The 144,179-nt window shown below is 35.0% G+C and overlaps 3 protein-coding genes across 17 annotated transcripts; all 3 read left to right on the top strand.

Annotated features, from left to right (window-relative positions):
* The first annotated feature begins 6,246 nt into the window (after positions 1-6,246).
* Positions 6,247-8,366, top strand: LOC101895408 (gustatory receptor for bitter taste 93a). Its single transcript, XM_020039120.2, has 2 exons — positions 6,247-7,854; positions 7,927-8,366. Exons 1-2 carry the CDS (start codon positions 6,778-6,780, stop codon positions 8,107-8,109), a joined length of 1,260 nt encoding a protein of 419 aa, XP_019894679.2. The 5' UTR covers positions 6,247-6,777; the 3' UTR covers positions 8,110-8,366.
* Positions 8,367-20,955: 12,589 nt separating this feature from the next.
* Positions 20,956-115,410, top strand: LOC101887483 (peripheral plasma membrane protein CASK). 15 transcript variants are annotated; one of them, XM_020038957.2, is made up of 24 exons: positions 20,956-21,157; positions 21,398-21,847; positions 26,346-26,556; positions 26,616-26,925; positions 27,050-27,162; positions 28,148-28,274; positions 28,339-28,416; positions 28,479-28,836; positions 28,897-29,019; positions 29,079-29,232; positions 31,352-31,530; positions 31,590-31,751; positions 96,838-97,023; positions 98,399-98,563; positions 98,688-98,756; positions 99,831-99,860; positions 101,138-101,236; positions 101,381-101,519; positions 103,462-103,518; positions 110,281-110,400; positions 110,499-110,621; positions 110,682-110,789; positions 110,853-111,028; positions 112,009-115,410. In XM_020038957.2, the coding sequence occupies exons 4-24, from the start codon at positions 26,867-26,869 to the stop codon at positions 112,186-112,188; spliced, it is 2,805 nt and encodes a 934-aa protein (XP_019894516.1). In that variant the 5' UTR covers positions 20,956-21,157; positions 21,398-21,847; positions 26,346-26,556; positions 26,616-26,866; the 3' UTR covers positions 112,189-115,410. The 15 variants fall into 15 exon arrangements, with proteins under 15 accessions (XP_019894516.1, XP_011294799.1, XP_011294808.1 ...); XM_011296497.3 differs by lacking the exon at positions 21,398-21,847; XM_011296506.3 differs by lacking the exon at positions 21,398-21,847 and having other exon boundaries at positions 29,079-29,226.
* A 6,661-nt stretch (positions 115,411-122,071) lies between these two features.
* Positions 122,072-132,716, top strand: LOC101887317 (torso-like protein). The gene is made up of 4 exons (XM_005176014.4): positions 122,072-122,452; positions 130,479-130,767; positions 130,845-131,276; positions 131,737-132,716. The coding sequence occupies exons 2-4, from the start codon at positions 130,543-130,545 to the stop codon at positions 132,142-132,144; spliced, it is 1,065 nt and encodes a 354-aa protein (XP_005176071.1). The 5' UTR covers positions 122,072-122,452; positions 130,479-130,542; the 3' UTR covers positions 132,145-132,716.
* The last annotated feature ends 11,463 nt before the right edge of the window (positions 132,717-144,179 follow it).

Here is a 144,179-nt window from a genome sequence, read left to right on the forward strand (position 1 = left end):
TGAATATCATCCACCATTTGGAAATTTTCCAAAAAAAAAAACATTCGCCAAAAAATTCTGTTAAAATCTTTAAAATTCCGAATATAGCCGTTATATTGGGATCTGTACGAAAACGTGGACCTACATAGGCAACTTTTGTCATAAGCCATCCCAATATTGAAATACGAAACTTGAAAAAATCCGGTGAATAATGTTGTTAAAATCTTCAATATACCGAATATAGGAAGGTACTGATATATGGGGCTTGTACGAAGGCCTGTACCTGCTTGGAGAATTTTCTGTCATTACGAATTCTTAATACGAAAATTGGAACAACTCCGGTTAAAAATATCGCTGAAATAATCAAAATACCGAATATTGGAATGTATTGAGTCTAAACGAAGACGTGGACTTGAATAAGCAATTTTTGTCATAGGCTATATATATGGATTTTCAGACAATTCCAATAAAATATATTGCTAAAACCATCAAAATACAGAATATTGGCGTTGTATAGCCCCCTTACGATATCGTAGACTTATATAGACAATTCTGTTCCAGCGGGTAAAGCACTCAGAAAGAGTGTTTTCCAGAATGAAAGAGTGGATTTCCAGACAATTCGGGGGTATCGTTGTAGGGGGGCTATTCGATATCGTGGACCTGTATAAACAATTCTCTTCCAGAGAGTAAAGTACTCAGGAAAAAACTCCTTCCATTGGAAAATGTGGCTAAAATTATCAAAATACCGAATATTGGGGGGTTCGGTTGTGTGGGGACTATACGATGTCGTGGACCGATATAGCCCATCGTTAATACGAATTGGTCAATATTGGCCAACTGCTTCGGAACCTCCGCCATAAAGAGTCACCAGTTTGATTAATCATAACGCAAGGCTGGGGCTATACATCTATCGGACAAACCGACTGATACCATTTAACATTTGGTATAAAATCATACCAAACCGTTTTATTCAATACTGCGAAAATAAACCCTTAGAAAGTCGATATGACCCTTAGAAAGTCGATACGATTAACTAAAATGCGCATAATTGTATGACAAGTCACTCCATCACGATAAACTAGTTACTGCAGAAGCTATGGCGCCTAGAAAATGTTCATTCAAATTCTAGATTCGTCAAATTTTTAAATCTGTCGTGATTTAGCTATTTTATGAGGCATCAACGTTAAAGTATGATTCTCTACGGTTTCAACAAGGCGTCATGTCATGTCGATTGTACCATGCTCCGATTTTAGAGTCGCCAAATAAACATTTAATGCACATAAAGTTGATAGGTAGTATGCACTTGTGCCTGAAATTAAAAACCGACACATACATATGCACATATACATTTCCGCCTAAAGGAGACTTAATAATGGCTCCAAAGTATAATAATAACAATAATATAACAGCGGAATCCAGGAGCTGCAAACAAACAGCGGCAGATATTTAATAACATCTGTAAGCGGGCAAAGGAGAGTTAAATCACGTCCATGTTAGCCAGGTTTATATTAATTTTTGCGTAATTTGTGCCGAGCTACTGTATGCCAGCTTGTATTTGAGCGCTAGTGAAACACGCACTCTTGCGCCACCGCTACCCAGCGCAACCGACCAACGTCCCATGTACATCGAGACTTAAACAACGGCCATTGATTTCGTGTGGAACCCAGAACAAAACCTGTTCTCCAAGCGATTGGAAACGTCGTTATGACGATGGTGGTCAATGATGTTGGTGTATACAGTCCATTTTAAGATGACATTCATCGACTGTTGGCTTCGTGTTGACCGCACCGGTTTTCTGTTTTGAACTGGGAAAGATGCTCTCTTAGCCACGAGTATCCGCTCTTATTCTTTCGATGTACATATAAGCGAAGATTATCACATTGAGGTGGGTCCATTTCCATGACCCTGCCAACTTTGCCAGAGGTTTGATTCGGTGATGGCAGGACAATTTTTAGGCGTCATTATGGGTGTTCTTGGACTTGGGCTTGGTGATCAAAATAGAATACGACTTAATGTGCAATGTATGACCTACCGTTCGGCTTGATGTGAAAACATTTACCCCACTCAATGTATGTGTGAGTATGTGAATGTGTATCTTGAGGGATCGGCAGACGGGAGAACACAACTAAGGACAACTCATTGCCCCCCAATCACGAGCTGACTGTACCTTTGTGTTGAATGTAATTCGTTCATAATTGACAAAGTCAAAGGCTTGCTAAGCGGACCCAAAAGACCCAGGAACACTTCATAATTTGTTATACCCTACGCCATAGAGCACTCAAGTGTATTATGTGAATGTGAATCAGTCCGTAATGCCAACAGTACTTTTTGATGCCATTGCCACTTAATGGACCCTTCTTCTCTTAAGTCACGTGACCTTCTAATTGCCAGGTTGGCATGCAACTCAAACTGCATTTGTGGAATTTATATTTGCTTTCCAACGATTGGTATCGAACGCAAGACTATCGATTTGTGCGCCCTCTATGTATGCAAAACTCTTTGCTTTAAAATGCAATTTAAATAGGTTATTCATAATTATAACCTCCAGCTTCAAAGGAGGGTATATTAACTTTGTCACTGTGGTTGTAACATCCCTAAATATATATATCCTAGATCCCAATTTAAATAGGTTATTCATAATTATAACCTCCAGCTTGAAAGGAGGGTATATTAACTTTGTCACTGTGGTTGTAACATCCCTAAATATATATATCCTAGATCCCATAAAGTATATATATATATATATATATATATATATATATATGTATATTCTAAGTCGTTTTAACAATGCCAATGTCAGTGCAAATCACGATACAGCCCAGATTATTTGAAGTAGAGCTTAAACATTCGGTACAACAATTTGTATTGTGATATATCGGTCCACGTTTTTGTGTAGCCCCCCCTATAACGGCACCTCCCGATATTCGGTGTTTTGATGATTTTCGCCACATTTATCCAGGGATTTATCTAAAAATTTGTATTTGTAGTTCAGAATAGGTTCACCAGAGCTAGTACCTCCCAAAAATTTACATTTTATATGCTCATACATATTGATAGATAACAGATACAGTCTCCAAATTTGGAATGCCTAATAGAATTTGAAACAAAATTAAATTTGTCAAATTTTATTGAAATCGATTCAGAGTTGGATATAGCTCCCATATACATTTTCGGCCGATTTTATGTATTTGATGCACCCAACACGCTATGTATATCTAATTACAATGACATTTGGAATGTGTAACGGAATTTAAAACGAATAGACATTTGTCAAATTTACAGGGTGAGATGAAAAAAATGCAACCAAATTCAGACTGCCGTCATTTCTAAGCTATTCGTCCGACAGCTGTTAAATGTATTCCAGTGACAGCTCATTATATTGCTTACAAGCGTACAAAAGCCTTTTGGTGAGAATTTTCCAGTTATTCGTGATGGAATTCAAGCGTGATAGTGTGATTTCTTTATATTTGGCTGGAAACCCACAAGTGGCTATGGTTAGAGCACTCCAGCATTTAAATATGACTAAATCTTTTGTGTCTCGTACCATCGCTCGTTACTTTATACTGATAGCGTAGCCCGACGTCAAGGAAGTGGACGGAAGGAAACCGCAACATCAGCCGAAATGGTTCGAAAAGTACAGAAGCGACTTGATCAAAAATTGGCGCGTGATCTGAAAATATCGCAATGTTCCATTCCATCCATTTACTTGCCAAAGAGGTCAGCTGAAAATGTGCACCTTCGGTTGGCCACCGCTCCGCTCGTATTAATCGACCGTGGCATCAGAAAAAATGCCGAATATTATCGCGAAAATATTCTTGAGGGTGTATTAAAGCCTTGGGCGCGCAAACATTTTGGTCGCAGACCAAGGTTGAGGTTCCTCGCTTCATTTCCAGCGCACAATGGCTACCAAAATCCCCGGATACCCATCCGTTGGACTATTGTGTCTGGAGTATTTTGGAAAGCAAGGTTGCCACTAAAAAATACCAACGTGTCGATGAGCACAAGCAAGCGCTTCGCCGGGAATGGGCTAAAATACCGCAGAGCAACATTCGGGCAGCGTGTGACGGTTTCAATGGCCGTTTGAAGGCTATAATTCGTGCCAAAGGTGACCAGTTCGAACAAATCTAAAGATATTCTAAAATTTGATACTATTTCCGACATTTTTTGCTTTTATTCAATAAAATCTATATATATAAATGTAAGTTGTGTTAGTTACTACGCTTATAACTTAAGAACCGCTGGACTGATTTTAACAATTCACACAAATTAGGAGTTGTCTCCTCTCCGAAAAGGATAATATCCAAAAAAATCGCGTAAAAATGTGATATATTAACATTTTCATTTTGACTTTTCAAATGTACAATAGTAATGTTTTATTTTGCATGATTTTTTTCTATTTTGACTGGCTTTTTTCTAATGTACATTTGTAGAGTTTTTTATTTTTTATTTTTGAATTCGAATATTAAAACCAATTTATTTAATTGACTTGATTTCTTGAGAACTGAAATTGATGGCGGGTTACATGGAAGTGTAATACCGAATTATATGGTGGCGAAACGGAATAGATGATATCGAAATAATTTAACGCGGTCACACCAAAAGAAAGATAATTATTAATTAAAAGATAATTACTTTTTCAAATTCGCTAAAAAATCACGAAAAAGAGATCTCATTGCAAAAATTCTCAAATCGGGAAAAAATCGAAAAGATTTTCAGTGGAATCGAATTTTAAAATAATAGTAAGGGTCTTTAAACATTTGCTGTAATAAATCAGCGAACAAGTTGAAGATTTTTTCAATTTGCTATTCTTCTTTTGTCATTTTTTTTTAATTTGTATTTGCGAACACATTTAAACAACCAAAAATGACAGAAAAAGCCTAATGGAGCTCATTTCAAAGCGTGGACCTACTTCTTTCATGTGACAATAATCCGTCCAATGAGAGCTCAAAATGCAAAATTCTTTGGAAGTACAATCAGTAAAATACCAAATTTAAAGGGTGCAAAATAATAGAGCGAATGGAACTTTTAGTAAGAAAAGGATTTCTATCCTTCCAGGAATTCTTCCCAAACATTCAAGATACCTTAAATCACTTTTGCAGGTCATGATATCGATCATAACTCACGGATAAGGGTACAACCCGATTTTATATTTATATAACCATCACATGATTTAAGCTATTTTTGGGGTCTTGGCCACTTTTTTCATATTTTGGCCCTTATTTGGCATCTTTGACTCTAAGGGGTTGCCACATAGGAATTTATTTAAGTAAAGTCCCCACATTGGAGTATCCCCAAGTCCACTTTCACATATAATGTGTGGTCAGAAAAGAAAATTTTGTATTCTATTGAATTTGTAACTCTCAAGAGAATATTGGTTGGAAACGTAGATTTGGGAAATACATCTATATGATAATATGGTGGATAAAACTATTTTTACTCATTTAAATCACGCGGAATGTTTTTCAGTTTGACATGCTATGTTGTTCTGTTAAATTTTTGATTTGGTCTCTATTTGTCATATTGGATTATAAGGGCTAGAAGAATGTTTTCAATGTAGGTCGATGTCTCGGAGTAGTGCCCATGTAAAAGTATCTCCTGATTTTACCATATTTCAAAGGATTTGGCTAAAAATGTGTATTTGGGGGGTGAAAACTTACACAAAAATATGAACATATCTACAAATTTTAGAATTTTTTCCATATAATAGTACCCCCTCAAGTCCACTTTTTGGCGGACAAACAGACCGACATGGTTAGGGGGACTTATAAGAACGCTAATGGACAATCTGAGGTGCTAATGGCTTAAAAAAGTAATTAACTTTGGCTATTCTTAATTCATTCAGCGCTCAATTATGAGGTGTACAAAATACAGCAAATTCCAAATTACTGCTCATTTCACTGGAAGATTTTGCTACGATTTTTACCATACTAAAAATTAATTTGATCCCTTACATGGGGATAAGATTGATATATACTTTTTAATAGATTTGTATAGCACATCCACACCTTTGAAGCCCACGGCTTAAATATGGGTACAGGTATTTTAAAACACTTTTAATCGACCAGTACGGGAACACTTATATCAGTCATATCTGCGAATAATTATGCTTTGACAAATATGCATAATAGACAAAAACTACGGGCCGGCAACGCGGACCGGGCCAGCTAGTTTAAAATAAAATGAAAAAATTATGGCGCTTGACTTTGTTGCAGGTTTTTTTTTATCTCATCCTGTATATTAATATTGGTATTAACATTGTCGTTTAAGGAAACTCTTTTGTGCGCTATAACATCGGACAGGACGTCTACTACTCTCACCACAGCGGCGGTGAACTCAATTAACTAATGTGTTTATTAACTTGCATTTGTCGCGAATACATTCTGCCACCGCTCGTTCTTTGTTTCGTAGGAGGCGTAAGTAAACACAATACATGCGACTCGATTTCGTTTCGCCCGTTCTACTCGACATACAATACAATATGTTGAACTGTATTCGTATTCCGATATTATCCCGGTATTTTATTGAAAGCTATTTTGATGCTAATCGTTACGTTGGCCAGTATTAATTACTTAATGCGAGCTGTTGGTTGTTGATAGGTTGGTAATGAATTCTGCCCGAAGACATTTCTGCCAGCCAACCAGAGCAAAGCAGTTGCAGTCTACACATTGACAGTGCCATTCAAATTGTTAGAAACACGACAGAGTTTTCAGTTTTCTTAATTGATGCCCAAATACTTCCGCACAGCGTGGTAAACCGCATATCAGGGATATCTCGTGTCATTGTGTCCAACAGGTCACAATGAACGACTTTGAATCGATTGCCAAGGCCAAACCCCAAGAGCCAGAGCGTCCGCAACGCTACACCAAATGGATCCTACTTGGCCTGTTTAACTATGGTCGCTTCCTGGATATTATTAATTGCCAGTGGGATGCAAAGCAACTGCAAATGCGTCCGGTCAACAAAGTCTACAAGACGGTGACTTCCATATTGAGGGTCTTTATTGTGATTGTCTATTGGGATGTGGTGCCGGATGTATTAAAGAGCTTGTTGAACGAGCGCCGAGGTTTTGTCAACCTGTTTTCTATGTTCCAAGTTACGTCTGTGGTGGCATTCAGTGTTGGCCTATTCCTGATGAAGGTGCGCGACAGCTTTAAAATAATCCAGCTGATCAACAGATTCGTCCGGCTGAACATTAAAGTGGCTCAGTTGTCACAAAACAGCTTTTCCCTCTGCAAAAAGTCGATCAGTCTGTTCTTCTTAAAGTCGATCATCACTTTGCTGGGATACATCAACGAGATGCCCCACATGCTGGAAGTGCAGGGCTTGAACATAAATTCTTCGGTCAACATTGTCATAGGCGTTTACTTGTGGCTAGGTTCTATGTATGTGTTGGACGCCTGCTACTTGGGCTTCCTCATGCTGACCCTGATGTACGGCAACCTGGGCAGCCATTTGCAGAAAATGTTGAACAACATGAAGCACGTCGAGGGCGGCAGCCTCGTGGGAAGTTCCCTTACCACATACAACCGCATGAAGCTGTTGTGCGACTACTCCGAGAAGCTGGATGAACTGAGCGCCGTATACACAAACTTGTACAACATCACCAAGGACTTTGTCCATATTTTCCAATGGAACATCCTTTACTACATTTATTACAATTTCATGGTGATTTTTCTCCTGCTCAACCATTGCATTTGGCAGTACATCCGCAGCAATTTTATCGACTTCACGGAGATCATGTTTGTCTTTGTGAAAATCGCCAACCTCGTTCTGATGATAATGTGTGCCAACGACACCGTCGAGAAGTCGGAAATGGTCAACCAGTTGAACTTGGACATAGTCTGCTCGGACATCGACGCCAGATGGGACACCAGTGTAGGTGGCGCCCAGTAGTGCGACAGTTGAAAAATATCATAAGATTTCTTCGTGTCTTCCATTTCTTTGCAGGTCGAAACGTTCCTCAGCCAGCGTAAGGTGGAAAATCTGGAAATCAAAGTGTTTGGATTCTTCACCCTGAATAACGAGTTTATTCTCATGATGCTGTCAGCAATTATAACGTATCTTTTCTTTATCATTCAATTCGGCATGAGTGGTGGTTTCGGCACGTCGTCCATGGGTGGTGAAAGTTGATGTGACTGTTGCTTATTGTATAATAATATATTGGTCTGTACCAGAAGTGCAGTTTTTACTACGATAACCGATTTTCCCTTTATGATATTGAAAAACATTTCAAAATTTGTAGATTCTTGCAGGTTGTGGAACAGACCAAGTATTTGTAGGTAATATTTCCGTGCGTGTCTCAATGGAAACCTTGTGTAATTCTTTTAACCTCTTAAATAAAATGTTGAAATGTCCGTAAACAGACGAGTAATGTTTATGGAAAAGAAACTTCAGTTTTATGGGCAAGAGGGGATGCAAATGAGATATATGCGAGTTTTACTTCCGGTCTCTCATCCAAAAAATCACCAGATTGATTTCTGTTAAATGAAAATTTTCGTATAGGTGTGTAAAGAAGTAGAGAAAAGACTTCTTCTTGAAAAAAGTTCTTTTGATTTTAAGATTTTATACAGTTTTTTTTTATTTTTTATAAAATCAAGGGACGAAATTTTGATGCCTGCACCATGAAGCATTGAAAACATTGAAAAAATATGTCCGAATGTAGTCGTTCCGAATTATTTCTACAAATCGTACCTGCTACGTTCTTCAGGGTTGCTAGGCCTGAACAAATGATCAAATTATTGCATTTCTTTATTAAAGTGAAAGTGATTTCAATGCAGCAGATGATATAGCGTCATTGGCCGATACGACCTGGTATTTCTATCACGTCGAATTATTTATTGTTTTCAATATTGCCAATTACGATCCTGGAGCTTATTTAATAATTAACAATTTTTTTTATCAGTTTGAAGAAACTTCAATCGTGTAAATCGGATTACCGACAGCTATATATGCTATCAGACAGATATATTTAAACATTTATTTATATAAAAATTCTCTTTTTGGGCCTACCATAAAGATGAACCTACATATCCGATTTTTACAACAAATCCAATGTTAATACAAATATTGCAATACGAGACTTTTGAAGGCGATCTTTTCACATTTGATGATAGTTAAAATTATTCTAAATTTTGACCCTTTATGGGAAAAGTACCAGAAGTCTTGGTTTGATCTATCCGGTCTTCATTGAAGATATTGAGTTAGTAGAAGTAGCCTAGCCTAGCACTGATATAAATATTTGAATTTGCAAATTTAAAAAAAAAATGATGTTTACCTTAAAAAAACATTGAAAAGTGTGTGTGAAATCATTAAAATACTGAAATTTAAGAATTTCTGTTATATGGGGCCTACATTATCTGCCACAGGTTAACTTTGCCATTCCGTTTGTAATTCCTCGAAATACTCAAGTCAGACCCTACAAAGTGTATATATTCTGGATCAGCATAAAATTCTAAGTCGATTTAGCGATGCCTGTGTGTTCGTCTGTTGTAATCGCGAATTGAGATAGAAGGCTAAAATTTTGCACACGTGTGTATTTTGCCAGTAGGTAAAGTTCGTAAATGGGTCATGTCGGTCCACGTTTTCGTATATTCTCCATGTAATGGTACCTCCCAATATTCGGTATTTTAATGATTCTGGAGACATTATAGACCGGAATTGTTTCAAATTTCGTATTTGCATTTTGGGTCCCAAAACCTATGATGGACAACTGTTTATGCAGGTCCACGTCTTCGCATAACCCACATATAACAGTACCTCCCTTTATTTCAGTAAGACCGTTTGGATAATGCTGTTTCAATTTCAAATCACAATTAGTTTCCAGTAGTGGGATTGTCTAACTTTTTTTATTATATCGGCAAAATTAAGTTGACAACACTTTTGGTAACGGTAGGACTTAGCGACTAATTCATTTTCGTCATTAACTTGCATTACGTTAATTACCGAAATCATAAGCATTTTTATACCCTCCAGCCTAGTATGGGGGGTATATTAAGTTTGTCATTCCGTAACACCTCGAAATGTACATTTTAGACCCCACAATATATAAATATATATATATATATATATATATATATATATATATATATATTTATTTATGGATACCATAGCCTAAGACAGAAAATATATATATATATATATATATATATATATATATATATATATATATAAATATATATATGTATATATATATATATATCTATATATATAAATGTAAGTTGTGTTAGTTACTACGCTTATAACTTAAGAACCGCTGGACTGATTTTAACAATTCACACAAATTAGGAGTTGTCTCCTCTCCGAAAAGGATAATATCCAAAAAAATCGCGTAAAAATGTGATATATTAACATTTTCATTTTGACTTTTCAAATGTACAATAGTAATGTTTTATTTTGCATGATTTTTTTCTATTTTGACTGGCTTTTTTCTAATGTACATTTGTAGAGTTTTTTATTTTTTATTTTTGAATTCGAATATTAAAACCAATTTATTTAATTGACTTGATTTCTTGAGAACTGAAATTGATGGCGGGTTACATGGAAGTGTAATACCGAATTATATGGTGGCGAAACGGAATAGATGATATCGAAATAATTTAACGCGGTCACACCAAAAGAAAGATAATTATTAATTAAAAGATAATTACTTTTTCAAATTCGCTAAAAAATCACGAAAAAGAGATCTCATTGCAAAAATTCTCAAATCGGGAAAAAATCGAAAAGATTTTCAGTGGAATCGAATTTTAAAATAATAGTAAGGGTCTTTAAACATTTGCTGTAATAAATCAGCGAACAAGTTGAAGATTTTTTCAATTTGCTATTCTTCTTTTGTCATTTTTTTTTAATTTGTATTTGCGAACACATTTAAACAACCAAAAATGACAGAAAAAGCCTAATGGAGCTCATTTCAAAGCGTGGACCTACTTCTTTCATGTGACAATAATCCGTCCAATGAGAGCTCAAAATGCAAAATTCTTTGGAAGTACAATCAGTAAAATACCAAATTTAAAGGGTGCAAAATAATAGAGCGAATGGAACTTTTAGTAAGAAAAGGATTTCTATCCTTCCAGGAATTCTTCCCAAACATTCAAGATACCTTAAATCACTTTTGCAGGTCATGATATCGATCATAACTCACGGATAAGGGTACAACCCGATTTTATATTTATATAACCATCACATGATTTAAGCTATTTTTGGGGTCTTGGCCACTTTTTTCATATTTTGGCCCTTATTTGGCATCTTTGACTCTAAGGGGTTGCCACATAGGAATTTATTTAAGTAAAGTCCCCACATTGGAGTATCCCCAAGTCCACTTTCACATATAATGTGTGGTCAGAAAAGAAAATTTTGTATTCTATTGAATTTGTAACTCTCAAGAGAATATTGGTTGGAAACGTAGATTTGGGAAATACATCTATATGATAATATGGTGGATAAAACTATTTTTACTCATTTAAATCACGCGGAATGTTTTTCAGTTTGACATGCTATGTTGTTCTGTTAAATTTTTGATTTGGTCTCTATTTGTCATATTGGATTATAAGGGCTAGAAGAATGTTTTCAATGTAGGTCGATGTCTCGGAGTAGTGCCCATGTAAAAGTATCTCCTGATTTTACCATATTTCAAAGGATTTGGCTAAAAATGTGTATTTGGGGGGTGAAAACTTACACAAAAATATGAACATATCTACAAATTTTAGAATTTTTTCCATATAATAGTACCCCCTCAAGTCCACTTTTTGGCGGACAAACAGACCGACATGGTTAGGGGGACTTATAAGAACGCTAATGGACAATCTGAGGTGCTAATGGCTTAAAAAAGTAATTAACTTTGGCTATTCTTAATTCATTCAGCGCTCAATTATGAGGTGTACAAAATACAGCAAATTCCAAATTACTGCTCATTTCACTGGAAGATTTTGCTACGATTTTTACCATACTAAAAATTAATTTGATCCCTTACATGGGGATAAGATTGATATATACTTTTTAATAGATTTGTATAGCACATCCACACCTTTGAAGCCCACGGCTTAAATATGGGTACAGGTATTTTAAAACACTTTTAATCAACCAGTACGGGAACACTTATATCAGTCATATCTGCGAATAATTATGCTTTGACAAATATGCATAATAGACAAAAACTACGGGCCGGCAACGCGGACCGGGCCAGCTAGTATATATATAAATATATATATATATATATATATATTTATATATATATATATATATATATATATATATATATATATATATATATATATATATATATATATATATATATATATATATATATATATATATATATATATATATATGTTATTTATCAGCATAAAATACTATGTCGATTAGCGATGTCCGATGATTTTAGCGACATTATTCACGGGAATTGTTTCAAATTTGGTATTTGAAGTTCGTAATGGATACCATAGCCTAAGACAGAAAATTGTCTGTGCAGGTCCACATCTTCGTATACGGGCCGGCAACGCGGACCGGGCCAGCTAGTATATATATAAATATATATATATATATATATATTTATATATATATATATATATATATATATATATATATATATATATATATATATATATATATATATATGTTATTTATCAGCATAAAATACTATGTCGATTAGCGATGTCCGATGATTTTAGCGACATTATTCACGGGAATTGTTTCAAATTTGGTATTTGAAGTTCGTAATGGATACCATAGCCTAAGACAGAAAATTGTCTGTGCAGGTCCACATCTTCGTATAGCCCCCATATAAGGGTACTTCCCGATATTCGGTATTTTGATGATTTACACAACTTTATTCACGGCTACGTTCGGTAATTTTAAGATTTTAGCAGAATTTATGTTTCTGAAAATTGTCAAATTCGTTCCAAATGATGGAGGGTATTCAAAGATCGGCCCTGACGAACTTAGAGCTTTTTTTACTTGTTTGTTATTGTATGTTTTTGGCCAAGTTTGAGATTTGTATTACTCGCTGAGATCAACGCTTACTCACTCTGTTATTTATTGCAAATAAATTATTCGCTTTTTACTGCATTTTTCCCAACGTTTCCTCATTTGTAGGCGACTTCTTCGGGAGATTTCGTACATATCAAAAACACAATAATTGCAAACATAATTTTTACTTGCACTATTATTTAAGACTTACGAAATTTATACATTTAATTAACATAAAAGACAATAAACAACAACTTAAAAACTAGTATGACATGTTTACGCTATTGCCATTGCATAGCTTATATATATATATATATATATATATATATATATATATATATATATATATATATATATATATATATATATATATATATATATATATATATATATAAACTGTTCATTTTGTTGGCATACAACCTACAAGTTGCAACTAAAACTGGAACCTCTTGACGACGCTACCGAAAATTCGATACTTCAGTGTTTGCTAGTCTTCTTTGAATTGTTAGTAGCTGATCCGAATTGAATAAACTGTTTATGTTCATTTCCACATGCCACATAACCAATTTATGGTAATTGAGGCGGACTGCGTAGCCTCCCTCGCCATCTTCATCATTTCTTTTGTTCTATTCCCAGGAAACTCGTAATTACAGTGGGCGCAAACGAATACGAATACAACTAGAGCTTTGCAACAACGGAAGAACGGTTGCAAGGCGAACACATCACCATCAACAGTTCCAGCCAAATAAATAACAGGGGTCAGCGAAGCGTAACAGACATCTTGATAAACGTACTATTATTGCCATTTAAGTATGCGACCGTAAAGTGTTCAGAGAGAAAAAGTAAAGCAATCAGATTTGTGCTATGACCTCTGATCCACGACGGCGACCCTAAACTTAATAATGTTCTCGTACTAAAAAATTGCAACATTTTTCAAATTTATTGCAAATTTGTAGATTTTGGAACAGAGAAAACGATGGGAATATCGACTGGCAACAGTACAACTTGTTGGCTCACCTGAAAACATTGAAGTCGTTCTTCGTTTGACCCTCGCAGCAATATGCAACCATTCAAATGTAGGAACATACGAAGGTTTCTTGGCTGATGAGTACTCCCCATGCTCTAAAACAATGCTTTGGATATCACTGACCATTGAAATTAGCATACGGTAAGTGACCCTACCACTCCATGCACATCGTAATAGCTGTGATTCGTTGTATGTCTTCGCCGTGGAAAGATAACACTTTGTGGACTCATTCAAGTTGCTGGAAAGCGGATACAAATATGGCATTTGTGGGTATGTTCCTGCATCCCCCTTCTGAAAATGTTGGCAACTATTTCTGGAATCCATGCATACTTCCGGTGTTTCGGTTCATTCCCATTGAATTTGTCATGGTTGCGAATAACGCGAAATCATTGTTCCTGTTGCGTCGCATCTCGGCTTGGTTCTTGCCACTGGTTGTCTGTCCATCCCTATGCTAGTGACTCATATGTTTTGTGTTAACGTTGGGATGAAATGTGCAAAACGAACGTTTAACGTGCGATTACATATTTCTCTGTCCGTGGGCTTTGTTTGTCCAGTTAAGGTTTTTAAAGGGATTCGGCCAACGGAATATATCTTACCGCTATTAACAAAGACAAAAAAAAAATTCTTTACAATAGCTGAGAGAAAGATTTGGATAGGTGAGCTAACTCTCATTGTTGAGCAGGCCTGCAGTACATAAATGTGAAAGTCATAATCAAGGTTGGTCAAATGCAAAATGCCAAGAGGTGTTTTGTTAATGTGCCAATTTTTTTCATTCAAGAAAAAATCAGGCAAAATGAATGGAACTTCGACATTTTTTCACAATATTGGGTGGTGCCATCTCCTCATCATGACGGAAAGGTTGCTAAACTTCTGGAAACTAGAAAAAAATCCAGTCTTTACTGAAGCGTTATACTGTCAAATTGACTTTTGAATATGCAACAATTGGTTTTGTTCATTTTACATTACATCCATCCATACATTATATTGGGGAATACCACAAAACATGGGATATTTCACAAAATTGAATCTAAGATAGTAAGACAATACAGTTGTATCCCAAACTGTACAATTTGTTGCCCTTAATCGTCTAAAATCAAAGACATAGAAGTATAAAGATGGGACAAGGCAGAGTCAAAATATGGCAACCCTGTGAAAAATATCTCTGTTGTTATGATATCGTAACAACATAGTTAGCAATGTTAAGCGATTTAAACCGCTTAGGAAATATGTAATTAATTGGGAAAGTCTATGGAATATAATTTTAAAATCCTATTTTTGGATTTTTCAAACTTTTACTTGTCGTTTTTTTCTACAAATGTGGTTTTTACATTTACATGGCCCAGACATGGGCTGTTATTCTGGATAGTATAGACACAATCCATTTGCTCAGAATGCATTTTGTCTAGTCTTTACCATTTTAGGTCTTTGCTAAAATGTACATTTCTGTTGCAATCAAGTTTGCAATTATTTTATTATTTTTTTTAACAATACACACACATATAAGGTAAGTGTGCCTAAGTTCGGCCAAAGACATAGAAGTGTAAAGATAGGACAAGACAGGGTCAAAATATGGCAACTCAGTGAAAATACCTCTGTTGTTACGATATCATAACAACATAGCTACCAATGTTAACTGATTTAAACCGCTAAGGCAACGAGCAAATTTTCGGAAAGGTCTATGGAATAACATATTTTTTGATTTTTCAAATTTTTATTTGTTATCCGTTTCTGTAATTGTGGTTTTTATATTAACATGTCTCTGCCATGACCTGTTACTCTATGTATTGTAGACACAAACCATTTGCTCAAAATGCATTTTGTCTAGTCTTTACCATTGTAGGTCTTTGGTTCGGCATGTCCCAGTAGTCGGCACTTTTTATTTTTAAGCCCAAATAAATGAAACTATTATAACTAAATGTATTTTGTTTACTTCAAGTATATTGTCAGCTATTTTTGTGTACAATTTCGCTAAGAAAAGATGATTTATTCTAATAAAAATTAAATTTTTGTCTGTGAAGGTCCTCAACAATCCATATTCTTAAGAAAGGTACAATAAAGACGTCGAATCAGTTTAACTAAACAAAAATATTATATTTTAATGAATCAATTTATTATTATTATTAATTATTCTCACAAAACATCGGTATGCCGACTGTTGGAACATGCCATACCGACAATTGGCAAGTGGTGCCAACTACTGGCAAAAAAGCATTGTTTTAATAAAACTACAAATTTATGAAATTTAATAAAAATTTATTAAAACTTTATTTATTATTGCAAAAACTATACAAAATTTCGAATCTTAATGGTGAGCGATTAAAAACGTGAAAATCCTAAAAGTGCCGACTACTGGTACACTTACCCTACAATTTGTGAATATTTTTTGACTGAATAAATGAACCAACAGGAAAAAAAATTAGTTAGGAGGTAGATTTGTTCTACCTTCTGTAATTGTACCATGCTTCTTATCAGATCACGTTTTATTACTTCGTATAATTACTTTTTCATCCCGTTCTTAATCACCCTACCGATTTAGCGACGTCCGTCTGTCTGTTGTAATGATATTATCCATGGTACAATAAAGAGGTAGAAAAGTTTCGTAAAACTACAGAAATACAGCCCTTTCTATCAAAATTATTCACCATTATATGCAACTAGTTGCTTTCATTTATCCGATATTTCTCCTCATTTATAAAATAAAACTGTTCTATCTTTCGATTCCATGTCAAAATAGCTTTAGTGTGCGCCCGCATTGAACGATTCACCCCCACAAAGGGTTAAAATTATGAATAACCAAACAGATCTTAAAATCCGAAATGAGCATTCGGTTTAATTTCCAAATTTTACACATGGCATTATTTTTAATAACACAAGATCTGCTGTGAAAGTGGGATACATCGGCAAACTCTTTTTGGTATTTCCTCCACAAAGGATTAACAATTAAAAAAAAAAAAAAACAAAACGCTCATAAAACTCGAAATAAACATCCAACTCTCTTCAAATTGTACATATATGTACATACATTGTAGACGATATAGTCCAAAAATGCCACGTTGTAATATTTATACCAGATACGAATTGAACAATATTGGCCAACTGCTTCGGAACCATCCCTATAGAGTGTCAACAGTTTGAATAATCATAACTCAAGGCTGGGGGTATATATCTGTCAGCAAAACCGACTGATACTATTCGACTTGTTATGTTACAAAACAATAAATACAAACAGAAAATTGGCAGAAGTCGGGCACACTTAGAAAATAATTGTTATCAGCAGGCAGGACAGGTTGAGTTGGTTATCGGGAGGTGCAGTTATAACGATCTGTTACAAACTATAAGTACCGATTTTTTTTTTACCGACGTTTTCGTGTAGCTCCCTTTAAGTCACATTTTCAAACGGAATTGTTTCAAATTCGGTACATAGAGTTTGTAACATATCCTTATAACTGCTCCTCCTGATATTATGTATTCTGATAGTTTCTATCGAATTTGTTTACAATTGAGTTCATAGATTTTTTAATGAGTTCTACCTCTGGTGGCAGATTATTGTCTATATAGGTTGGCGATTTAAGCCACAGTTTCAAATGGAGTTATTTGAAATTCAATAGTTCAAAATCGTTTTGAACTCGTTTAGAGTTTGAGAATACAAGTAATAGTTTCCCTACAGCTGTACCTTCGAATATTTTATATTTCTCCCGTTTTGGTGCAACACTTTTTGACTGCAATCTCCAAACGATTTCACTGACAAAATGTAACTCTCTCGAATATACAATTCAGATACTTGAATTTGGACCTGTAGAACTTAATGTTTTTTTACTGGTTCGTCTCTTATCAATTTCATTCCCCCGCAGCCCGCTAATTTATGTTGCAGCTCTTTTGTGAATATTTTTGGTATCAGATGCTGCAACATGTGATGCTCGGTGGATCACGACGATGTTGTTAAAATAAGTATTGAATTCGTCCTAAAATTAACGCTAGATTGAGTTTCATTAAATGTATTCTTGATACATAATTGTTTTTCTTAGACGATTAACTGCAGTTATCCAACTGGAAACAAGTTTCTAAGACGGACTGTTTGAGGTGTTGTTTTGTGGCTACACGCATACCTCCACATAGAAACACATACATGTACATATTTCTGCGCCAACATCTGCTCATCATTCTCTGAAATGCGATATAAGAAATTGACTCCAATGGGGGACAAAAAAATCATATGTAAAATTAGATCAGGAATTAAATTCACGTTGAGTAGAATTTGTTTTTCAGCGGAAACTGAGCAGTGGAATACCCACACTATCCTTCAAGTCCATATGTTTCGTTTTCGCACCGCCCATAGCGGAACCAGACGAAGTCCTACAAGTGTTTTGGGAAACGGCTTCCTCAAAGCATAGCTCATTTCATTTCATCTACATACATGTGTGTGCGTGGTGTGATTTATGGGACCTTTTACCGCTGGTCACATTTTCAACAACAGCCCCGAAGCAGGAGAGGAGGACTCAATCGATGTCTAACAAGTAAAATATTAAGTTCGGTACCCACTACCATGACATATACAAAGTCAAAATCAGTTGTGCGATTCTCTAATTAATTTTTCGGTAATTTTGAAACCCAACATTAAAAACAAATACGTTAAGGTTGACAGCATTGGTATCTATCGGTAGGTCTTAGCGACTTCGTTAATTACCGAAATTATGAGGATTTTAATTTTACTGACTTTTGTCGGTAACTCAAAAAAATGAGTTAAGATAAGATTACATAAAAAGTTCGTAGAGAATCAAAGGCGTTTTAGGTTGACTTAGTTAAATTTTGACCCTACGCTCCATTGTTTTCTTACGAATAAGCCAGCCGATGACTTAAGCTATCCAGAAAAGCGTTTATGTATTCTAACCTTTAAAACTTCGAACTTCACCTAAGTTCAGACCCTCTCAACATTCAGAATTCTCTCTCAATTCTTTCAGAAGATTGCGCGATTACAACGGACGGACGGACATGGCTTTGTCATACCGTTTACTAAACCTCGAAACATTTGTAGAGACCCAATGAAGCACAGTTAATGGTTATCAGCATAAACATCTGTGTGGACTTAACGATATCCTCTATTGAAATCGAGGTAGAGGTTATAAGTTTCATGTTTTTTTTTTTTTTTTTTTGAAAATGGGCTATGTCCTCCTAGCTTCGGATATTTTGAGGGATTTGGCCCCAATCTTAATTAAAGCTAGTACAAATTAGCATTAGCTTGTATATCAGTCAACGTTGTTTAACACCAAAAATGTCAACTGCGTTCGCGAAGGCATTGGTAAAGAGCGTGCTTTTGTCACTGAAATTGGATAGAAATTTCATTAAAAGTCTTTAAAATGAAACAATTCTTTTGAAAATACAGCTGAGAAGTGCGTATAACCGTATATCGCTATAGACCGAACTTTGTAGGGTCTATCAGGAGTATTTCGAGAGATTACAAACTGGTTGACAAAGTGAGTAGTATGATAGGGGTGTAAACGAATTAAAATCGTATTTGCTCATGCCCATAAATTCGAACGTACATTATCTTCTTCTTGGAGACACTAACTTAAATGAATCGAATGTTTATTATACCCTCCACCTTGGAAAGGAGGGTATATTAACTTTGTCATTCCGTTTGTAGCATCCCCAAATATTCGTCGTAGACCCCATAAGGTATATATTCATAATCAGCATAAAATTCTAAGCCGATTTAACTATGTCCGTCTGTCTGTTGAAATCACGATACAGCCCACATTATTTATTGTGCCTAGGATGGTTGGTATTAAAAATGAGATATATAGGTTCACGTTTTGGTATAGTCTCCATATAACGGTATCTCCCAATATTCGGTATTACGTTAATTGTTGTCACAATTTTCACGGATTTGAAAATTGGTATTTGTGGGTCCTATTGTGTTCTAGCTTCTTTGGCGAAACATAATATGTATAGGTCCACAGTTTTGCATATATATTCGGTATTTTAATGATTTTTACCACACTTTCCCATAAATGTGTTTAAAAATTGGTATATGTTGGCCATAATGGGTTCTAATGTCTCCTTTAACCTAAGGTGGAAGGTATTAAAAGTTCGGCCCGGCCGAACTTAATGTTTTTTCATTTGTTTTTCAAACTCGTGTTTCCATATTAGCTTTTATCGCTTTATCGTTTTTGGATATATTTGGTACTGCGTTACACTCCAAAGTCTAAAATGTTTCCGCAAAGACGAAGGTGGTAGATGCATTATTTACCCAGACGGTCACCAATGAGAATAAAAATTTATTTTTCAACATAGATTGTCTCTGTATTGTACCATAATTGCTACCTTAGACGCATGGTAGAAGAATATAAGGTAGACGCATTGACACAGCTGCTGGGCCAATGAACTGTCAAACCAATTTTGGAATTAAAAATGTTGAAATAATTTAAACGTGTTAAAATTGTTGAAAAAGGCGAATTATAATAACCTCCGAATGATGTCGTATAAGAAAACATATAAAAATCTACTTATATTTGAAAAAACATTTAAAATTTTTTGACATATCAATGCTCCCAAGCGTTGATGCATCTACCTGTATTCTTCTGCCATGCTTAGACGTTATTTTAACATGTTTCGTCCATGGTAGATGAATACAGGGAGACGCACCGGCACAGGTGACGGGGCAATGAGTTGTCAAACCAATTTTGGAATGAACATTTTTAATGAAAAGTTAAACAAATTTTATTATAATAAGCTCCGATTGGCGTTGTATAAGAAAACTTATAAATATCTACTTGTATTTGAAAAAATTTTTCAAAATATTTGACATGTCGATGTTCCTAATCGTTGATGCATATACCCGTATTCTTCTACCATGGTTTCACAACCTCACATTGCTTTTAGCAAACTTACGTGTGTGAACAGGAACTAGTTAAAAGACCTAAGCTGAGTTCACATCGTCGTCAGAAAGTGTGACTGAAGCCGACTTTGTAGTCACACAGCACAAGTCGGCGTTACTGCGACGACAGTCAACTCCGTTGTCTGTGAAAATCTCACATTAATGTTTATTTTTTCTTACAACAACAAGACGGGAAAATCGCGATAGATATATTTGTTGCTAGTGCAAAATTAACAGAAAGAAGTGCTCAAAATTAGTGAATGTCAAAGAAGGAAACGCTGAAATTGGAAGATCAATCAAGACGTCTAAAAGTCAAGGTGATTTTTCAATATTTAATGTGCAAGGAGTTCAGTTGGCTGAGTGTTTTTTGTCGTCGGGCTTTTATGCCTGAAATTTGGTATGCTTGAATGAAGGATATGTGTGAAAAATCAAAGTATGAATGCAGGATCTGCCAATGTCAAGGGACTTATGGGTATTACAAAATTGCATCCATTCAAAAGCATTGAGTGATGCTTGGATGGGCCTTTTATAAATGACATTCCATCTTTTGTGTTTAGTGACTGAAGGACAATGAAAGAATTGTAAATTAATCTAAAATATAATCAAGGACCCGTCACCGCCCTTAAAGAAGCCGACGAATTTACTCCAAAGTCAGTGTGTTTGTCCTTTACCGTACACTTGTAAGCAGTTGTAAGAGCAAGGGCCGAAGAGCGCAAGTAAAGCAAAAGAGAGAGAGGGCATACAAGATTTTTTGCAGGTGGCGAGTATTTGTGGGTGCTTTGTGTTGTCATATTGTTCTGGCGGTAACAGTAAGGAAGCATTTAATCTGTGCATTTCCTTTTCATTCTGTCGCTTTGAAAGCTGGCTGATGTATTTTGGCGTTTACTGAGTTCGTGTCAAAGTTTTCTCGTATGTCGTATTGCTCCTTTGTAAGTTGCATAGCATCCGCCCATGTTTGCTCTCAAAAGGAGATGAAAGAAAGGCATAACTACACGGACATGAAACAGGTAAGAGAAATTCCTCGAATACCAAAGTACAAAATGGAATGCCAAAGAAACATCATTGAGCTGAGCAAACTACTACGAATATGCCTAATTAGAATTTCAGATTTGTTCTAATTGGAACCATTACATACACATTCGAAAGGACAACCAATTTAATGTAGCTGCTGCTCTGCCATGATTTTCTCTTTCGACGCAGACGATTCTCTCATTTCCATATCATCAAAAAGTTCTCTTAGAAGCTTCAGTTCTCTTGTTACATTTTTTTGACATTAATACGAGGCAAGGTATGATTTCGACAGTCATAAGTATGAATGGAAAGAAAAAGGAAATATCGCTAATGATGGTTATATAGTGGTTACAAGGAATACGTTTGTATCAGAGGGCTGCAACGAGTATTCAAAAATTCAAGCATACTCGGTTTCTTACATGATTTTTGTTGATGCATTCGTTTAGTTTGATCTGAATGAAATGACCGTTTTCGATTCTAATCGAATCGAACGCTCAGTTTGAATCACTTCACTCACAATCAAACATGAGCGTTCGAGACGGTTTGATGTGTTCAGCGACATGAGTTGATCGAACACATGAATGTAAATGAGCAATCACAACCGTGATTGTCTTCTTTGAATCGAGTTCGCTCAGCGTCATTGTTTATTCAACCATTTAATCAAGTTGGGACAGTTTATTTTGACTTTTTTAATATTTGAAATGGAAGAATATTGTGATAGTGCGACCGAAATTGTTGCAAGTAGAAACTACACACGTGTAGGTAAACGAAAAGATCGAAGTTTGTGAAAAATCTAGACCAATATTGTAAAATATTTAAACATTTTTAGTTTTCTAAATAGCAATGATGTGTTTCTTTATTAAAAATTTTAATTTTAATTTTAATTTTGTTTTTTTTTTTTTTTTTTTTTTTTTTCAAATAAGTTACTGAAGTCTAGCATACCAAAAACCCAAATAAAATGAAAAAATTGTATGTTTATTAAATATCATTTGTACCAATTTCTTTAATGGGGACAGCTTTTAGTTATGAAATCCTTAGTAAAATTTCAATCATGATTTCGCTCAGATTCGAACATTTGTGTTTTAATCAAATCAAATCACTCACTTAACTAGTATAAATAAAACCGATCAGACTCATCATAGATGATCGACCCGTTATGAACAATTCAACATAAGTTCGTAAACAAATAACTCATGTGAGCTGTTTGATTGCGAACACAAAACTTCGATCGATACATGTCTGATCACATCTTTTTCGTTTGGCTTGAGCAACTCGAATGAACATGTTGCATCTGAGCGACTGATTGAGTTTGATTGTATTTCCACTGTGTGTGATCAAGCCTACTCAATCATACTCATTGCAGCCCTCTGGTTTGTATATATATATTTTTTTTTGAGTTAAAAAGGTGAAAAATTGTTGCGATTCACGTCGTAAGTACTACTAGCAATAGTAAATGGTGCAAGTCGAGTATAGGGGCTATGCTCGGATCATTTTGAAATTTTTACCGCAGGTGGGCATTTTAAATCTGATTAAAGGAAAGTAATTTTTTTCGTGGGGGAAATACCCGGTTGCCCGATTATTTGACCGCAACACTAATATCTTCGGAACTACAAGATTCATCAATACATATGGCACCATTTCGGAAAGGGGGTTTCAAAAAGTTCAAATTTTTAAAATTTTTTTGTATTTTCATTTCATTTATTTATTTATATGTTGCGATGAAAAAGCCATTAGGCCATTAAGTATCACAACTATCAAAAAACTACAAAAGTTTACTCCAAAATAAAAAAAAAACCGATTGAAACCAGCCCATCATATGACCACTTATTTGATAGGTATTTCCATAAGATTTTAAAAGATATTCATTTTGTAAATTTCGCGAAAAAAAGGATTTTGTATCCGAACTTCCGGGTTGAATAAACGGGTATTTCCCCCCCAAAATATTACTTTGCCATAACCAGGTTAAAAAGACCAACACGTGGTAAAAATTTCAGGTCAATCCAAGCATATCCACTAAACTCAACTTAAGCCCAGTAAATTCAATAATGTTTGAACTATTGTGTGCTCAAATTTATTACTCATTGGCCAGTTTTATATAGGCTTTGTTTTAAAGCAGGTCAAAATTACACCGGTAAACGAGAAAATGTTGCTTTGGAACTTGGAGAAGTTCCATCCGAAATTTATTTTCTCGATTTGTCCTAAAAAAAAAAATAAATAAATAATATAGTTTATTTAAATTTGTCATACAAAATTAAAACATTTTGAAGCTACATTAAAACTTCCTTTGCAAAATATTGTGCAGGTACGCCCAAAGAGGTAGAGCAGATACGTAAAGGGAACTACCAAAGAATTAAATATCGTGATCAGATCGTGTGACCACCACGGGGAATATTGAAAATGAGACGAGTAATTGTATTAACAAATATTTTTACCCTGTCGAAATGAATTCCAGTTGTATCCGTATACATCTCAGGACCAACCTGCGGTAATAAAAGCGCATTCACCAAAACTAGTTTAAACCTTTGAGCAAGGTGTAACTTAGACCCATAGCATAAGCACCCCAGACTTGACGCGCTATAACATCAATATGGCTCTTAAAAGAAAGTTCATTGCCACTTATAAAACCTAAGCATACAATAAAATCAGATAAAAAATGTCAGAACGCAGCCATAACTTAATGCTAGTTTACCGAAGCATTGTATTCCAAAGTTCCAAGAAAAGAAAACATTTAAAAAATATTTGTTATGCAGTTGGTAAGATTTTTATTTCTATGTTTGATGACAAGTAAGATGATGTCCCTCTTACAGGCACCCGATAAGGATGAAAAGGGATTTTTACACCTTATCTTGTCTCTTCACTTCACCCTCAATTTGATAGACATAAGGTATTTTCGTGTGAAATTTCAAAAGCACGTGAACATTGAACTACTTCAGTCGTTGCTCCTTATTACCAAATATACAAATTTGTTATCGGCATCAGACCACATACCAATATGGACCCCTAATGTGAAGTTGTTTTACAACGTGTATGACAATATGAATAGGCTCTAAGAGAAAAGTTTATTGCCATGACTATTTGCTGTTGTATGTTTAATATTTGGATGTTGATGATGACATGTAGAAGTCCTTTACAAATGATTGACAAGTTAAAAAACAGCAAAAAGCCTTTTGTCCGCTTACCCCCATGTTTTGGGTCATACAATTTTGCTTTTAGTCTCCCCCCTCTATTCATGGATATTCAGAGCTCACACACACGCATAAATAAGTATTCAGTTCGTGCAATACATATTGAACAATCCGGTTGTCTGTTGTAAAAATTTTGAACAAAGTCATCCAATTGAAAATGTTTATTTTGCTAAAGTGTGGCCAACCAAATTCGATCGTTGTGAACTGAAGATATAAATATAAGATACATTGCAAGTCCTGTCAACGGCGACAATTCATTAAAAACTGAGACTTATTCCATTTCAAACATTTATACAAAGCATATTTTACAAATAAAGTATATCGTAAGCTTGTTAAAACAAAAGAACTCTTATTCTTATCTAATTAAGAATATTTGTAGAAAAAAAAAATAACTTTAAAATTGATTATACAATTTTTTACACAAATATTAAAGTAAAAAATTAAATTATTATTTGGTTTATTCTTCTACAGTCGTTTGAGGCAACGATTAAATGATTTGTCAGTGTGCAGATTGTCAATTTGCCGTTTATCAAAAAGATCTATAATGGTCGAAATAACTTATAGCCTTAAAGGACTTGGTTTCGGTTCGTTTTGACAAACTTTTTGACAGAATCCCAAACTTTGACGTAGGTAGTGCTTACACTACACCTTTTTCAATTGTAATTCGGATAATATTTGATTCAATTCGTAACATTTCATTTGTAACTAGAATTATTCCATTTTTAATTTGAATTGTTCCGTTTCGGAAAACCTTTTGTTTTATTGTATATCATATTTAATTATATTAACTCCGTTATTTTAATTCCACGTATTTCATATATTAACTACTCATGTTTTTATTATATTTTTTAATATAAACCCCAAAAATATAAATTTAAATTGGAAATTTATATTTTTGCATTCTTATATTTTTTAAATAACATTTTAAATAAAAATTTAATTGAATATTCTATCCTATCCTAATGTAATTCGTATATATATGTGTTAATAGTTCGAATTTCAAATGGAACAATTCCAACTTTAAATGGAATAATTCGAATTACAATTGGAATAATTCGAATTTCAAATGGAATAGTTTGAGTTATAATTTGAATGATTTGAATTTCAAATATAATTCTCAAATTACAATTAAAATGTTTCGAAATGCACCGCTCATCACACCGTTCACCGACTAAAATTATTTAAATTTATATTAACATTTCGAAATTTCAAAAAAAAATTACTTTAATACTTTAGGCTCTTGATTTCAAAAGTTGCGAAAATTTTTGCCAATGATCGAACACGTAATTTTTTAATGCATATCTTTCAGAACACTACTTATTCAAAGCCTTTCTAAGAGTACCCCAAACTTCGGCAAAAAGATTGAGTAAGGCAGAAGGATACGTTCGAGATTAAATGTTAATTCGTCACTAAAATACCATTGGAAATTGAGGATTCTTGTACTTTGACTGTGGCGGGGCCTCAGTCGATGTGATACTTTGTATGGGTGGAGTTTTTTGCAGGGATATATGATAAGAAAGGTAAAATAGCCAGATGCATTTATTTGGTTTAATTAATATTTTATTTTTCAAATTTGCAGACATTCAAAGCACGGACAAAAACTACTAACAGTACACGGGTAGTAACTGAGCGGTACATGCCGCGAAGCTGAGGAGGGACTTTTGAAATTGTCCCGATAAAGTCAAAGTGAGTGTATGCGGTGTCACAAAGACCCAGCCGTTGGAACTGTTTTAGAATTGTTGGAGCAACACCCTAAGCTCACTCACCCGTTGGTGCCTTTTTCATACAAAGTCGGCTTATCTTGCACGTAGTACTCTCTCCTTCTCAAAAATGGCTGATGACGAGATACTATTCGATGATGTTTACGAACTGTGTGAGGTTATTGGCAAGTAAGTATTGTCTCAAAGACAGTTTTTTCTTTCTATTCGAAACATCCGACATTGTGAAAAGGAAGAATGAAATAATTCATTGTTTTGGTCTTAAACACATTTTGATTTCGTCATGTTATTGCAGGGGACCCTTTTCCATCGTTAGACGCTGCATTCACAGAGAATCGAACCAACAGTTTGCCGTTAAAATTGTCGACGTGGCAAAATTCACAGCGAGTCCAGGACTGAGTACAGCTGGTAAGTTGAAGCAACTCACATTTATTATGTGCACCAACTTGCACTATTTTTCTTCTTACACGGACTGACTTGCCATTAACGATATTTTCGGAAACTACTGATTTCACAACAAGTTTATGGATGTATGTTTGTGTTTGCACACTTTACCTAATGAATTTTAAATTCTTGCGTCCTTCTGGGGAATATGAAACTAATGAGCTGAGTATCATTGTGAATTATTAAAAACAAAAGCATAAGACCAAGGTCGTGAAGCTGTTTGACATAATGTGCAGCAATTAATACTATGCTACCTTCCGGTACCCTCGAAATACAGTCATACTAACTAGCATTGAATTTCAATAGGAACAGTTTATTTGTGAGATTCACTTTTGCTTGTATTCAATATAGAAAAGGGTAACTAGTTTTTTATAACATTAAAATGCTGTAGTTTGGACTGACTTACAGTGTTACCTCAAAATTTGACGTACTAGGTCGACGTTTTCACCACACAAGTAAAACGCGTGTATTTATTTGAATTTTATCCAAATACTTCGAGCGTATGAAATTTCAAAGTTGAACATTTTCAAGATTGACAAAAGATAATGAATAATATAAAAAATCAAAATATAGCAATTGGTCAATTAAAAAAAGGATCAGTTTTTACAACGTAAATAGTTGCAAGTTTTTAAGATGTGGACCTGGCGTATTTGGGTAATACGGACTATACTAATATAGTGGGGAAGTTGAATATTTCTGTGCGCTTTGCCGAATTTTAGGAAGGGCTGTTACGCATTATTATTGCAATTGGAAATGTAGAATAAATCTTATGAACCATTTCATTCTCGGCCCTCTTTGAATGACATTTCTATAAACATTTTTAAATTTCGTTGTTTTTTGGCAACAAATTCACAAAATGAATGAAATAGAATTGTCATTCGAAGAGTCAAAATTCTTTGAGAACTCTATTAATACCCTACTTGTTAAGAGCTTATTAATTTACATAAAGAACGGAACGTATTTGTTGCAGACCTCAAACGGGAAGCCACAATATGTCACATGTTAAAACATCCGCACATAGTGGAATTGCTGGAAACGTACAGTTCCGAGGGAATGCTGTATATGGTATTCGAATTGTGAGTGCCATCGGCCGTAAGTAAACGAATGACGTTTAATTTTATCACTGATTCTTATTTTTAGTATGGAAGGATCAGACCTATGTTTCGAAGTGGTTCGAAGGGCTGTGGCCGGATTTGTTTACAGCGAAGCGGTTGCTTGGTAAGTAATGTTTTGTTGTATGAAGCCATTTACGAATTACGTACGTTCATTCACAATTGTAGTCATTATATGCGCCAAATATTGGAGGCGTTACGCTATTGCCATGAAAATGATATTCTACATAGGGATGTGCGGCCAGCATGTGCGCTGTTGGCGACAGTCGATAATTCAGCACCCGTAAAACTTGGAGGTTTTGGGTCTGCTATTCAATTGCCCGGTGGGCGAGAAGCTTTAGAGACACAAGGTCGGGTCGGATGTCCACATTATATGTCCCCCGAGGTTGTAACAAGACGATTGTATGGGAAAGGATGCGACGTTTGGGGTGCAGGTGTCATGCTGCATGTTTTGCTATCGGGCCGTCTCCCCTTCTTAGGTTCTGGAGTACGATTGCAAAATTCCATAGCACGGGGAAGATTATCGGTAAGTAATTTTTATTGAAATAATTTCGTAGCTAACTGTTACACCACGCACTTTGTTTAGTTTGAGGCTCCTGAATGGAAGTCAATTTCCGCCTCCGCCAAAGATTTAGTTTCCAAAATGTTAGCCGCTAATCCTCATCACAGACTGTCGATAACGCAAGTTCTTGAACATCCTTGGATACGAGTGAGTTGTTTTTTTTGTTTGTTTGTTCATAGAAAGTATAATAATATATTTCATCGTAGGACAGAGACAAACTTCAACGACAACATTTAGCAGACACCGTTGAGGAACTAAAGCGTTACAATGCCCGCCGTAAACTCAAAGGAGCAGTGCAAGCCATTGCCGGAGGTACATCGTTGGATCCCATTTTCGGCTCAGATGCCGATTCCAGTAAGCGTGCGTTAATTATCTTTGATGATTTTGTAATTTTATCTATTTGGCAAAGTTTAACAAACTCCTCTTCATACTTATGGATGTGGTTAGTCTCTGCTATAACATCTAGATGTTTGTTGAAGTTTATTACTTAGTTTTTCTATTCTCTTGGTCACATTGAGTAGAGTATTCTTGGACATTTTCCTATCGTATAATCTTCACTTATTATTACTTATCGACAAACTACACCTCTCTTCGGTTATCGCAGTGACATACATTCTTGCAAATTCTGGAGCAGGATATTATTTTGAAGTTTGGTCTTATTTACAAAAATATCCTGCTTCTACCGTCGGTTTATTAGCGAAATCACATTATGACAAATGAATGTATAGGCAAGATAATAATCGTTTTTTTTTCTCCTAACACATTTTTTTTCTAAATTTTTCGATACCCTCATTTACTCATAATATAGTAAGTAAAGAAATAAAACAAGTAAAAAGGCAGCTAAGTTCAACCGGGCCGTAACTTTAATACGCTCCACCATATGGAAGGAACTTGAAAAATTAAAAAAAATCCGTCGAAAAATTTCGCATAATTGAAAACGTTGCCCTGCATAGGTTATTTTTTGTCATAGGCTGTAGTGCCGATTCCGAACTTCAAATAAGAAATTTGAAACTATTCCGCTGATTAATACTATTGTCTTCAAAATACCGAACAAAGGAAGGCACCGTTATATGTTTGCTATACGAGACGAAAATATAAGAACTCACATCACATATGGTACAGGGAATACACAATTGGTACATTTTCTCCAAAGTCATTTGAAATTTGAAAGTTCTGGGTTTTTGTCGAAATCTGCAGCATTTAATTTTTCAGATTTTGAGCTTTACGCAGAAAGAGGTTTGGGTTGTGTCTGAGATATTCTCCCCAGGAGCTATTTAAAAACAACTCCTATGACAAACAAGTTTTTTTAAAACCAAGTACCATAGAACAGAAACCAAAGAAACGAACTTAAGTTTGTGATGAACGTATTTATTTATGGAAGCTCAATGATATCGAACTATGTTTTGTGTTGGTAGGATGGTTGCCTGTAAAAACTGCATAGGTTACATTTAGAGTGCTACACTTTCCTTTTTAAATAATGGCATAATTCGCTCAAAAATTAGGGTTTAAGTTTATTAATTAACTTTTATGTGCACTAGGCGAATACTGAAATCGACTTCAGTTTAAGTTTAAATCGCTTGTCAAGAGTATAATTTTAATTTTCAAGAATATAATTTCCTTCTGATCTAGTCGAGTTCTAGCAACAACCACAAATTTAATACATTCTCTACATCATGCCGCGTGCAAGGAGATGTTGTAAATGATGTTGGCTCAATATTTACTGCAATGGACAAAGCATCCCCTTACTGACTTCTACGATTTATTAGAAGATAGCAGTAAAACTTAGCTGGTTTAACACTGTTGGATTATAAGTGTCAAATTCGAACTGACGTTTTGTGTGTGTTTATTTCATTTTTGATATACAAAAAGTATACACTTTTTTATAAAATTTCATTGCAGCGCAATGTGAAGAATCTTTTTCCTAATAAAAGAACAAAACGCCAACGCCGACTGGGTGAAAACTTTTGTCGCGGTAAAAAGCGACCCCGCATTTGTTACTAAAGTCGCATTGATTATGTTTTCTAAATTTAGAAAAGGTATACACTACCCTGCGTACGAAAACGAACGAAACGCTTCGAACTACAAACAAAAGAAAACCTCAAACATTTCACTGTCAGAAGTACACAAACAATACGATTTCCTTAATGTACATCGGCTGTGAGTTGCTGATTTACGATTCGACTCCTATACGATTTCCTTAATGTAATTCGGCTGTGAGTTGCTGAGTTGCATCGTTTGCGAAGAATCGCTATGAATCGTTTCCAAATGTTTTCTGTGGAAAATGAGGACTGGTACAATTAGAGGTGGATTTAATAACCCAATTTTTTGAGATTTGCGTATTTGAAATCGGAATAATTTATTGTAAATTATTTGTTTGGTTTAGATTTTTGGACATATAACCCAAACATACATATACATATATCACTAACAAAAACAAATGTTTGTTTTTACCTTCTAATAATTCTAACACTAATTCCAGTGCCCGTTGCTTCCGCATCCGATATGCTTAGTGAGTGGGCTGACGAAGAGGCGGGTATCGAAGCTGTGCAACGAATTTTAGATTGTCTGGATGATATATATGCGCTACAAGATGCGCATGTTGATCCTGATGTACTACGTGATATGCTTAGAGATAGTCGTCTGCACCAGTTTTTACACGTGAGTTATTAATGGGAAAATTTGTTAAACTATTATCTTATTGCGACCGATTCTTGCAGTTGTTTGATCGCATTAGTTCGACGGTAATGTCCCCGAATCGGGCACCACCTGGAGATGCGGTGGCCCGCAGTCGGGACGTTATAGAGCTGTTATCTTCAACGGGTGGCAGTAAATACGTAAAAGACGAGTTGATGCAGTTAATAGCGGCACCACATTTACAGGTAAGTGATAATTTATGTCGAACCACCTTCTCCCAAAATCAACAAAACCAGGAGGCAATGATTCTTTTTAATGTATAACACCTGTTACTAATTGTAATGAGGAATCTTTACGAGAATTATACTTTTAAACAAATCAATTACCCAAGTATAAATATTGTTAATATCATTAACGTATAAGAAATATGTAATTGAATTTAAAGTTTAAAATAACTTAAAAGATTTTTTTGAAAAACTTGACAGATAACAAGTAGAGAGAAGAAAAACAAACCGAATTTATGTATTAATAGTAAATGAAAATAGTAATAGTAAAATAACATGATTGCAGGAGCAATCATCTAAAACTTATTGGACTAATTGACTGCCGAATTATACATAACATTGTGGTTGAGATGTAGAAGGTGTGAATATGAGAAACAATTGCATGATTTCAGCACATGAGCATTACATACTGTATCTCATATCGATCTTTTCAGTGCATTGTTTAGCGCAAACTGTTTTACCCAATCAACATATGTCATTAGCTCACTTAATTTTTCAACACTCGAAACAACGACAAAAGATCGAAATAAACATGATGAATAGGTCTTATTCATTTGTTATATTGTGTAGTATGATCACGCTGGCTGTATGAGTAGCAGAGTGCATAATACTCCTCAATATATTCTTACTATATTAGTCGATCCTAGGCCTCATTTCTGGAAAACAATAATAATAGCATCCATCACAATTTCGCAATAACTGAATTACAAATAATTATTGGCCGATGATGTTTGCTTTTCATTGATTGCTCTACATGACATATGTATATAAAGCACTTGCGACAAGCTAAATCGTCATTCAACATCTTCTCTGACATCAAGTGCCTTGTAGTACAAATTTATTGATGGAAATTGGTAGAAAAAGTATCAAATGAGGTAGTATTAACGTAAAAATAGTTAATTAATCGTTACAATGGCCAATATACACATACAGGCATGTCACAAGATCGTATCAAAAAGGGTTTGAATCCGTAATTCAAAATCGTTCGTGTTTGTTTTAGCTTCTTCAGATTTCGTACGACTTGGTGAAGTACGAATTCAGTGTAAATATGGCAGCATTATATATTCAATATGGTAAAATTAGGGAAATGAAAGAACGAATAAATGAGGAATCAAAACAAAACACATGATGGAGAGACATAGCAGAAGTGTAAATATTCTGTTTAAAAGAGTTTTCTGTGCAAAAAGAAACATTGTAATTCATTCCTCAATTTCACTGAGCACATATATGTTGAAAGGGCCACCACCAGTTTTTGCATTTTCCTTTTTATTGTGACACAATTTTTTTAACATATACTCTCCAGTCTGATTATGTTTTTTTCCACCCATTGCAATCTTTGGTGGGTGGTCAACCACTCGATCACCTTCGATATAGCTCCTCGCTAGGTCCTGGTGGCTCTCCATAAAATTCATAACATGTTTCTAGTGCCTGCCCCTAAAATATTAAATAATGATTAGTTTATTGAACAGCATTTCACAATAGATATTTCAAATGTTTAAAGATAAATTCATTCCACAATACATACCTCAAATATTTAAAATTTGAATGTTCTTTTTGTTGTTTTTTCTCTTTGCTTCAGTTTATTATTCGTAATACCACATTGTTTGGTTTTCACAGATGGATAATTTTTGTTTGAAGAAAAAAATGGTTTTCAAGGAAAAAATGATGTGGCAAGAATTGGCCTCGTCAATTGAGAATCCATTAAAATTTGTTAATTATTTTAAATAAAGAAATACATTTATTTATATAAAATTATTCAATATTTAAATAAAATAATAAAATGTAAATTTTATTGTGTATTTGAGACGACATTTTTATTACTTAAAAGTGTTTTGAAGTCACAAGTTTCCATAAAAATATAGTTTCATTTGCAAAAACAAAAGTGGTTTGAAATCGAAACATTTTTGCGTTTTACATTTTCTGAAGGACCTAAATACGAAATTAGAATCTCTTCCGTACCGAATTCGTTCCTGTGACATGCCGTATACTGTTAGAGACATATGTAAATCTTATTTTTCTACATTTATGTTAAGCATTTGTATAACATACTTTAAGGCGATACACACGATTTGTTTATCTGAAAGAAACACCTTTTATCATAGTATATATTAATTATTCATAGTATAGGTGTAATAGAGGTGTATATTATATCACAATGAACAGTATAATTTTTATAAATAATGTCGTTTCGTTTAAAATTTGCTAGACACGCTTAATTGTCTGCCACAAATATGTTAAATATGAAAACTTCACTTTACATATGACTATAACACATGTGGAGACTGGTCTTAACGAAATTTCAATACCATTGTCTGGTGTGTTAAACTACGTTAGCCGTTAAGATTTTGTTGAAACGTCATTTATTTCATAACCGTTATTTTGTAGATTCTTTGATTGGTCGGCGTAAACAGAATGTCGATATATTCTACATTTTCCATTATAAACATACAATTTTAACGTGGTTCTGTTCAAAAGCATACCACTCTTCCCATCCATCCTTAACTTCTACCGTTTTCTTTCTGTCGGCTACTTAAATCCAAAAATTCTGTCAGAAAAGGAAATTGGTACAAAAGCCAAGCCAAACGAACGAATGGAAAAAAGTTTTAACAAAAATTGGCTATATGTAAATTGAAAATATACCTAAATATTTGGAAAGACCTCCTTTCCGAATTTTCATTCATTTGTTTTTACACGGGCGTGACCCAAAAAATATCTAATTTATTTTCGGAATTGGCATGGCATTTTTACTGCAGCATATGTTTTATGTTATGTCATTGTCACATAATAATAATAATAATAACAATAATAATAATAATAATAATAATAATAATAATAATAATATCAATCGTGGGCAAAGTCGATGCAAGTGGACGGAAAATATTATTTATTATTATTACATATTTTTGGTCGATGCAAGTGGACGGAAAATATTATTTATTATTATTACATATTTTTGGGTATAATAATAATAATAATAATAATAATAATAATAATAATAATAATAATAATAATAATAGTAATAATAATAATAATAATATAATAATAATAATAATAATAATAATAATAATAATAATACTAATAATAATAATATAATAATAATAATAATATAATAATATAATAATAATAATATAATAATAATAATAATAATAATAATAATAATAATAATAATAATAATAATAATAATAATAATAATATAATAATAATAATAATAATAATAATAATAATAATAATAATAATAATAATAATAATAATAATAATAATAATAATAATAATAATAATAATATAATAATAATAATAATAATAATAATAATATAATAATAATAATAATAATAATAATAATAATAATAATAATAATAATAATAATAATAATAATAATAATAATAATAATAATAATAATAATAATAATAATAATAATAATAATAATAATAATAATAATAATAATAATAATATAATAATAATAATAATAATAATAATAATAATAATAATAATATAATAATAATAATATAATAATAATAATAATAATAATAATAATAATAATAGTAATAATATAATAATAATAATAATAATAATAATAATAATAATAATAATAATAATAATAATAATATAATAATAATAATAATAATAATAATAATAATACTAATAATACTAATAATAATAATAATAATAATAATAATAATAATAATAATAATAATAATAATAATAATAATAATAATAATAATAATAATAATAATAATAATAATAATAATAATAATAATAATAATAATCGTCATTCAACATCTTCTCTGACATCAAGTGCCTTGTAGTACAAATTTATTGATGGAAATTGGTAGAAAAAGTATCAAATGAGGTAGTATTCACGTAAAAATAGTTAATTAATCGTTACAATGGCCAATATACACATACAGGCATGTCACAAGATCGTATCAAAAAGGGTATGAATCCGTAATTCAAAATCGTTCGTGTTTGTTTTAGCTTCTTCAGATTTCGTACGACTTGGTGAAGTACGAATTCAGTGTAAATATGGCAGCATTATATATTCAATATGGTAAAATTAGGGAAATGAAAGAACGAATAAATGAGGAATCAAAACAAAACACATGATGGAGAGACATAGCAGAAGTGTAAATATTCTGTTTAAAAGAGTTTTCTGTGCAAAAAGAAACATTGTAATTCATTCCTCAATTTCACTGAGCACATATATGTTGAAAGGGCCACCACCAGTTTTTGCATTTTCCTTTTTATTGTGACACAATTTTTTTAACATATACTCTCCAGTCTGATTATGTTTTTTTCCACCCATTGCAATCTTTGGTGGGTGGTCAACCACTCGATCACCTTCGATATAGCTCCTCGCTAGGTCCTGGTGGCTCTCCATAAAATTCATAACATGTTTCTAGTGCCTGCCCCTAAAATATTAAATAATGATTAGTTTATTGAACAGCATTTCACAATAGATATTTCAAATGTTTAAAGATAAATTCATTCCACAATACATACCTCAAATATTTAAAATTTGAATGTTCTTTTTGTTGTTTTTTCTCTTTGCTTCAGTTTATTATTCGTAATACCACATTGTTTGGTTTTCACAGATGGATAATTTTTGTTTGAAGAAAAAAATGGTTTTCAAGGAAAAAATGATGTGGCAAGAATTGGCCTCGTCAATTGAGAATCCATTAAAATTTGTTAATTATTTTAAATAAAGAAATACATTTATTTATATAAAATTATTCAATATTTAAATAAAATAATAAAATGTAAATTTTATTGTGTATTTGAGACGACATTTTTATTACTTAAAAGTGTTTTGAAGTCACAAGTTTCCATAAAAATATAGTTTCATTTGCAAAAACAAAAGTGGTTTGAAATCGAAACATTTTTGCGTTTTACATTTTCTGAAGGACCTAAATACGAAATTAGAATCTCTTCCGTACCGAATTCGTTCCTGTGACATGCCGTATACTGTTAGAGACATATGTAAATCTTATTTTTCTACATTTATGTTAAGCATTTGTATAACATACTTTAAGGCGATACACACGATTTGTTTATCTGAAAGAAACACCTTTTATCATAGTATATATTAATTATTCATAGTATAGGTGTAATAGAGGTGTATATTATATCACAATGAACAGTATAATTTTTATAAATAATGTCGTTTCGTTTAAAATTTGCTAGACACGCTTAATTGTCTGCCACAAATATGTTAAATATGAAAACTTCACTTTACATATGACTATAACACATGTGGAGACTGGTCTTAACGAAATTTCAATACCATTGTCTGGTGTGTTAAACTACGTTAGCCGTTAAGATTTTGTTGAAACGTCATTTATTTCATAACCGTTATTTTGTAGATTCTTTGATTGGTCGGCGTAAACAGAATGTCGATATATTCTACATTTTCCATTATAAACATACAATTTTAACGTGGTTCTGTTCAAAAGCATACCACTCTTCCCATCCATCCTTAACTTCTACCGTTTTCTTTCTGTCGGCTACTTAAATCCAAAAATTCTGTCAGAAAAGGAAATTGGTACAAAAGCCAAGCCAAACGAACGAATGGAAAAAAGTTTTAACAAAAATTGGCTATATGTAAATTGAAAATATACCTAAATATTTGGAAAGACCTCCTTTCCGAATTTTCATTCATTTGTTTTTACACGGGCGTGACCCAAAAAATATCTAATTTATTTTCGGAATTGGCATGGCATTTTTACTGCAGCATATGTTTTATGTTATGTCATTGTCACATAATAATAATAATAACAATAATAATAATAATAATAATAATATCAATCGTGGGCAAAGTCGATGCAAGTGGACGGAAAATATTATTTATTATTATTACATATTTTTGGTCGATGCAAGTGGACGGAAAATATTATTTATTATTATTACATATTTTTGGGTATAATAATAATAATAATAATAATAATAATAATAATAATAATAATAATAATAATAATAATAATAATAATAATAATAATAATAATAATAATAATAATAATAATAATAATAATACTAATACTAATAATAATAATAATAATAATAATAATAATAATAATAATAATAATAATATAATAATAATAATAATAATAATAATAATAATAATAATAATAATAATAATAATAATAAAATAATAATAATAATAATAATAATAATAATAATAATAATAATAATAATAATAATAATAATAATAATAATAATAATAATAATAATAATAATAATAATAATAATAATAACAATAATAATAATAATAATAATAATAATAATAATAATAATAATAATAATATAATAATAATAATAATAATAATAATAATAATAATAATAATAATATAATAATAATAATAATAATAATAATAATAATAATATAATAATAATAATAATAATAATAATAATAATAATAATAATAATAATAATAATAATAATAATAATAATAATAATAATAATAATAATAATAAAATAATAATAATAATAATAATAATAATAATAATAATAATAATAATAATAATAATAATAATAATAATAATAATAATAATAATAATAATAATAATAATAATAATAATAATAATAATAATAATAATAGTAATAATAGTAATAATAATAATAATAATAATAATAATAATAATAATAATAATAATAATAATAATAATAATAATAATAATAATAATAATAATACTAATAATACTAATAATAATAATAATAATCATAATAATAATAATAATAATAATAATAATAATAATAATAATAATAATAATAATAATAATAATAATAATAATAATAATAATAATAATAATAATAATCGTCATTCAACATCTTCTCTGACATCAAGTGCCTTGTAGTACAATTTATTGATGGAAATTGGTAGAAAAAGTATCAAATGAGGTAGTATTTACGTAAAATAGTTAATTAATCGTTACAATGGCCAATATACACATACAGGCATGTCACAAGATCGTATCAAAAAGGGTATGAATCCGTAATTCAAATCGTTCGTGTTTGTTTTAGCTTCTTCAGATTTCGTACGACTTGGTGAAGTACGAATTCAGTGTAAATATGGCAGCATTATATATTCAATATGGTAAAATTAGGGAAATGAAAGAACGAATAAATGAGGAATCAAAACAAAACACATGATGGAGAGACATAGCAGAAGTGTAATATTCTGTTTAAAAGAGTTTTCTGTGCAAAAAGAAACATTGTAATTCATTCCTCAATTTCACTGAGCACATATATGTTGAAAGGGCCACCACCAGTTTTTGCATTTTCCTTTTTATTGTGACACAATTTTTTTAACATATACTCTCCAGTCTGATTATGTTTTTTTCCACCCATTGCAATCTTTGGTGGGTGGTCAACCACTCGATCACCTTCGATATAATAATAATAATAATAATAATAATAATAATAATAATAATAATAATAATAATAATAATAATAATAATAATAATAATAATAATAATAATAATAATAATAATAATAATAATAATAATAATAATAATAATAATAATAATAATAATAATAATATAATAATAATAATAATAATAATAATAATAATAATAATAATAATAATAATAATAATAATAATAATAATAATAATAATAATAATAATAATAATAATAATAATAATAATAATAATAATAATAATAATAATATAATAATAATAATAATAATAATAATAATAATAATAATAATAATAATAATAATAATAATAATTAATAATAATAATAATAATATAATAATAATAATAATAATAATAATAATATAATAATAATAATAATAATAATAATAATAATAATAATACTAATAATAATAATAATAATAATAATAATAATAATAATAATAATAATAATAATAATAATAATACTAATAATAATAATAATAATAATAATAATAATAATAATAATAATAATAATAATAATAATAATAATAATAATAATAATAATAATAATATAATAATAATAATAATAATAATAATAATAATAATAATAATAATAATAATAATAATAATAATAATAATAATAATAATAATAATAATAATAATAATAATAATAATAATAATAATAATAATAATAATAATAATAATAATAATAATAGTAATAGTAATAGTAATAGTAATAGTAATAATAATAATAATAATAATAATAATAGTAATAATAATAATAATAATAATAATAATAATAATAATAATAATAATAATAATAATCACAACAACAGAATCGGATATTAACTTAGTGTTTTTTGAGCTTCATGGATATTCAAAATTTTGTTGTGGACGTACAAGAAGGAGTGGTCCGATTATCCCATCTTCACAACATCTTAGTACAAATAGTGCTATGTGTGAAGTATACAGAGAACCCGTTTTATAAACGTTTTGGTTATTCAAAATTGTGACCCTTTGACCAGAAGCAATGGTCCGATCTCTACCGTTTTTATAACAGATCCTGTGTTGATGGAAATATTCAGATGTGCCGAGTCTAAATAGAATCGGATATTAATTTTGGGTTTTATAAGCTTAATGGATATTCAAAATTTCGACATTTTTTGAGGAGGTACCAGAAAGAGTGGACCGATATACTCTATCTTAACACCAAACCTTGGGCTAATGAAATTATTGAGATGTGTGAAACTTGAAGAAAACCGGACTCTTATATCACATTTTATAAGAGTTATAACACACAGACGGACGGACATCGTTAGATCGACTCCAAATGTACTGAAACGGAATTGGTGCAAAGAGACCTAGGGTCTAAAACAGTTATTTCGACTAGGCCCGTTTTGGCCGTATCAAATGTTATATACCCTCTCTAGTCACATGACTCAGGGTATAATAACACTTGAGAAAACATTTAATTGCACCGAATTGCTGTCAAATGTTTGCTACCACCATCGACCCAGTGGATATGGCAGCCGACAAATTGGGCAATATGTTGGCAAAGCCCTGGTGGTACTTAGTTGCCGTTAACAATTCCTCTTTTAGGGTTTCTTTGGCCTTTCAAAATATACACTCTACAGAAGCTTCCGGCCAGTGCATAGGATGGAGCGGAGTAAATATTGCGCAAAACCAATAAAACATAATTTCCCCCTTGCGGGTTGCCCTACATGCAGAGTCACAGGTTCTCCATTCATCAATATTAAATACTCGTAGAAGTAGTCGGTTGGTGTCGTCGCACATCGCGGGATGCTGTAGAAACGCCCAGAACAAAAATGGAATCAACATTCCAACATAATAAGGCATGAATTTATTGTTTCAATGAATGACACGTTAACCAGCCTCATCGGAGGCAGCAGCTTTGAAATAACATCGGTGACCGGGACAGAGAAATTATCCTTTAGCCAAAAAAGACAAATGGGTGTTGAGGGAGAGGGGGAGTGTAGTAGTGGTAGTGGTGGATGGTTTGAGAAGACACTACGGGTGTATGAATGTCATGTGCATGTGTATGTCGTTTGTTTATCTATTAAGCCCTTTGCTACACAAAACAAACATGCTAACTCAAGACGGAGAAGCATCTCCTTTATGTGGGCAATAGGAACATACCTATGTATGTACGGCCAGTTCCTGTGCCAAGTATTCGAATGAATGTGTCCGTGCGTGTTCTAACGATACACCTACGGCTCAGAAACCCCACTCATACGACACAAAAAAAAAACTTTCCATTTACTTTTGTTAAATATTTGGTTAACAATAGAGCAAGGACCAAAATATTTTATTCACACACACACACACACACACAGCTACACAGATGATTTGACACATATGAGTGTCACTTGTTTTGGCCGTCTGCTCCCGGCAAATTTGTGCCAAAGTGCTATCAACGGTGACACCAGTGGATAGCGTTTTCACCAATACTAAGGCTGGACCCCTACTAGGAATCTTAACGCGATGCGAATAAATATCGAAGGCCGTATAACAATTTAGACATTGCCATGAATTATCTTTACATCAATTAATTAATTAAGTATTGCCAAATTCTTGGTGCGTGGCTGCTTCTTTGCATTGAGAATGTGAAAGTGTGATGCATTGGACTTTTTCTTTGAGGGATATGTCGTATGCCACCGATTCTGTCATACATAGAGTGGACAGTTTTTCGCTCGTTTCAGATACAAACATGCAATAACGCTTTCAAGTGTTCCCGAAAGGCAACCTTTTGTTGCTGGTAAATGGTCCAATATTTGAATTGAATTAATTTTCCCTTATACTTTAGTCGCTGTTGTCCTTCTCAGACCACACCTCGGATGTTGTGCACGTCCGTGTACTTGTCCTCGTGTTTTTTTTCGTTGTCTTCTTCTCTACTGGCTGACTGGCTAGATGGTTGGCTGGCTGCCTATTCGAACAAATAAATGTTTGAGGATTTCAAGTGCTTTAGTTGAAAATGTTTTCTTTTAATTGATCCATGGGGATAACTTTACTCGTTACGACGATGATGGCAAGTAAGTAGTTGTCCTAACGACCAAAATAAAATACTTTCTGAGCCCCGGCATCAACTAAGAACCCAGGAGGAAAATGAAAGGACACATTTTTGTTCTACGAACGGTGATGATATTGCAGCAACATTCATTCAATTCTATTTGGAGACGCTGCCTCCCATCGACTGGACTGGACTGAACTCGACCCAACAAAAACTCCGTTTGAAGGTTGTGCCTTCTATTTGCGAATGGATTTCTTGTATTTGAATAACAAATATGTAAGGAACGGTGAATGTAAGCTAAACCTTCTACATTTCAGGACATCTTTAATTTCGGAACAAATATTGACGATGAATTTGACAATGTTACCAAATTGGAATAGACAATTCAGGAGGGTATTGAGAAATTCACAAACGAATATTGTCATTCGTGATGGAAACCAAATCGAAAATTGATCTTTTGAAACACTTGTTAATTGTCTTGGCCCAGGAGGATGTGACGCGTTTTTTAGGGTTAAACTGTTTTTGACAACCCAGCGAAATGTCCTATAGAATGATTCGGCATGATATCTTTTCAGCATTTCATCTATTCTTTTTCCAATACATTGACATCCGAAGTTCTAATTTTCTTTCGGATACTAGGAATGACATCTTCCCAAACTATTTGGCATGCTATCATTATCCTCAATCTTTTGGTATGACATCCTCACCAATGCGTTTCCAAGGCTTCTTTGTGGTATTGTTATGCCAACATTTAACTTGGAGACAATCAATTTTACAACTATTTCAGGGCTGCAAGCTGGTTCTGATTAGAACCGCTATTTCTGTAAATGAACCGAAACGTGAACCAAACTATTGTCTAAAAAATTATAAACTTTTTGAAGAAATCTCCACACCAGCCAATTGGTTGAATTTTGACACGAAGTTTGTGTGCCGAACTGGATTTTTATATAAGTACAAATAAGACTGCCTGAAAAACCTATTTAAAAAAAAAAAAAAAAAAAAACAATCATGGGTCAAAGGTAATACGAACCACTGAAACGGACCAACTCAAATCGACAAATAGTTTGTAGCCCTGTAAAATACTGTTTTTCGTTTTAGCCGAATGGGCAGCCGAAAACATATTTTAAAGATTGTGTGTTGTCAACGTACAAATGAATATAACACGTACATATGTTTTCGAGCTTGTCAGCTAATCTAAGTTTATATTTGAATTGTAATTTATCAATATTTTTTCTGACTTTATTGAACAATATGTCACAAAACTGAAATGCATTTATATTTATTGGATTCAATAACATTTGCACATTGTCTTCATATGAAAATACCAAATGGATAAAAATGCGATTTTGAACAAAAATTAATTTGTTTTTTTTTTTTTTTTTTTTTGGCTAAAAACCGAGATAAGCAGCAGCAGTCATGTTGCTTTTTTGATGCTTAGGCTAATTTCATTTAAGCTTCAGCCGCTCACTGCTTTTTTGGTTTTGCTGACGATTTCAATTAGCATTAGCTCTCTCGGCTAACTTTTTTGTAATGTGTTGCTATTTATTGGCGTAGCTCAGATGGGCTATATTTTTTGAAGTTTTTTAGCAGGCAAGGCTAATTTGGCATTAGCATTTTAAACCCTGCGGTAATGTAAATATCAACTCTCGAAGGGACTATCCGATTTGATCCAAACTTGATAAATCGTAATACTTTTGTCAAACTTAGATCGAGTTGTGCACACCAGACAGACAGACATTGCTAAATCGATTCCAAATGTCCTGAAACGGTTTTGTTCCAAAAAGACGTAGGGTCTAAAACCTTTGTTTCGACTAGGCACGTTTTGGCCGTATGAAATGGTATATACCCTCTCTAGCTATAGCATTTTCAGATTAAATGAAACCTTTTGCAATTCAAATTAAACTTTTTGCAGCGGAAATGAAACCTTTTGCAGTGGAATTGAAACCTTTTGCAGTGGAATTGAAACCTTTGCAACCGAAATGAAACCATTTGCAACCGAAATGAAACTTTTTGCAAATCAAATGAAACTTTTAGATTTTTAGAAGGAAAAATAACAAAACATTTTTATTTTTAGTAGTTTTTAAATTAAATCAATTAATTATAACTAATATATTGAAAAAGAGGATTTTTTATTGATTATAAATATCTACATTTATTTATATTATTTCTTAAATTTTCAATTATTGTAATAACAAATGGTTCTTTATTGATTTGATATAAAATGCTTCCATATTATTAAATTCCAAATGCTTAACGCTAAAAAGAGAAATTTAAACAAATGTTGGCCTTTATAGGTATGGCCAGGACTGAAATGTGAAATTAAGCTTTACCACAATTTTTTATAGTTATAGTATACTATTAATCTTACCTAATAAAGGATTCCCGCTTCGCAGCTTTATTGATTATGGATATAGAGCAGTCGTGATTTCAATAAACAGATAAGTGGAAATCATTAAATCAACTATGATCATGATTGTATATACTTTATGGGGTCTACACTTGTGGTTTATGGTAGCTTTAAGAAAAAATTTTATAAAAACATAGATTTTAATAATCAATATTTTCCAATTCCTCTTTAACTATATATTTGTTATAATTAGTTGATTTAATTTTAAACCTACTAAAAATAAAAATGTTTTGTTATTTTCCCTTCTAAAAATCTAAAAGTTTCATTTGATTTGCAAAAAGTTTCATTTCGGTTGCAAAAGGTTTCATTCCCGCTGCAAAAGGTTTCATTTCCACTGCAAAAGATTTCATTTGAATTGCAAAAGGTTTCATTTAATCTGAAAATGCTATATATGGCTGGCAGAGGGTATAATAAAAGTGACAAACATAATATAATGATGAACAAATTTGTAGTCATCCATCAACAGCGTCCCTTTACTATTTATGTAAGTCACGGATCGAAAGGAGGGGGGGAGGGGGGGGGGGGGGGTGTGAAAGTATATGTAGCTGGTTGCAATTAATGTACTTTTGATTTGAAAAAAAAGGGAATTGCTGAATACGAATGTCAGCTCTTTCAGAAAACATTCCTCTTGAATTTCAAACTCTCTCCTTTCTCTCATCTGGTCACTTCTCTCTCTTTCTCTATGTGTGTGTGCGCTGGATTGCAAGGACTTGCATGCGAACGACTACACTCAGATGCTGTGTATCTATTATTCGATTCTTGTCTCCACAAAACCAAAAGATTGGATGGGGAATGGACGGCGGTCGTGTTCATAGAGAAATTCTAGGCTCATTTCAGATTCATGCCGCAGCAAGTCAATGCAGTCGTGTGTGCTCCTTTGATTTTCTAGGCCCCTGCCGCTGCAACTGCATCGTTGCGTTAAGTGTGGCAAACGCCAGGCTCAACCAGCCCACCAGCAAACAGAGCCCACCCCACAGAGAGGCTGAGGAAATGCTGCTAGATTTTAATTTTTATATCACGCTCCATCTGCCAGCAACAACAAGTCAACCTACAACGTTTACACGGTTCGCACCGTCAGTTGCACTTGCCGCGGTATTATCCGCTTCGGGCTATCCACCGTACCGTTAGGAGCAGCCTTTGTTTTCATTCGAAACAGTGACAACGTCTGTTGTAGTCCCCAACTCGACATTTCTATGGAGGAAAACAAGTTGCTCGCCCCCTACACATTGTCCATTGGGTTTGTCGTTGGACTTCGGTCGAATACGTTGTGTGTGCAATCGACAGAATACTTGTAAGGATGGCATGCATTCTCCTTGGCCCGAGAACGTGGTGCTTTGTTTTTATGTGTGCGCGCGAAAGCCCTTTGAATTGTAAATATCGTGAATTTTTGACAAGCGGATAAGTAGCGTGAAATAAAAACAAAAAACCAAACGGTATCCCGCCACAGTTTTCTATGGGAAAACTCGCGCGTTCCGATTATTTATGTTGTCGTGCTTAGAAGTGATTTTAGCCAAGGGCCAAGCTTAACATGAAGTACGAGTGTTAGAACGTCAATAGCAGCAAAAAACTTCATAGTTCCAATATAGTTTTCCAACACAAGGACCTACCGAAAGCTTCTGGAGGCAAAAAGTGAATCGGCAGGGTTAATAAATTCGAAGTCGTTTGTTTGCTTTGAAACTTCGTTCGTTATCGTTTTCTCTTCACATGCAAATACTTTTACAATTAGTTTTGCGTGTCGCCAAACTAGAAACACCTTCCTTTAATTCGAACTCTTTTTACACGTGACTCGAGTATTATCCGAAATATATATAGAGGTCTCGTTGATACATTTGTCAGAAAAAATGGATATACCACCTAGTCAGTAGCTTGGAGATATTGGGATGTGCAAACCTGATGATGAACCACAATATTTTAGACCCTTTGTTGGGCATTTGACCTAAATTTGATGTAAATATTATATAATCTTTGTCGTGAGCTTCGTACGCTTTATAAGTGAGGGATATTACGAAGAGTGTACCCCATCTTCACACTAGCCCAATATTTTTGTCAGTGCTAGGTCAGGTGCGAAAATAGACAATATCGGAAAAGTACCTCCCCCAAACAGCGTCAATTTTTAGAATATTTATAACACATAACAAATGTGAAATAAGAGTCTGATTGTCTTCAAATTTCTCACATACCAATATTTTTGTTGAAACAAGATCTGCTGTGAAGATGGAATGTATCGGTCCACACCTTCTGTCACCTACCCCACAAGGGGTCAGAATTTGGAATAGCCCCGAAGTTCGTAGAACGCGAAGTTATCTTCCGATACCAGTCAAATTTGGATTATCTCAGTATTTCTATTAACAAATGATCTGGTGTAAAGATGGAATATATCGGCCCACTCCTTGAAACGCCTCATTCTCCTCATTCTCATCAAATTTCACACATCTCAATATTTCTACCAAGACAAGATCTGTTGTGAATATGGTAGATATCGGACCACTCCATCAAGTATCTCCCCTCAAAGGGGCTAGCATTTTAAACAACAAAACGCTCATACAAATCGGACCACCTCCTCTAGTACCTCCTCCACAAACTTTTAATATTTCTATTTTTTATATTTTTCTCAACCAGATTTTTTATCAGTATTCGAAGTAAAGAATACATAGGTCCACTATATATGGAACCTCACGCATATTTCAGCATTTTACAAAAATTATCGCATATTCCAAATCATACGCGATTTGTGTCACAGCCGCTCCTTTTCATTGACTTTTGAATTATTTGTGAGAAGCCCATGTTTATTCGTTCATTCTTAATAAAAGACCTGTTGTGAAAATATCAGCGCCATGTTACTGAATGAATGAACTTTCGGAAAGTGTTATTTTCCAATCGCAAATGTTTCGGCTTATTCCTAATGCAGACTTTTGACAGTACTGTACACACCCACCAACAACGCTGCCAATGCCGATAGTGGCAATTACAACTTCGGCCTTAACTTGAGATGCTGCTGCTACACACGCACACCGACATGAACTCTTTTTGTCGTCCGTCCTTCTAAGATAGAAGGTTGGACGGATGGATGGATGAATGAATGTGCATGTGCCTGCATGCTGTTGAAATCTGTATAACAACTCGTGCGGTGACCTAAATTCGAGGCCCGAGTAGAGTCAATTATAAAACGAGAAGAAGAAAATATCTCCGATACGAGAAGAAAATATCTCTGATGTTTATTCGCTTGGACAGTGGTTTATCCTCGTTGGCTTCGGTGCCAGCACGTGAGTTTGTATGGAACTGGTGTGCCGAAAAATGTCACATTCGAAAACTGGCGGCAAACAATCTTAAACCCTTTCATAGGGACTCAAACGATAATTCTCGCAAAAACAAAAACCAACTCGTCTTTCCACAATGGTGGAAGATGTCGTACCTTAAACCATCAATCGTTGACAGAATGTGGTAAAACACAAAGACACGGTGACATTTTGCAAAATGTAGAACAAAGTGTTATACAATTAGTTGGCGTGTTAGTTTATCTGACCCCCAACAGTGCTTTGGCCTCATTATCCGCCTATACGCTTTGTTCGTTGTACATGTACGTATCCATCTTTATTTGAGACATTACAGTGTCCCAAAAAGGACAATTCATGCATTGAAATACATATCCTTCAATTTTTGTCCCCTTGAAACCAAACAACTAGAACGAAAAATTGCGGATATTCGTTAAGGATTAGATTTGGACCCGCACAGTGGTTGCGTCCATCCACGAAAATAAAAGAAATCCGTGCCTTCGTTGTAAAAGGCTCCGAATTATTTAAAACTCAGCGACTTTTTGCAATTATTCTCGGTGCCAATGGAGACAACCACTTTCGAACATAACTTTTTTTCGAAAAGACATTTTCCACTGAGAACCGAGGCAGGGAGAATTCGGTGAGATATATCGTATCGGGCAACGATACGCTAGCTAAGTTTGCGGCAAAAATAAAGTAGTCGCTTAGATCTACCCATAGAAAATATGTTCTAAATCTTTATTTCACCTTTAAAATGAATATGTTGCGTAAAGGTAAACTATTTCCATATTCGGCGTAGTTCGACAATATTCATATAAACACATGTGTTTAACTTGTGTGGTGAAAAACGCCGACCGACTATGTCGAATTTTAGAGTACGCTGTAAAATAATTATTTGTTCCGCTCCAGATATTCTTGTTCTTGTTTTCGATATCATGAAGACAAAAAGGTTCTAGAACATTTCATATATTCTCATGTAACAATAATCCCGCCCCTGGCCAATTTGAGATCGATTTAATCGCATGAGTAGGATTTCTGTATAGTTGGTCATATTTTCTTCAAATTTATTACCGAAAATTAATGCGCAAAATAATCACTTTTAGATCATTTGGATCAAAAAACAGCTCGGTTTTGATACAGGCGCCAGCTGAAATGCCGGCTATGGCAGCTTTTCAAAAATGCATTATCATTTGTATGGAATACCCATCACATTTGCCGGAAATCCAATGGCTGAGGGTCCTTTAATTTGCCCTTGGATTGGGCACGATAATTAGATTTTCTTGGTGAGCAATTAAGAAAGTGGAATAACAACAAACTGGTCAATAAAATAGGAAATCAAACATTTTCATGTCAATCGCCTCCGCACACCACATTCAATGGTGCCTAAGCGGAATTTCTTGCAAATGTAGACTTGCATGGCATAGTTGATATCCTTTGGCCTTCATTGTACCAATTTGTTATTTTCCGTTTTTGGGGTGTGCGTGAGTGTGTGCATCCACATGTACGAGATACATCCAATGTGGCATTAATAAAAACCCATTCCGACTGAATATCGCCAAAGCGAATATTTGTCTCTGCGCTCTCTCTGCTGGCACAATTATACACATTCCCAGATATAGCGCTTACATATGTTAATTAAATGTTTATAACTTTTACACGAGTTGGGAACTGTAGTGTACATTCAATTTTGTTCAATTTCCGATTATTCAGAACTAAAAAGGTTAAAATAGGAAATTATTATTTTGTATAATTTAGTTTTATTAGTTAATAATTGGCAGGATTATATTCCGAGTCATGATGTCATGGATTTGTTCACTTGGTTATTTCCGGTATTCTATGTATCTACTCATGAATAATGTGATTTTTCTATTATCCATAAGAGCAACACCGATTTCGATCATTTTACCGGTTTTAGCGGTATTTTGTAACAGCTTCGCATGTGATTTAGTTTTTCGACTTCATACAAACAATGCAAACGGTTGTTTTTTATTTTTATTAAACCCCGATATCAAGTTTGAGGGATTTTTAGAGAAAGTGTTTGAAAATAATGTTTAACTGATATTACATATTGATTGCAAATATTAAATTATTTTGAAACAAACAAAACTCAAAAAATTGGGGCCAGGGACATGGACCTTCGTTAAGCAGTGCTTTAGAAATTAGTATTTGTCTAGAAGTTATTCCTATAAAGCATATGCGAACTAAATACTAGAAAAAAACCAAGTTCCACTTCTGGACCTTTAAGCCAGTCACACACTTTGACATGTTGTTGGTTCGCTAAGCTCCTTAATGTTTTGATCAGTATCATCGGTGTCCAATATTGTCATCACCGTTCGAGCCTCACTCACTGTTTCGGGAGGTTATTTACAATTATTTATATTGCTAGCGATTAATTCGCCAACGTCGGAGGCGTTTTAATCATTTTTAGCCACGGTGCTGCGTTGGTTCTGATGTTTGCCCGCCCAAAACTGAAAAGCAACCTAACATTGTGAGAAAATCACGGATTAAGATGCAATAACTAGGTGACGCGTAAATAAATACCTGCAAATAAGTATAAAATATATGCCGCAATATATCCGACCCCATCGGTATGTGGGGGATATCATTCGTACGTTATCCTCGTACAAGCAGAAATATATAAAACTACATACACACAGAACGGATACAAAATAAATAAACGACAAATAAAAAAAAAACGAAAAAATAAATAAATAAAAAACAAAAACCCCTTTTGGGAGACTGCTGAACGAAACCTCTAAAACCTGTATTCACACACACACACACACACACACACACACACCCGCAACCACTTTCACCCTCACACGTGCAAGCGAAGAACATCACTCCAAAATACGTCGACAGACACTACATTATCGCCAAAGTGAACAAAAGCCGTGGCAGTTTCCGATTTTTTTCTGCTGCCATTGTTGACAATTGTCGCAGGCGATGATGGCATCAAAAAAGGATATTAAAAAATAATAATAAAAAAAAACGTTGTCGCTGTGTTTCACTTGACATTTTGGGTGAGTGTGTCTGTCTGGTCTGGTGACTTGTTCGTTGCTTTGTGCTATTTACGCCTGCCACAGCACGCGCCGACGCCGACGCCGGCAGTACTGGAACCGCTTCATCAGCGTAGCCAACGTTGTGCATGCCTCTGCCAAGCTCGTCAAAGTGAATGGATGACGACGAAGATTGCGATTCATCATTAGAGACGTTTTGCATTCAATGGATTGGCTTGGAGACGGCAGAGAAATTGCCGCCGTACATCATCCGATACTATCAGAATTTGCATGTGAAGGTAAGCCAAGCTAAGCCATATTAAAATACTCATGCGACACTTTTGTCCATCCACTCGAATCACATTCATATCCATCATTCTCCTGCCACGGAGTGTATTTGCACTGACATAACATACATACATATGTCTGTACATCATTTGTTTGTGAGGGGTGGGGTACGCTTATAAAAATTAATTCGACACATTGCTATTGTGTTGATCGTGGCCTTGCATTGATAAAGTGTACCACATTTCAGCTTCGGACAACCACAGTGGTTCCAATCCCCAACTCCATCCTTGCAAACGGAGGAATTCGTGGATTGTCTTTGTTGATGAAATAACAATTTAGCAGCGGAATTTGTTAATATCCTTCAGCACCGGCATTTGTACGGAGACATATTGTTCCCATTCCCAGCTAGGAATTGAATTTCGCATGAATTTCAATCATAAAATTTTTGAAATTTGGTACATGTTTAAGTAAAGCGGACTCATTTTGGAAGAGTGAACGTTTACTTTTACAATTATTGCTCTGTTCCAGAACCTGCAAGAATTTACTAGTTTTGCAAAGTTTTTCGATATTATAAAGGGAAAATCGGTTATCATAGAACAAAATGCTACATTCTAGCATTTACCACTTGGATAATGCAGTTAAACTTATCAAGTGAACGAGGCCGTTATATGGGGGTCATACCAAAACGGGAACCTTTATAGACAATTTTCTAATCCAAGGATTGTCATCTATCAAATCTTCTAAAATACCAAATTTGAAACAATTTCGTGGGTAAATGTGACTAGGGTTATCAAAATACCGAATATCGGTGGGTATTGTTATGTGTGCGGTATAGGAAAACGTGGAACTAAAAATTCAATGTTCTGCCACCGGAGCTATAGCCCATTATAACCTATAAAGACTAATTTTAAGACAAATCCGTGAAAAAATGTGGCAAAACTCATCAAAATACGGAATTTAGGGAGGTACAGTTATATGGGGGATATACCAAAAAGTGGACATATGCAATGTTTCGCCATACGAGCTAGAACCCATAATAACCCACAAATACCAATTTTTAGACGAATCCGCGAAAAATTTGGCAAAAATTTTCAAAATACCGAATATCGGAAGGTACCGTTATATGGAGTCTATACCAAAACTTGGACAATTTTTCGCCAGCGGAGCTAGAACCCATTATGACCTACAAAAACTAATTTTTAAAGAAATCCGTGAAAATGTATGTCAAAACTCATTAAAATACCGAATATAGGTACCGAAGGTACCGTTTTCAGACAAATTCGTGAAAACATGCAGCAAAAATCATCAAAATACCGAATATTGAGATGTACCGTTATATGGGGACTGTATGTAAGAGTGAGATAGAGATATATTTATAAAAATTTGGCAATTGTTTTTACAAAATTTTCAGGCTTAATCCCTTTATTGTTGTTTTTATAAAAACAACGTTTGTTTATTAGTGGAGAACGATGGTAACGGCGTCTGAATATATTTTAATTGCAATGACATTTTAATTTCGCATTACGCCATTGTCCTTGGCATTGGGCGCTACTCCTCCATGACATAGCCGTCCACTCCTTGTAATCTCTCTAGGCCTGTGTGCATGCATTGATACATGACATTGCTTTGCACCATACCCTTGACCTACGCCAGTCAAAGGCCTTGGCTAGTGATACGTAGCACATATGCAACACTTACTAATTTGCTCGGTGGGGTGTGTCCCATCCTTACACACCCACGCACACACACAGATTTATACGGTTGGGAACACTACCATACATTGTAATGAAGATGAACGTCGGCAGCAGTGGTAATATCATCCGAGCGAAACTTGGCAGGCGAATTGAAAAATATAAATCACAGAAGACTACCCGGGGCAATAAAAGCCCAGGTTCCCAACTAACTGGGGTTGTAGGCGGATTTGACATAATCAAGTATTAGTTTGAACACTTTATTGAGTCCACGCTGATGTTTTCCAATTTAATTGGTTGGGCTCCGTGACGCCTCGCTGCCTTTTCCCTATGGGGTTGGCGGTCGGAGCAACAGCCAGACAAATGGTTTTGTTCGGGTTTTCGATCGGAGTGTTTGCCGTTTTCATGCTAATATATCTACGTTTAAATAAAGTATATATGTATTTGTGTATGTGTGCATGTAGCAGTGTTCGTGATATAACTAGTCCATGTTGGTCTCTTTTTATCCCATCGCAATGCTTACGGTGCGATCTAATCATTTAATATGTGGAGGCTTAGACATTGTGGCATAAATCAAAACGAAGGCAGCAGAAGAAGAATAAAAACTTTCTACAATCGGTCATCCCATGATGCGTTACTGAGAATAAATATTCCATGGACGACCAATGGCAGTGGAAATACAAATATTTATTTTCTGATTACCACATTTCAAATGCGAAGATGTAAAAACAAGAAATGCGGGGAAGAACTTCCACCGTGGGGTAAAGAAAGCTTTTAAAAAATGAAGCATCGGAATTCAATATTTCAACGAGTTCCATTAAAAAGTGCAAATGTCAGTGTACACCGCATAAAATATAAAATATTTACAACAAACCTTTCATCGGAGTTCTAGTTATGCCCTCTACCTGACATTTGACGTGAGTGAATAATCCCTTGTGGGACAAGACAGTGCAGAACAGCCAAAATTAATGCTGGTAATTTTGTATCGCAAATAATTCTACTTCAACATTCTCGATATCAACCAATTCCTTTCCTTCCTTTGTGCATTACAAGAACCAGGCCCCGCTCTGGCAGAAATGTCGTTGCAATGACAGTTTGTCATCGTTTGTTGTCACATCGACTCTGTTCTTTGTCAGGTGGTTGTTCTCAATTTTCTTCGTTTCGTCAGCCAGGCCATCCGTTACCCCCCTCCACAACAGCTTTCATTGAAATAATCTTTGAAATTGGCCTCTTTGGCTAATGGAGACATGCAATTAGCATTCAGGTTTCTGTCTTTTGTCCTTCGGTTATTGAATATTACAATTCCCGCTGTTTGATGCTGTGCCGTTAAATATCAACGTTAACTAACACACATGCAAATGCACACAATTTCACTTGTGTTCAAACAAATAGTAAGAGTTTGGTACATTTGGTACCTATACGAGTTCATTTTCGTTGTCCGTACAATTATCGGTACGATTTGTTTTTTTTTTTTTTGTACTATTGCCAGGACAACTTGACTTTGTGAGTTACAAAAAGTGTGCGTGTGAAATATGTATCTGCACCATCTTGTTACCACGAATTGATAAATACGACCATCTTCACATTTTCTAAATCGAATACTTTTGAGGTGTCATTCGTAAGTTTTCGTACCAAAAAAGGCTAAATGCCTAGATTTTTCATGATTCTCCTCTTTGTATCAATTTATGCTACCAACATTTACATAGTCTATTATTGTTACAAATTCACAACATTTAGTTCAGTTATTTTGGATGTGGTACCATTTATAACATTTTCCTCTTTTAACGGCTAGCCTTATGACATACCTTTACATAAACACTGATCGCTGTACCAACTTTTTCAATTCGAGTACTATGTATTTGTTCTCCCAAGAACCAGCAACATTTAAAGGGTAGGTACCGAAAAGGCAAATTGGGACAACAATAAAAAAAAAATCTCAACACAACTACAAGTTTGGTATGGGGAAAGCTGGATACCCGGCTGGATACCCAGATCCTTTTCGAGGAATGTGTCCGGTTGGATGAACCACTCACATGTGGCACACACTCGTTTCCATCGTCGAAATGAATTCAAAGAAATAGTCGGTCCCACCTGAAAATATTCACACTTGGGTGCTCGGACTATTTTGTTTGATTTTGATGACACATTGCCACCGCATCGCCCACTGCCGCTCGTATTTGTTTTGCGCCGGACTTTTTCTCATCAGCAATCACTTGCTGATGAGCGACTCGAGCACAATGTGGGTCTTGTTTGTTTTAATTCATCTTTTGATTCAGAAATAGGCACAGGCGGGTGTCCGCCTGACTGCCGTTATGGTTACATCGGTCACGTCGTCAATCTTTTAGTTGCTGGGCACACATAAGCTCTTTCATAACTGGTACTTTCGTCTGTCCGTTCCCTCCTTGACTGGCACTCAGACAGATTCACTCAGATGCAGTTATCCTTTTTGGCCACGGCGATAAGCACATGCACTTCGTTCGGTCGCTTATACATGCTTGATGTATGGAAGGGGAAAGGCAAGGGATCTTCCACACTCGTTTGAATCTGAAACACGAACACACAACCGCATACACGCTTTGAAATGTGAACACCAACATGTTTACATTTGGTTGGTAATTAGGTTGTGGGCTCTACCTTTTTGGCAATGAATCCACATCCTCAGTAACCGTTTTGGGTGGGTATAGGAGAAAACGAGGACAGAGGCCCAAGAGTAAATAACATTTCGGCTATTTAAATATTTTATTGGGTTCGTCTAAACAGTGCCTTGCATTGAAGTTGTAATCATTGGAAATCTGCTTTTCGAGGAGATTCTGAAACCAAGGAAATGAAACAAGAAATTAGGGTATCGAATCACGTTTTCAGATAAAAGAAACCTTAACTATTTCTATCCGAATGATGACCGATAAACATTCGATGTTCTGATATAACATCTATTTGTAAGGTTTTTAAGAAACTGTGCTTATTTCGCTTTGAAGTTGTCCTGATAAATTAAACGCATCCTGTCTACTTTGTAACCCATCTGGACGTTGAGAAGGCTGCTGCTATGTGACCATATATATGTATGTATGTATGCACACTGCAACAAATGTCATTTAAATATTCATCCTGCAGATTAGGGATGTCGACGCTTAACTGTTTGATGTCGTAAGTTTTCTGCCATTCCCGTGTTCCTTGTGGGCAAGATTTGATTCGAGAAATAGGTCCACAAACATTTCTGTCATGTTTCCGAAGGTCACGAAATTATTAAAAATCTCCGTCGACATCCCTAGCAATGGTGCACTAAATGCTTTGCTGTTTTTGTGGCCGCTGGCCCACCTGCCGACCCGGGCCACAATTCAGGTTAATCCAACCACAAACCAAGTAAATGCAACCGACGATGAGCAAAGATAAAAACGCAAAATTTCCCGTTTCTTGGCTTGAAAGATGGACACACAGCAAGAAAAAGATACAAGGTGTACAATGTCTCAACTCATGGTAAATGCAAGTCCAATCAGTTTGGTGTGGTCCCACATGTATCCTGACCTTTTGATTTTTTGTAATTCCCCATTTTTATTTATACCCTCAGGCATATGGCTATATATCTTATGATACGGCAAAAACGTGCCTAATCGAAATAACGGTTTCAGACCCTAGATCCCTTTGGACCAAATCCGATTCAGGGCATTTGGAGTCGATCTAGCGATGTCCGTCCTTCCGTCCGTCCGTAATATTATTATTAATAATATTGTCATAGTATATAGATTGAGTTCGAAGATGGACACCTTCTGGTACCTCCCCACAAAAGGAATAGAAAGGATTATCCGATTTTGCTGCAACTTTGGAAATGCGTCAGTGCTAGGTCAGGAGCGAAAATGGACAATGTCGATCCACTCCATTATAACTCTTAGAAGATGTGATGTGAGAGTCCGATTGTCTTAATATTACACACATCACAATATTTTTATCAACCCAAGTTTGTTCTGGACACATACCAATACATCTATCTACACAAGATGTGTTGTAAAGATGGACAATATCGGACTTCTCCCTTCAGGTCCTCCCCCACAACAATATTCAAAATATTAAATAATTATAACTCTCATAAAACACGAACTTTTCGAAACATTATGAAATACCTAATTTTAAGTGAAGCAAGTAGTCGATATCGTTTATGTCAGATACGGAATGGGAAATATTGGCCCACTCCTTCGGAAGGGTCAACAGTTTGAATAATCTTAACGCAAGTCAAAATATATTTATATAACCGCACATTGGCTGAGGGTATTTTGGAAATAATCTAAATATCTTGAGCCCCATAAATGAAAGTCAAACCCCAAATAATATATTTTTGGTAACTGTTGTCACTGTGGTTGGAATCTCAACCGCCAACTTTTAAACCAGCATTTTCGGTCGACATTGTTTTTTTTTATTGCTGTTTTCTAGTTTTTCATAAACATTGACTCCTATTCAATTTAGGTCCACGTTATATAGTTTTAAATTGGCCTACCATATCCGATACCATTAAGGTCCAATCATTTGCAATTTATTCGCCGTCCCTATTACTATTGAAACTCCAATTCGGATTTTTGTGATGTTTGGCAACGCTTGAGGCTATAGATCCCGTAACATGTATGAGGCTCACAAAAGATATGGAAAAACACATTTGACGATATAAAACAACAGTGCAGCTCAACTTTGTAACATTGGACGGTATTACGTAGGTATTTTTGCCCGAAGTGGATGACAGCACTGAATAAGAATAGATGCCAAGCCGAATCTAGTCCAAAACTTTTAATTTTAAGATACAAAAGTACTCGAAAAACGTCCAGCATTTTCTATGTCGGTCTCCACAGTAAATTTGGGTATGCTTTTTCTAAAATCAGAATGGAAGCTAATAGTTTCTCCAGATTTGAAACATTTAAAAGTCCTAGCCATATTTATCTTATGATTTAACCATTGTTTGACATTCACAGTTCTTCACAAACAAAACAAACCTCCTTATAAATCGTTATAGACCACCCTATATGGGCTCCCCCGATTTCAAGTATTTGGGAGGTTTAAGCCACATGTGACGAGAGAATTAACAATTATTTAAAACTTTGTGTTCTTTGTGGCCCGAGTTATTTAGCACACAGATAGACATTTTTGCCGTACTAAATCAGGGTAAGAGCTTCAAAATAACTTCAATTAATTTTCCATTCTATTATTCTGTCGAATCATGAAAAACTTCCATTAAAAAATAATGGGCCACGGTAACTACTTACACTGCTTCGCATTCTTTGGCCATTAGAAGGCGACAAGTGAGTTGAAAAACAAATGTATTATTTTATCAATTTGACCATAATTAACTTTTTTATTTCGTCCATTGAATTGCAATATTCTGATGTGTACATAACAATGTACACTGTACCCACACACAGTGCCATCGCTAAGATCATTAAGGGTCCAACATCTGCGAACTACAATTCATTTTATTTTATTATGGGTGTTTCACCTGGAATTATGGCACAGTGTTTTCTATTGCAGAAGCGATGCACACTCATCAAAAGCATTCTACGTTTATACCGCTCATGAAATAAAATTTAAATATAAAAAATACTCAGTTTGTCAAGTATTTCGAAGAGTATGAGTAAATCAAAAATAAATGACCACACATTTATTGTTTACGCATGTCTCCCTGACACTTAAGAATCCATAATGAAATTGAATGCAATCTTTCGTTGATGTCCAGTAACTTTTTATAACAAAACGGTTACGAGTTTCTGAAAAGCAATAGATACGCACATTCAATGCGAATACGAAGAAAACCAATCTATACCACTGGTAGATTTCTAAACACCTTCAATTAACATCAGTTATTTTATTATCGGCAGAAAGTGTAATCAGAAGGTAACAATGGCAACAGATCTACTAGCAAATGCCCGCGACTTCGTGTGCGGAAAAAGGAATTTACATCGAGTGAATTTATGTGTCATTTTTTACCCCACGTAGAATGTTAATAAAACTAAAATAGCATTACTCCTAAATTTCAAGTTAAAAAGTGTATTACTTATTATTTCAATAGACATCGAAAATAGTTACGTATGTACAAAATCGTGCTTTTCTGGTTAACAATTTTCTAAAAAATGGTACAGTTTGCTTTGTATTTTATTTGTATTAATTATTGTATTATTCTTAATACTGAAATGCACCATTTTAACTCTTTTCTACTCTATATACCAAGTTTAGTACATTTCGTACACGTTATCGTACGCATTTGCAAGTCGACCTCTTTATCTAAAAGTTGCACACTTTCGTTGATCATAATGCCAGAATTTATGAGTTCAGCTCTATTTCTATGCTCCATGCGGAATCTAGTACTTTACATAAACTCTAAACCAGCTTTGAACAGCCTTGGTTTGGCAGGCCGGCAGAGTCTATTACCACTACAAATGCGTATATTGTGAGCAAGGCTGCTCTACATCGGGTATTTCCACAAATTGTCATATTAAGAATTCACGTTGAGTCCTTCTTTTACTCTCTGCGCGGTATGTGCTGTACTCAGTTCTCAGCTAAAGAGAGACGTGCCATTATTACAATCGGACTAGACCGTATGTATAATACTTTTCGAAACAAATTTCCTGATCATATGTTTTTCTGGCTGCCCCAGGTCTCAGTTAAAAAGCAGGTAAATAAAAAACATGCTTTGAAAACATTTAGTCGACAAACTGTATGTTTCACCGACGATGTCATCAAATGTTAAATGTAGGGGTCAAATGGAGGTTACACTGTTGTCATTCTAAGTATGCAACGGTTGGTGTAGCGACGATACTACTCAGCGAGGAAATGCAAAATCTAATAAAATTTTTAGCAAATTATGCGTTTTGCTTTGCATTGGGTCGTATTATCAACATTCCCAACAAGCATACGCAAGATGTTCGTAGCGTCGCACCAAATTATGCACTTTTGTAAATTGCACATGAGCGTTCTTTGACTTTGTTTTTCCCGAAAATGATAATAATTTAATCAATACCAGGATGCTTTTTGTAGAATATTTTGAATCCGACTCAAAGTACGCATATCATCCATATTCTCAGGAATCCATTTGAAACGGGAGACCGTTACGCCAAAGATAAATCGTTGTTTTCTATTCGTCAAAATATGTATGTTATCGCACAACAACCGCGATACTCATACGACTGTAATGCATGTCGGTTTATCGTATTTTGTTCAGGTTGCACCAAGCTAATAGACTACACTTTGCACAGTTAATTTGTTTCCGCAAAGCCAAAATATGCACTCTATGGCAATGAGATTCGATACAAGATATGGGATGTCGGATGTAAACATATGGAGGGCTCACTGCTATACCGAACCAAGTCATGAAAAATAAAAAATGCCGAAACTAGTGCCAATGTCCCCGCATGTGGCAACTCTGTTTACTCTGTAAAGCACAATGTAAAAAATTGTTTCGTTCCAAAGATAACGTTAAAAAACCTAAGTCCACGACTGTCATTTTCGTTTTTATTCAAAGCAAAAATGAACCAAGTCAGTGTGTTTCACTTTGAATCAGCGTATATATAGATTTTAGCAATGATTCAATGTCGATTTAGTGATGTCCATTCGTCTGTCTGTCCATCTGTGGAAATCACTCTAGCTTCCGAGGCGTTTGTAGTAGGTTGATAAAATTTACTCAGATGACTGTTTGGTCTACAGGGCTTTTGGTATTGGAAATGATCGGTATTTTGATGACTTTAATGACATTATTCACCAATTTTTTTCATATTTCGTATTCGGTATTATGATGTTTTTGCGATATTATTTACCGGATTTTTTCAAGTTTCCTATTTGAATATTGTAATGGACTATGACAAAACTTGGCTGTGCAGGTCCACATTTTCGTATATACCTCCACATTACGATAACTCTCTATATTCGGTATTTTTATGATTTTTAAAAGTATTTTTTAATATCCAAATCCTTTCCAAATGGTAGAGGGTATTCAAAGCTCAGCCCGACCGAACTTACTGCTTTTTTATTTGATATACTTTTTCCTAATACACATTAAATATTAGTATGGGCACAATTACAAGAAAATCGTACATTATTCCATATTCATCTCATGTTTCTGGTTGAGAGAAATATTGAGATATAGCAAGTTGTAAAGAATCATCGACTTGTTTCGCAAGTTATGACAGATAAAGGCATTGAAAATTGTGACCCCTTGTGGGTGATGTACCGGAAGGGGTTCGCAGATATATTCCATCTTCACAACAAATATTGTGTTAGCGAAAATGTTTGTATGTGTGAAATCTAAAGGGAGTTGGATGATTATTTCGTTTTCTTTCAGTTTTGTTTTTCAAAATCATGAACCCTGTGTGGGAAGGTACCAGAAGAAATGGTCCGATCTCTACCATCTTTATAACAGATCTTGTGTTGAAGGAAATTTTGAAATGTACCCAATCTGAATGAAATCGAATAATATCGCGTCTTATGAGCTTCATGGATATTCAAAATGTTGACCTTTTGTGGGGATGATACCAGAGGTAGTGGAGCGATATATTCCATATTCACAGCAGAGCGTGGGTTAATAAAAATATTCTGATCTGTGTAATTTGAACACAATCGGAAAATTTCATCACATTTTATAAGAGTTATAATTATTTAAAATTTTTACCCTTTGTGGGGGAGGTACTTGTTGGAATGGACCACTGGAGCACTGACCGAATAAGGATAACTTTCGAATATGTGATGAACTTAACATGAAAATAAAATTCGATGAAGACGAAAATACAAATTTAATTTGGCAAAAGGAACTTCACTTAAAAGCAGCACAGCTAGCTCGAGACTCACTGAATACAGAAGTGCCATCTGATGAGCACTATTTCTGTACTTTTGACATTCAAAAAGCATTGCCTTTTCCAAAGCTATCAACATCAGTTGCTTATTACAAGCGGAACATCAACTATATTTAGTCATAAAATGAACAATTTATTTATTTTTTTGACTTGGTTCGCTTTAGCTGTAAAACCTTCAAATTTTATTCAGAGTAATAACGAACCAAAGCTGGTTTTTTGTTTTTGAATATTTTTTTAGTAATATATTTAAATTATTTTTCTTTTAACTTTATATCATTAGTTAATTTTGAATATAGACTTTTACATTTTCTTTTGGTAGACTAAAATATTGCTTCCAGAAATTAATTGCAGTACATTTACTTTACCTCTAAATATCTTGGAATTATGTTTTTATGACTTAGTTCGGTATAGCTGTGAGCCCTTCATATTTACCAAGTGTTGTCGAAATCCGTTCAGATTTCGACACAGCTCCGATACATGATTTGCTCTAATTTGATGTAAACGATACAACGACCAACGATATTTGCTTTTTGAATTGTACGAACGTGTTGGACTATAGCACCCACATATTAGTTTTATCCGATTTTAGATCCAACCGCTCCAAAGCGGTAATATGCATTCGATAGCGATCAGTGTTGGTATGATTTACTTCAGGCAAATTCCCAATCGAAACACTCATAAAAAAGATAAATGCTTGCGTTTGTATTTTCTCAGACTACATTCGGAATTCACGAATTGCAGATAACAGCTGAAACACACCTCTTCCAAATACCCAAAGTAATGTGCAAAATTATAAAGTCGTCATCGCTTCAATGTCAAAATTGGTGTTTTTTTTATAAAATAATAATCTGAGGGTTATACGAAATGTACGGCAATTTAGAATAGAAGCTCAATAATGAAGGATTTTTTAACTAATTTTAGTTCCAAAAAAAATATTAGAAAATCGATGTAAAAGGTTCTTCCTTTGAATGTGTCCTTGAGTCTGGTATGGCCTCAACACATTATTCGTATGTAATTTGAATGATTTGATTTTTAATTCGAGAATTTTATTTGTAATTCGGTTAATTCCTTTTAATTTCTATTTTTTTTTTCCTTTTTTACTTTAAATTGTTTCATTTGATATTCGACTTCTTCCATCTCTAATATGAATCATTCAATTTGCAATTCGAATTTGGATCAATTCAAATCGAAAATTTAAGAATGGAATTCGAATTTCAAATTACAATTGAAATGTTTTGGATTACATCTGAAAAGGGGCAGGATAAAGGTGGAATTTTCGGAGTAATATCAAATTTCCAAACGAGGCTGTGAAGATATCTGCTATGAATGATATCTACATATCGGATATGCAATGTAAGAAGTAAGAGATTTGATTGAGAATAAAATGTTGTCCTAAGCATTCGGGACCTTAACGCAAGTTTTCAAGATTATTGGACTGCCTGTTGGGGGCTGTAACTCGGGGAGGCAACCTTTGGCATCAATAAAAAACCAAAGTGAATGGGGTAGTATCTGCTTTAAATAATTTTGAACGTGATGGGGGAATGCCTGGAGCAGTTGTATTTCTAGGTTTCACCAGTAAAACCTAAACACGAACCGTAGCGTGCTGCTTGCCATTTTTCGTAATTGATTTGGTCATTTGCTTGTTAATTTCTCACAAATCTAAGCACAATTATCCTACCCTGCCTATGTGTTTGTGTGAGTATGTGTGTGTGTGACAGATGTCAAACTGCTCGGTAGTGCTGACTCATTTGATGACCACTGCATGACTGGCTCTATTCATTTGGGCCGTAGCGTGCGTGGGGTGCGGGACAGCAGTCCCGGTTGTGTCTTATTTTCCTGAGATTTCACTTATTGGACTGGCTGTTGGGGCCTGTAACTCGGAGGGTACTTTATTAGAGAGTCACTACGACTGGGAATGATGTCTGTGCAGCGTTTGAATGTGGCGAGAGCGAAAGTGTGTCCGAGTGTGCCAATAACTGTGGCAATTTCTGATGCCGAACTCTGACGTGACGAATATACCGAACGGCCGACAGCAAACCGCAGCGACATCAGGTGGATACGAGCCGAACAGTCTGGCATAGTAAGATAAACAGAAAGAAGGCGTTGAAAGAGAAGCTGCCAACCGCTGAGGAATGCTAGTAAAAATAAATAACAGACGCAACGTCAGCCACACGTTGCGAGTAGATTGCCTCTCGTCGTGTCGTGCGAGCAGCATCGGAGCGAAGCGGCAGCACGCATGTCTCCTGAATTGCAGGAGTCATGTATAGGCATTTGTCAGTGGACCAGTGTCTCTGTGTGCCAATGACACAAACACATTCGATGGGAGAGCTTTGCTCGTGCTGTATCACAGCATCCACCACCCACTCCTTGGAGAGACGATGGTGTCACTGTTGTTGTCTCGCTTACACCGTTTGCTGATGTGGATCTGCTCGCTGTTCAGCATCAATGAAATGCAGATTGTCCTTTCGCTTTCCTGCATTCAGCTGGACCAGCGTACTCCGAGTATCAAAAGCGTGAGCGCCGAGCTGAGCTGAGCGATGTGGTGGAATGAATTTTATGATGCGAGTCTATATTGGTTCACCTTTTATTGGGAAACTGTGGCAGTATAACGCGAGCCCTTGGCTGGTAAGGGTTTAAGTGAAAAAGAAACCTAAAAGAAAACTCAATTTGCTCTGCAGGGCCAGGACCTAGCTACTTCAGAGAATTGTGTACCAAAAAAAAAAAAAAAAAAAAAAAAAAACAAGAAAAAAACACACACACACAGCAAGAAAGACAAAAATCAAGTGAAACCAAAATTAATTAAATTGAACTCAAAAGTTTCTTTGTCGCGAAAACGGATATCGAAAAGTTTGCAATTTGTGAAAATCTGATTCATTTTATGCGTTTCTTTTTGTATATTATAGTGAAACGATTTGGAATCCACGAAAAGCAAAAAATAAAAAAAAGAAACCTGGCGAACTCCGTGCTAACGACAGCATGTAACTTGAAAGTGATTTAAATTAAAAATAAATAAAATATTTACATACATACATACATAATTGTTCGCAATGAATATCTGCTGCAATCCAGTGTCCTTTCGTTCACAATTTTTCATTTCTTCATTGATTTATTTCGTTTCGTCTCGTTTCGATCCGATCCGAATTAATGGAAAATTTACATATTGCCGTGTTGTTGTTGGTGGTCGTGTCGTGTGCTTGCTTCCTCCACTGTTATTGGCATGGAAAAGAGCACGACTCCGTTATTTTCGGTATTTCTTCGATTTCGTTTTGAATTCGTTTGTTGCAAATGTGTGTTTCTTCTTTTGCTATTCTGCCTTACTTCACGCACACAGCGATGCGACAATTTGTGTATTGGCCCGTTTTTGTGTTGTTCACATTCGTGCACTTCTCTCATCCTCTGTGGGCTTGTGTGTGTGTGTGAGAGAGAGTTACACACCGATTGCGACACGTACAGTATCCCGACTTCCAGCGTACACCCAACGAAATGAAGTTAAATAGATAGCATAGAAAGAGCAACACACACTCAAACATCCGAAAGAAACAAATTACTGCAGACTGCGAGTTACAGGGAAATCCATTTTGGTTTTATCGCCCCAAAACGCTTAAATGTCGTGGGAACCCACGAGGACTGACAAAACAGGTCTAAATAGAAAGCCCCATTGTCCTTACAAGGAAAAGGTTGCATCTCTGCGTGCGAACGTGTCGTCCTCTTGGTTTCCTCGCAAACAGCAATACTTACTTTGTCCTTTGCATTTCATCGTCTTTGTTCCTGCTTTGTATCCTCATTAACTTATTTATTGGGAGTATGTCCCAGTCGGCTGACGAACTTGTCCCCAACGCATTTTGGGCATGGCTTTGTGTCAAGTGAGAGGCAATGAATCGGCTCTGGTGCAATTAGCGTGTTGGTAATGACAGTGAGTAGGTCAAGAGCGTCCCTTCACTTGTTAAGCATTGCGGTTCTAACTTGGCTGTTTCGCGTTATAAATATTACAGGGATCGGCATTTATTCAAAAAATGCAAAAATTTCCACCTCATAATATTTCAAAATTCTCATATTTTTTAAAGTACAGTCGTTTTGATTAATGAATTTATTCAATTAGCTGCCTCGGCTGGCCATGCAGTAGTCTCCACCATTGGTCTAATTGTAAGCACATTATCGATTGTGTGCAGCTGTATTTCACCAAACGGGGTCACGAATATTGCCATTTAAAGCGACAATTGTCTCTGGCTTGTCGGCGTCACAGTTACCTTTGACGACACGCCACAAATAATAGTCCAACGGTGTCATATAGCAGTTCCGGGAGGGCCAACCGGCATCAGCTATGCGGCTGACACTGCGATCTTCGAAAACGGGGCGCAAAACATCGATGTAGCTTCGAATGTGTGTCCTGTTCAAACCAAATATTGGTAGTATTCTCCTCTTCAATTTTTGTGATCAAAACTTCGTTCAATGTTTCCGAAGAAAAAAAATGACCCTTGACCAAAATCCGCACCAAACAGTAACTCGTTTTGGGTGCAAAATGCAAAAATTTAGCTTGCTTGCATACGGAGCTTCTCTTCTTTCCAAAATCCGTGCGCAATTTTCGCAATTCTACAACAATACCATGATTGTAGAAGCAATGTCGCAATTTACCAGCCATTTACCATTTCATGCGAAAGGATCAAACTAAGTATTTTTTAAATCAGGCACGAGCTAAGTATTATCATTCACTAGTATCAACACTAGTTTAAAAAGAAAACGTTATATGGCGGAACTTGAATTATTTTTTTTTGTCGAACTTTCAACGGTGAATAACAAGTGAGGGAAAAAGTTGTGATTTGTTTAGAAATTAGGGTTGGTGCATTTCGACGAGCAATAAAGAAACTCGATGGAATCAGCAGAAGGTTTGAGATATTGCCTTCAATAAAATTCTCGGAACCGCTATTACAAGGAGCTCATAAAAAATGCAAATTATAAGTCGATATTTTCTTATGCTAAGCGCCATTTCCACCAACGAAGTTTAACAAGCGATTTTCATGTTTCCCAAATGAATACTCAACTTTGTTTATGTTACAACAGCGATGAATACGTTGTTGTTGTTGTTATGTGCCACTTCAACTTATCTGCTCGAGGATATTGTTTCTGGTCACATCATTTGTGTGCTAAAAATCCCCAAGGGATATTCTGGTTTCATCATGCGTAAACATAAATATATACACACACAAGTAATCCTCAGGGAAGCAGTCTTCTTACAGCGTTGCTTGTTTCTTGTCCAGACTTGGATTTGTATGAGGTTTGCATTACCTCGCTGCGGTAATGGACAATTCGTTAATAAAATTGCGGGATTACTCAGTGTAAGCGCCTCTGAGAGGAGATACAAGACAACGACAATGTCAATAGTGAGCAAATGTGATCACCGAGAGCACAAAACATGTTTCCTCTATATAATTCATTTAAGTTTATTATACCCTACACCACAAGCTAAAAGTTACATCCGCACAAAATTACAATTACATGGTCAGGGTACTCCTGTCATTTTCATTGATTCCGATTACATTGAGGTACATTGTCAGATACGACAGATGTTCATCAAAGTTCAATTATCGCTAATTGGCTACGTGGCTCTCGTTTAAAACTAAAGATAATCTTTTCTATGAACATTTAAAAAACATTTCAGAAATAAAATCGACCCAAATCGTATATGAGCATCAATGTCCATTACACCACGTGCATTTTACAATTTGTTAGCAAGGAAGCCCAATTTTTTAGCAAATGTAGGATTCTCAACATTTGGAATGGTTTTTTAAATAGTCCAATTATGTATCCCAATATCTGGGCGGATTCATTGATTCCGATCAAAATTGTTTCAGATATTTCCTTACTAGTTTTTCTTTGTTTTATGTTTGATTCATAACGAATCGAATCCAATGTCCTTGAATTTGTTTTCCATCAGATCGATTCAGATATCGCGACTTGCGCAAATGTATATGTATTCCAAAGTTCTATTCCTTTCATATTTGAATTTGGTTAAAAATGTTTTAAAACCAACTGAAACTTATTATTAAACTACTTAATTACTACCATAATAAACCTGAATATATGGTCAAGATTTCTTTCTTCCTTTATGGCACTTAATTCGTTAACTTCCAAGTAACAAATTCGCTTAATAAGTATCTGTATGACTAGTGGAAAACATAATATTGTGGGCTACTTGACAGAAGGTGTCATGAGAAAAAAAAAATAAAATTTGTCATTTCACTGTTTCAAAGCTGGTCAGCACCAAAAAGATGCAGGGATGCCTCATTTTTCCGAGTATGAAAATAGACATAGAAATCAATTAACGAGGGTGAGAGGGGCCGCATATGTTTTGTCTTGACAAAAAATGTTTAAAAGCGAAGCGTTCGGGCGATACACACGTGAAACGCAATTTTCAATTTTCAGACGTTCATACGTATATGCATTTCACATATGTACATACAGACATCGTAGATTGACTCGTTGAATTGATACTGAAAGGATTTAACACTTGACATCACTATGCCTAACATTTGTTCGTTTGCGACGAGCGTTTTTGTTATCACCCAAATCTTTTTCCACTACACCCCTCCCCCTCCCCTATATAAAAATCTTCCAGATGATGTAGCGTATCATGTGAGAGAATGAAAATTGCAATCTATGAATTGTCCATGTGTTTGTGTGTATCCCCTGTTGGGCGTGTGTGTATGTGTGTGTTGGGTCTTTGATTTGTAAATGGTGTGTATTTAAGTCATAAATGCCGTTTGTTGCTCTTGTTAGTTCATCGATATTATTAGATTGAGAACATACACGCCAGTTCCATCCCCCTTCGCAGCACAAAGGACGAGAGCAAACCAACACCTCTGAATGTGTACGTCGGTCTAAAAAAATCTTTTCAATTGGATATTCAGTTTAGTTCTTCTATAGCTGTTCTCCTCCATTTCAGAATTAAATTTAATGGCATGCGATGAGTTTCGCATATGGGTTAATGGTCGGAGGGTTTTCAGGATGATTGTCAGGCTGGCGGTTGGTATCGATGATACTCTTCCCAGATGGAAACGCAGCATTGTGGCTGAGCGCACATTCTCTGTGGCTTTTTGGCGAAAATGAAGCATTTCCCAATTTAATGTGATATTTTCCATTTCCATTTTCATGCAATGTGTATGTAAATTTTCCAATCGCAAGCTATTACATCTTTATTCTCTCGAACCTTCATTACTTTCGCTATCGCAGAAAACGCGGATTTGAAACGGATATTGAAACATGAAAATGAAGAAATCTTCTCTAAAATCTACGAATTGTTAACCAAATTCCAAATACAACACAACAGCACTGCAATCGAACAATCTCCGCAATCGTAGCATACAGATAAGAGTTGGGCTGTTTAGACTTCCCCCAAGTAACAGCCGGGGGGGGACGTGTAAATATTTCGCTGTAAGTATTGCAATGAACAGGTTTGTAAGGAATCGAAATCCTTAAAGTTTCTTTTTTTCTTTTCTTTTCATTTAAAAAATCTTTAGTTGTTCATGGAAGTGATTTTTTGTTGTTGTTAAATGTGTATCCAGCAGGGTTGAGCGGCCATGTAATGCTTGCTAGCCCCTCTCATTGTACTCTCATTCCGCATTGCCCTGTTACTACATCGACAAACATGCTCTCTGAATGAAAGGTTCATCTATTCAGCCATTCGCCCACACAGACGAAAACTTTGGCCAATTTCGAGAGAGAGAGAGCGAATTGCACAAAAATGTTCTCTCTGCGTGACAGCCTCCTCTCAGAGCTGAATGACACGACACTATGGCTGCAGAGGAAACCAGTGGCCTCATGCTGCTGGTATCTGACGATGATGTTGCTGTTTTTATTGACATTTGTTCTATTAAATTGTTCCACCTTGATTATAGTATTTTCTTGGGCTTTCCACAGCCACATACACACACACACACACCTGCTGGCACTGCCGCCAGGTATTTTCATTTTACTTGCAAATATGGCATCCCAGACTATGGACAATTCATGGCAGAAAGATTGGTTATCCAAAGGACAAATCAAATCTAAACTTCCAGCCATCTGCAGTTGTATTTATTTGAATATTCCGCTGTGGAAGAACTGAAATATTTATCTCGCCCAACATTTGCACGTAGTACAGAGTATTTTCTTCAGAGTTTTCAATTAAAGTGTTCTTCGATGGTTCTTATAATTGCTCCGTCATTCCGAATTGGGTGCGTGAAATGGCGTAGCGGCAAGTGGCACCGCAACTACCGCAATTTTCCTTTGGGCCACCAAAAATCCAATGGGATGAAAATGTTTGAGTGCCTCGACAGCGTTTTGGGCTGCATGGGGTTGTGTTGTGGGGGTTATTAAAAATAATTTTAATTTTGGGGTTTGTTCTTCGGGCACCCAGCATCGTAAACCTTTAAAATTTACTGTTACTGTTATGGCTGTTTTGGTTAATTCAGCAAAATAATATTGAAAATGTTTATGGTTATTGCCAGTCATAAATTAATTGGGTATTTTGAAGAGCCATGTTGCGAGGCTTTACTAGTAACCCACTTTGGCCATGAATAGTGTTTCTATAAAAAGCCATGCCTCCTCCTCATCCGTTGAACTTTGTTTGTGGTTCGTACATGTTTTCCTCCTTGGGTTCTTAATATGTATTAGGGTGGGAAAGACCTGAAATGATTGGCAGGCATTTCGCAATTTTAGAAATACATCTCAAAGTTGACTGGCTGACTGAAGAGATGTGTAAAATCTTTTTCTCATATTTTTAATAATTGTCAAAGATGATACCCACCCTCCCTTAAACTTACAAAGCTATCCATGAAGCAATGAAAACGAAGTCATATGACACCTATTTTTTGTATCAAATTTTCAACTCATTTAAGATTCGGAGCATTCTCGCAATTTTAGAAGGGAGGATACTTAAGTCAAATGCTCAATTGTGAAGTAGACTATGGAAGCTGTCATACAGTTCTGAGCGAAATGTTAATAAGAATTCATTTAAGGCCCTGCTACCGCATGACGACGCAAACATTAATTAGAACGAAATACAATGTTCCAAATGCGTTTATCGAATTTTTGATTTAATTTGAACAACTAATTTGGAATGGTGTTTAGGGACAATAGAGACCAAACCTGGTCGGATCTTATCGCAGTTACCGATCACAATTTAAGATGGACTGTGGGTAATTTAGATGGAATGTTGATCCAACTTCAAATAATAAGCCAATAATTATGGTAACATTTATTCTAAGAAATTTAGAAAAGTAAAGCACTGCGAATGGGAATAGTGAACACCCATCCTAGTCGGGGAAGTTATGGACATCAAATATCAGAGCAAAATGGCTCAAACTCTTGCCTGACCAGTAATAAGCCATTCCTGATTTTTTCGCTGATGATGAGTCAAAATATAAGATTGTTGAACACTCGCTTTTTCTGTCGAGAGGAATGATTTTGAACATTAAATCAGGCGATTCGGACTATATTTTCCGACGCGCTTTGCTATTTTTGGGTCTCAATTGAAACGAAGAAAATCCTATTTTTAAACTTTTCGTAAATGGCAAGTGCCACTTTCACTTAAAAAAATATACTAATAAAGAAATAAATTGAGGTGAGGTGGCCATTAGGATATACCTACGTCGTTAATACAAAAAAAAAAAAAAAAAACGAAGACAATGAATATCATACATTGAGTTTTTTCTGCCTTTGTTTCGCTATTAGCATTTTGTGATATTTAATTAAAACTTTTCCACTTTCTTGTGATAAAATGTGACAGATCTGCACCATTATATGTGTCTATATCCCATCTCGACTTGCCAGGTAGCAAAAATCATTGTCGTACACTAAAAATTGTCCGCCACTGTGTGTCGTTTGATATATCCAATAACTTTAGATTTGCTTTGCGCAGAGGTACACGGTATCTAATACCGCTAGTCCCATTTGCACCCTTAGTGATAATATTCGGTAGGTGGAGACAGATTAACCTTTGATTCTATTCGGCTGTTTGACTTTGTGGAGCATTCTGTTCCAGTTGTTCGATTGCTGCAACAACTGACACTGGCATCTGTAAATAATCCATTTGCACCCTTGTACTGTCCACCACATTGCCCTTTCCTTCATTTGGTTGCAACTCTGGCCTGGTACACATTGACGCGGTAGACGATTTTTTGTTTCTTTCGCCTAGAAAAGGACTAATTGATTTGTTTTGCTTTCACATTTTAATTGCAGAATTAAAAAAAAAAACAAAAATAATAAAATACAATAAAGTACTAAATTAAACCACATTAAAGTTGAAACGAATTAAACGCATGCTAAAAATTCTTAACCAAAAACAATAATTTAATCAAGACACTTTAAATTTCCATGAAAAAAGAAAAATACTCCAAAATAATAAATTGAAGTCCCGACATGAACAAGAATTAAAAATAAAAAAAAAAAACAAAGCAAAGCAAACAAATGTGATGTTAAACTAATAAAAACAACAGCAACAACCAAATAAAATACCTTGAAATTTAATGAAGATCATTTAATTAAAAATTATAAACTTCCCACCCAGAGAAGAAAAACAAAACAGAAAACAAACCCAAATAAAAACCCCAAAAAAAGGCACACCACGACAAACCGTAGACATTTAATTAAGTAAATTTAGTAGAGTTTGCGGCACTCGGCGGCAAACAAAACATCCGACAGCTAACAGCTTACAGCTGAACAGTAATTAATTAATTAGCTACCCAATAAAACGGAGAACGGAAAGTGGAAGCACAACTCCCCCACAGAACGCTGGTGTAGCGCGAACCCACAGACCAACATCCGAGTGCAGACCAGACCAGCCCAGCCCAGCCCAACCAAGCCCCGGCCTCAGTTACAAAGTCCTGGCAAGAAGTTCACTAAACTCATGGCAACACATACAAGCATACACACACACATCCACAAACACACAGACCACAGATGGCATTGAGCGTAAAGTAGCTAGTAGAGGATGCATTTGTACATGTGTAGTTGTAATTTAGGATTAAAGACAAACAACAAAAACACTTGTTAAATTAATATTAATAATAAAAAAAAACAAAAACAAGAAACATACTAAAGTCGCAAGAGGAGCTGTAGACGAAGTTGTTGGAAGCTAGTTTCATTTTGTTAACTGTTACAGAGACTAGCTCGCACCCACAAACATACACACACACTCATACACACGCATGTACGCACGCACACAACCCTCCTTCTCAACCAAGCAATCAACCAAAGCACCGGCTGTCCGAATCTGTCGCACCGAAAGCGAATAGAAAACAGGACGGAACGACAGAACCAGAACAATAGCTGTGATTTACCTCCAATGGTGTTGGGGCCTCGTCGTCTCCCGCTTCCCCAGCAATAGCGACACGATAGACAGGTGTATGAATTATGCCCCAGCAGGAGCGGCGACAGAACCTCTTGATTCGTGTGGTGCCGACAAATGCGGATTTGCGAGCAGAGCAGGCAACACGCTTTCTACGAGACTGGTAGTGAACGCGCCGAAAATTGGCGAACGTGATTGGCCAGCGGTACAGAGAGACCCGTGGTCGTTAGTGACGCTGCTGTCGAAGACACCGGTGAGGAGGAATTTGTTGGGGCCAGGGGCGTGACCAGAACTAGTTAAAGATTTATTCGCGTCAGTCTTCTCCACCGCCACCGCACAGATTGCAATGCTCTGGTAGCCAAGATAGTTTTGCCGTGGATCACTACTGCGATTCACATCATACGAATAGCCTTCGGGGAGCGGCGGCTTCGGCGGCAGGAATTGGCGGCGGCGGTGGCAGTGGCTGTGTACAATGGTCGTCCACACAAGGTGCTGGGGGACAAAGTTGTGTAGGTGGCAGCGCAGGCGGCGGAGGTGGAGTGGGTCTGGGCAATTGCTCGGCAATTGGATCCTCGGCGGGCACCATGTGTCCACACGGCAATGCAATGCATCCCTCATTAACACAATCGATGATGTCGTCCGGTGGCGGCAGTGGCAGTCACGCCCACACTCATAGCCACGCCCACAACAACGGCAGTCTGCTGGGTTCGCATATCTCCCTCAGCGGCATAGCCATGGGCGGCCGCTCCATGGACGATGTTATGCCACCGCCGCCCTCAGTATTGGGTGGCGGCCACTGTCGCAGCATGACCGGTCTTAATAACCTTAGCCTAGGGCTTCCAGCGGCACCAGTGCCTCCGCCTCCTACATTTAACCCGTGTAGTTCAAATAGCATAAGTAGCATGTCAATACAGGGACCCTCATCGTCTCGTTGGGGTCCACGCACTTCATGTCCAGTCCACAGTCCATTTCGTGTGCGGGTGCCCAACGGCTCCATTTGTTCCGGCCATCAGGTAAGATGATTCTATGTCGCCCACCCCCTGCCATATCCCCTACTCCCAATCTAACACACCACCTACAAATCCACAGCCGATAACCCTTCCCTCCCCTGTATCTTAGTACTAGTTGTTGTTATTGTTTCAAATGCCAAACCAGATAAAACCCTAAGTTCCCAATTTTCCAAAGTAACGAACAAAGGCCCACACAAAGCCACTAACTGAATGCTAAATGCGTATCCACCAAGTACTGTACATGATATTGATTGTAATTTGCTATTTTGTATTTTTTGGTTTGAGTAAATTAAAAAAAAAAAAGAAAAAACAACGTTGGGTCTGTTTTTCCCAGTAGAGATTAGAAATGCTCCGTGTCGAACGTAGCCAAAACCGAAAAGAATCTTTGCCTCTCTTTTGTTGAATTGTGATTACATTCAATAAAATCATATTTCGAAATGTATGTCACGCCATAAACATCCGTTGTCGTTGTCGTTGGTGTTCACGTTCACGTTCACCCTCGCACTCGCACTCACACTCACAGTCACACTCAGAGCATACACTCACAGAATTAATCCATTTCCCGAGGAAGGCCACTTCCGGCCGTACGAGCTTTCACGCCAACATCAAATGGGGAATCATTTTTGTGCATACACCAACACACAACCACATACACACTCTTTAAAAGACAACAACTTAACCTAATCTCGATTTGAATTTCTCTCTTTACTCTCCGCATTTCTTTGCAGGTAAGCACTGACTAAGACACCGCGCAGCAAACTCCGACATCCCTCTGGAATGTATCCGACCATAACACACGGCACTCTGTGCCAGCGCCATGTAAGATTATTTTCGTTTCAAATACAATTTTAATTCAAACAGACACACGAACACCAACACAGACACACCTTGAGACGCTACTGCAGCACAGCTACCTTTGTCGCTCGATACGAGTGCGTCGCCACCATTTGAAGCACGTCCGCCTCGACGGACGTGATTGTCTTTGAGTCCTGACACTCACTCGAAGCCAGAACAATTCATTGTCTATCATTATGTGAATAATTGAGAGGGTGAGGGAGAGAGAGAGAGAGAGCGCGATATAGAAATACCTACACACAGTAGTGACTCGTAATGGCGCTACTCTATTGATGTTGACTTGGGCAGCGATTGTAGGCCAACACCGTTATGATATGGTTGTGGTGGTCGAAGGTAATACCTAAATTTTGACATAAACTTAGTGCCTAGACGCCTTAGATAGTGAAAAACGAAACAAAACTTTAAATTTACGCATGAACCGGATATCTCCCATGGTCATAGTTGCACTTATCCTCGGTCGAATATTTGATTTTGGATAGATTATACGGTAAGAAAAGATTAGAATCTGAAATGTTGAATCATTGTCATTGCCAGAACATTGCGCCCAAATCTTCTGTGGACTGTGTGTATTACCAGCCAGGGGCATGAAATTCTATAGTAAATTAGTATTAGCGTTATTAGTAATGGGCGTTATTCTCTCCACACGAACATGCACTCACACCTAATCAGTAACATGAAACGAGTAGAAAAACACTAAGCTTAGCAAGGCCGAACTGTTGATACCTTCCACCATGATATATACAAAGTTAATTTCAATGTAAGACATCCAATAGAAACTTCATCATTCAATTCCGTTGAAAAGTTTGGGGAAAGTCATCAGAATACCGAATACTAGGGAAGTCATTAGAATACTGGCACTGTGGACTTGTATTACTTTTACTGCATTTGCAAGGTGGTTAGGAGCCAGTAACAACCTTCAAATGCCGAAAGTCATGAAAATGTTTCGTTATATAGGGGCCATACTTCTTAATCTTGATTTCAGTTCAGACCCTAAATGCAAGTGTATAAAATGACACCACTGTATCTCAAGATAGCGTGATTACAACAGATGGACGGACATGACTGTATCGTATTAGAATTTTACGCTGATCAAGAATATATATTCTTTTTTGGGTCTAAAATGAGAACTTCGACGAGTTACAAACGGAATGAAAAATTTAATGACAAATTGGGCAAAAAGCAAACAAAATTGAATTTATTTTAACACTAATTGTCTTGTTATCTAAAAATGATTTGACATTTTTTTCAAGTCATTCGAAACAGGTATATTTGTGAACATAAGCTTTAAGCACAGATATGTAACAATATATATGGGATCACCAAACACACACATACACTTATGTTTATTGAAAATGAAATATCATTAAGTTTTTGATCTCGTGGAAAATAACTGTTTATAGACTGATGCCTCTTCTTTTTCTTTTTAACAACCGAGCTCTTACGGATCCCCATAAAGTATGGTTATGGGTTTAGGGAAAGACCACAGACTCGGCAAAATCTATTGAAATGTATGTCCAAACCCCTCGACATACCTCAAATCGAACGGATATTTATATGTACTCATATAAAACTGGCTGTTGGGTTTTCAATCCATTATTTTTTTCTCACAGAATGATGGTTGCCACACAGAAGCAGCTAAAGCTTACAAAATGCTTTAAATCGCGGTAAACCGTAAAATATGGACCAATATATGAAGTTTAATTAGTTACATTGTTTTATATCCACCACAAAGTCCTGTACAAACTATCTTCCCATTGAATTAAATTCATAGGGCCTTTTGGAAAATGCTGGGTTTTCGGTATTCCATTGAAGCTATAATGAGATCATAGCCACCAAGAAACCCACCAGCCAGCTACCTAGCTTAACTATTTTTAGACTTTGAGATACATTGCTAATTAGCCCAGGAAACAATCGATGCAATGCGACACAACGCCAATCGGAAATACCAATTTTTATATTTTCTGATGGCATAACTCAAATCAGCCACGAAATCGCTGGGGAATCTTTTATTTTTCCTCAACGCAAATTAGTGTACGAAAAATTCCTCAAAGCAGAATCACTTATTTAGTTCTAATGTGCCACACTATATTTTCCCTTTAGCTTCGATGTTAGTTTTGGATATATAATTTAATAGGGCCAAAATGTACCTCATCGGAACTATGGATTGGATCTTATGTTTTTTTTTTTTTTTTTTATTGAACGAAATATGTTCCAGGGCATTTGGATCGATTTCCGTGTACACAATGACGGTTTACTTTACATCTGATTTTAATGAGTGACAACATTCCTTCAGAATAAAGATTTTGCATACGACTACGCGCGGTGTTTTCATTAGTCTCTGTAAAAGTACCTCAGTTTCCATGAAAAGTTGACTTACGACTTTACCTTACGCCTGTTTGTCAACCGCAATGCATGTCTCAAATGTGATTTTATTATATCGATGTGACTTCCTTGGATTAATTTACAAATTTTAAGTGAATTGTTTGTGCGGCTTTTGTTCTCAGGCTGAGTCCCGTCAAACTATAAGAAGTGGTGGATGATTGAATTTAATTATAAATCTTGTTGCCGACAAACTTTACTTTTTTTTTTTGTTGTGGCACTTGCAAATCAAATAACAGCTTCAAACGTATCCACCCAAAAAACATCACGGGGCTTGTAAGTATTCATGTCAAAATTACCACATCAGGCACAGGATACAAGAATGGCTCGATAATAGAGGTTTGTATGTGCATGTGGGATTTGGACAATGTTGGTCTAGTAAACGACAAATCTCCTCTGCAGAACGAATAGTTGTGGTGTTTTGAAAGTTTGTAAAGACTTAGGGAATTGTGATAAAAATTACTACTAGTATTTGTTTACTAAAGGCCAAAGGTTCCAAAATCATTTGGGGCTTTTGTTATTGGGATAGGTGTCCGGAGTTAGGGAGAAAACTGGGTCTACGAAATCGCTAGACACCTTATTGAAAAAAGGTGAAATTCCAATCATCGAAGGCCTAAGCTTCCTTCCGTCAAATTGAGTGAAAAGCGGAACATATTTTAACGATTCCTCTAAAAATGTTGGACCTTGACTAGTTTATCATAGAGTTCAAAATGCGAATTGATTTCCGAAGTATTACCTTCGTTGCCTACAAAAGGAATCTGATGGGCGTTTCTCATCTGTAAATAAATATTGAATCCATGGTGAATTATCGTCATATTTTATGAACTGGTGAAGTTTTAAATAATGTTGGAACGTCTCATTTGAATGTAAAGTTTTCGCTAATGAGAGATGTTCTCCGATTCCTACTCTAGCATTGCGGAGGCACTCCTCCGCCAGTACGTTTGACAGCTTTGTTAACGCAACGCTATCATGTACAACCGACGTCAGCAATCCAGATTATTACTCATAATCCTTTGAAACCCTTTCTCCCGAGCATCCCATGAGCGGGCTCCCTGCTACTTGAAGAATGTCAAAGTTTGTGTATTTGAGGGATTAAAGTGAGTGACATTTCTTTTGTTTGCCCTGTGTTACTGCTGCGAGTCGAAGGGATGTAAGTGTGTGGGTATGCCCGCGATAATCGCAATGTAAGTGTTGTGTAAATGTTGAAAGATGAGGGAGAACCGCCGCAAATTGTGGGTGGGCGCGTGTGTTTGTGCGTGTGTGTGGATGCCAAGTGTAATACTTTGATATCGGAGTGCCATCAGCCAACTACTGGGACATAGTCGTACAGAAAATGTTGTGTTGTTCGATTCCAATGTTAACTGTAAGACTGTGTCTTGGTTTCTTGGTAGCAAATCAGCCGCAGGCAAGAGTCTTTGCTGTTCGAGTTACAAGCCAAGAAGAACGCATTACTCCCAAAAACGTCGTCGCAGCCCTCTTGTAGATGAGTGTCATCAGGGCTACAGTGTATACCTATCACTCTGTCACCCCCACAAGGGGTGGCAACATCATTCTTTTCAACGCTCAAGTTAATGTGCCAAAGTGAGTGACGAGTGGGTGGCAAAAATCTTATCGCGGCATTATCGGTTAATATCATCATCCACAAAAAATGTAGAAAGCCTCGAAATCTGTGAAATTTGTATTTCCTGGATGTCCAATTTGTGCAAGAAAGAGAACAAAGGCAGCCCGTTGCCAGTCGCTGTTGGCAAAACATTGATGCATAATTGTCAGATTTAAAAAAAAAAAAAAAAACAGGTCGATGCAGCCATGGAAAAATAATAAGAATCGGCCTAATCCAATTTGGAGTTAAATGTAATATCTGGCTAATAATTGACAAAAAATAAAAAAGGCAAGATTTTATTGAAATATATTTAATGAAAATAAAGTTAGACGGTCTTTATTAATTTCCCCATCTAAAATCCGAAAATTGACAATTCGTTGCCCGCCTGTCAGATAAAACTTCCTATGTGTAATCAGCGGAATTTATAAAAAACTCGGTGAATTGCACTGTGCAAACCGTCCGCCTATTTTCAACGAAGAATAGAACTTGTGTCGGAGCTTTGAAAAGGTAACTTAAATATGGTTGATTTACTAGCGGCGGACAGGTAACCACAGGAACATTTAAATTAAATGAGATTTTATGGCCGTTGTAGTTGTGATCGCGTTTGTCTTTGCCCAAATAAAATAAATTGTCAAGGTATGGGTTTGGTTGACTATCCTCGGTTTTTATAACTGTTTCATTATTTTATGCTCAATTTTTAAATTCACCAGGACATTTTAAGTTCAGAATGCTTAGAGTTCGAGATGAGTTTTACTTCATGAAATGAATATGGTGTCTCCAAACAGAACCTTCGGATATTTTTATACTCTCCACCATACATTGTTTGAAGGGTATATTAAGTTCGTCTTTCCGTTTGTAAGTCATCGCAATAATAATTTCATACCCAACACAGAAAGCTAAAATTCTGCACAGATCTTTCGTGTGTCTACAGGCAGGACAAGTTCGAAGATGGGCTATATCGGTCCACGATATCGCATAGCCCCCATATAACGGTACCCACATATTTTGATGATTTTAGCAACATTTTTCAATGGAATTGTCTTAAAATCCACAAAAGAAATTCGTTGTAAGGACATTACCCCCTGGAAGAAAATTGTCTATATAGGTCCATGTTGGACTATTGTGTCGAGAGTATTTTGGAAAGCAAGGTTGGCACTAAAAAATACCAAAGTGTCGATCGCCTCATTCGTCGGAAATGAGCCAAAATACCGCAGAGCAACATTCGGGTTTCATTGGCCGTTTGCAGACCATAATTCGTGCCAAAGGCTACCAATTCGAACAAATCTAAACGCATTCTAAAATGTGATGCTATTTCCGACATTTTTTGCTTTCATTCAATAAAATTTTAAAAAAAATAAAAAAATTTATGACGTTTGATTTTGTTGCAGTTGTTTATCTCACCCCGTATATCCCATATATAACGGTTCCTCCCCATATTCGGAATTTTGATGATTTTAGCCACGATTTTCAACGGAATTGTCTGAAAATCCATACGAGGAGTACCTTACTCCCTAGAATCGAATTGTCTATATAGGTTCACGTTTTTGTATAGCACCCATATAGCGGATTGATTTTTGCGACATTTTCTCCGGAATTGTTTTAAATTTGAAGTTCGGAACCGTTACTACAGCCTATGACAAAATTACTTATGCAGGACCACATTTTCGTATATGACGGTTTTTATTTGAGCGATATTTTTCGAAGGAATTTTTTTTTTAAATTTTCAAGTTTCTTCAGGTGATGCAAGGTTCTGTAAGGGTGTTCAATTAAATTCCTCCATAGATAACATGCTAACTGTTTGGAATGTTATTTTACTTTTTGAGGCCATAAAAATAAAAACAGTGAACAGTAAAAAATTATATTAAAGCTAAAATCACAAAGAACTCCAAACTCTGTCTATAATTTTTATTCTTCCGTAAATAATGAACCATTAAAAATTCATAGAAACTATGAACTTAAACATGTATACGATTCAAGGGCAGAATGTGAAAACATAAAAAAATATATATATTTTTCTGTTCAGATCTCAAGGAAAGGTTAATTTTCTAAGAATAATGCTTCTGGTCATTTAGCAAACAACAATTAGTTAATTCGACTTTTTGCACTTTCCCATTTTGGCTTACGTCCATTAATACTAAAGCGTAAACCATTTGAACGAAGCTACCATTAAAGTAAATAATATTTTAATAAACAATGTTATTGCTTTCCTAAATAACTTTCTTGCTATATTGACTTGAAAGTGCCATCTTCTAAAAAATTTGACATCAGATCTGTGCATGTTTCACAGAAAAGTTGTTTCAGATCATAATACGAAAATGGGCAACTAATAAAGTCGGCAAAGAAAGCATGGATATTGATTAAATCCACTATATGTTACCCCACATCCGCATACGTCAGGGGTTTTTCCAAGAGAGGCTTTTAAAACATTTAAATTTATAGTATCTTTTATAAATTGAATGTTTTAAGGACAGTAATGAATGAATTGAGGCATTTTTTTTGAAATGGTGAATTCATTAAATCCGATGTATGCGAGGATGGATGACATTCAGTTTTTTCATATCCCACGTCACTTTGCGGTGAGTTTGTTATAAGTTTGTTTTTATAAATTTAGTATACCGATCATCTCGGCTTTACGTCAAGCTTCAAGAACATAAGTTATACCTCCTGAGGTTTAAAGATACCAACCTGAGCAGTTGATAGAAAGATTAAGTAAAGGCAAAGTTCTATAGGGTTAGAATACGTTTACATATAAATGGGTTAACCCACTGGATTCGGATTAAGCGTGTCATATCCGTTAGTTATTCTTCAAAGTAGATTAAATCTACAACAAGTTCTAACGTAAACGTGATATTATATATTTTAAAATATATAAATTGTTTACACATCTTTAATATTTTTTATTTTGAAAGCAAGAAAAGACTATACCTTTCTCAAAATGCCACCGTGTAAATTCTCCTAATATAATTTTCAAACATTTCTATGTTAATTACAATTATCTCTATGCTCTCAGATAGGAATTAATGACCGTAATCATCGATGACATTCCCTTTCTAAATTATACTTTTTTGGCATGTTTTGCATATGTATGACATATGTTTTGTAAATGCACCATATGCAAATATGCACACAATTAGAAATTATGCGTGTCTCATTTGATTCTACTTTCAATAAAAAAAAAACTTTGTTCCAATCTGGTTTCATTCAAATCGGGCTTCATTCCTTATGACGAGAGAGTGAGTTCAAGTCCAAACGGCTTGCAATATATGATCCATAATCAAGAGTTTCAGGACTTTTATGAAAACTAGGTGACGCGGCTCGTTCAACTTTCGTCCTTTATAACATCGAGGTAGCCGTGTAACTTATTTCTATTGAACTGTGTTGAAGAAATTCAAGTATCGTTCGTTGCATTTTTACCTCTGTTCCATTAAAATGTCTACTTTGTTGTTGTAAAGTTGAAATACACTCTCTATCCTGACCAATTTATTAGAATAATTTAAAAAAAATTAATTATTTAATTCAGTTTCATGAATAAAGACATACATTTGCCTTGATTCAGGATACCGCAATGCTCGTGGGACCCTGTTATTGCCTTGTAAATTCACCCTATTTTTTCCTCGACTTCGTATCACATTTCACTCAATATAGGAGTTGGAGGAAGTGAACGTTTGAAGACATTATATGTTTTGTTTTTTAAGGAAACGCAAGGAAAGTATGGACATCGAAAGATTAATTGACCAACTGAAATTGAATGACAAGAAGAAATCCTGGCTGTAAACGAAGTAATCGGTAAATAATCAAATCGAAATCGCTGGCTCTGACACAGAACCATCAACGGTGTTTCAAAGGAACAAACTTTGGGGAGGACGTTTGCAGGCAATCCAACATTTTGGGTTCATTTTAATGACATCTGTTAATGTTCTTATTTGTTTTGAATAATGGAATAGCAATGATGGCGGAACGAAAGAAAAAATCAATGCTCGGACGAAGTGGGTTTCAGAAAAAAAGGACGACACGTCAAGGACAAAGCTATTTCGATGTGAAGAAGATTGTACTCGCATCTTCTTCCGACTGTCACTGCCATCAGAATTATGATGAGTTGTGACATTTGTTGTGATGATGGCGATGTTGTGTCTTGCCTTGATAACGATGTCACCAATCGTCAGCAGTGGCGTGCTTTCAATCTTGGAAATGATTTAATTTTACAGAGAACGCCGTTTGTGAAATGAGCAGTGGACAACGGCTGAATTGTGACCCCAGTTCAATAGACCGTAGAACACAAGTCGCAATACGTGATGGGAATCTGGCAGCGTCTGAAAAACCCCCATACCACTGCTGTTGATTTTTTTTTTTGCGTAGTGTTGAATGGTGGTGTGGAAGTGACTGTTCCATATGACTGGAAGTGACTGTTCCATATGTATGTGACTAAATTGTAGCAAACAATACTGACTTGTGACAAAATAGTTTTTGTGTTATTTGTATTTGTAGGTGGGTTGGTGGTCAAACCGTCGTCGTCGACGATAGATAAGAACTGAAAATTAGTATTTTCCATTTAGCGTCACCGACTGTGGCTATGTGGTGATTACTGATCACGATCCCATGTCCTTATAAAAACTAAAGGTTTTTATCCCAATCTTGGGTATTCGAGCGGAATCCTATTTCCACAGAGATACCATTTTTGTGTATGGTTCATGGAATTTCTTGTGACCATTTCAACACTGTTCTTGTGGGGGTATTATAAGTTTGATTGGACCAACAATTATGTAACACCTCGAAATATTGGTCCCCGACATAGGAAACTATATATGGATCTCGCTAAGCTGAATCGATCTAGCTATGTATGTCCATCCGTCTGTCTGTCCATATTAATTTCTAATCACGCTACAGGTCGCAATTATGGCCCAATCCTCACGAAATTAAAAATGGAGGTGGGGTTAGGGTCAAAATAGAAGCATATTGTCTCTGGAGATGGTTGCAAAATATTTAGGGGTTGAGATGGACCAAAAAGAAAAAAATTACTGTGAGAAAAGAAGTTAGAAAGTACGATTTTAAGGATGCAGATAAGAACCCCAAATGACTTAGTTTTAGCTGACACAAAACAAGCATTTGAGATTGTCGTTTGCTACACTGTTCCAATTGTATCCTGCTATTGTCATCTCTTTCCTTCTCTAGTTGGTTATATTCTTATCCCTCTCCCTGCGAATCATTAATTGAGTATAATCAGGCTTTTTAACAGCATGAGATTTTACACTCCCATAGTTCAACGTTAAACTAATTAAAAGTAATTGGCGGAGGAATGTTTTGTCAAACTACCTTCTATTCGTTCCCAACTTCCCCACTAAACGACATTACTTATGTTCACACATTCAATCCATCGTTTTGGATTCTCTCTGAAGGTGCCGACGAGGTCGTGACTTGAATTCTCTCTAAAGAGTTATTCGCATGGATTATTTGAGGGCAGCAGGGCCGCTAAAGTAGTTTGTTTAATACTTATTACCAGCTAATCAGTAAACCTGTGATCCTAAACACACAAACTCACCCTCGCCCATACCTGTTAAGATTTAAAGTTTCTCATTTATCCGCTACAGAAAAAGTTCTTATCGCTAGGCAACATTCTTCCTTCTGCCAGAGGGCAGACGCATGACACAATCCACAGGACAGGCTATACTGGGGTAGACAAGGAAAAATGTCAAAAATGTTCCCCCACATGTGTTGAATAGTGTGTTAGTTGCTGATTTTATGGACAATAACAAAAGCCAAGACCTCGTTAATTTGGTTAGGCTGATACTGCACACTCTCAGTGGTTAAGGGTTATTAAGGTATTCCCCAAAATCATGGAGGCTGAAGTTTTGACATTAAAATTATTGAGAACATGTAATCATAGTTTGGACAAATAAAATTAAATACTTTTCATATATTTTCTCTCAAAGCTCAATCGAGTGCGAAGATATGTAATATCAGGCCACTGGTACTGATGTCCGCACACAAACAAAAAAATGTAATAATATATCTTGAAAACCTAGTCATAATGAGTTCGTGGTCCGATCGTAATATTTATATCAGACTAAAGCCGACGGCTAAAATGAACATTATCGGTAATGCAAAATGATTCATTCTTTAAACCTCCTCTAACCATCCACTCTTTTTGTGTCATCCTCACAAACGTCCACATTTTCAGAAAGAAATATGACATCTGATTTCTGAAAATCGGTGGAATTTATCGGTGATCGCCGGACCAAACTTTTGATACCCTCTAATAGAAGGAAAACCCCCATAGATTCAATTATTGTCAAGTCTGTCCCTTCAGAATCGTTAAGCCGGACCCCCTCATGTGGATGCTTCGTCGAAAAGGCGTTCAATCCAAAATTAGACGGCTTCAGCTATTTGAGGTTTTGATTTTTATTGATGTAGAGTAATGGTTTACATTTTTTTAGACTATTCGATATACTGTATACATAAATCCACAAACAACTTAATATCACTTAGCTATGTAGATTTTAGTTAACATCTCTTGCCCGAGAACTGTTTTTTAGAGTAGTAATTCAAAAGAAGCTGGCTCAAATGGATCGCATTCAATTTTAAACGAAACACAAACAAATGTTGTCATGGATTCTTTGGTCGAACTAAATGAATACAAGAATTTGGGACATAACAGAATATAACAAAAATCAAAAAATTGTAACAAAAAAAAAAAAAAAAAAAAAAAAAAAAACTATTGCTGAGGCCATGTAGTCAGTCTCTATTTTGACCAAATGAACTGATTTAAAACCAGTAAAGAAAGTCTTTAAGTCGGCCGGGCCGACTTTATGATACCCTACACCACTTTGCTAATTTAGTAGAGCTGCGCATAACAATTAAAAGTTTTTATGGGAGAATTCAATCATACACGCTATGATTATAATTATAATTTAAAATTTCGATAAAATTTGGCATACTTATTTTCAGGTCCAATCTGATCGTACGTGCAAAACTTCATACAATTCGGACTGATATTACACGTTTGGTGCACAATAAAAGGCAAATCGGACGAATATATATATGGGAGCTATATCTAAATTTTGACCGATTATCTCCAATTTCAATAGGGTTCGTTCTTGGGCCAAACAAATGATTTGTGCAAAATTTCATCTGGATAGGGCAATAAATGCGAACTGTACTTTGTTTACAAAAATACATGGACAGACGGACGGACGGACATGCATAAATCGACTCAGAATGTGATTCTATGCAGATCATCAAAAGGAACTATGGGTCTATCTCGTTTCCTTTTGCCTGTTACAAACAAATGCACTAAGACATAATACCCTGACCACCTTGTGGTGTAGGGTATAAAAATATAGAACCTACGCGGTCATACTTGTCACGCATTTGAAATAAGTAGACATGAGTTGAAGATATTGAGTCATGTCTCATAAATACAAATTCAAAAATATGTTTTGTTTATTTGATTTTTTTTCGATTTATAGAAGTGATTACACAAACAAATTAAATATCTGTCTGCCTCTTTAAGCAATTTAGCATTTTATATACATGGTGTCAAATAGTGAAACGTAAGTGTGGGGTAAAGTAAAACGTATATATTTTGATAAAATGAATTTTTGAAGCCCCTGAAAGAAAAATTGGCTTGAAAGCTGTGTAGTCGAAATAAGTGGTGAATGATTTTTCTTATCCAGATATATCCACTACTTTCTAGTTAAAAGGTCGCTGATTCGGATTTGAGATTGGAAAAGTATCTAAGCGCTTATTATATGATTTCAGTACTTGCGATTGTGAATTTTTTATAGTCTACATTTCAAGAGCGTGACATTCACAAGTTCAGAGCAATCATCTCATAAAATAGAACGTTTGGAGTAATTAAGTATCGCAATGTCATGAGGGGTTCGTATATTCCCGTCGATTGGGTTTCAGATCTAGAGAAACTTTACCATTAATTGTAGTGTAGATATTAGATATTACATGGTCGGTGCAGCCATTTATTATTTGCTACTGTTTACTATAATTCTGATAATTCTGAAAAAAAAGGTTTTTAGACAAGGCACGGTCGACGGAGGGGTTTTTATTGTAACAGACAAAACCAACTTACATGGTTATGCTACTTCGTTCAGGTTGAACGAAAGCATAACAAGTGGAGAAAGATGAAAATGTTTATAAGTGCGGTTGTAAGATTTAGAAGACTTTCCAAAAGAATTTTAGTTTTATTTAATTCTTTGGTTCCTCTTCTATTGAGCTTACGATCTCGTCACTTGGGTAAAAAAATGTTTTTTGTCATAGAAGTTATTTTTAAAATAACTTCTGGGGAGAATATCCCAGACAAAAAACAAGGGAACTGATGAGGATTGGTGGCTCTTTCCGAAACCTAGGTATTCCCTGCCTTTACCCCCTGGTAAACATTACCATCGTTCTCCACTCATAAACAAAAGTTGTTTTTATAAAAACAACAATAAAGGGATAAGCCTGGCCATTTTGCAACAACAGTTTTTAGACATATTTATGTCTTAATATTTCTGGATCACTTCCCCACAACAATATGCTTTTATTTTCCTCTAACTCTAACTCCATGCTAAATTTCCGACCACAAATTTTCAAATTAAAATCTCCCGTCTCCGGAAATATGGCCAGCCCTTCGTTTACTAGAATTTGCTACGTTTCTTATGCCTGCGATTATACGAGCACCAAAAGTTTCCATCACATTTCAGTGAGTTAATCATTCAAATACAATTTCAAATAGACATGACAAAGTTTTATGTCGTATTTGCAAATGACATCTCTGGACGCTTGTTTGTTGAAAAGATGTTGACCTTTTCGCCGCGGTGTTGCATGAAATATTCAATCGCTCGACGTGCGATGTCAAATCAAATGACATTCACACATCTGGGTCTTAACTTTTCGCCCAACAAAGGAAGGCGACTCTCACACCAATGAATGGACACATTACGTTGCTAGCGGGGATCCGTCGCCATACCTGTCAAACTTTTCCCAAGGAAAGAGGAAAACGTGATAGAAATAATTTGTTGCTTAAATAATTAATTTCCAAAAATGATGACAGTTTTTGTTTATCCGGTAGCAGAAAACAATGACAAAAATGTCATCGAATAAAAATGGTCTACTTATCCGTCGAAACTTTAGGAATAAATAAGAGGATATTTAAGAAGAAGAGAACAATATGTTTATGGAAGTTGTCGCCCGTTGAGGGTACAGCACTGTGTCGCCAGTGAAATTGCCTATCAAAAGCACCAACAATTTCTACATGGCATGAGTTGCATGTTAGCATCGTCGTAGGTACCTTGAAACAGTAACGATTATTAATTCGCTATTTTCATGTTTTTGTTTTGCTTTCAATTTTTATTTGTACATAATTGCTTTTCATTTGGGCTTATCTGATGTCCTAAGAACGATGGATCAACGACACCAAATTTGGTTCAAACCTTCGATATAAGTCATCATCTACGCGCTTCATCTGAGTGGACATCAAACACTCAATTCCGCCAAATTTTTTTCATAGCTGTTATGTGAATGTGAGCACCTTAAAACTGGAACTGGAGATTTAAATGTTTAGAAATATAAATGGAAAAATGAAAACAGTGTTTCCTCGATGAACCGGTGTAAAATGTTCTATTGTTCTGCTGTATTGTTGTGACTGTGGGATATTCACGGCAAAATAACCATCGAAAACAAAAATGAATTCGGAAGGGGAATTAAGTTTCCAAATCGTATTATAAACAGATACACACTAATTATTTAAAAAGCCATCGGTTATCTTGAGAAATCTAAAATTTGGAAGCTATATGCCGAAATTTAATATTTTTCTGAGAGAAAAACATTCAATAAGGAAAAATCTAGTTGCAACTGGCTTCGTCGAAAGTTGTCGACGAAACCTGAAAAATACCCAACTGTACCAAAGTGTAGACCTACCCACAATTTTCACATATTATTTGCGAAAAATCATTTCCCAACTGATTTGGTTGGGAAATGGGAACGATACCTATCATTCCATATCAGTTTCACAGCATTGCATACAAATTAGATTGGAAGATAAAGAATTTTTAAAAAACGGGGTTGTGGGACCAATTGTATTTCTTGAAGATTATAGGCCTATTTTCTCCAAAGGAACATACACGCATATTAATTCTGTGTTTTAAACAATGCGACTTACTAGCTGGGGATGACTATGATTTGAAATGTGCTCAGATTTAAAGCGGGACAGAATATCTATTTATCGTTACCTAACAAAATGTCTACTTCTGAGCTATGACTCGTTTTATGTTAAAATTTGGGAAAAGTTTGCGACTTTTTTGATAGTTTGAAAGGGACTATGCTCATCGTAAATTTTTCAATACGAAACGATAACATTTCCAGAAGACCTTAACGAGGACGGTAGTTGTGGATGCCTTTTTTTCAATGTCACAGTCGGAAGAATTTGAAATAATTTGAATGGGCGCTCTTCAGCCGAAACAAATTTATTTTTATTGAAAAGTTTTGTTTAGCTTTTATGTGTTTTATGCAATATATTTTTCTGAATTTGTTTCTAATGGTGCCATTTAAAAAAAAAAAAAAAAAAAAAAAAAAAACAAAAACAAATGGGAAATGAGAAATGAGAAATAAGGGAACCATATTGGAGACCACACATACACACCCGTACACAAATCCAAATCCTTGTCGATAACTTCAGTGAAGTTTAAAGGAGATGTTGCTCTGATTTACGATGATTCCCAAAAACAAATGGTGCATCTCGAAGTGTTTCATTCGACCGTGTTATGTCGGGGACTCCAAGTTGTTTACCTCTTCTAAATGGCCTGTCGTTTGGTTCTTTTTTTGTCGCATGGCATGGAAAGTTTTAAAAAGAAAGTTCAAAACAATTTCAAGCGAGTAGCTAACTTTTCTATTAACTTGACTCTTCGCCGGTGTTGTTAATGTCGGTGCCGATACCGCTTTTGCTTGTTATGTTTCTACAAAATGTGTGTGCGTTTCGATTGAATGTAATATAGATAGGCATTGAATGATATTGAAACAAGTTGAAAAGTATCTGTCGGTTTTTTCGACAGATGTATACCCAAAGCCACTGTTCGTTTATTTAAATACTAGCTGAACCCGGTGCGCTTCGCTACCCCTTTTGATTTTATATGCATTCAAAATTTTATTTACGAATATATGTTGGTTAAAAAAAAAACAAATTTAAAAATTAAAAACAAATTATTGCACTACTTTAATGCGTAAATAACCAAAACCATTAGAAAAGCAGTAACATGACATACATACACGAAGGGTTTGTCCTTCGGATTTATTTATTTCATAGCAAATACCAAGCGTGCAGTAAACTGCAATCTTTTGAAGTTGAGTGGCATTTCTATTGCAATTAGTGGATTTGAGGTAGCAACATACTTCCCCGAAATAAGCGCATTTCAAATTAATTTTTGTGTTGTTTTTTAGTGTTAGCCTAAGGCGTTGTGGGTCAATGGTTCTTATTAAAATCATATCCCAATCTGATCCGATATAAATATAATTTAAAAAAAAAATACTTTACACCAAACTCAGCCATACCTTTCATATTTCATTGAAATTGGTGTGTCAGATATGTGAAATCGGCCGATAATATATATATGGGAGCTATATCCAAATCTTAACTAATTTCCAATTAATTTGTCACATTTATTATTGTAACCAAATTCCGCCACATATTCTGAATTTCATTGGTATCGGTCATATATATAATGTTTGGTGCATAAAATGTATGAAATCGGCCGAAATATATATGTTAGCTATACCCAAACCTCAACTGATTTCAATATAATTTGGCAATTTTTTCTGGTGCCAGATTTCGTCTCTCTCGCTTTGGGTGCATCAAATATGTGAAATCGGCTGAGTATAATCAAATCTGAGAGTATTTGAATATAATTTGTCAAATTTATTTTTGTACCAAATTTAGCCACTCATGCCGAATTTCATTGGAATCGGAAATACGTATCGTGTTTTGTGCATCAAATATGTGAAATCGGCGGAAAATATATATGGGAGCTATATCCAAATCTGAACCGATTTTAATATAATTTGATAATTTGATTTGAATTTCTTTGGAATCGAACATACATATCGTGTATGGTGCATAAAATACATGAAATCGGTCGAAAATATATATGAGAGCTATATCCAAATCTGAACCGATTTTAATATAATTTGACAAATGTATATTTGTTTTTAATTTCAGCCACACATTCCAAATTTCATTGAAATTAGAGATACATAGCGTGTTTGGTGCATCAAATACATGAAATCGGTCGAAAATATATATGGGAGCTATATCCAAATCTGAACCGATTTCAATTTAACTTGACAAATTCATTTTTGCTCCCAATTCCGTTACTTATTTTTAATGTCATTAAAATTGGAAATACATATCGTGTTTGGTCCACCAAATACATGAAATCGGCCGAAAATGTATATGGGAGCTATATCCAAATCTGAACCGATTTCAATATAATTTGGGAAATCAATTTTTTAGATAAAATCTACCACACGTTTCAAATTTCATTGAAATTGGGGATACATAGCGTGTTTGGTGCATCAAATGCTTGAAATCGGTCGAAAATATATATGGGAGCTATATCCAAATCTGAACCGATTACAATATAATTTGGCAAACTTATTTTTGTTCCGAATTCCGTTACGCATTCCAAATTTGGAGACTGTATCTTTAACCGATCAGTAGATATGTGCATATAAAATCTAAATTTTTGGGAGGTACCTCCGATTCTGATGCTATATCTCCAGTTCCAAGAGGAAATTCAAAATGTATATAGCCTATGTTACTTTCAGGCGATGTTGCAGTATATATGGAAATTTTCAGGGAAATCTATTCAGCGGTTTTCGAGTCCATAAATTACAAACAAACAAACAAACATACAAACATTTTCCTCTTTTATAGATATAGATATTTTGACTTGTGTTATGTCCAATTTTCTGCGAAATCATAATCTCCGATAAATTGAATATTCATATCAGGTTACTGGTTGAGAGAACTATATAGATATAGCAAGTTGTAAAGAATATATATATATAGTGTCAGCAGAAATGTTTGGGTGTGGGAAATTTAAAGAGAGTTGGATGCTTACTTCGCTTTCTTCCTTAGCGTTTTGTTTCGAACACGGGGAAGATTACAAAATAAATGGTCAGATCTCTACCATCTTTATAACAGATCTTTTGTTGATAAAATATTGAGATGTACCAAGTCTGAATGCAATCGGATGTAAAGTTAGCGTGTTATGACCTCCAAGGATATATAAAATATTAAGGCTTTTTGAAATTTTTAAAATTTAAGGCTTTCTTCACAACAGATCTTGTGTTAGTAGAAATAATGGTATGTGTGAAATATAAAGAGAACCTAATGTTTATTTCGGATTTTATAAACGTTTTGGTTATTCAAAAACTCCCTTTGTGGGGGAGGTACCAGAAGGATTCTCTACCGTCTTTATAACAGGTCCTGTGTTATTAGAAATATTGAGATGTGCCAAGTCCGAATGGAATCGGATATATGCATTTTATGAGCTTAATAGGTAGCAGAAGAAGTGGACCGATATTGCCTATCTCCGAACTCGATCTTAGTTTGACAAAAATTGTATGGTGTACCAAGTTTGGTCCGAATCGGATACTCTCTTCGAGAGTTATCATGCCCACCAGCAAGACAGATATACGGACGGATATCGCTAGATCGAATCCAAATGTCCTGAAACGGATTTGGTCCAAAGAGACCTAGGGCCTAAAATCGTTATTTAGACTAGTCACGTTTTGACGTATCAAATGATATATACCCTCTGCAGACATATGTCTGAGGGTATAACAAGTTAAAAAGTATCTGTCGGTTTTTTCGACAGATGTATACCCTCAGCCACTTTTCGTATTTTGACCTGCGATGTGATTATTCATATCCATTATTTATGTTGACCCTTTATGGGGGAGATTGCAAAGGAGTGGGCCAATGTTGTCCATTTCGTATCTAACCTAAGTCTGATATGAATGTGGCAGGTTTGGGCCATACCAAACTTTTACTTTTGACTTACATAAAACTTTACATGGGAATCGTAATCATTTTTGGGAAATTAAGAAATGTGCGTGTAGCAAATATAATATAGTAATAGGAGGATTGTGCCGATGAATTCTATATTCATGTCAGATCTCAGGTTACCAAGTTTCAACAGAATCGCTGACTTGTTTCGCAAATTATTTAATTAGTTAATAGAAATATTGGGATGTGTGGAATTTGAAGTAAATCTGATATGTGTTGATGGAAACATTGGGATGTGTGAAATTTGAATAGTGTCGAGAGCTTATTTCGCAAATTGTAAGAGAAATACTTATTCTAAATGTTGGTCCTTTGTGGGTGAGTAACATGATGGAGTGGGTCGGCATGGCACTACTACAAATATTGGGATTTGCAAAATTTGGACAGAATTGGACGATCCGTTCTTGTTGTATACGGCAAATTATTTTCCGATCTAAGTTTGACAATAATATTGCGATGTACCAAGTTTGAATCAAATCGGATGGTCCCTTCGAAATTTATCGTGCGCACCAGTCGGCCGGGCAGACAGACGGACGAACACCTCTAGATCGACTCCAAATGTCTCTAAAGGGATTCAGTCTAAAGGAACCTAGAGTATAAAAATTATTTCGAAGATCACGTTTTGTTCGTATCAAATGACATATACTCTCTGTAGCCATATGGCTGAGGGTATAACTAGGGATCAGTAGCGAGCTTTTTGTGAGAATATGAAGAAGATAAGCAAAAAACAGGTAGACAACCCTACTTTAGCATTTGTTTTATTTTACACTCTACGTTCATTGAGAGATCGATGCATATTCTCAAATAAGTCGTCGATCTCCGTTCTGAACCCCGATTATATTCAACATATGGGAACACACATTTGAACTAGGACTCCGTCTGTTTATTTTCATTTTTCAATTAATATCGAATCGAATATTTTTTTCGAGATGATCTAGGACTTTCAACATGCTATTAATTCCGAATGACTTCCGTCATTCCGAAATGACATAATTGATGGACCATTAATCCAACAGTGGAGGATATAAAACTTGGTAATATAGTCAATAATTTAGCTGCTATTTAAAATGTTACTCGTATCTTCTGTCGATTTGGTAATGACACTATTTTAGTCATAATTGATAGAAATTTCCTATTTTGAGAATGCCTCCACTAGAGTAGATGGGAATTATGTCTTGATTTTTATCGAGGAAATAAATGTACCAAGATCTTTGGATACAAAGGAGTGGTATCCTTTATATCCAACGATGAAGCAAAGGGAGACCTCTAAACTCTGAACTTTCTCCGCGAGAGCTTAAATTTGAGACGTGGTTCAATATTCCATCCAAAGCAATTTTCCGATTCACGACCTCAATTGGGAAAAATTTTACATGAAATCATTTTAGAAAATAAGGTTATTCGAGGCGAATTGCAATAGAATATTTAGTAATTATTTTTTATAATTCAGCATTTTCCACACCCCTTACTCCAATTAGTCTAAGAAAAATTAGCTGATATGAGGACTTTTTAAACAAATCCCGAATTGACAAAATGTGTCTCTTGTCCGACGCCTATGATGTTAAGTACTTGGATTTTATTGTTTTAAATTACTTGTGGAAAAGTCTAATACGAATACAATTCAATTGATGGAAAAACACGCTTTTAATCTCAGCTTTTCGGAGTGGTATGTTTTTATAGATTTTTCGTTAAATAAACCAAGTAAATACACCAAACCATTTTATTTTACCAAAAATTCTACTTAAGGAAAGTGTCATTAGCCCTGCATAAGGTCGGCCAAGAACACTACTTTTGACAACAATTCGCTTAGTAGTGTTTTCACTATTGTGATTTGACTCTCTTTGAATTTAAAATCGCAATATGTCTTTTGACAGAAAACTTATTTATCTTTAACTCAAAAAACGAGTTATACAGCCTGTTTTTTTTTAAGAAAAGTTATTTTCACTCGAATCGTTCGTATTCAAACGTTAACCATTATTTTGTTAATTTTTTTTTTATTTAATTTCATTTGGAGTTGTGCTGAGTGTGGCAACCCCAAATAAATTCAAATTTTATAAAAAATTGCGAAATGAAACTGAAAAATGTAGAGAAAACATTTAAAGAATGTGGTCCTGCTAGATCCGCTACAAAAAGATGACATGTACCGGGTTGCCCATATTCGACGGACCCATGTTTATTTTTTTTTTTTTTTTTTTGGGTCCATTCTAATCGACGAGGCTTGTCCGCAGGCAATATTCTTTGCATCAATTGAATTTTGTACGGGAACAAATGCAAATCAATGCGAATAATCCGTTGTAAAGTGGACCGAGCCATGCCCAGCTGCTGAGAACGGCGTTTTTGGGATGCTCTTCTTAGAAGGCGCACTTCTCACATTTTTTAATGTTTTAAAAGCACGTTGAGTTTTCACAATTGACTTCTTCTGTTGAATGTACATTTCAACTATTTCAGAGCGCGTGTATTGGTTCATGGTAAAAATCTGCTTGGACTGACGCTTCAAACGCGGTATGTCATTAAGCGATGTGACATCTCTGTCAAAAGTTATGGCGTTGCCAGACGGGTCCGTCGAATATGGGCAACCCTGTATAAATAGTTCATATAAAAGTTTCCCGTCATAACACAATTTTGGCGAGATTCTGTAACAAATAGCCAATTTCTGTTCAAAACGATGGGTTTTTCCTATCTTTCTTTCTGACATTTTCGTTTGTATTTTTTCGTTACAAAAAATACAAGGGAACCCACCCACAGAGAAAAACACACTACAAAAAACCCAAATTTTATATTTTTAAAATATAAATAAAATATATTTATTCTAAAGCCTAACAAGTGGAGAAAGATGTAAATGTTTATGAGTGCGGTTGTAAGATTTAGAAGATTTTCCAAAAGAATTTTAGTTTTATTTAATTCTTTGGTTCCACTTCTATTGAACTTACGATCTCGTCTCTTGGGTAAAAAATGTTTTTTGTCACAGAAGTTATTTTTAAAATAACTTCTGGGGAGAATATGCCAGACAAAAAAGCAAGGGTACTGATGAGGATTGGTGGCTCTTTCCGAAACCTAGGTAGGTATTCCCTACCTTACCCCTGGTAAACATTACCATCGTTCTCCACTAACAAACGTTGTTTTTATAAAAACACCAATAAAGGGTTTAAGCCTGACCATTTTGCAATAACAAAATACTATGGTATCCCGAACAAACAAGCCAACACTGTTCTATTTTCTAAATCGCTACGTTTTTCAGCGGATACAATGTCTAGAGGGAAAATCTTGTTCTGTACAATATACAATTGGTATGCAATTGGTACACACCAGTAAAGTAAACGATGTTCCCACTCTTGCCTTCCAACTCTTGATGTTGGACAAAAGACGAGTACGTAGCCAATGACAGTGCTAAGAAAATAGTGCTTTTTGGCGATCTGACATTGTCCCAAATATCCACATCATGATTCTGTCTCTTTCGATTGTCATTATGACACGTTGATTTCTTTACTGCTGTAACGGATGTTAGCTTTTTGGGATAGATGGGTTACGGCAGCAATAGCATTTCTGCTTTTTATAAAATACTCTTCATTTTACCGTCCCAATTGATGTTTTTTGAGAGCCTTGTTTTTCTATTACAAGACACTTTTTTGGTACTATTTTTGGCGCCACGGTTTTGTGAAAATTGACATAAAAAGAAGATTTAAAATAATAATTCAGTAAAAATTTCAAAATATGATTTGCCCTAGAGTCAAGAACATGAACTGAGAAAAAAAGGGAAACTGCATTTGGCCTACGAAATACATTGAAAAGTACACATGTATCTCACAAAAAAAGTGTACCGAATCGCAGTACCGGTTTCCCATTGAAATAATCGAAACAGTTATGGTCGGTCGTTGATAAATATTGTCGTTTTTGTTATTTTCTTTTGTAGCAACAATTATAATCTATCTCCTCATTTCTCATGTCTAGGCCTTGTTACATACTCATGACGTTGTGGCCCGAGATGTTTACGGCGAGGAGGCTTTGCGTGTGACACCTCCCCCCATGCCACTCTACTGTAATGGCGAGGATATCGATAACACCGACGCTGGGGAGTTGCAACATGTGACACGAGTACGATTGGTACAGTTCCAAAAAAATACTGATGAGCCCATGGTAAGTGCAATAAAGTATTGAAGAATTTTAAACTGTGTATTTCCGGGCAACAATAATTGAGGCACAGACCTCCGAAAAACTCGCTCGAATTTGTAGCACCTCGAAATATACATTTTAGACCCCTCAAACTATATATATTCTTGATCAGCATAAAATTCATTGTCGATTTAGCGATGTCCCTGCGTCTGTCCGTCTGTGGAAATCACTCTACCAATTGAAGTAGATTGATAAAATTTTACTGAAATGTATGTTATGTCTCCAGGACTTTTGGAATTGAAAATGGGCCATGTAGGTCCACGTTTTGGTATAGCCTCATATAACGGTACCTCCGGATATTCGGTTCTTTGTTGATTTTAGCGATATTATTCAACGGAATTGTTTCAAATGTGGTATTTGAAGTTTGAAATGAATACTACAGCCTATGACAGGAGATTGTCTGTGCAGGTCCACGTCTTGACCACAATTTTAAACCTAATTATGTTCATCTTGACATTTCGAGTTGTGAGTAGATACAATTTCTCCATTCGAAAATGTGTTTATCGTAGCCCCAGTGGAGGTAGTTCCCAAAATACAGCGATAAATTCAAAGGAAGCATTTCGTTGCTTTTATTTTTCTTTCTCAAAGTTCATATTCAAATCAGTAGAAAAGGATAAAATCTAAGTTAAACCACCAACAAATTATTTATTCTTTGAAAAACATTCTTCTTAAATCGAAGACGAAAGAACTACAATTTTTTTTGAAAGGAACATTTCTTAAATATATAAAAATTGGCAGGTATTTTAGCATGCATCACCGAAATAGAACAAACCCATATTAATATATTTTTATGTTAGAGGATTTGTTACTAATGTGCCGAAAAACATTATCATTCCCCCCCTTAAAATGCTCTCAATTAAATCAATTAAATTTGATCATGAGTCATCACACTGATTTAGGAAGAGGCTGTATTTTTGTATAGTATAGATTTGTTATTTATAAAACGATAAACCCTAAAGACAATAAAAAGAGAAAATTGGATCAAAGTATATTCGTGAAATCTGAATGATTTTTAATAAATGGTGAAGACAGATTTTTTTAAATAAAACAAAAGGTCAAAAAATGGCATGAGTTTTTTGTTGATTATGAAGGACAACAATCCATACTAAAATAATTAATTAAAAAATATTGAAAAAATACAGCACCATTTTCAGAACTTGTTGGTTCTAAAATGTTAATAACCATTCCATTCCATTTTAAAATGATCACTAGATTTTTGTGTATAAAACTGTTTTTATACTATAATAGCATAAAAACGGTTTACCCAAAAGACGAACTTCATTTTGGTTTTTTCAATTAATCTCCTTTTTTATTTCAACCTTTCATTTCTCTATTGCAGGGTATCACGTTGAAAATGACAGAAGACGGCCGCTGTCTGGTGGCGCGTATCATGCACGGCGGCATGATACATCGACAAGCAACCCTGCACGTCGGCGATGAGATCCGTGAAATCAATGGGCAGTCAGTGCAGAACCAATCCGTGGGGCAATTGCAACGAATGTTGGTGAGTAGTGAGCCATCTTTGAGTTACCCTCTGTCCACACCTCGGCATTCTAGTGCCCGTCCAACTACTTAATAACGCAAATTATTTTTCTTTTTGTTTTTTTTTTCTTTTCTTGTATTTTCAGCGTGAGGCACGTGGTTCTGTTACCTTTAAAATAGTTCCTTCTTATAGAAGTGCTCCTCCACCATGCGAGGTAATTATAAATGGAATTGCGACGACAACAACAGTACAGACAGGAGATTTGTATTTATTCTTTGTTGTGTTGTTGTTGTTGTTCTTCTTCTTCATTTTGTTCTTTCCTTTGTTTTCCCCCTCTTTTGAATGTTGTTATGCCTCTTTTGTGAATTTATGATTTGGTCGTTTAGTTTTTTTACTCCAACCATTTTCCGTGGAGCTGTTGCGCTGTTTTGCGTTAATGCCAAGGTCCCATTGTACGGCCATGCATGAGATGTCCGCGTGTCAACTCGCTTATATGTTCATACCGCTCTCGAATGTTTTACTCGTCCTATGAACGTGCCATTATGAAATTTTTACGCAGCTACCGATCATGTAGCAATTCAATATTTTCAAATCCTAGTTTTGAAGTAGCAAGAATCTATTCGTCGCCGTTGCTCCATCCCGGAATGGGATGGAATAAATGGGAAGTCCATTTTTCGCTTCGCTCAAATAAAGATTGACACATATTTGCGGTCTGATAGTATCGAACGCCCTCGTTACACAGTAGTAGTGTCGAGGATCTTATCTACTATACCACACCTGCCGTGAAGCATAGCTTCTAAGAGAAATCCCATTTATTTTTGGAAGAGTTAACTGTAAAAATTATTACCCCTTACACCCGCAATGCTAGGGTCGCGATAAAATTGGGCACGAATTAGTGTCTTAAAAGAGTGTTTTTGCATTTTGTGTGTTCTTATATTTTTTCTTTCTTTTTTTTTTTTTTGTTTTTTTAGTTTTCGTTCTGAAGTATTTAAGTTTTGTAGCCTTGCTCTTATATATCTCTTGTGTTGATTGCTATTCGCCTGAAGGCGTTTCACATGTGTATATGTTATTCGTGTAATTAGCTCATATCTTACTCGTTTGTTTCTCATTAACATACAATTTCATTTTTCTCGCTGCGATTACAACAACTGACACTTCAACAACAAATAAATAACTAAAACGTTTATGCGAAAATTAATGCCATTTCCACATAAACGAACGACATAAAAACAATAATAATAAACTCATGAACCCAACTTCAATCTCGTCAACCATCGACGTCCTGCAGCTTTTCAGGATAAGACCAGCTCCGGTTCTAGTAAGTAGCCTCTTTATCATCTTTCTCTCTCTCTCACATTTTTATCTGGGATTAATAGAAATTTCTTTGGTTTGTTGGTTTTGTTTTGATGTGAACGAAAATCAGTTTATTTCTGAATTGAAGTGGTGCTTTAATCTGTCGAATTTAATGTATTCAGTTTGTGTTTTTAATTTTTTTCATTTTCGGTTTCAGAATAAATGTGGTTAATGGTAAAAGCGTTTTAACATGGTCTTGTGCCGACAACATTACAATAAAAAGTTTTGCGCATTTGTTTAAAATTCTTCATTTCACACACATTAAGGAACAACTGACCAGCTTTCTACCAGTTTTTAAACATCCTACAACATGTCGTTTTGAGTTGAGTTTCTATGTTACATATGAACTAGTTAGGGATCTAGTTAGGGACCTTAATTTAGGTTATTCAAATACGCGGCAAACATCTTAAAGAATTCGAAATCGAAATGTCGTAATCGGTTAGAGAACGCAATTAAAGCTCAAAATGCTAAAATGTGGCCAGTGACGTTACCTGGGGATCTCTAAGTAAATACAATCGTCCATCTAATACGAAATAAAGTCATGGACGACGACGAATGGCTCACACATTAAAAAACGCACTCCCATCTCCTACCTCACCCCATTTTAACCTTGAAAATGAAATTTGAAAATTTTGACGTGTTGGAAACAATATTAAATAAAAACAATACGGACAACTAGTTCAACGTGAATTCTATGTAACAGAAGATGCTGAAAGGCAGAAAAATATATTAATTTATGATACCAAAATATATTGAAATGTTAAAACTGCGTAAACGGAGTAGAAATTTAAATTCGACTTTTTTAACTCAATTTTGCCCAAACAGTTAAAGATTGACTTCATGGATTTTACTTTAGATTTTTTGATGTGTAGAACGACCAAACAGATGAAATACTGTTTGGCTGCTTGGTGGGCATTACCTAATGAAGAGAAAGCCAAAACGAAATACCTACTAATCGTTGTAACTTATTTGAAAATGAAAAGTCGACAACATATCTATGACTCAGATCGTTAGTCGTTTTCAAAAGTTACAATTGAAATCGATTTATATATAATATAGTCCTCTAGGAGGTAATGGTTCAGACATTTCACAAGAAATCACAAATATTAAATTGGCATATATCTATAACTGTATGTATGTATATATATATTTGCGCATTACTATTTGTGACTCTACTTTATTAGGTTCGAAATGTCGATAAAAGCCGACCAATTTAACACTTTGCCGTCCATATCATTATAGATTTTCGTAAGAGCACAATTCGACTATAACCCATTGGATGATGAGCTGATACCGTGTGCACAAGCAGGAATAGCCTTTCAAGTGGGCGATATTTTGCAAGTAAGTGATACTTATATTCTGTTTCATTTGTGAGTGTTTTTGAAATGTTCAGCCTTTAGTCTTTCGCATTCATTTTCTTTTCTAATTTATCACTTGGAATTGATTTAATGCTTGGTATTTCCTCCCTATACATTTGCATTGCAGATCATTAGCAAGGACGATCAGCATTGGTGGCAGGCTCGAATCGATGCTGTCGGAGGCTCGGCTGGCCTTATACCTTCACCAGAATTACAAGAATGGCGTATACGTTGTCAAACTGTAGATAAGACTAAAAATGAACAAGGTCAGTAAATATCTACACACATACATGCCCAAGCTATACGCATAGTACACTTGGCTCCGAACACAATTTATGTGCCATCGATAGATGGTGCAGCAAACGCCCGCCCCTTGATGGTGGGCAAATGTTTTTCTAAATTAAGTTACAAGACGCTCATAATTGATGTGTATTTCTTTGTGATATGTTTTCATCTAACTTATGTTTGCAACAAACCGAACCACATCTACACAAACGAGCATCCTCATATGTACATCGATCTGTTTTCATATTTACTATTCAATAATTGTATCCTTATCATTTTCAAAGTCATCGCCAACGTTACATTGCACCAGAGTGTCTGTCAGATAACTGTCCTGCAGGAATTGTCCGCAAACTCTTTCTCAGAGAGTGGTTTAGTTTAAATTTCTTTTGTAAGAAAGTTTCAAAAGTATCCGAAGCGGTTGTCAAAACAGTTTGCAACTTTCATCTCCACACCACAAAACAATAAGACTTGTGATCTCAAAAACCCCAAAATGTTCGGAAAGCAAGCTAGAATAAATTTGGTGGACCACAGGAACGAGAATATAGACCCACTTCCTCGGGCATCATTCGGCTAAACAAGGAATAACCTGTCTTCCATTAAGCGAAATGAATGTCCAAATATTGCACATTGTTATGTTTTGCCGCTTTCCCCATTTGTTAAATAATCCTAAGTCAACTGAAAAATGATTCATCCGATTCTTTTGTCTAATTACACCCCAGTATTAATATCAAATATTCAGTCGTTACCAGAAACGCCCGAAGGCATAACCAACAAAAAATCCAAACATAACCCACATTATTTGAAAGTCAACCAAGTTCAGTCAAAATTCAGTAATGCTCAAATGTCCAGTTCTTGACGATAGAAGACTCTTGTGATCCTAATGAGGAGTTCACTGCAATAGCTGACCCAATAATAATTTATGGGTTATGTTGTCAAAAATATTGGTGGAGTATACCAATTAAAGGTGAAATCAAAATAAAACGCGTGTATGGAAAATAGCATAATAAAGGGACAGACCCATTTATCCGGAAGGTATTGCAAGCCAAATGTAATATAGATTTAAATATAACAATAAATGTTTCATTTAATGTAGGATGTTTGGAATATTGTCTAATACAGCTAACGATAAAAATAGTTAGAGTGATCGCTTAAATATGCAGTTCACCGTTTGTTTTAAGGAAATAATATTCCATGCATTTGTTGTTTGCCATTTTTCATTATTGGTCAGAGTCTAGCAGGTAGAGTCCATCTAAGCTTTGTATGATTTTAAAAAGATCGTCATGTAACGAAATAAAAAAAGGACGTGTTTTCATCATTAGAAGCAAATCAATGTTTGCCCCAAAAGAAAGTGTGCGTTGGCGATGTCTGCAGTTTACCATAAATCGCTGGACGTACACATTATTTATTTTGCCATACATTCAAAATTATTAGACATTCATATCTCTCTCTATGTGTGTGTGTGTGTGTGTTGTGTCTTGTTACAATCTTCATCAACCTAGCATGGACATTCTTTAATTTTTATTTTTCACATTATCATTTTGTTGTTGCTAAATTTGAAACTTTTACGTTGTGTCGGAAAATTATATCCCGAAGGATTACAAGGCCTTTTGTTTTGACAAGAAATGCTCTGCATTGGTTTAAACAGTCATTAAAATACATAGAAAAAGGCGAAAGTCCATTTATCATCATCGGCTAGCAAACTGTTATACACCTATGTTAGTAGATACACATTCTTACACCAATCAAAGAATACTGTCATGTTGTAATACATTTTATTCAATTGATCTATATATGTAATACTGTATGTGTGAACACAAATATGTACAATGCCCCTATCCACGACCATAACCACAATCACGACCTCGACCTCGACCACCACAACCACCATCGACACCCAATGTGTGTTGTATGACTGATAAACAGGAGATCCGGGAGCTGGATGTTCCGCCCACACAGCAGAAGGATGTGATGGATCCGCAGGTACATTGAAAAGCACAAGCAACATAACACATCAGTACACACAACAATCCACCTTACACATTCCAAGGACGTTGTTAAACCGTGCACTTGCCTTGTTATCGTATCACCACTTACTTCACTGCTTCTCAAAACAGCCAAAATCATGTCAATTTTAAGAGAACTCAGCAAAACCCAAGACTAGTACACTAACAAAATTTAGAGAACCCTGCTCTGATCCATAGGGATGGTTTCTACGCGACGAAAATTGAATTGACCTATTATTGCAAATGCACCTGAATTTGACAAAATATTTCTTCTCTGCAATTTGCTGAAGAGAACACAGTTTAATTCACGATATATAATATATGTAGCTAGTTTCATGTTCACTGGGCCTTTTGGAGGCTTTTGATTTTTGTAGGCTTACTATTTTGATTTTGATATGTTGTCTAGTCTTCAGTTGCGTGCTTTGATATAAAGACAGGAATGGGTGCAGTGACACTGGTTGCTTTTAAAGAAAATTCCCACTGTGCACCTAGTAAAAACCATCTCCATGGTAAATGGGTAAATCCTTCAATGCATAAATTGATCGACATCCCGGAAAACCACATTGTATAGCCATTCATCGACAGCCATAGAATATGTATATATGTATTAATTTTGTTCAATATTTGTAGGCAATACAGTAGTGAATGCATATGTATATGTTCATTGATATTTATCACTTCTTTCGTCAATTAGATTATTCAGAACGCATCTCGCCATTGTTTCAAAGTTTTCTTTTCAAACATATGTATATAATTCCATAAAATCATTTATACAAGAATCTCAAAAGTAAAACATAAAAAACCACAATGGAGTTAAATGGCAGGGGTTCTTAGCAGAATCGAGTTGCGCATATGTTCAAGTCTGAGGAGTATTTCAGACTTTGCACTCCGAATTCTTACTGAGTAGCAAAGGCCCAAGAAGAATGCACGAATTAAATGTATTCTTATCACAAATGACACTAGTAGTCAAAATTTAACTTTAAATTCGTTTAACAATTGAAGGTAAATTGGAATTCAATTTTGATTGATGCTGAATCCACATCTAAGGTCTGGAGTTGCTCGAATGTGCATGGTTTTAATTATATCACTTTTTAGGGGACCATATTTTCCAAATGAAGGCTTAAACCATGTCTTAAGCCTTAAATTAAACCAAATTATGTTACTCAAATGCAGTAGATAACAGGCCAAATGTGGGGTATATAGACAGCCACGAAAACGAACTATTGCAATCGTTTCGTTTTGTATTTTCTCGAAACACGAAAAAAAAAACAAAACCGATATTAAGATAACAGGACTTGTTTCGTATTTTGTACTGTTTGTGTAGATGAGTGAAACAGAAACAGAACTAAAATGTGCTCTGCTGGATGACGCAACATTGGGAACGAAACAGTACAAAACTCATTTCAAACGTTTGCAAACGTTTCCCTGTGTATTAACTCATTACAAATACTATAAAAACTAATTAATAGTCAATATTATTTCATTTTTGTTAATTTATTCGATCATCACACAATGTAAAAAGTACAAAAAACTCCTAATGTATCAGTTATCATTTCGCACAGCAAACGTTTCCCGGCGGTTCGTTCGCAAACGATACAGCTCGGCAACTCGTAGACGAAGTACATTAAGGCAATCGTATTGTTTGTGTACTTCTGGCATTGAAATGTTTGTGGCTTTGTTTTGTTTGTTTTGTTTGGAGTACAAAACGATTGAAAAATATTTAAAAATTTGTCTCTTCGTGACAGGGGTACGTTAATCGTTTCGTTTGTTTTCGTTCGCTGTAGGCAGCATAATCCTAGTTTCTCCATTTTCTGATAAAATTCAATTTGTGAAAAAAAAAACTCTTTTTGTATCCAAAATGTAGTTATTTTGTATATAGGAAGACCCATGGTACAATGAAGAGAAGGTAGGCCAACTTTGAAAAAATTGCAAGTATAGAGGTCTACCTGTTTGGCTTGTAATGTCAGAACTAGTATCAAAACAATAAAAAATCAAACAACTTGTTGCATTTATTTTGAATAAATAATTGAAAACCGCGATAACTGAATGAAAGGTCAATACTTCTTTTCAAAATCATGTACTATATATCTCTAAAGGATTATTTCGCTACAAAAACTCTAGATTTTGTCGATGCATACGTTGAAATAAACATTTTGAAAACACCCGAATTTGAATATTTTCTGAACAATTTTTTTTGTTACTGAAAAGAAAACACATACATAAACAAATGAAGATGAAATATTAAGCCAAGAAAATGAAAAAAAATTAATCATGTGGTATCATAGCCCTACCTTGATATCATTGTACCATAGGAAGACCCATATAGTTCATCGTAAAAAAATAGCTTTACTTTGACAATGAGACATAACATTTAAGCATGCAATCAAAAATATTTTCTTTGTTTATTATTGATTTCAAGACATTTTATCATTTTCACTAGTTTTAGAGGGTACAAATGTCCAGGAGAAATATAATCGAAAACAGGAAACTAAAATATTAGTCTCATTAGTATTATCCGACTTAATTTTGGAATGGTTAAATTTTTCTTCAAGGAATAATTTTGCTACAGCTAAGACAAGTATGAAGACCATAAGCCTATGAGTAGATAAATAAAATTCGCCTTCCTAATTATTTTCATAAAATATGGCACTCGTCATACGTAAATATTTTAGATATGAACATATATTTTATTTGATAAATGACAAGGTCGAGCATGGTACAATGAAGAGAAGGTAGGTCAACTTTGAAAAAATTGCAAGTATAGAGGTCTACCTGTTTGGCTTGTAATGTCAGAATTACTATCAAAACAATAAAAAAGCAAACAACTTGTTGCATTGATTTTGAATAAATAATTCAAAACCGCGAAAACTGAATGAATGGTCAAAATTTCTTCTCAATATCATGTTCTATATATCTCTTATGGTTTATTTCGCGACAAAAACTGTAGATTTTGTCGATGCATACGTTGCAAAAAGCATTTTGAAAACACCCGAATTTTAATATTTTCTGAACAATTTTTATACCCTACACCACAAGGTGGTCAGGGTATTATGTCTTTGTGCATTTGTTTGTAACAGGCAAAAGGAATCGAGATAGACCCATAGTTCCTTTTGATGATCTGCATAGAATCACATTCTGAGTCGATTTATGCATGTCCGTTCGTCCGTCTGTCCGTCCGTCCGTCCGTCCGTCTGTCCATGTATTTTTGTAAACAAAGTACAGTTCGCATTTATTGCCCTATCTCGATGAAATTTTGCACAAATCATTTGTTTGGCCCAAGGACGAACCCTATTGAAATTGGAGATAATCGGTCAAAATTTAGATATAGCTCCCATATATATCTTCGTCCGATTTACCTTTTATTGTGCACCAAACGTCTATTATTTCTCTAAGTGGGATGGAATTTGGCACTTACGACCGAATTAAGTCTAGAAGCTAGTATGTCAAATTTGGTGAAGATCGGTTCAGATATAGCTATAGCTTCCATATATATTATTCATCCGATTTGTTATATTTGTTACCCACAACCGTAATCTTTTCCAAATTTTATGGAGATCGGTTCAGATTTAAATATAGCTCCCATATATATCTTTATCCGATTTCAAATTAACTGTGCACCAAATGGGCAATACAATTCCGAATTTAAAAGATACAAATGCTTCGGCATATTTAGTCCTTTGAACTTTAAATTATAATTATAATCATAGCGTGTATGATTGAATTCTCCCATAAAAACTTTTAATTGTTATGTGGACCTCTACTAGTGTGTAGGGTATCATAAAATCGGCTCCGCCCGACTTTAGGACTTTCTTTACTGGTTTATTATTGAAAAGAAGACACACACATAAGCAAATGAAGTTGACATATTAAGCCAGAAAAATAAAAAAAATTAAATCATATGGTAGTTCTGCCCTACCTTGAATTCATTGTACCATGAGGTCGAGTATGTCCGAAAAGGGTTGCCACATTCGTTTTACAAAATGAGTTTACCCATGGTACAATGAAGAGAAGGTAGGCCAACTTTGAAAAAATTGCAAGTATAGAGGTCTACCTGTTTGGCTTGTAATGTCAGAATTAGTATCAAAACAATACAAAATCAAACCACTTGTTGCATTTATTTTGAATAAATAATTGAAAACCGCGATAACTGAATGAAAGGTCAACACTTCTTTTCAAAATCATGTACTATATATCTCTAAAGGATTATTTCGCTACAAAAACTCTAGATTTTGTCGATGCATACGTTGAAATAAACATTTTGAAAACACCCGAATTTGAATATTTTCTGAACAATTTTTTTTGTTACTGAAAAGAAAACACATACATAAACAAATGAAGATGAAATATTAAGCCAAGAAAATAAAAAAATTAAAATCATATTGTATCACAGCCTTACCTTGATATCATTGTACCATGAGTTTACCTCTATTGTTTGGCCATGCCAAGAATGATATGACCTCATATAATGCTACCACCTGATATTCGTCATTTTGCGTATTTCTGACACAATGTCCATCCGTATTATCATAAAATGTCAGTATTGTGATATCTTGCTGCACTGATATATTGCTGCAATTAGTATTTTAGGTTCTTATTTGATGGAACATTTGCCATGCGAAAATATTAGGTCCACGTTTATACATAAGACTCACATAGCTTTAGGATCGAAATCACTAATTTGTGTCGTATTGTGCACTAATTTGCTTTTCTACACTAAGCAAGGGGCAAAAGTCGGGCATTTATATTGGAAATTTATTTGAAGTAAATCATACCAACTATGATCGTCACTGATTGCCTGTTAGCATATACAGCACTCATGGTAAAACAAATAAGGTCAAGTCATTTCAAATAAGCATTCCCATCTTTTCATTGTCTGTAACTTACCTTGTCAACTTTCACTGCATAGAAAGCATTTTGACAATGAGATGCCGTTAAATGCATAATTTTGAAAGAAATTGAAAACAAGATTGCATTGCTTTACTTTCCTCATTTTACTATGACAGTACTTTAAATTTTACATTTTATAAAGTAGATTACAATCGCCAATAGTTCGTAAAAAATGTAAGAACCATCGATTATCGATACTCCTGTCATATCAATTCTTTTGGTCCAGACTGATACTTTGAAAATATCCACCATAATTATATCTTAAAGAATAAATACGACAATGAAAGTCGATGTCAGTAACAATCGGAAAGGATAATATGATGGAGGATCTACAAATTTATCTAAATCTCTTTAACATTGTTATTTATACAAGGTGGCACAAAGATAATTCTCCTATCAGAAAATGCTATTAATTTTGCGATTGGCCCCTAATGTCCTAATTAAAGCAAAAAAAATCGGAAGTTTACTTTTGCGCCACCTTATATATGCATATGTACTTGACAGACATTCCGATGTTTATTTTGGCTGTAACTAAGCCATTAGGGGCCAATCGTAAAATTTATAGCATTTTCTGATAGGTTTGAATCGGTATATCCGTTTCGGAAAATCACAACATCGTCGGATGCATACATCTCATCTGATACTTAAATTACAAAAATTTGAATTTCAAAATTAAAATCACAAGCCCCACCACTAAAAACATTTTTTATTCCGATTGCATGACACATAATAGTTTTGATAGTTTCTCAAAGGCATATATTTTCTTCTCTCCTTACTATGACTGAATTTTATTTTTCACAAAACGCATTTTTTTAATCAAAACCCAGCGGATGGAATGTATGGTATGGCGTATACTTTTTTACAGATGCACTCCAGCGAATTTGTCAATAATATAGGAAATTATCTCGAAATTTTGCATGTTTTCATCGCGGATATTCGACAATATTGATAAAAACAAATGGGCCAAAAACAGTAGGGTTAAACATGAAATCAAGCTGTGTCTTTTAATTCTTTATCCTTTCTCGTCGAAATAAATTTACTATTTTTTTTATGATGACCTTAAGACTGTACAAGAAATATGTTTCAAAAAAAATGAAATATGTTTCAAAAAAAAAACTTAAACCACATATTTCCAGCAAAAACTCAAAAAATGTACGTCTTTCATTTTTTAATAACATTTCCACTTGTTCATTGTGTCCGCTGCTGTCATTGAACTCGTAATCTTTTGATCTGTAGCGAACATAATGGATTGTTTTAAGTCCATCGACGCCGAGTCTCGAAATCACAAGGGTTAGTTTTTTTCTAGTCGGACTTGCACTCTCTGTCACCACGTTGCTCAGCTCCTCTAAATAGGCTATTCGGCCCATAGCGCTTTCAAGTTTTTGCTGAGTTTGAATCGAGCAAGTCCGGTGTGTTTGTATTGTTTGATTCGTTATGTCCGTCCATAGCGCTACCATTGATGAGCACTTCAGGAAACAGTTAATTTTACTCTGATGATGGGTGGTGAAAGGTGCCATGGCATGGTCGGCCCCGTTCGCTTCTAGCTTTTATTACTTTGTTAATACTTATTATGTATGTAATTTGAATGTGTGTCAATACTCTATTTTTACTGCATGTTTTTACTTTTTAACTGGATCTACTTAACTCGAAACCTAAATCAATACATACGTATGCATATGCATTAGCATGTGTATGTATGACATGGAGGCATGTTTCCTAATTACGCATGGGATACAACAATAGGTTAACACACTATCACAACGTTACATTTAAGGACCATTGCTATTTATATTTTTTGCTTTCTGATTCAAATCCCAAATATTACAACTCTATTTCCCCCCTTCACCAACAGTGAACTGCTCCATATTCGGGCGTAAAAAGAAGCAGTGCCGAGATAAATATTTGGCGAAACACAGTGGCATATTCGATAATTTGGAACTTGTAACGTACGAGGAGGTTGTAAAAGTGCCGGGTAAGTAAAGCGGACAAAAAGCGTTCACCCATTTCCACATATCCATCGATATAAGTTCCAATCGTAACGATGCATCTTAACATTAAATTTCATTTCAGTTGGCGATCCGAACTTTCAACGCAAGACATTAGTTTTACTGGGTGCTCATGGTGTGGGTCGCCGTCATATCAAAAATACTTTAATATCCAAATATCCCGATAAATATGCTTATCCAATACCACGTAAGTGAACCGAATTGCCAATATTTGTCCTGGTTTTATCGTTTTGCCATGCGTTTACAGATACTACTAGACCTCCCAAGCCCGATGAAGAGAACGGCCGAAGCTATTACTTTGTCTCGCACGACGAAATGATGGCGGACATCGCTGCGAATGAATACTTGGAATATGGTATGTATTACCTTGATCTTTGCCATGACTGGCCCACAGTAATAACTGAAATCTACAAAACAGGCACTCATGAGGATGCGATGTATGGCACAAAGTTGGATACAATTCGACGCATCCACACGGAAGGTAAAATGGCGATACTTGATGTCGAACCTCAGGCTTTGAAGATTTTACGCACAGCCGAATTCACACCATATGTAGTGTTCATAGCTGCACCATCACTGCAGAACATTGCTGATGTAAGTACCATACATCATTATCCATCATCCAACTAAATTGCCATTCAGGGCTACATACTGCCATGGCTCAAACAAAGGAAGTATCGTTTTTTAAAAATCGTTAAAATTGGCTTCAGCCAAAATACGAGTATTTATTTGGGAGCTAATGAAGTTCTTCAATTCCTGTAGCTGGATATGTATTTTATCAAAACGAGGGCAAATATTGACTTAAAACGATCGCCAATACTTCGAAAACTAAAATACCTACGGCACTTCGAACAGTCCCATTGCGTCGAGCAAAATGTTTACAGATTTAACCGCAGTCGTAATGAGGTTTAATGGCATTTATTTTATTTCAACGAGAAAAGTGAAATAAATTCGGAATACACCGATCTCAATATACCGAATATCTAATATAGTGTATTACTAATATACATTAAACCGAATGACCGATTATTTGCATAGCTTTCAAAAAGAATCAGAATTAACACATTACAACGCCGATGGAAGCCTTGCAAAATGTTTAACTCTGCCAGGGACGTTACATTCATGGCTCAACCAGACTAAAAATGTAGATAGTAAACATTTTTTTTGTTTTAAATTGAAGTTAAAACAAAAGACATGTATGGAACATTGGCTTTCCACAAAATGATAGGAAGATAGGAAGCAAAAATTGTTTCTTCAAAAACTTGACCCAACGAAACGCTGTTAGAAACGGTGTCTAAAGGATATGTAGAGGCAAATTAAATGAATACAAAATATGACAACGATGAGATTAGAAAAACAGTGCAACCTTGCCATTTTAATGCATCGAAGTCACACTCTGAAATGCTCCTTGAAAAATGTTTGCTACTTCGGTACTGGGAAGTTCGATGTTCTCGGAAACATTTAATTGAATGAAATAGCCAGCGTAAATAATTAAATTCAAAATATTTTCAATTTTTTCAAAGATAGATTATTGCTGATAATAATAATAATTTGTATTTACTGTATCCTTTTAGTACGATGGCAGTTTGGAACGTCTGGCTAAGGAATCAGATATGTTACGTCAAATGTATGGACATTTCTTTGATTTAACCATCGTCAACAACGATATCAGTGAAACTATAGCATGCCTGGAGAGTGCCATAGAACGTGTACAGACAACTTCACAGTGGATACCAGTTTCGTGGATGTACTGACAAGACAGTGAGCTGGAATGCCCTGATTGTTTGGAGGGCTGTGATTGTGAATGGGAGGCCTACACTAATGGCCAGGATGCAACAGAAAAATGGCAGAACTTTTAAGAACGGCACGGAGGTATCAAATTAACCAGATAGCCAAGCTAAACTACGACTCTTGCGTAACAAGAACAACACACCTATATAAATAATCACTAAAAGAAAAGCAACCAGAGGAACAACAAACACTTGTACTAATTTAAAAGGACAACAACAGCACATACTTTTAAATTACTTTAGTTAAACAATTAAAAAGAAAACGATTGGCAAATAAAAAGAATCGCCGATAACAAATTGCACAAAACAAATGAATAAAAAGTAGGAACCAAACAACGCCACTCAATTAAAAAATCCCAAACAACACACACACACACACATCTTAGGAATGAAGCAAATATAAGAGAACTATCAGCAATTTTCTATGAAGTATACAAAATGCATTAGATTTAAGGGGTTTCCATTTCCATCAAGCTTACATACCAAATATTTATGTACTAAAAAAAATTCAACACTCTTTCGTTAACATTCCAATACATTATGTCGGCGGCAGACTCAAGCACCTTTATGAGCATATTGCCATTTGAGAATTGAATACATTTTTGACTGTTTACATTTCTATATATAGTTAAAAGAAAATATATAGACAACGAAAATCTCAAGGGTCCCAAGAGAATAAGATTTTGTTGAGTTCTATAACAAAGTTGGCCAGTTGCATCCACTTTTGTTGCAAAACACATTGCTTTATTTCTATATGGAGGAAAAATTTAATGTTCAATTGTTAGTATAATTTGTGGGAGGTTTGTTTGCGATTTCCTCTTTTTTTAGTTTTTTTTTTTTATTGATATTGTAATATGGATGATATTACGTATTCTACTGAATTTACTTCAAAAATACATTTTAAGTAGCAGAAAAATAATTAATTTATTTAATTTTTTAGGGGTATTCTCACCAGGAGTTTTTTTATAGATTTCGGCTAAACACTTTGTGTATATCTAAGTTAGATTGACATGCTCTTGGTGGAACCATATTCTTTCCTGTTTTACCGCTTGGCAAACAGTGTCTTTTATATCCATTTCGAAATAAACGTTGTGTGATATGAACAACAATGGATTAGAGAAAATGTTGGACCTCCCTAATTTTTCTTCAATAAACCTTTAATAAGGAAGTACAAAAATCGTATGTGCGAAAGCTTTTATTATGTGCGGTGATCTCTTATATTTGTTGCGTTGTTTTTATTCACGTACAATATCCTGTTTTATGCAAACTAAAAAAGTTTGCCAACTCGTGCAACGATGTAGTTATGCATGCGTAATCAAACACGTCAATTCTCGATGCTCATTCCAAACCTCTCTCCTGCTTGAAGGAACAGTGACAGATAATCAAACATTGCGTAGAAACTGTTCGCCACTTTCCAGAGCTTATTTTCCCAACCAAACAAAAAAGAAGAGTACACAAATTACACGATATCTTTAGAATCATAGAAACCATGGTTTCAACTAAAAGAGTTGAGTAAAATAACAAAGCAAAAACAAACTGATCTTAGACGAATCTCCATATAAATTTACACACAACCATTCTAAATATACTATGTGTATGGATGGACACGATAATAGACTTAATTACTTTTACCGGAGAAGGGCGGGCAATCAGATCAGAACTTAACTGTTAAAACTGGAGATCAAACGTTTGCTATCTTTTCGCCCTCCTCCGGTTAACACGTCTCAACTATTTTCTAATTTTAAGGCCTATTACAAAGGAGCAAATATCTTTTAATAAAACCTCCTCCCACTAACTGAATGGAACACGAAGATGCCAAATTTTTACTTCAGTCAACATTTTTCACAAACCCACTCACACACACGAACACGCACACACAACAATAAAAGCACATACATACACATGTACGAATAACAGATCTGAAAATACAGTGTTGCAGTTAAATAAGAATCATTCATACTCACAAAAGTGCAAATACAGGGTGTTAGAAATACGATGACACAGATGACGAGTGAAAACGATCGTAGGTAAAGAACAGTGAAAACCAAAATTAATTGATATATAATTGACAACAAGCTAAAAAAGACTCAATAACATATTCAAGGAAACATTTACAATGCAAATGACATAAGAATTTTGACATACTGGAACACAATAAACATAAGTGACATACAAACAAAACAACAACAGAAACTGTAACTGTATCAAGGTTAAGTGTTAATATTAATTATTTATTTAAAACAAAACCTAATTGAAATGAAATGAAAATGAAGCAAATAAAATGCGAAATGCAAAAGAAAAAGAAAAAAAAAACGACAACTTTTGAACCCATACCAATGTGTTGATGAGCTGTAGCCGAGTAATAATTTATTTAATTAGGATAAATAACATTTGAATATTATTATATAACTACTATAACAATACATTTTAAGTAAGTAAAGATGACGGACACGAAGCTGTTTAAAAATATTGTTGATTCTTTAAATAAATAATAAATTGACTCGAAAGTAAATGGAAACTTACGAAGGCAAATACACATACACATACACAGAGACAGATACAGACACAACAAACACAAACACACAAATTACACAGTGAACAGCAACACTTGAATTCTTAATTAAACATTAAATTAATTAATTAAATAATATAAATACCAAAACCACTCCCACACATACAGTGTATGGAAATGTTGAACATCGATACTCTGGCAGACCCACGCACATTTGCACCCGCAACACACACCTGCAGACCCGCAAAGTGGGTGGATGCCGATTGTTAACAGTTTGCAAAGAGAAAGCTCAAACACTTGCAAAGATAATGAAGCAAATTAAATTGTTAAGTCGAAACCGCGAAAATAAACCAAATCGAATAGATCCAAAAGAGACGAAAAGAAATTCCAAAAATATATAAAACAAAAGTAACATAAAAATTATATAATAAATATTTATTAAAATACACTAACACACGTATATAAATAATGACATTATCTATATATATGTATATACATATATGTGTGTGTATATGAAAGTAAACATAATTAAAGCGGACAGTGAAAATGTAAAACATTGCATAATAACAAATGATAATATTATTGATAAAGAAAACTTAATAAAAAATTAGCGAAAATAAATTGATTTGAAATTAAAGAAAACAACCAATAATAACAATTGAAGAAAAAATCAAGTCTGTTGTTTTATTATTTACGACTACATATTAACTCTTTCATGATGGCATTATGGGCATTATTAAAAGCACAGGATTATATATATATATATATATATATATATATATATATATATATATATATATATATATATATATATATATATATATATATATATATATATATATATATATATATATGTAAGCCTATCTGAGCACTAAGTTTGTTAAAATAGATATGATACAGAAAAAGGGGATTCCCCAACGATGTTGTGTTTTGTTTGGTGCTGAGCCTGATATTAATCTTGAAGACAGCTTTCCTCCAGGAGAACAACCATATGAATTAAGCATGACGATGTTGGTAAACATTTTAAAATTTGTATACAACGGATGTAACAATATAATATAAATGCCACAAAATGTCTAATATTGAGAGACCTTCAAAGAGAGGCGAACAACACCAAAGTTCAAGCAAAACTTAAAAATTGTTTCCGTTGAAGTTATTAAAAATAGAGTTGTTTTAGCAGACCTGAGAAAAAAAACTTGAAAAATTTATTATTTTGTTATATTATTTAAAATGATTTTTTTTTTTTTAAATTAAGTTATTTTTTACAATCAGAATTCCAAGTAAGATCTCAATAAAAGTGCATACCAATTACTTTTATTTCATTGATAACTTCGTTTTAAATTAAAACTATAATAAAGGCATTGTCCAAACCATTTAAGATTGGTTATTTCAATAGTTGTTGGTTAGACAAGTCTTGTTAAAAGTAGTACATGGTTTAACGAATTTTCCAATTAAACGAAGAGGGCTGTCATCAAATAGTTCGTTAAATCGAAAAATTGCTGTACCATGTTTATTGTCAAAGAATGAAAGCATCGGTATTTGTTGTTGGAAGAAAAGGAAAAGGAGAAAAAACGTCAAAAACATCATGTCTAACTCCGGCGTCAGAACTAATATTGCCTTTATGCAACGTTATGGATATCAATGGGATCTGTGACGGAATGCACATTGGGATCATTAGTCAGACTTCCAACCATCTGTCTTACTTTAGTTTACACACTCTAATAAATGTGTATTTCTCAATTTGTATCGTAAGGTTTCACAATTATTAGCGTACAGTTGTCGTTTTATTGTTAAGGGTCAAGTCATGAATATCAGTTCATATATCTTCTTCCAATTTCATTGTTGACCCTCTTTGATGTTATGGAACCAAAGGATGGTTTCTACCTAGGATGCTGAATTTTGTTTGGAAACATAACTCTATACTGTAAAATCATAAAATAGGGCAATGCGAAGCTTAATAAACGGTAAGATGCCGTTTTGCGAGAATTTATGGACAAAGAAATTAATTGTGCAATAAATTTTGTGACATTTAAAAATTGTAATTGTAAAAGATTAATTTTGTTGTAATTTAGTGTATATTTTACATACCTTTTGTACATTATGTTTTACCTAACAATCAAGGATGGTGAAGACTAAGAATGGCTTATTCCTACAAGTTGCATGGAAAGTGCAGTGATTTTCAGGCAGGAATCTTTAATTTTGAATGAGATGTAACATCGGTTGCACTTTCGTTTATAAAACAAAAACAGTTAAAAGTCCATATTTTCCAAAAAGTTAACAGACTCTTTACGTAAGATCACAATTAAAAAATACGTCGCTCGAGACCCAATTTAATGCTGTCCTTTAAGAACATTGCTTGTTGGGAAGGTTGGGCAATAATGTGGGGTTTGTAGGAATTCCTACAGAAAGTACTAAATGGTGTGTCCGTCGGTAACATTTGTATTTTTTAAGGCTTCTTTTGATACGAGCCGAGTTTCAGGCACACCGTACTAAAATGAAAAAAAATATTTCTAGCTCTAGAGTTCGGGATGTTGACATTTATGTTTAACTGGCAATGCATAAATTTTCTGCGGAAGTTCTATTAAAAATTATGCACTTTCCGTTCGTTAGAAGTTGCAAAATGTACTTAACGGAGAAGGAGAAGTTCGAGAAAATTTTGTACTAAAATGCACTATTATGTACTAAAGATAAGTAATTAGCTCAAGGCTGTTAACCTTAACAGGTCACAAATGAATACCAACACCAAAGACACCGCAAAATTATTGAAAGAAATCGTAAAAAATACACAACAAAAATGCATTTGTAAATCAAAAACAGCGGTAGTGTTTTGCACTTAAAAATATATATCTAAATTCGATTGGGTCCAATTTTTAATACCATCCACCATGTGGCAGCTAAAATGAAAATATGGATCTGTATAGTCAGGGAAGGTGGTGCCTGTTACGAACTCTTAATGATGATTTGAGATAATTCCATTGGAAAATATGGATATTTTTACTGAATATCGAAAATGCGTACTTTTGTACATAATTTGGCGACATCAAAATAAACTTTGATTTAATACTGTTGAGAAATGTCGCTAAAATCATCATACCCTTATGGAGGGACTGTACGAATACGTGGACCTGTGTATGTGAATGTCTGTCAAATGTCTGGTGGTATCCATTGCGAACGTCAAATACAAAATTCGAAATCATTCCCCTGGAAAGTGAGACAAAAATCATTAAAATACCGAATATCGGGAGGTACCGTTATATAGGGTCTACACTAAAACTTGAACATATATAGGCAGCTCTCTGAGAGATAAGACGAAAATTTTCAAAATACCTATTGTAAAGATACGAACAGTGCACAAGATATCACGGATATTATTGATCGATCCATAAACTAAGAATTTTGAATTTTTGTCAGAGTTGAACCCTTTTGTAGGGGCAGAAGTTATTCTATTTGATGTATAGAATCCTAAGTGTCTTTCAGTACAGACAATACAACTTCACTCAAAACAGTACCTCATTTTTTAAGCCACATGTGTGTACATTGCCACTACGTGTTCGTGTACGGTGACATGCAAGTAGATCTTATCGTTTGTCAGTGCCACTCGCTATTGCTGACTTTAGATTTTCCTCGAAAAACATTGAACTAGACGTGGTGAGAATGTAGACGATACTCCGATTCCCACTTCGAGGCTGTGTATGCAAATATTGAAATGACCGCAACCTCGAATATCTTCCCAGAAATAGAAGAGGAGAGACGAAATGAGTGTAAAATAAACGGGCGTGCGGAAATCCCAAGCTTGGCAAAAGAAATAGCCAAAGCACTTATGTGACTTGTTTCAGACACCAATACTCAGATTACATGCAAATGCTTTAAATAGATGTCAAATTGCAAAGAAACATCAACCTATGCCGTACCATGGTCGCATAGCAAGTATTCACGATATAGAGTGGGTCTGCGAACTCGGCATTTTGTAACTATTTGTGCAAAAATTCACTGGGTGTTGCATTTGTAGACAAGACTCCAGTAGCCAAGGAGATTTTTCGTCAAAGAAGTAAGTTTGGTCGGGCAGAACCTTTGATATCCACCGTTATTAGGTTACAAGAATGTGTAAAGTAAACAAATACCGATCAATAACTGAAATTTAAAGTTTTTTAAAGTAAAAAGGTAATATTTAGTTCGACTAGTTTAGTAAAGTAATGGAAAAAAAAATTAATAATAATTTTATTATTTATATTGCAAGAATGTAAACATTTTTATGCGATAACCGATTTTCCCTTTAACGTATCGAACAAAAATGGCAAAAATAATATTTTCTTGCAGGGCAATTGTATACCCTCCATAGTATGATTAGTATTAACTTTGCCAATCCATTTGTAACTAATCGAAATACTCATGTCGGATACAACAAAGTATGTATATTCTTGAGCAGCATAAAATTCCAAGTCGATTTAGCGATGTCCGTCTGACTGTTGTAATCACGCTATCTTCCGAACGAATTCAGATAATGTATTTTGCCAGTAGGCAGATTAAGTTCGGGTCAAGGGTCATATCGGTCCACGTTTTCCTATAGCCCCCATATAACGGTACCTCTAAATATTCGGTGTTTTGTTTTGTTTTTGCGACATTATAGACTGGAATTGTTTGAAATTTTGTATTGGAAGATGTTAATGGGTAGTACAACTCATTACAATAAATTACTTATGCAGGTCCACGCCTTCGTATAGCCACCATATAACGATATCTCGCAATATTCGTTATTTCGATGATTTTAGAGACATTATTCACTGGAATTGTTTCAAATTTCGCATTTGAAGTTCGTAATGGATACTTCAACCTATGACAAATATTTAGGCATGTCGGTTCACGTCTTCATATAGCAAATATATAACGGTACGGCAGCTTAGTTCAGCCGGGCCGAATTTTTAATACCCTCCACCATTATAGAGGAACTTGAAAATTTTGAAAAAAAAAACGTAGAAACTAGCTCTCAAAGAAGACGTGGGTTTTCAAAAGTAATTTTTTGTCATATGCTGAAGTACCGATTGCGAACTTTAAATACGAAATTTGAAACAATTCCGCTGAATAACGCCGGTAAATTCATCAAAATGCCGAATATCGTTGTATCAGTCGTAGGCTGTAGTACCCATTACGAACTTCAAATACGAAGTATGAAACAATTCCGGTGGAATCGGGGTTATATTAAGGCGTGGACTTGCATACACAATTTTCTGTCATAGGTTGTAGTATCCATAATAAACTTTAAATAAACAATTTCTGTGGATAATATAGCTAAAATCATCAAAATACCAAATATAGGGAGGTATCGTTATATTGGGGCTATTCGAAGACCTGGACATGCATAGACAATTTTCTGTCACAGGGTATTAGGTATTTCAAATACGAAATTTGAAAAAATTCCGGTAAACAATGTCACTAAAATCGTTTACATAACGAGCATAGGGAGGTGCAGTTATATGGGGGCTATAGCCTATTTTCAATGCCAAAACTTGCACCAGCAAGGCCGGAGCGCCGTCTACTGGTATACTTACTCAATGTTGTGGATTGACAGAATCTTTCCAAGAACCACATTGATGACGACAACAACAACTGACCTACATACGAGTATGTATGTACATTGACAATTGCCACCAAATGACAATTGTTCATAACTACCGTTACATTTGCATTAACCGCAAACCACGTCGGTTAACGAATCAGTAATAATATCGAGACATTTCAGAACCAGAAGCCACTCAAAGTGTTCCCAATCGAATTTCGGCTAAAACACATTAAACATAGGAACCTACCCAGTAAACAATTTTTTCCGACTGCTCTGATTTTAGATTTTTTTCCGAAATTTCTGACGTTTTTTTCAGAAATTTCTGATAGAAATTGGTCCGATTTTCTAAACGTTTTTTTTTTAGAATTTCTGCACATTTTCCTGTGTTTTTAAGCGAAAAAAACTCGAAAAATGTACAAACGGAGAGAGTAGATTGTCTATTGCTCTGGCATATTCTCTCCCACATGTAAACGGATGGTGGTGGTTTGACACATTCTCTCCCATAGTAGTTGTTGTTGTGATCATTCATTTCAAGATCTCAACAACAACAAAGCGCAAAGCAAAAATGCTATTTGTTATTGTTATTGTGAACTGTTAGATTTTCCGTTGTAAAAATGTGCGTTTTGTTGTTGTTGTGAATCAGCCTCTTTCTCTTTCGTTCCCAAAAATATATGATGGAAAAAAATTGCAAAAACAACTACATACCGGTTTTCTGTGTGCACTGCTTTTTATTTTTAGTTCTTGTTTAGCAGTTGAAACAGTTCAGTTCCTAATAAAAATAATATTTATAATGTAAATGTATTATAGATGTAATATTTAAACTACATTTTTACGAAACCCGAAATAAATTGTTTGTTTTTTAAATAAATATATGTTTTTTTTTTCATTTTTAAGTGGTGTGACGATTTTTTCGATATTTCTTCCGAATTCTGAATGATTTCTTTCACAAAATCGGAACTTTCTCCCGAATTCTGAGCGTTTTTTTTTCAGAAAATCTGAATTTTATTCCGAATTTTCTTTCGAATTCTGACCGATTTCTTTCAGAAAATCTGAATATTCCGCCGAATATCCAGACGAATTCTGCCCGATTTCTTTCAGAAATTCGGAGTTGTCCTCCGAATCTTTTCCGAAAATCTAATTTTTTCTCCTATTTTTTCAAGAATTTTCACCGAATTCGGACCGAATTCGTCCAGAAAATCTAATATTTTTTCAGATTTTTTTCAGAAAATCTTTCCGAATTCGGTGACCACGTCCATACAACTTTCGTACCGAAATCGGAAGGAATTCGGAATCAGAATCGGACATTTTTTCAGAGATTCTGACAGAAATCGGACCGAATTCGGCAAAAATTGTTTACTGGGTAGCTACTTCTAACCGAATCAATACCAACTTCTAACACACACTCGTGCATACGGACAGGCACACCTTCATACAAACATACGAACCATAGTGGACGTTCTTGACTTTTGTGAGAGTACCTATATTGGGCTTAAAACAAAATTGACAATAAACACCTTGACAAAGGAGATAGCTCAGTGTTTGAGTTGTCCAACCAGAGAACGAAAACTCCAAGCAAGCATGGTGGAAAGAGCGAACAAGATCAATTCAGTTTAAAACGGTTCGTATAAACCTGACATTGAGTGCTGAGAGCAGGTGGCCGAATGGAGTGGAGTGGGTGAGCAAGAGAATCACACGCACACACACATGCAGGCCAGACACTTTTAGAGAATCGTGGTGAGATTCCACTGGAAATTCCAGCATTGCTGGCGACGTTGGCCTGAGTTTAATTGGTTACGAACGAAACGAGCGTTAAGTCGTGTTTGTTTTCTCTAATTGTGAGGGCTCCCGTACGGTGTGCGCTATTGAATTGTTTCGGTTATCGGTGAACGTTGAGTTGACTCTTTGAGCCCTGCTTAGTTCGAAAGAATCGTCTGACGCAGGTGTAAATGCTAATCGGTTTTTGTGTATATCTAGTGACCTGTCGCCCGTGGTGTCGTGTTTTAATTGCTCTTGGGTGTTCGTGCCAATAAACAATTGATTTTGTGTAAAGTGATAAGACCTAAATTGGCGCATGGCGAGTTGGAAATGGATTCGAGTTGTCCACAATAGAATTTGTCCAGAACGAAAAAGAGTTTCATCCAGCAATAACACAGAAAAAGGTACAACTGCACAATATTCTGAAGCGGAAGTCGCAGCAGCAAGCACAGCTCACAGCAAGCGGGATGAGCTATGTGAATTCAGAATTAAAATCAATAGAATTTGAAATGGAAATCGTAGTTTGCTGATAACGACATTGTCGATAAGGGGAGAGTGCTGTTTGCACTCGAGCAAAGTTATTGCTTCGTGGTAGTGTTGGTGCGGGCTGAGTCGATCGCCAAATAGTGTTTATTTGTTTCATGTGTTCGAATCTCAGATTTTTGCTATTTCTGATCAAATAGACTTCAAGAGCATTGTTGTGTTATTCTAAGCTTTGGCTTATTGCAACGAAAACGATCGACCAGAGCACTGCGTTCCGGATGACCTTTAACATGGTAGCTGCCTTCAATGTGTGGTGTATTTTCCTTACATTAGTACACACATACATGCATATGAATATGTATGTACGTAGAATAAATGATAGAACCGAAGTAGAAATGAGCAGCGGAATAACCAACACTGCATTCAGCATTCTTGTAATTAATTATGTTCCAAGCAGACACACACACACGTCTGTCCGCAGTCTCACAGATACAAGCGTTGTCAATAATACTCTGATTTGATTCTGATACTGAGCATGGACGAGAACATATATGAAAAATTATAATTTAACTAATTGTGGAGAGACAAGCCATTTTATTTGCTCCAATAATATTACTTCCTCAACCCCCCCCCCCCCCCATTGCTCATCAAGAATTTACATTTTTGCACATTACGTACTTTTGCCTCTTACACATCGCAACCACGGAGATTCAACGATTCAGAATGATTGAGAAATCGATTGAGTTTCAATTAGAACATCTTCCGATCAGTGACTGAAATGAACCTCTCAACAAACATAAATAAATTAAAACAGTTATGCAGTTTAAAATGGCTCTTTCGAGCAAATACCGACTCAGAGTTTGAAGATCAATCAAATCAATCAACTGAAAAATATGTCAACCGAAAATTTTGTGTTGGGTTATATTATCCCTAGCCAAGGACTGTCAGATTTTTATACGATAGAAATCTCGATAAGGATTCGCATCTCAGAGGATCAGTTATATTTCTTGATTTTTGAGAAACGCTACATTTTTATATTATCGCCAATTTTATATCTTCGCCATAGTATTATACGAAGAATTATGTCTACTGACAGATGACTTACTACCTACACAAAAAGTTGTTTAACATTTTTTTCATACATAAATATCTTTTTGATAAAGGATGATTTTACTGTTCGAAAATTGGAACAGAGGACGAAATGGGTTAAAACAAGAAAAGAAGAAGCCAACTTCATTTCAATCGGAAATTAGACAGACATGTAAATCGATATAGTACTTCATTTTGATGAAGAATATAAAGTGAGGTCTGAAATGCTCATTTCGCTCAGAAACAAACGGAATGACATACTAAATATACCATTGTTGTATGGAGGAGGGCATAAACACATTTTTAACATGTCCGCCTTTGTATAACTTTACATACAGACTTTTTTACTAACAAAAGATCTGTTACGAAGACGATATATATCTGTGAACCCCTCACCCACAAAGAGTCACAATTTTCAATACTTTTGCCTGTCATAACTTGCGAAACAAGTCAGCGATTATTTACAACTTGCTATGCCTAAATATTTCTCTCAATCAGAAACCTGAGATGAATATGGAATTTTTGGTTTCGCACAAAATTGGTACCAACATTTTGATCTGTATTAGATTAAGTATGACAATGGAATAATTCGCTCGACTATGTCTGGACACACACTTACACACATTTTAACACTTTCTAAAAATTATCACATATCTCATATAAAGTGAAGGAAGTAGTCGATATAGTCCAAACCTGGCACGTCGCAATATTTATATCAATCTATATAGGTCTGACACGAAGTGGTCAATATTGGCCCATTCCTTCGGGACCTACTATGTAGAGTATGAACAATTTGAATAACCATTACACAAGTCAAAATCAATTTTAATAATCGAACATTGGCTGGCGGTATACATCTGTTGGCCAAACCGACTAATACTTTTTAACTTGTTATATATTGTTTCAAATGTATATTTAGCTATATGTATCTGCATTATTGTTAGCTACATTTTGGCTTTTGCTGACCAAAAACATGTTTTGGCAACCTTTTCTAAATGATCTTTGATAGAATTTAACTTAAGTACACAGCATTTAGTCGCGGACATAAAAAGCAAAATTCGACTACTTGTAAGACTGGTCAGGCAAAGTGGGACGGTCCCGCTAATTCCAATTTGTTTCTTGATGCCCGCGGATGAGACCAGCTCAGCATGCGATCCACGTTAGTTGTACATAAGAAAACATGGTGGGCATCATAATTTGGCTGAGTTTTTTAAGACATCACTCCCGGTACTTACTAGCAAAATGAAATTAACCTGCATTTCAGTCTCGAAACTGTGCATACGAATGTTCAACTTCAATTTGCAAAATTAACAATTTTTGCACAAAGTCTAAAATATCCACGGTTCTTTTTGGGTTTTTCCATTTGTTTTAACCTCAGCGCCCACAAGAGCTGCAACCGGTCTTCTTGCCCAAAAAATTAAGAGCCGATTCGTTGTATACTTCAGCTATAATGATTCGGTGTCTGGCTAGGTTTGTGTTAGACAACATTTGAGCAGTGATCGCTGTGTTTTTGTTGTTATTCACGGTTTGTTTATAATTGAGTATCGTGGTTGACTGGTTGTTAACTATTGCCTCTACCTTGTTGGAAAGAGAGAGAGAGAGAGATCCAAATTGAGTATTTGACGTAGTATTGATATTTAGGAGCAGAGCCAAATTTTAGCACCAAAACAAAGCAAAACTGAAAGGTATCCAACCGGTTTGGGCGGACATACAGACACACACCGGGCGTAGATGTGTTTATTTGTGGTTAGACATGTCTATATATTTTTTATAAATGAATGAATAAAGAGCAGAAATATTCGCAAACCATTTGGAGTTGGTTTAAACAACACCACTGACACAGAATCGAATTTATTTCCATAATATTTGTATGTGATACGTTAAATTCCATCTATCACCCCCAAACTATGTGTAGCGCAATTTATGTTCTCTGTATTTTGTTATGCCTATGCCTGGGATAGAGAATTAGTTTTTTCATAACATGGGAAAATATGTTACTTATCTCTACAAATGATTGAACTTGGTTTAATTAGTTGCTTTGAAATTCGAAGTCTCTCCGGTTTCAAATAACATAGAATTGATCTCACTTCTCGTTGCTCGCGAAAACTGCTACTTCAAAGTAATGGAAGCTATGAAGAAAAATATGCTGTCAAATTCAAAACGCCCCTTACATTGTCTTTCAAGCTTCAAGGGCGTTAGTTGTAGTTCGAAACGTAGGCAACATAAAATAGTTTCCTCAATCAAGGTCCACAAGTGACATATTCCCTCACCTAGCGACAACTCCCGATTTTATATATTTTGAGGTTTATATACCATTATCCATTATTTCATTTCTATTTAATTGTACTGTACGAATGGGCCATGTGAAGCTAGAACCAACATCAAGCCTCTAGTATTTTATAGCCCGCAAAGAACGATGTAGCCACCAGAACAGACATTTCGATTCGTGCAAACGGAAATGACTTCGTCAATATGTCTATAATTGTATTCACACACACTCGTTATCTCAACTATATTGATGGTTTAAGCACGTTTGATTCCCTTGGACTAAAACTCAAATCAGTGGGTTTTAATCAAAAAGTTCAATAAACTTGCCCTCCATTGTTATTGAGTTTTTTTTTTTTTTTTTTCTTTTTGTTTCATGGCATCGCTGTTAGTATTTTATGTTTCCGTTTCGTAGTTGGTATGGGTGTCTCTTTGTGAGTGTTTGTGCTATTTAATAATACTCAAATCATAAAAAGTGTTTCAAGTGTTTGTCAAGATTTTGGCGATGATTTGTTTTTAAATCACAAAGCAAACATTTAATTATTCCAAACATGTTCTGTTTCGGATTAATTTGAGTTACATATTTTTTACTCGTCTGGTTTTGTGCGCAAAGGGAAAATGGCTTATTAATGGATGGAGACCTTCACTTCAAAGATTAAAATCCATGTCGACAATGTGTTACTTTCAAAGTGTTGTGGTGTAGTGTCAATCTGGACAAATGGCATAATCAGAACAGTTTCAAACTCGAGCTTCGCATTAATTCTTTTATATATTTATGTGTATGTAGCATCGTGTTAAGCATATGCATGCTGATCTAGATTTGAAAAACAACACTTTATGGCCTTACATTTTTCTACGAAGATATTTAAAGACACATTGAAACTTAATACCCCACTTAAAATTATTTTATCGCAGTACTTGGTGTCAGAATATACTCATATACGTACACGGGTACATAAGCTTAATAGCATATTAACATTTGGATTATTATCACGATATTCTGCTTCATCATCACATGGTTGCTTAATCTAGAGAACTTTATCACAGGCTGCCACACAAACACACATCATCGCGTAACTCCAAATTTCCAAAAGCTTCTACGAGTCATTCGTGACAATCAGAGTGTCCATGGCTGAAAACTTGCGGGCTTTACCCGCTTATGTGTTGATAGACCGATTTTCTAAAAATAGATATATTTTTATTGAAAAATACCAGAAATATTTCCGGTCAAATAAAAACAGTCTTTCTAACTTAAATTTGCAACGGGATAGTCCTGCACAAGTTCCAGTTTCCGCAATATCAGCCTCGATCTTCGTAGTTAACAGTTCGGATTTAAATTCATATTCTTTTAGGATAAGACCGACCTTAGTGTGATAATCAAATGTTATTAAGAGTTATACTGACAATATTGGATAAAGTGTTGCATTTATTATTAGAATCTAATTTGCAACTAAAGGTACAATTTAATTACTGTGTTATGTGTTGAACCAAATCGCCCCTGAGTGTTGAGCGTAAATACTTAATGCCTAGTTAAGTATATGCCCTTGTGGCGATGAGACGATTATCTACTCTGTACGAGAGAACAGTGAATGTTTCCATGTATTTAATAGTCCTTATGCGTCCCATTACATGCCCGACACCCGATAGAACCCATGGCATTTGGCGTAATTAGAGCTAACGCCGAATAAACTCAAAGTTAGTAGCTTCATTCAACACTTTACTGTTTCTTGATAACAAAGGAATTTTGCAAGTATTTGCAAACAGGACCTTGTCCGCAAAACATTTGGAATCTATCAGGCGACTTTCAGTAACGACATATAATTTTATAGCAACATTTAACATTTATTGTAAATTGTGGTCATAGATTAAAATCATACGTTTTACATAATATTATTGCAGGTCTGTTTTTATCATTATAATGATTTTTAAAAAAGGTTCAATAAATTAAACTAAAAACTTAGCGGAATGCAACAATTGTTTTATAGGGGTTTCGCTGATTTCGTCAATATAGCGTCAATCTTAAATCGGCTTTGAATTTGGATACAGATGCTCATCATGACCTTATTATTTTCTCGTTTTTTTTTTCTGTAGTAATAAAATTGATGCTATTAATAGAAATGTAAAAATGTTTTTGAAATGCGTATCAATTTATTTAAGAATAAATTGCATGTTTAGTTCAATACAATGGCAACTAATGCCAAGTTTACGTTAGAAGTTTTTGCAGGGTTAACCTACTTTAAGAGGATTTATTTGAGGTTTAAGTAATGGATATGACAATTTTAATCCAAATCAAGTGGGTTAATTACTCAAAAACAGGGAAAAAACAGATTATAACCAAAACAGAGAAAATCCCAAACATTTTTTACAAAAAAAAAACTGAATAATGGTAGGTTTGCAAGTTACCGGTGTATGATTCACATTTGCAGCTCTTGGGAACTATGCGTTTAAACTCCAAGCACGTTCTTATAGGTTGTGAAGACAGATAATATTTAAATGTGGGTTCAAGTGTTTGCCACACCTAAGGGATCACACGGTATATTTTTGTCAAATCGAGAAGCCATCCATTCCGCTCAAATCTTTCTTCTGCAAAATACCAATATTTCTGTAAAACTTACAGATAGACAGGTTTACTCCCTGTGACTTTTTCACATCTGTATTACGAAATTTCGAAGATTATTTTTGAGCGCTCCCAACAATGTTTAAACTCAAAAGAAACGCTATATCATGTGAACTATATAATATATACACAATGTATATTATGTATACCCTTTTATAGTTTAAAACATGGATCATGTTCCAAAATGTTGTATTTGTGACAGACTGTGAATAATAAATTGATCACTTATTTTGATGGTCATTTTGACAAGTGTTGTCAAGGATTAGAAGAGGTGATTTTTTTTTTTTCAAATTTCTAATCTATTGAATATTGTAATCGTATGATACTACTTTTCTGATTCGACCATGCATTTAAATTAGAATTAGTTAATTTAAATTTATAAAAATTGGATAGTAAATTTATGTTTAATCTTGACTATGTTTGTTTCGATTCGCACTCCACAAACAGCTCAGAAATACCGCTGAAAATTTTTGTCAAGTTCTACTCAGATTTGGATATAGCTCCCATATCTATCTTCATCCGACTTCACGTTTATGGTGCATCAAATATTTAACATCAGCTCAAATTAGTCGGATTTTGGCTTGTTCGGCCATATGTATGTTTTATCCAATTTTATAAATATAATTAGGATATTAGAGACAACCTAGAAATCTTCTGCCAAGTTTTGTCGACATCGCTTCAGATTAGCATATAGCTCTCATATAAATCTCCTTCTAATTTGTCCAATTACGTTGTTTCATCCGATTTTATATTAAAGTATTCTGAACGTCATAACCATATCCATGCACCACATGCACTCCACACTTTATTTGTTACAGGTGACTCATGAAGGCGTTGGATATCATAAAGTCGACACTGTCCGGCTTGTATCTTTATGTGCTGGTTAACTTAACGAAAACTTCGAATTATTTCATTTGTTATTCGATTGTTCCACTTGAAATTACAATTTTTTCATTTATGTATTCGAATTATTCCATTTGCAATCAGAACTATTCCATTTGTAAAGCGAACTATTCCAATTAGAATTCGAAAGACTCCAATTGTAATTCAAATTAGGCTAAGTGTGCCTAAGTTCGGCATGTCCCAGTAGTCGGCACTTTTTATTTTTAAGCCCAAATAAATGAAACTATTATAACTAAATGTATTTTGTTTACTTCAATTATATTGTCAGCTATCTTTGGGTACAATTTCGCAAAGAAAAGATGATTTGTTCTAATAAAAATTAAATTTTTGTCTGTGAAGGTCCTCAACAATCCATATTCTTAAGAAAAGTACAATAAAGACGTCGAATCAGTTTATCTAAACAAAAATATTATAATTTAATGAATCAATTTATTATTATTATTAATTATTCTCACAAAAAATGTCATACCGACAATTGGCAAGTGGTGCCGACTACTGGCAAAAAGGCATTGTTTTAATAAAACTACAAATTTATGAAATTTAATAAAAAGTTATTAAAACTTTATTTATTATTGCAAAAACTATACAAAATTTCGAATCTGAATAAATTAACTTTGTAATAATTGAAAAGTTCCACTCAGAATGGTGAGCGATTAAAAACGATAAAATCCTAAAAGTGCCGACTACTGGTACACTTACCCTATACCATTTGTAATTGAAATGACAGACAAAACTACAAATGATAATAGACTGCCAATGTAGATATCTTATGATATGTAATTTTTTAACAAATAGCATGATTTTAATGGCCATTACCTATCCTATCATTGGTATCAGAATGAATATAGTGCGACGAACTTTATTATTAACTCCACCATTCTATGTAACTCCTCGAAATGTTTATAATATACCCTACAAAGTATATATATATTCTGGATCAGCGTAAAATTCTAAGACGATCTGTCTGTTGTATTATTTTACCGGAAGTATTCCAAATTTCATATTTACTTGTTCACTGGTAAAAGTCTAAAAACAAAAATAATGAAATTTCTTTATCTTTTTTGTTTCGGTAGGCACACTTTTCGCCGGCGTGTGCATGTGGTAATTGCAAACAATTGAGGCGGTCGCGCGGAAGCAATGAACCCCAGAAATGGGTTATTTTGGCATTTAGCTCTGCTTTTAGTGGCAACATGCAGTTGGCGCCAAGGAAGTGGCCGAGAATCACAATTGAGGGTTGGCAAAGCCCTCAATGTGTTTGTGCGATTCGGTTATTTGGGCATATCAATGCGAGTAATACCCACCAATGATACAGCAGAAGAAGTGCGATGGCTTTTCAAGGAGCCCACCAGAAACATTTACAAGGTACGTTTGAAATGGAATATGATGTACAAGTTTAAGATGTTGTAACGTTTGGCTCTCTCTCTCTCTCTCTCTTGCAGGATGTTCACAATTATGCTGAAAACAATGAGCAAAATACACCTGGGATTTTCCATGGCGACTTCCACATGGAATTCTGCGACAATCGGCGTCAGTTGTATCAAGCCTATTTTCGAGACTTTACAATTGAACGTTTGGATAGGCCATGGGAAGCATTCACGGGTGGTTGGTTTCCCGACAACGCAGCTAAGAAATTGGGTATAAACACATCCTTCATCCAAGGCGACTACTCGTACGTGTTGGTAAGGGTGGTACGTTTCAGAGAGACCGGTAAATTTAAATCGGATCTGCCACTGAATTTGACCCTGGAAAACGATGTTCGAGAGCGAATGAACGACATCGTAACTGGAAATGTGACGACAGCTGTGAAATTTTTCGAAAATGTTGGCACTCATTACATTAATTCGTATACCACCGGCAATTCGCTATATCAGGTAAATCCCATAGGCCAGGGTAGTGCCAAAGACGAAGAAGAATTACGACAGGACATTATATAGCATAGCCAAAAACTAATAAAACTCTGTGGTGACATCGAGAATCAGGCAAACAACTAGTGTAATTCTTAAAAAGTTATTAACTTTTTTTTTTTTTGATTTTGCACTCCAGTAAAAAAATAGTGGGAAAAAGTAAATTGGCATATGTTAGGAAGACCACATCAAAAGTCCTTGTTTCGTACATATACTTATCAGTCAATGTCTATACTATGGTGTCACCCGAAACGTTTGAAATGTTAATTTAAGCCTCACATCTCATGTGACCTCTTCACGTTTATCGTTACATTTTTTGTAGCATGTTTTTAGGTGTCCAGAATAGGACCGTTGTTAGTCTCTGCAATAAGTAGTTATATTTCTTTTCTCAAAGGCCACAAGACTTATATCCTTATTTTTATTTCAGGTTTTCGTATATAACCGACAAAATTACCAAATGATTAAGGAGCGTATCAAATCCAAGGGAATCAATTCGTTGTCAAAACAAGATCTTTATCATTTCTTTGCCCCGTGGTTTGCGGAACATCTGGGCCAAATACGTTCGGCCAGTGCCAACAACACCGTCGAACGATGGGCTCGCCGAAAACTGCAGTACGAATATTTGCTGGTAAAATATGTCACCCTGCTGAAGTTGCACGGCAATGGCACCCTACTGCGTACCCTGGACACGTTGTTGGGCAATGACGCAATACTGCAATTAGATTTGAAATCCCTCAACGTAATATTTCATAATGACCCCGAGAAACAAAACTGGTTCCACGAAGTCCTGGACAATCACATGGAACTCTGGGAGGCCAATATGCCGCAGAACTGACGTGTGATTGGCATACTGTTTATGTTATAGTTCCTACTGTTCCTGCCGCTAAGAGCCTGTAGCTGTAACACCTGCAACAGGGAATGGATTTCAATTTAGTTGGCTTAGTTTAAGGTATTGTTTTTGTCGTTTTAAGAACAGTTCAACACGTTCTAATGCCTGTGATAGTTTTTCTAGAACCGTATTTAATAATTAACTACTGTCGTAATCTAAATATTAGTCCACGGCGCACGACATATGTATGTATGTATGTATGTATGTATGTATGTATGTATGTATGTATGTATGTATGTCTGCCATAGAATTTAAATCCAAAAGCCAATGTAACGAAAAAATGCTAGATTCGAAGTTGTATCTGAAACAAAGTGTAGATAGTCGTTTGAATAGTAAAAATGTTTAATGATAGTCATATATTCAAGTTTATATGTATGTATGTGAATGTAGTTAAGTATGTATGTGTTAAGATTAGCTTACAACTTACTGAGGATTTTATATAATTGCAGTGCATGCGAGCATAAACTTATATGGTCGCATTCACTGAATTCATGAAAATACATGGGAAATACGTAGAATCGGAAGTGTTTCAATAATATTTGACAACGAACAGGTAGTATCTAAATAGTTTATAATTTTAGTTTAATCGGCACACAATATGTTATGTTTTGCTATGTATGTTTTGGATCGATTATATTCTGGGCGTAAGTCGAGCATGTCAATGATTGGTGAATTGCTGCGGTGGCGCCCAACATATCCGACGCAATACCTATGACTTATGGATATATATGTAACAGAATACTTAACAATCTTCCTTCTGTCAGCTATTCAGGCATAGGTCAAGGGTTAATGTCCACATTTAATGCTTGAATGAGAAAAAATATTATTTCGACGTTTTTTTAGTTGTCGAATATAAGCTGAGTTATTAGTAAACTGTTTTTATATCCTTAGCCGTATGGCTACAGAGGGTATATATCATTTGATACGGCCAAAACGTGCCTCATCGAAATTACGGTTTTAGACCCTAGGTCTCTTTGGACCAAATTCGTTTCAGGACATTTGGAGTCGATCTAACGATGTCCGTCTGTCTGTCTGGCTGGCTGGTGCGCACGATAACTCTCGAAGGGAGTATCCGATTTGATCCAAACTTGGTACATCGTAATATTATTGTCAATCTTAGATCGAATTCGGAGATGGGCACTATCGGCCCACTCCTTTGGTACCTCCCCAACAAAATTGGTTGAAATTTTAAAAAAATATTGTTTGCACAGAAAGAGAAACGATAATCCGATTTTGCTCCAACTTTGCAAATCTTAATATTTGCGTCAGTGCTAGGTCAAGTGTGAAAATGGACAATATCGGTCCACTCCATCAAGTACCTCCCCCACAAATGGTCAAAATTTTGAATAATTACAACTCTTATAAAATGTGATGAAAGAGTCCGATTGTCTTCAAATTTCACACATCCCAATAATATTATTAACCCAGGATCTGATGTTAAGATGGAATATATCGGTCCGCTATATCTGGAACCTCACATATGTATCCACATTTTCCAAAAAAGTGCACATATCTTATATAAAGTATAGAAAGTAGCCGATATAGTCCAAACCTGGCGCGTTGTAATATTTATATCAGTCTTTGGTCAGATACGAGTTGGTCAATATGGCCAATTGCTTGGGAACCTCCTCCAAGAACGGATCAACAATTTGAATAATCATAACTCAAGGCTGGGGGTATATGTATATCTGTCGGCAAAACCGACTGACACTATTTAATTGTTTTATAAAAGGCTAGTGCCTAACATACATACTCAATGAAACAAAACGACATATTTCCATTTAAATTTCCTCCAGGACCAGAAATATATATTTATATATTTTTCTAAAATCACCAATAATGGCGAAAACTACAAAAGAAAGCATGGGTTGTAACATCAACAACATTAGAGCGATAAAATCCACGAAGAACTTGTGAAAGCGGTCATGGTACAGTGACAACGCTTTTTCATACCATCAACGACATCTACCGAAGCATAAAAACAATGAAATTTCGCATCTCAATGTGTTTGCTTTGTTCCATGTCTTTGCTAAATCTCAATATGTTGATGGCTTGGCTCTGTCACTACGGTATCATACAATTAGCTCCATCTGTTGACAACGAGTACGTACACGAACCTGTCGAACAGTCTTATCTGCATGCTGCAACATTGTTACCTAAAAATCAAATTCTAATAACAATTGTAAAATGTTCAAAGGATGGGAGTTTTTAAGATATGCTTGGGGAATGGGAACATTCAGAACTTTCACCTTCTAAAGAAATGATACAATGTTCTTATTAAAAAATGTATATATGAATCTAGTCAGTACGATTCTCATTCATTTGAATGCGAATTTTTTAATATCTTTAAATTAATTGATATAAAATACTTATTAAATACTAAGTACTAATACTCATAAGTATTAATTTAATTCCGCAGTACAATTCTGAATTATTACTTGATACCTGCCATGATACAAATACATATGCATGTTAAAATCCTTAAGCGTTTTCTCCGTGGATTTGAATTACTGAACACTGTAAAAATATCCTTTTTGAAACAAAGTCAGCAACTTTAAGCCGAATATCCTATTAAATGGTATTGTAAATAAACTACCTTCCGTGTTACGAGTAGGTTCGAAAATAATGGGTTATTTCTAAAGAAATACGAAGCAAAAGTAACTTAATTGTCTCATTTCAAAGTAATGAATAACGTAGGTACAGAGGTTGTAAGTTCGAGATTCGACAAACGAGGACTAAGAAAACGAAAAATAAATATGATGTTTTGTTCTTTTTATTTGTCGACTCTAAATGACTACTTATTATGCCGCCGGAAGCATGCCCTTGTAAAAATATTTGGGAGAAATAAAAATTTGGGAGAAATATAGTATGAAACTATGGTTTAATTGCCGACTTTCGAAAAGTTGTCGGTCCAAATGTTAATGCTATGTCGTATAGAATTTGGATATGTTTTCCCTTTTCCTTTTTTTAATATATAAATATTTATATTAAATTAACAAAATATTTGAGAAACCATATTTCTTGTTGGAAATCATTTGGTTGATAATGTTTTACACAATAACAGTGGTTTATTTGATATTGATACGAATATTCTATCAAGTTTCAAAACGAAAATAAAAATGGTACCTCACGTCCAACCGAACAACTCAGGGGTTTATTATTTCAGTCTAGGTGTTTAATGATGACACAAAAACAACATGGTGTACTCATGTTGCCACGGTCATTAAAATCTAAAATTCAGACTCTAAATTCGCCTACTTCTCACAGTAATCAAGATGTTGGTGGCGATTAATCGATGATGCGTGCCATGTAATTACGCGTAGCACGTTCATTCTGTCATGACGTTTGATTATTTTTTTGTCAATCTTCAGGAATAACGTCATTTTAGTTTTGTGTTTTCGTACGTTTTGTATTTGTTGTTCTATGTGTCAGCATTTTGGAGCGAGGGAAAGATATGTTTCCTTGTTTTGTTGTTGCGAATTACCGTTAATTCAAGATTGAGTGCGATTGAACAAAAATGTTAATTTTTTTAATTAGCCAGGTTTAATCCTTTTATTGATTCTGTTTGATTGCCCGGTAATTTTTACTTAGTAACGTTTCTCTGTACGAATTTATAAACTCTCATATACTGGACTTGGGGTACCGAGCAATGCTTTGTTTTATTCGGCCGTATAAAACATTCTATCATAGTGAGGAAGGTAAATGTTTTTGCACGGTATGTCTGGTATTACGTAGATCGCCATTTAACATCGTATTGCGCACTCATTTCATTTTTTAATATTATTCATTAAGAATTGAAAACAATAAGAAATGTACACTTCAATATAGAAAAAAGAAAGAATTGATAAAGAAAAACAATCTACAACTGCTTCGCTGATTTTTGTACGGCAAATTTTAAAAGGTCCTTACGAAATTTGTCGGTAGAATGTACTATTATTTTAAAATTCGATTACATTGAAAAATTTTCGATTTTAGAATTTTCATATCTTATTCTCTTCTGAAATAATATTATTCGTATTACCCAATAAATACATAAAATCTATAAATAACACTTTTATCCGTTGTCGCTTTATACTACCCAAAAAACCTACACATCATATTAGAATCCAAAAAAAAAAAAAAAAAAAAAAAAAAAACACTACAAATGTACATTCGAAAATAGTAAGTCAAAATGGAAAAAATATGCAATATAAGACATTACTATTGTACATTTTAAAAGTCAAAATGAAAATGTTCAAATTTCACATTTTTAAGCGATTTTTTGGATTTTTTTCTTTTCTGCCAAGAGCCAATTCCAAATTTGTCTGAATAGTTAAAATCAGACCGGCGATTTTTATGTTATAATCGTACTAACTAACACAACTTTCTTTTACATATAGAGAGATAGATTTAAAAGTAGGCCCGTTCCTCAGCCCCTAAATAAATACTAAGGGTTGGATGGAGAGCCAACAGTATCTCGTGTAATAATTCTCAAACCGATATCTTCATTATTTTGGCAAATATAATGATTTTAGATAAATCGAAATAGTGGGCGTAAAAGTAGGCGTGGTCAATATGTTTTCTTTAAAAACCTAACTCGGTGTATGGCGAATGTTTGTACAAAAAATTATTCAAATCGGTATACCCGTTCTCAACTGATTTCATTACCAACGAACAACAATTGATTTTTATCTATATATATATAAAAGAAAGTTGTGTTAGTTACTACGCTTATAACCTAAGAACCGCTGAACTGATTTTAATGATTCATACAAATTCTGAATTGTCTCCTATCTGAAAAGGATAATATCCACAAAAAATCGCGTAAAAATGTGATATATAAACATTTTCATTCTGACTTTTGAAATATACAATAGTAATGTTTTATTTTGCACGATTTTTTCCCTTTTCACTTACTTTTTTTCTAATGTACATTTGTAGTGTTTTTTAAGTTTTATTTTTGAATTTGAACATTAATACTAATTTCTTTAATTGACCCGATTTCTTGAGAACTGAAATTGATGGCGGGTTACATGGAAGTGTAGTACCGAATTATTACTTAAATAGCGCGAAAGATTAATAAAATGCCTGGATTTTCACTCAAAATATCTTCAACTAGATTTCAATTGGCAGGCGAACGACGCACGGTGGTACATAACTTTATTTTCCTGGCCAAAATCCCTGTTTTTGTCGTTGCCGTTTTTTGTGTCTATATGGAATTCGACAACTTTTAGTAAGTCAAAACTTAAATCAATATATTTGAAAATGTAGGCGTACCATTCCTCCTACTTTTTTTTCTTATTTCGGAGGAGTATATAATTTCTGGAGCAAAAATATTATCGATGAGGTTCTTAGTTTTTGTGGTAGGTAAAGAGGATTTTTATATGTAATACATTGTTCTAATTGAAATTTGAACTGATTTGTTTGCTATCAAAACTACGTACACGAATTCAGGCCATGGTGTACTAGTGTCTTTCATTCGCACTTTGCTGTTGGAGATTACAACAGGGCAGAAGTGTAACATTTTGGAAAAAACAATTATTTCTGTGTGTAAAGTCATAACTAGTACACATGGTACCTGAAATTCAGCTTTCTGTCAGAAATATTTAAAATTATGTGCAACCAGTTGTTCTAATTTATTTCATATTTTTTCGCATTTTTAAAATGAGAAAGAAAGAGAAAAATGAATGGATGGTCTGCCTTTCCTTTCAAAAGTAACATCCAAACTTTTCAGTCTTTCAGTCATTCTCTGACAAAACTGGGTAGTATTTTTAATGCCCGGCCCGCAATGTACGTTCCTCTTGTGTTTTAAAAACAAGAATACCTTCCAAAATTGACAGAAGGAATTGTAATCAGCTGGTAGCTTTAATTTGATTTTCATTTCGTAGATTTATATAGTCTGAAATCGAGATATACGAAAATATACAAATGAATTTAGATTATTATGAAGAGAATCAGATGCTTACTTCGGATTTTATGATCGTTTTGGTTATTTGGTACTTCGACCCTTCGTGGGGAGGTACCAGAAGAAATGGTCCGATCTCTACCATCTTTATAATAGATCTTGCGTTGATGGAAATATTGGATATTAATTTCGCGTTTTATCAGCTTCATGGAAATTCAAAATTTTCACCCTTTGTGGGGGAGGTACTTAATGGAGTGGACTGATATTGTCCATTTTCGCACCTGACCTAACACTGATGGAAATAGTATGATTCTCAAAGTTGGAGCAAAATAGGGTTATCCTTTCTCTTTATGTGCACTTAATTATTATATATATATATACATATTTTTTTTTTTTTTTTTTTTTTGAAAATATTGACATTTTGTGTGGGAGGTACTAGAAGAAGTGGACGGATATTACTCATCTCCGAACTCGACTTAACTTTGACAATAATATTACGATGTCGGGCACTCCCTTCGAGAGTTATCGTGCGCACCGGCGAGACAGACAGACGTACGGACATCGCCAGATCCAAAGAGACCTAGGGTCTAAAACCGCTATTTCGATGAGGCACATTTTGGCCGTATCAAAATGACTGAGGGTATAAAAACAGACTTGTGAATTCCAAAATAAAAATATTTTCTGATGATTTCCACTTAACAGATGACATAATTATTTTGGTTTCTCCTGGCTGACGTATGAATTTACGTCAAATCTTGTAGTCTTGTCTCCATCAGCATATGGATATGTTTTTTAAACATAAATCTGAAGGACGCCATTCGTACTAAGTTTCTTTTGCAGACAAAAGTACCCGTGGTGGGGTTTATCCGTTAATAAAGTACCAATGTTAATGTATTATTGATAATTGCATGCACTCTGCAATGCTGAGCAGGATATACCTTGTTCATATTCATAAGTACATATGTATGGCGCTGTATTAACAAAAACGGAGAGTTAATATATATATATCCCTATGACTTGTCATAACGTAGTAATGGGGACAAATGCAGGGGCACTTGGGATCAATAGGGTTCAACCAAAAATCATACGAATTCCACATTTCGCTAGAACAAAAGATAATCACTAACACATGTAGTGTACGTGTGTGTGTGTGTGTTGGTATGTAGTTCCATATAGGCACATACAGTATGTATAATCAAACAATATTGCCAACACTCACTCACTCGCTCATTCATCCATCCATCCGACCATCCATCTGTCGATATGTTCAAACAAGCCTTGGAATCATTGATGTTGATGACGATGCGAATGGTGCTGGTGACGACAAAAACGAACAAGGATGTACATGTTTGTGCGTGTGTGTGTGTGTGTGTGTGTGTTCAAATAGTGGTAGAACTATGTGAATATGAGAGACTATGCCGATGATGATAAATTCATCCATCTCCAATCCACTTAGGAGTGCAAATATTTACACAATTTATACGAAACGGAGGTATGAACATATAATATTTCCAAAAACGAAAACAAACATAAACAGACCCACACACTCACATACACACACAAATACATTCGCCATGAGATACTTATATACATATGTACATCGAGTCTCATACGCATTCGCTCAACAGTCATTCTAAGACCGATGATATTAAAACAAATGCACGTCAAAACTATTCCAACTGACGTGGGTGTGGTTAAGAGTCTTTGCCCAAACAGCATCGCTTCCAAATATGCCGTTGTTGTTGTTGTTAAAGTCTAAACTTCAGGACGACAATCTCATAGCATTATAGTTTTTAATGCGGCCATCTTCATTTTGAGGCCAGAAAGAAGAAGCAAAAACAAAAAAAAAATACTCTGAGGGTCCCACAGTGGACATGTTACACCACCCAACCAGCGCCTAAAAAGTCAAGATAACAACTGTCTCTGCGACCACAAATTCACTTTTTGAACGATTGAATTGTGATGGTGGCAGATGCTATCGGTAGTTCTCCAATTATTTAAAGGTTCGTTTCCGGAATATCGATGCGTCAACTTGGTTTATTTAGTTCGTTTGGCGACTAAATATAATGCGAAAATTAGCCGCTTGCCACACCACTACGCCTAGTATAAACAGCAGCATTCTATCTCAGCCAAATGTGTCGCACCAAGTATCCTCACCCCTCCTCGCCACTTCTATATGAATGGAAGCATTTGTTTTAATACACTTTAGTTTATTTCAATAACTTAAGAAAATCCCATCAATTTCTAAATGTCTGATTATCTAGTTATTTGAGTTTGTTTATTGTGTGTGGACCTCCCCCCGCCCATTGGTAATGCATGCCGTATGTCTGATAGCTCCATTTCTCTGTCATACATACGAAGCAATGAAGGGAGAAGGAAGAAATTTGAATCGGAAACTGAGAAGGTTTTATTGTGGTTAATGTTTTCGTAGGGCTGTTTCTAGGGTACAGTCCATTGTGGGCCGTGTGCGGATGGGGGAGGGCAGGGGAGGAGTTGACTACTCCCTTATTACATTTGATTCAGATGTTTGAATAAGTGCGAACACTTTGCTTTCGCTGGAAGAATGACGATGACGATGCGGCATTTGTCGGCTGCGGGAAACAAATCAATTGAATAAACACTGGTTTTAGATTAGCCACAACTGCAGTGATGTGTATTCCGAAATTTCCAGTCAAAACTGGATTGGGGACTGGGGGAAATGTCATAGAATTAACGTGGATGTGGATATATCCTAATGATACCCTCAAAAGAGTGGCCGTTAACAATTATTGCCAAATGTATAACATTTCAGAACTTTCATTATTAATACTGGACACTGGACATCACGAAGATGAAAAACCTCCACCCAATCGTCTCTCCCTTCTACCATGGATGGCATATTCAGTTTGTAACTTATCAAAACAAACTAAAGCGCATATCTCTGTATGTGTAATAGGTAGAGCCGCCATGTCAGCAAAGTATAAGCCAACATTAAAAGAAGATGCAGATGTAACCACATTGTTGTCGCTAAAATATTTATGGAGAAAAAATAAACAGCAAAGTTCATGAACCTCTATAGGCAATTTTCTATTGTGGAGGAACTCCAAATAATTAACTTGAAATAAATCCGTCGAAAAATGTGACATAAATCATAAAAATAATCTGACGAAGACGAGAAAACATTAAAAATTTAAACCCACGAAGACGTGGACCTATATGGCTTATTTTCATTAACAATAGAAAAACTGCAACCTACTCTGTCCGATAGCTGTTAAAATTGTACCAGTGACAGCTCATTATATTGTTTTAAAGCACACAAAATCATTTTGGTGTGATTTTTCCAGAAAAGCTTATTCGTGACGGAATTCAAGCGTGATATTGTGATTTAATTATATGTGGCTGAAAAACCACAAGCGGCTACCGTTAGAGTACTTCAGCATTTAAATGTGTGTAGCCCGACGTCAGGGAAGTGGACGGTGAAAACAGCAACATCAGTAGAAATGCTTCGAAAAGTAAAGACCGAAAAATGGCTCGTGAGCTGAACATATCGCAATATTCTATTCGGCAAATATTGAAAAATGGGCCCGGGGTAAAGCCATTGAAATTCCAAAAAGAGCAAGAACTTACGCCGCAACAGAAAGAAAATAGACTCAAAAGAGCTAAAGAGTTGCTTCGCTTGGCCGAAAGTGGTGAACTGCCGAATTTGATTTTCACCGATGAAAAAACATTTGTTGTCCAGCTGTTGGTAAACAAACAAAATGATCGTGTTTACTTGCCAAAGAGGTCAGCTTAAACTGTGCACCTTCAGTTGACCACCAGAACTCAAGCGCCGGCCATAGTGATGGTGTGGGCCGCCATAATAGCCGATGGTGGCTCTCCACTCGTATTAATCGACCGTGACATCAGAATAAATGCCAACAGGATTCAGCACCATCGCACTCAGCACGCGCCACCCAAGAATGGTTACAAAATGAGGTTCCTCGCTTCATTTCCAGCGCACAATGGCCTCAAAAATCTCCGGATACAAATCCGTTGGACTATTGTGTCTGGAGTAATTTGGAAAGCAAGCAAGCCGTATTTTTGTGTGCTTCCTTTATTTTGTTTGTAACTTTTACTAGTTTTTCTTGTACGGAAGCGGTTTTATAATAACAAATAGAAATAGACAATATAGCATGGTACAGTAATTTACAAGGTTGGTAATAACCACATTTGTAATGTCAAGACATATACACACCCAACAAACCAAAATGGCTTGAGAATAATATTATAATATACTTAAAAACACCAGCATTCTGCTTCAAAAAAAATGAAATTAAAATTTAACCCTTATTGATATTCTTACACCTGTTATTTATAATATTAAGCTTATTCTTGTAATATTATAAAAAGTAAATGTTTGCAATTTTTCCGCTGCATATCATTGACGATGTTCCCACACCTATTGGTGCCTTGGCATAACATCGCTTCCTCTTACCTTATTTGAACTTTTGCATAACCTTCTTAAATATTGCACGTCATTTGTCAAATTGATGGACTTCGGTTAAATTCCTCAAGCATTTTTGATGCTTCCAGTCTGAAATGACATGAAAATTATATTCATTATCCAATTTCGGCTTGATAATTTTCTCGAAAAATGCAAACATATTTGCCGAAAAAGGGCAAACTTGGCAAAACTATTTTTATAAAATTGTTCCTACGCTGTGTTGCCTTATGATTTATTTCTGATAGTTGGGTACTTACAATATGAGTATATAAGTATGTATTGCTTTTACTACATACTTACCAAAAATAATAATATATTATAAAAATAGTTTCTCATTACAATTTTTTTAACGTTTTAACAAATATCCGGACCGAATTCTTAGGGTAGTTATGCATTTATTGGGGAATTTATTATAATAATTTCAATCTCATTTCAGATTGGACGCAGGATAAGGTGGAGGACGAATATAAGTGAAGGCGATGGAGAAACTCAAATAAGTGAAATTCAATTTATAGCTCTTGGGAAGAATGCATTTTTTTTCGTTTCGGGATGTAAGCGAACAACAAAAATTCGAACTCGAATAGAATCAAGCTGTCCCACTTTGCAATATTTTTATGAATCTATATAGTACCATATTGCAGGTTCTGCAAATTTTCAGTTCATTCAGATGAACGGACATGTACATATGTGAACTGTGTAATCAATGAAGTGAGTTTATGATCAGGGCAATAAAATGTTTGCACCACGACACAATGGACAGAACGTGCATTTATTGACATTGGGACGATAATAGAGGACAATTTTAAGTAAACTTTAACATTTTCTAGAGAACGTCGACAACACCACTGACAAGTACAATGTAAGTTGGAAAAATTTTATAATACGTACTAGCTGGCCCGGTCCGCGTTGCCGGCCCGTAGTTTTTGTCTATTATGCATATATTCCCAAGCATAATTATTCACAGATATGACTGATATAAGTGTTCACGTACATGTCGATTTAAAGTGTTTTAAAATACCTGTACCCATTTTTAACCAGTGGGCTTCAATATTTAAACCGTGGGCTTCAACTGTGTGGATGTGCTATACAAATCTATTAAAAAGTATATATCAATCTTATCGCCATATAAGGGATCAAATTAATTTTTAATATGGTAAAAATCGTAGCAAAATCTTCCAGTCAAATGAGCAGTAATTTGGAATTTGCTGTATTTTGTATACTACATAATTGAGGGCTGAATGATTTAAGAATAGCCAAAGTTAATTACTTTTTTAAACCCATTAGCAACTTAGATTGTGCATTAGAGTCCTCATAAGTCCCCTAACCATGTCAGTCTGTTTGTCCGCCAAAAGGTGGACTTGAGAGGGTATTATAACATGGATAAAAATTCTAAAATTTGTAGATATGTTGAAATTTTAGTGTAAGATTTTCACCCCCCTAATACGCATTATTAGCCAAATTCTTTGAAATGTGGTTAAATTAGGAGGTACCTTCTTTATATGGGCACTATTCCGAAACATCGACCTACATTGAAAACTTTCTTCTACCCCTTATAATCCAAGATGACAAATAGAGGTCAAATCAAAAATATAGCAGAACAATATAGCATGTCATAGCATTTCGCGTGATTTAAAT

This window comes from Musca domestica, unplaced genomic scaffold (genome assembly GCF_030504385.1).
Source record: "Musca domestica strain aabys unplaced genomic scaffold, Musca_domestica.polishedcontigs.V.1.1 33, whole genome shotgun sequence".
NCBI lineage: Eukaryota > Metazoa > Arthropoda > Insecta > Diptera > Muscidae > Musca > Musca domestica.

Excerpts from the sequence above, each read along its gene's own strand:
- LOC101887483 (XM_020038957.2), top strand. The coding sequence starts at position 26,867 with ATGGCTGATGACGAGATACTATTCGATGATGTTTACGAACTGTGTGAG. Across the intron at positions 27,163-28,147 it reads TCCAGGACTGAGTACAGCTG|AACGGAACGTATTTGTTGCA; the intron begins GTAAGTTGAAGC and ends ATTTACATAAAG. Across the intron at positions 98,757-99,830 it reads GTGCTCCTCCACCATGCGAG|CTTTTCAGGATAAGACCAGC; the intron begins GTAATTATAAAT and ends GACGTCCTGCAG.
- LOC101895408 (XM_020039120.2), top strand. The coding sequence starts at position 6,778 with ATGAACGACTTTGAATCGATTGCCAAGGCCAAACCCCAAGAGCCAGAG. Across the intron at positions 7,855-7,926 it reads ACGCCAGATGGGACACCAGT|GTCGAAACGTTCCTCAGCCA; the intron begins GTAGGTGGCGCC and ends ATTTCTTTGCAG.
- LOC101887317 (XM_005176014.4), top strand. The coding sequence starts at position 130,543 with ATGAACCCCAGAAATGGGTTATTTTGGCATTTAGCTCTGCTTTTAGTG. Across the intron at positions 130,768-130,844 it reads CCACCAGAAACATTTACAAG|GATGTTCACAATTATGCTGA; the intron begins GTACGTTTGAAA and ends TCTCTCTTGCAG. Across the intron at positions 131,277-131,736 it reads CCGGCAATTCGCTATATCAG|GTTTTCGTATATAACCGACA; the intron begins GTAAATCCCATA and ends TTTTTATTTCAG.